This window comes from Toxotes jaculatrix, chromosome 20, assembly GCF_017976425.1.
Source record: "Toxotes jaculatrix isolate fToxJac2 chromosome 20, fToxJac2.pri, whole genome shotgun sequence".
In the NCBI taxonomy this organism is placed as follows: Eukaryota; Metazoa; Chordata; class Actinopteri; family Toxotidae; genus Toxotes; species Toxotes jaculatrix.
Window position 1 is genome coordinate 13,676,111 of NC_054413.1, and position 144,179 is coordinate 13,820,289.

The following is a 144,179-nucleotide window of genomic DNA, read 5'->3' on the forward strand; positions in this document are numbered from 1 at the left end:
CAGAGTTTTCCAGTGTGTTTCTGTCATCTGCAGTCTGTGGCATTTTCAGGGCAGGTTTTGTGAAACAGGTATGGGCTGAAAAGGCTAAAAGTGTAATGCGCAGTCAGAGCTGAAATGAAAGGTGAGTGTCAAACTTGCTGCTGGCGTCAAAATAAGACTTTTTTCAGCATGGAAACACTATTTTCAATTAGAAGAAGCATTTTCCAGAGTTTTCCAGTGTGTTTCTGTCATCTGCAGTCTGTGGCATTTTCAGGGCAGGCTTTGTGAAAAAGACATTCATTTGGGCTGAAAAGGCTAAAAGTGTAATGCGCAGTCACTTAGAGCTGAAATGAAAGGTGAGTGTCAAACTTGCTGCTGGCGTCAAAATAAGACTTTTTTCAGCATGGAAACACTATTTTCAATTAGAAGAAGCATTTTCCAGAGTTTTCCAGTGTGTTTCTGTCATCTGCAGTCTGTGGCATTTTCAGGGCAGGCTTTGTGAAAAAGACATTCATTTGGGCTGAAAAGGCTAAAAGTGTAATGCGCAGTCACTTAGAGCTGAAATGAAAGGTGAGTGTCAAACTTGCTGCTGGCGTCAAAATAAGACTTTTTTCAGCATGGAAACACTATTTTCAATTAGAAGAAGCATTTTCCAGAGTTTTCCAGTGTGTTTCTGTCATCTGCAGTCTGTGGCATTTTCAGGGCAGGCTTTGTGAAAAAGACATTCATTTGGGCTGAAAAGGCTAAAAGTGTAATGCGCAGTCACTTAGAGCTGAAATGAAAGGTGAGTGTCAAACTTGCTGCTGGCGTCAAAATAAGACTTTTTTCAGCATGGAAACACTATTTTCAATTAGAAGAAGCATTTTCCAGAGTTTTCCAGTGTGTTTCTGTCATCTGCAGTCTGTGGCATTTTCAGGGCAGGCTTTGTGAAACAGGTATGGGCTGAAAAGGCTAAAAGTGTAATGCGCAGTCACTTAGAGCTGAAATGAAAGGTGAGTGTCAAACTTGCTGCTGGCGTCAAAATAAGACTTTTTTCAGCATGGAAACACTATTTTCAATTAGAAGAAGCATTTTCCAGAGTTTTCCAGTGTGTTTCTGTCATCTGCAGTCTGTGGCATTTTCAGGGCAGGCTTTGTGAAAAAGACATTCATTTGGGCTGAAAAGGCTAAAAGTGTAATGCGCAGTCAGAGCTGAAATGAAAGGTGAGTGTCAAACTTGCTGCTGGCGTCAAAATAAGACTTTTTTCAGCATGGAAACACTATTTTCAATTAGAAGAAGCATTTTCCAGAGTTTTCCAGTGTGTTTCTGTCATCTGCAGTCTGTGGCATTTTCAGGGCAGGCTTTGTGAAACAGGTATGGGCTGAAAAGGCTAAAAGTGTAATGCGCAGTCACTTAGAGCTGAAATGAAAGGTGAGTGTCAAACTTGCTGCTGGCGTCAAAATAAGACTTTTTTCAGCATGGAAACACTATTTTCAATTAGAAGACGCATTTTCCAGAGTTTTCCAGTGTGTTTCTGTCATCTGCAGTCTGTGGCATTTTCAGGGCAGGCTTTGTGAAAAAGACATTCATTTGGGCTGAAAAGGCTAAAAGTGTAATGCGCAGTCACTTAGAGCTGAAATGAAAGGTGTGCGTGAAAAGTGCTGCTGGCGTCAAAATAAGACTTTTTTCAGCATGGAAACACTATTTTCAATTAGAAGAAGCATTTTCCAGAGTTTTCCAGTGTGTTTCTGTCATCTGCAGTCTGTGGCATTTTCAGGGCAGGCTTTGTGAAACAGGTATGGGCTGAAAAGGCTAAAAGTGTAATGCGCAGTCACTTAGAGCTGAAATGAAAGGTGAGTGTCAAACTTGCTGCTGGCGTCAAAATAAGACTTTTTTCAGCATGGAAACACTATTTTCAATTAGAAGAAGCATTTTCCAGAGTTTTCCAGTGTGTTTCTGTCATCTGCAGTCTGTGGCATTTTCAGGGCAGGCTTTGTGAAAAAGACATTCATTTGGGCTGAAAAGGCTAAAAGTGTAATGCGCAGTCAGAGCTGAAATGAAAGGTGAGTGTCAAACTTGCTGCTGGCGTCAAAATAAGACTTTTTTCAGCATGGAAACACTATTTTCAATTAGAAGAAGCATTTTCCAGAGTTTTCCAGTGTGTTTCTGTCATCTGCAGTCTGTGGCATTTTCAGGGCAGGTTTTGTGAAACAGGTATGGGCTGAAAAGGCTAAAAGTGTAATGCGCAGTCAGAGCTGAAATGAAAGGTGAGTGTCAAACTTGCTGCTGGCGTCAAAATAAGACTTTTTTCAGCATGGAAACACTATTTTCAATTAGAAGAAGCATTTTCCAGAGTTTTCCAGTGTGTTTCTGTCATCTGCAGTCTGTGGCATTTTCAGGGCAGGCTTTGTGAAAAAGACATTCATTTGGGCTGAAAAGGCTAAAAGTGTAATGCGCAGTCACTTAGAGCTGAAATGAAAGGTGAGTGTCAAACTTGCTGCTGGCGTCAAAATAAGACTTTTTTCAGCATGGAAACACTATTTTCAATTAGAAGAAGCATTTTCCAGAGTTTTCCAGTGTGTTTCTGTCATCTGCAGTCTGTGGCATTTTCAGGGCAGGTTTTGTGAAACAGGTATGGGCTGAAAAGGCTAAAAGTGTAATGCGCAGTCAGAGCTGAAATGAAAGGTGAGTGTCAAACTTGCTGCTGGCGTCAAAATAAGACTTTTTTCAGCATGGAAACACTATTTTCAATTAGAAGAAGCATTTTCCAGAGTTTTCCAGTGTGTTTCTGTCATCTGCAGTCTGTGGCATTTTCAGGGCAGGCTTTGTGAAAAAGACATTCATTTGGGCTGAAAAGGCTAAAAGTGTAATGCGCAGTCACTTAGAGCTGAAATGAAAGGTGAGTGTCAAACTTGCTGCTGGCGTCAAAATAAGACTTTTTTCAGCATGGAAACACTATTTTCAATTAGAAGAAGCATTTTCCAGAGTTTTCCAGTGTGTTTCTGTCATCTGCAGTCTGTGGCATTTTCAGGGCAGGCTTTGTGAAAAAGACATTCATTTGGGCTGAAAAGGCTAAAAGTGTAATGCGCAGTCACTTAGAGCTGAAATGAAAGGTGAGTGTCAAACTTGCTGCTGGCGTCAAAATAAGACTTTTTTCAGCATGGAAACACTATTTTCAATTAGAAGAAGCATTTTCCAGAGTTTTCCAGTGTGTTTCTGTCATCTGCAGTCTGTGGCATTTTCAGGGCAGGCTTTGTGAAAAAGACATTCATTTGGGCTGAAAAGGCTAAAAGTGTAATGCGCAGTCACTTAGAGCTGAAATGAAAGGTGAGTGTCAAACTTGCTGCTGGCGTCAAAATAAGACTTTTTTCAGCATGGAAACACTATTTTCAATTAGAAGAAGCATTTTCCAGAGTTTTCCAGTGTGTTTCTGTCATCTGCAGTCTGTGGCATTTTCAGGGCAGGCTTTGTGAAACAGGTATGGGCTGAAAAGGCTAAAAGTGTAATGCGCAGTCACTTAGAGCTGAAATGAAAGGTGAGTGTCAAACTTGCTGCTGGCGTCAAAATAAGACTTTTTTCAGCATGGAAACACTATTTTCAATTAGAAGACGCATTTTCCAGAGTTTTCCAGTGTGTTTCTGTCATCTGCAGTCTGTGGCATTTTCAGGGCAGGCTTTGTGAAAAAGACATTCATTTGGGCTGAAAAGGCTAAAAGTGTAATGCGCAGTCACTTAGAGCTGAAATGAAAGGTGTGCGTGAAAAGTGCTGCTGGCGTCAAAATAAGACTTTTTTCAGCATGGAAACACTATTTTCAATTAGAAGAAGCATTTTCCAGAGTTTTCCAGTGTGTTTCTGTCATCTGCAGTCTGTGGCATTTTCAGGGCAGGTTTTGTGAAACAGGTATGGGCTGAAAAGGCTAAAAGTGTAATGCGCAGTCACTTAGAGCTGAAATGAAAGGTGAGTGTCAAACTTGCTGCTGGCGTCAAAATAAGACTTTTTTCAGCATGGAAACACTATTTTCAATTAGAAGAAGCATTTTCCAGAGTTTTCCAGTGTGTTTCTGTCATCTGCAGTCTGTGGCATTTTCAGGGCAGGCTTTGTGAAAAAGACATTCATTTGGGCTGAAAAGGCTAAAAGTGTAATGCGCAGTCAGAGCTGAAATGAAAGGTGAGTGTCAAACTTGCTGCTGGCGTCAAAATAAGACTTTTTTCAGCATGGAAACACTATTTTCAATTAGAAGAAGCATTTTCCAGAGTTTTCCAGTGTGTTTCTGTCATCTGCAGTCTGTGGCATTTTCAGGGCAGGTTTTGTGAAACAGGTATGGGCTGAAAAGGCTAAAAGTGTAATGCGCAGTCAGAGCTGAAATGAAAGGTGAGTGTCAAACTTGCTGCTGGCGTCAAAATAAGACTTTTTTCAGCATGGAAACACTATTTTCAATTAGAAGAAGCATTTTCCAGAGTTTTCCAGTGTGTTTCTGTCATCTGCAGTCTGTGGCATTTTCAGGGCAGGTTTTGTGAAACAGGTATGGGCTGAAAAGGCTAAAAGTGTAATGCGCAGTCACTTAGAGCTGAAATGAAAGGTGAGTGTCAAACTTGCTGCTGGCGTCAAAATAAGACTTTTTTCAGCATGGAAACACTATTTTCAATTAGAAGAAGCATTTTCCAGAGTTTTCCAGTGTGTTTCTGTCATCTGCAGTCTGTGGCATTTTCAGGGCAGGCTTTGTGAAAAAGACATTCATTTGGGCTGAAAAGGCTAAAAGTGTAATGCGCAGTCACTTAGAGCTGAAATGAAAGGTGAGTGTCAAACTTGCTGCTGGCGTCAAAATAAGACTTTTTTCAGCATGGAAACACTATTTTCAATTAGAAGAAGCATTTTCCAGAGTTTTCCAGTGTGTTTCTGTCATCTGCAGTCTGTGGCATTTTCAGGGCAGGCTTTGTGAAACAGGTATGGGCTGAAAAGGCTAAAAGTGTAATGCGCAGTCACTTAGAGCTGAAATGAAAGGTGAGTGTCAAACTTGCTGCTGGCGTCAAAATAAGACTTTTTTCAGCATGGAAACACTATTTTCAATTAGAAGACGCATTTTCCAGAGTTTTCCAGTGTGTTTCTGTCATCTGCAGTCTGTGGCATTTTCAGGGCAGGCTTTGTGAAAAAGACATTCATTTGGGCTGAAAAGGCTAAAAGTGTAATGCGCAGTCACTTAGAGCTGAAATGAAAGGTGTGCGTGAAAAGTGCTGCTGGCGTCAAAATAAGACTTTTTTCAGCATGGAAACACTATTTTCAATTAGAAGAAGCATTTTCCAGAGTTTTCCAGTGTGTTTCTGTCATCTGCAGTCTGTGGCATTTTCAGGGCAGGCTTTGTGAAACAGGTATGGGCTGAAAAGGCTAAAAGTGTAATGCGCAGTCACTTAGAGCTGAAATGAAAGGTGAGTGTCAAACTTGCTGCTGGCGTCAAAATAAGACTTTTTTCAGCATGGAAACACTATTTTCAATTAGAAGAAGCATTTTCCAGAGTTTTCCAGTGTGTTTCTGTCATCTGCAGTCTGTGGCATTTTCAGGGCAGGTTTTGTGAAACAGGTATGGGCTGAAAAGGCTAAAAGTGTAATGCGCAGTCAGAGCTGAAATGAAAGGTGTGCGTGAAAAGTGCTGCTGGCGTCAAAATAAGACTTTTTTCAGCATGGAAACACTATTTTCAATTAGAAGAAGCATTTTCCAGAGTTTTCCAGTGTGTTTCTGTCATCTGCAGTCTGTGGCATTTTCAGGGCAGGCTTTGTGAAAAAGACATTCATTTGGGCTGAAAAGGCTAAAAGTGTAATGCGCAGTCACTTAGAGCTGAAATGAAAGGTGAGTGTCAAACTTGCTGCTGGCGTCAAAATAAGACTTTTTTCAGCATGGAAACACTATTTTCAATTAGAAGAAGCATTTTCCAGAGTTTTCCAGTGTGTTTCTGTCATCTGCAGTCTGTGGCATTTTCAGGGCAGGCTTTGTGAAACAGGTATGGGCTGAAAAGGCTAAAAGTGTAATGCGCAGTCACTTAGAGCTGAAATGAAAGGTGAGTGTCAAACTTGCTGCTGGCGTCAAAATAAGACTTTTTTCAGCATGGAAACACTATTTTCAATTAGAAGAAGCATTTTCCAGAGTTTTCCAGTGTGTTTCTGTCATCTGCAGTCTGTGGCATTTTCAGGGCAGGCTTTGTGAAAAAGACATTCATTTGGGCTGAAAAGGCTAAAAGTGTAATGCGCAGTCACTTAGAGCTGAAATGAAAGGTGAGTGTCAAACTTGCTGCTGGCGTCAAAATAAGACTTTTTTCAGCATGGAAACACTATTTTCAATTAGAAGAAGCATTTTCCAGAGTTTTCCAGTGTGTTTCTGTCATCTGCAGTCTGTGGCATTTTCAGGGCAGGCTTTGTGAAAAAGACATTCATTTGGGGTGAAAAGGCTAAAAGTGTAATGCGCAGTCACTTAGAGCTGAAATGAAAGGTGAGTGTCAAACTTGCTGCTGGCGTCAAAATAAGACTTTTTTCAGCATGGAAACACTATTTTCAATTAGAAGAAGCATTTTCCAGAGTTTTCCAGTGTGTTTCTGTCATCTGCAGTCTGTGGCATTTTCAGGGCAGGCTTTGTGAAACAGGTATGGGCTGAAAAGGCTAAAAGTGTAATGCGCAGTCAGAGCTGAAATGAAAGGTGTGCGTGAAAAGTGCTGCTGGCGTCAAAATAAGACTTTTTTCAGCATGGAAACACTATTTTCAATTAGAAGAAGCATTTTCCAGAGTTTTCCAGTGTGTTTCTGTCATCTGCAGTCTGTGGCATTTTCAGGGCAGGCTTTGTGAAAAAGACATTCATTTGGGCTGAAAAGGCTAAAAGTGTAATGCGCAGTCACTTAGAGCTGAAATGAAAGGTGAGTGTCAAACTTGCTGCTGGCGTCAAAATAAGACTTTTTTCAGCATGGAAACACTATTTTCAATTAGAAGAAGCATTTTCCAGAGTTTTCCAGTGTGTTTCTGTCATCTGCAGTCTGTGGCATTTTCAGGGCAGGCTTTGTGAAACAGGTATGGGCTGAAAAGGCTAAAAGTGTAATGCGCAGTCACTTAGAGCTGAAATGAAAGGTGTGCGTGAAAAGTGCTGCTGGCGTCAAAATAAGACTTTTTTCAGCATGGAAACACTATTTTCAATTAGAAGAAGCATTTTCCAGAGTTTTCCAGTGTGTTTCTGTCATCTGCAGTCTGTGGCATTTTCAGGGAAGGCTTGGTGAAAAAGACATTCATTTGGGCTGAAAAGGCTAAAAGTGTAATGCGCAGTCAGAGCTGAAATGAAAGGTGAGTGTCAAACTTGCTGCTGGCGTCAAAATAAGACTTTTTTCAGCATGGAAACACTATTTTCAATTAGAAGAAGCATTTTCCAGAGTTTTCCAGTGTGTTTCTGTCATCTGCAGTCTGTGGCATTTTCAGGGCAGGCTTTGTGAAAAAGACATTCATTTGGGCTGAAAAGGCTAAAAGTGTAATGCGCAGTCACTTAGAGCTGAAATGAAAGGTGAGTGTCAAACTTGCTGCTGGCGTCAAAATAAGACTTTTTTCAGCATGGAAACACTATTTTCAATTAGAAGAAGCATTTTCCAGAGTTTTCCAGTGTGTTTCTGTCATCTGCAGTCTGTGGCATTTTCAGGGCAGGCTTTGTGAAACAGGTATGGGCTGAAAAGGCTAAAAGTGTAATGCGCAGTCACTTAGAGCTGAAATGAAAGGTGTGCGTGAAAAGTGCTGCTGGCGTCAAAATAAGACTTTTTTCAGCATGGAAACACTATTTTCAATTAGAAGAAGCATTTTCCAGAGTTTTCCAGTGTGTTTCTGTCATCTGCAGTCTGTGGCATTTTCAGGGCAGGCTTTGTGAAACAGGTATGGGCTGAAAAGGCTAAAAGTGTAATGTGCAGTCAGAGCTGAAATGAAAGGTGAGTGTCAAACTTGCTGCTGGCGTCAAAATAAGACTTTTTTCAGCATGGAAACACTATTTTCAATTAGAAGAAGCATTTTCCAGAGTTTTCCAGTGTGTTTCTGTCATCTGCAGTCTGTGGCATTTTCAGGGCAGGCTTTGTGAAAAAGACATTCATTTGGGCTGAAAAGGCTAAAAGTGTAATGCGCAGTCAGAGCTGAAATGAAAGGTGAGTGTCAAACTTGCTGCTGGCGTCAAAATAAGACTTTTTTCAGCATGGAAACACTATTTTCAATTAGAAGAAGCATTTTCCAGAGTTTTCCAGTGTGTTTCTGTCATCTGCAGTCTGTGGCATTTTCAGGGCAGGCTTTGTGAAACAGGTATGGGCTGAAAAGGCTAAAAGTGTAATGCGCAGTCACTTAGAGCTGAAATGAAAGGTGAGTGTCAAACTTGCTGCTGGCGTCAAAATAAGACTTTTTTCAGCATGGAAACACTATTTTCAATTAGAAGAAGCATTTTCCAGAGTTTTCCAGTGTGTTTCTGTCATCTGCAGTCTGTGGCATTTTCAGGGCAGGCTTTGTGAAAAAGACATTCATTTGGGCTGAAAAGGCTAAAAGTGTAATGCGCAGTCAGAGCTGAAATGAAAGGTGAGTGTCAAACTTGCTGCTGGCGTCAAAATAAGACTTTTTTCAGCATGGAAACACCATTTTCAATTAGAAGAAGCATTTTCCAGAGTTTTCCAGTGTGTTTCTGTCATCTGCAGTCTGTGGCATTTTCAGGGCAGGCTTTGTGAAACAGGTATGGGCTGAAAAGGCTAAAAGTGTAATGCGCAGTCACTTAGAGCTGAAATGAAAGGTGTGCGTGAAAAGTGCTGCTGGCGTCAAAATAAGACTTTTTTCAGCATGGAAACACTATTTTCAATTAGAAGAAGCATTTTCCAGAGTTTTCCAGTGTGTTTCTGTCATCTGCAGTCTGTGGCATTTTCAGGGCAGGCTTTGTGAAAAAGACATTCATTTGGGCTGAAAAGGCTAAAAGTGTAATGCGCAGTCACTTAGAGCTGAAATGAAAGGTGTGCGTGAAAAGTGCTGCTGGCGTCAAAATAAGACTTTTTTCAGCATGGAAACACTATTTTCAATTAGAAGAAGCATTTTCCAGAGTTTTCCAGTGTGTTTCTGTCATCTGCAGTCTGTGGCATTTTCAGGGAAGGCTTGGTGAAAAAGACATTCATTTGGGCTGAAAAGGCTAAAAGTGTAATGCGCAGTCAGAGCTGAAATGAAAGGTGAGTGTCAAACTTGCTGCTGGCGTCAAAATAAGACTTTTTTCAGCATGGAAACACTATTTTCAATTAGAAGAAGCATTTTCCAGAGTTTTCCAGTGTGTTTCTGTCATCTGCAGTCTGTGGCATTTTCAGGGCAGGCTTTGTGAAACAGGTATGGGCTGAAAAGGCTAAAAGTGTAATGCGCAGTCACTTAGAGCTGAAATGAAAGGTGTGCGTGAAAAGTGCTGCTGGCGTCAAAATAAGACTTTTTTCAGCATGGAAACACTATTTTCAATTCGAATAAGCATTTTCCAGAGTTTTCCAGTGTGTTTCTGTCATCTGCAGTCTGTGGCATTTTCAGGGCAGGCTTTGTGAAACAGGTATGGGCTGAAAAGGCTAAAAGTGTAATGCGCAGTCACTTAGAGCTGAAATGAAAGGTGTGCGTGAAAAGTGCTGCTGGCGTCAAAATAAGACTTTTTTCAGCATGGAAACACTATTTTCAATTAGAAGAAGCATTTTCCAGAGTTTTCCAGTGTGTTTCTGTCATCTGCAGTCTGTGGCATTTTCAGGGCAGGCTTTGTGAAACAGGTATGGGCTGAAAAGGCTAAAAGTGTAATGCGCAGTCAGAGCTGAAATGAAAGGTGAGTGTCAAACTTGCTGCTGGCGTCAAAATAAGACTTTTTTCAGCATGGAAACACTATTTTCAATTAGAAGAAGCATTTTCCAGAGTTTTCCAGTGTGTTTCTGTCATCTGCAGTCTGTGGCATTTTCAGGGCAGGTTTTGTGAAACAGGTATGGGCTGAAAAGGCTAAAAGTGTAATGCGCAGTCAGAGCTGAAATGAAAGGTGTGCGTGAAAAGTGCTGCTGGCGTCAAAATAAGACTTTTTTCAGCATGGAAACACTATTTTCAATTAGAAGAAGCATTTTCCAGAGTTTTCCAGTGTGTTTCTGTCATCTGCAGTCTGTGGCATTTTCAGGGCAGGCTTTGTGAAAAAGACATTCATTTGGGCTGAAAAGGCTAAAAGTGTAATGCGCAGTCACTTAGAGCTGAAATGAAAGGTGAGTGTCAAACTTGCTGCTGGCGTCAAAATAAGACTTTTTTCAGCATGGAAACACTATTTTCAATTAGAAGAAGCATTTTCCAGAGTTTTCCAGTGTGTTTCTGTCATCTGCAGTCTGTGGCATTTTCAGGGCAGGCTTTGTGAAACAGGTATGGGCTGAAAAGGCTAAAAGTGTAATGCGCAGTCACTTAGAGCTGAAATGAAAGGTGAGTGTCAAACTTGCTGCTGGCGTCAAAATAAGACTTTTTTCAGCATGGAAACACTATTTTCAATTAGAAGAAGCATTTTCCAGAGTTTTCCAGTGTGTTTCTGTCATCTGCAGTCTGTGGCATTTTCAGGGCAGGCTTTGTGAAAAAGACATTCATTTGGGCTGAAAAGGCTAAAAGTGTAATGCGCAGTCAGAGCTGAAATGAAAGGTGAGTGTCAAACTTGCTGCTGGCGTCAAAATAAGACTTTTTTCAGCATGGAAACACCATTTTCAATTAGAAGAAGCATTTTCCAGAGTTTTCCAGTGTGTTTCTGTCATCTGCAGTCTGTGGCATTTTCAGGGCAGGCTTTGTGAAACAGGTATGGGCTGAAAAGGCTAAAAGTGTAATGCGCAGTCAGAGCTGAAATGAAAGGTGTGCGTGAAAAGTGCTGCTGGCGTCAAAATAAGACTTTTTTCAGCATGGAAACACTATTTTCAATTAGAAGAAGCATTTTCCAGAGTTTTCCAGTGTGTTTCTGTCATCTGCAGTCTGTGGCATTTTCAGGGCAGGCTTTGTGAAAAAGACATTCATTTGGGCTGAAAAGGCTAAAAGTGTAATGCGCAGTCAGAGCTGAAATGAAAGGTGAGTGTCAAACTTGCTGCTGGCGTCAAAATAAGACTTTTTTCAGCATGGAAACACCATTTTCAATTAGAAGAAGCATTTTCCAGAGTTTTCCAGTGTGTTTCTGTCATCTGCAGTCTGTGGCATTTTCAGGGCAGGCTTTGTGAAACAGGTATGGGCTGAAAAGGCTAAAAGTGTAATGCGCAGTCACTTAGAGCTGAAATGAAAGGTGAGTGTCAAACTTGCTGCTGGCGTCAAAATAAGACTTTTTTCAGCATGGAAACACTATTTTCAATTAGAAGAAGCATTTTCCAGAGTTTTCCAGTGTGTTTCTGTCATCTGCAGTCTGTGGCATTTTCAGGGCAGGCTTTGTGAAACAGGTATGGGCTGAAAAGGCTAAAAGTGTAATGCGCAGTCACTTAGAGCTGAAATGAAAGGTGAGTGTCAAACTTGCTGCTGGCGTCAAAATAAGACTTTTTTCAGCATGGAAACACTATTTTCAATTAGAAGAAGCATTTTCCAGAGTTTTCCAGTGTGTTTCTGTCATCTGCAGTCTGTGGCATTTTCAGGGCAGGCTTTGTGAAAAAGACATTCATTTGGGCTGAAAAGGCTAAAAGTGTAATGCGCAGTCAGAGCTGAAATGAAAGGTGAGTGTCAAACTTGCTGCTGGCGTCAAAATAAGACTTTTTTCAGCATGGAAACACCATTTTCAATTAGAAGAAGCATTTTCCAGAGTTTTCCAGTGTGTTTCTGTCATCTGCAGTCTGTGGCATTTTCAGGGCAGGCTTTGTGAAACAGGTATGGGCTGAAAAGGCTAAAAGTGTAATGCGCAGTCAGAGCTGAAATGAAAGGTGTGCGTGAAAAGTGCTGCTGGCGTCAAAATAAGACTTTTTTCAGCATGGAAACACTATTTTCAATTAGAAGAAGCATTTTCCAGAGTTTTCCAGTGTGTTTCTGTCATCTGCAGTCTGTGGCATTTTCAGGGCAGGCTTTGTGAAAAAGACATTCATTTGGGCTGAAAAGGCTAAAAGTGTAATGCGCAGTCACTTAGAGCTGAAATGAAAGGTGTGCGTGAAAAGTGCTGCTGGCGTCAAAATAAGACTTTTTTCAGCATGGAAACACTATTTTCAATTAGAAGAAGCATTTTCCAGAGTTTTCCAGTGTGTTTCTGTCATCTGCAGTCTGTGGCATTTTCAGGGCAGGCTTTGTGAAAAAGACATTCATTTGGGCTGAAAAGGCTAAAAGTGTAATGCGCAGTCAGAGCTGAAATGAAAGGTGAGTGTCAAACTTGCTGCTGGCGTCAAAATAAGACTTTTTTCAGCATGGAAACACTGTTTTCAATTAGAAGAAGCATTTTCCAGAGTTTTCCAGTGTGTTTCTGTCATCTGCAGTCTGTGGCATTTTCAGGGCAGGCTTTGTGAAACAGGTATGGGCTGAAAAGGCTAAAAGTGTAATGCGCAGTCACTTAGAGCTGAAATGAAAGGTGAGTGTCAAACTTGCTGCTGGCGTCAAAATAAGACTTTTTTCAGCATGGAAACACTATTTTCAATTAGAAGAAGCATTTTCCAGAGTTTTCCAGTGTGTTTCTGTCATCTGCAGTCTGTGGCATTTTCAGGGCAGGTTTTGTGAAACAGGTATGGGCTGAAAAGGCTAAAAGTGTAATGCGCAGTCAGAGCTGAAATGAAAGGTGTGCGTGAAAAGTGCTGCTGGCGTCAAAATAAGACTTTTTTCAGCATGGAAACACTATTTTCAATTAGAAGAAGCATTTTCCAGAGTTTTCCAGTGTGTTTCTGTCATCTGCAGTCTGTGGCATTTTCAGGGCAGGCTTTGTGAAAAAGACATTCATTTGGGCTGAAAAGGCTAAAAGTGTAATGCGCAGTCACTTAGAGCTGAAATGAAAGGTGAGTGTCAAACTTGCTGCTGGCGTCAAAATAAGACTTTTTTCAGCATGGAAACACTATTTTCAATTAGAAGAAGCATTTTCCAGAGTTTTCCAGTGTGTTTCTGTCATCTGCAGTCTGTGGCATTTTCAGGGCAGGCTTTGTGAAACAGGTATGGGCTGAAAAGGCTAAAAGTGTAATGCGCAGTCACTTAGAGCTGAAATGAAAGGTGAGTGTCAAACTTGCTGCTGGCGTCAAAATAAGACTTTTTTCAGCATGGAAACACTATTTTCAATTAGAAGAAGCATTTTCCAGAGTTTTCCAGTGTGTTTCTGTCATCTGCAGTCTGTGGCATTTTCAGGGCAGGCTTTGTGAAAAAGACATTCATTTGGGCTGAAAAGGCTAAAAGTGTAATGCGCAGTCAGAGCTGAAATGAAAGGTGAGTGTCAAACTTGCTGCTGGCGTCAAAATAAGACTTTTTTCAGCATGGAAACACCATTTTCAATTAGAAGAAGCATTTTCCAGAGTTTTCCAGTGTGTTTCTGTCATCTGCAGTCTGTGGCATTTTCAGGGCAGGCTTTGTGAAACAGGTATGGGCTGAAAAGGCTAAAAGTGTAATGCGCAGTCACTTAGAGCTGAAATGAAAGGTGAGTGTCAAACTTGCTGCTGGCGTCAAAATAAGACTTTTTTCAGCATGGAAACACTATTTTCAATTAGAAGAAGCATTTTCCAGAGTTTTCCAGTGTGTTTCTGTCATCTGCAGTCTGTGGCATTTTCAGGGCAGGCTTTGTGAAACAGGTATGGGCTGAAAAGGCTAAAAGTGTAATGCGCAGTCACTTAGAGCTGAAATGAAAGGTGAGTGTCAAACTTGCTGCTGGCGTCAAAATAAGACTTTTTTCAGCATGGAAACACTATTTTCAATTAGAAGAAGCATTTTCCAGAGTTTTCCAGTGTGTTTCTGTCATCTGCAGTCTGTGGCATTTTCAGGGCAGGCTTTGTGAAAAAGACATTCATTTGGGCTGAAAAGGCTAAAAGTGTAATGCGCAGTCACTTAGAGCTGAAATGAAAGGTGAGTGTCAAACTTGCTGCTGGCGTCAAAATAAGACTTTTTTCAGCATGGAAACACTATTTTCAATTAGAAGAAGCATTTTCCAGAGTTTTCCAGTGTGTTTCTGTCATCTGCAGTCTGTGGCATTTTCAGGGCAGGCTTTGTGAAAAAGACATTCATTTGGGGTGAAAAGGCTAAAAGTGTAATGCGCAGTCACTTAGAGCTGAAATGAAAGGTGAGTGTCAAACTTGCTGCTGGCGTCAAAATAAGACTTTTTTCAGCATGGAAACACTATTTTCAATTAGAAGAAGCATTTTCCAGAGTTTTCCAGTGTGTTTCTGTCATCTGCAGTCTGTGGCATTTTCAGGGCAGGCTTTGTGAAACAGGTATGGGCTGAAAAGGCTAAAAGTGTAATGCGCAGTCAGAGCTGAAATGAAAGGTGTGCGTGAAAAGTGCTGCTGGCGTCAAAATAAGACTTTTTTCAGCATGGAAACACTATTTTCAATTAGAAGAAGCATTTTCCAGAGTTTTCCAGTGTGTTTCTGTCATCTGCAGTCTGTGGCATTTTCAGGGCAGGCTTTGTGAAAAAGACATTCATTTGGGCTGAAAAGGCTAAAAGTGTAATGCGCAGTCACTTAGAGCTGAAATGAAAGGTGAGTGTCAAACTTGCTGCTGGCGTCAAAATAAGACTTTTTTCAGCATGGAAACACTATTTTCAATTAGAAGAAGCATTTTCCAGAGTTTTCCAGTGTGTTTCTGTCATCTGCAGTCTGTGGCATTTTCAGGGCAGGCTTTGTGAAACAGGTATGGGCTGAAAAGGCTAAAAGTGTAATGCGCAGTCACTTAGAGCTGAAATGAAAGGTGTGCGTGAAAAGTGCTGCTGGCGTCAAAATAAGACTTTTTTCAGCATGGAAACACTATTTTCAATTAGAAGAAGCATTTTCCAGAGTTTTCCAGTGTGTTTCTGTCATCTGCAGTCTGTGGCATTTTCAGGGCAGGCTTTGTGAAACAGGTATGGGCTGAAAAGGCTAAAAGTGTAATGTGCAGTCAGAGCTGAAATGAAAGGTGAGTGTCAAACTTGCTGCTGGCGTCAAAATAAGACTTTTTTCAGCATGGAAACACTATTTTCAATTAGAAGAAGCATTTTCCAGAGTTTTCCAGTGTGTTTCTGTCATCTGCAGTCTGTGGCATTTTCAGGGCAGGCTTTGTGAAAAAGACATTCATTTGGGCTGAAAAGGCTAAAAGTGTAATGCGCAGTCAGAGCTGAAATGAAAGGTGAGTGTCAAACTTGCTGCTGGCGTCAAAATAAGACTTTTTTCAGCATGGAAACACTATTTTCAATTAGAAGAAGCATTTTCCAGAGTTTTCCAGTGTGTTTCTGTCATCTGCAGTCTGTGGCATTTTCAGGGCAGGCTTTGTGAAACAGGTATGGGCTGAAAAGGCTAAAAGTGTAATGCGCAGTCACTTAGAGCTGAAATGAAAGGTGAGTGTCAAACTTGCTGCTGGCGTCAAAATAAGACTTTTTTCAGCATGGAAACACTATTTTCAATTAGAAGAAGCATTTTCCAGAGTTTTCCAGTGTGTTTCTGTCATCTGCAGTCTGTGGCATTTTCAGGGCAGGCTTTGTGAAAAAGACATTCATTTGGGCTGAAAAGGCTAAAAGTGTAATGCGCAGTCACTTAGAGCTGAAATGAAAGGTGTGCGTGAAAAGTGCTGCTGGCGTCAAAATAAGACTTTTTTCAGCATGGAAACACTATTTTCAATTAGAAGAAGCATTTTCCAGAGTTTTCCAGTGTGTTTCTGTCATCTGCAGTCTGTGGCATTTTCAGGGCAGGCTTTGTGAAACAGGTATGGGCTGAAAAGGCTAAAAGTGTAATGCGCAGTCACTTAGAGCTGAAATGAAAGGTGTGCGTGAAAAGTGCTGCTGGCGTCAAAATAAGACTTTTTTCAGCATGGAAACACTATTTTCAATTAGAAGAAGCATTTTCCAGAGTTTTCCAGTGTGTTTCTGTCATCTGCAGTCTGTGGCATTTTCAGGGCAGGCTTTGTGAAACAGGTATGGGCTGAAAAGGCTAAAAGTGTAATGTGCAGTCAGAGCTGAAATGAAAGGTGAGTGTCAAACTTGCTGCTGGCGTCAAAATAAGACTTTTTTCAGCATGGAAACACTATTTTCAATTAGAAGAAGCATTTTCCAGAGTTTTCCAGTGTGTTTCTGTCATCTGCAGTCTGTGGCATTTTCAGGGCAGGCTTTGTGAAAAAGACATTCATTTGGGCTGAAAAGGCTAAAAGTGTAATGCGCAGTCAGAGCTGAAATGAAAGGTGAGTGTCAAACTTGCTGCTGGCGTCAAAATAAGACTTTTTTCAGCATGGAAACACTATTTTCAATTAGAAGAAGCATTTTCCAGAGTTTTCCAGTGTGTTTCTGTCATCTGCAGTCTGTGGCATTTTCAGGGCAGGCTTTGTGAAACAGGTATGGGCTGAAAAGGCTAAAAGTGTAATGCGCAGTCACTTAGAGCTGAAATGAAAGGTGAGTGTCAAACTTGCTGCTGGCGTCAAAATAAGACTTTTTTCAGCATGGAAACACTATTTTCAATTAGAAGAAGCATTTTCCAGAGTTTTCCAGTGTGTTTCTGTCATCTGCAGTCTGTGGCATTTTCAGGGCAGGCTTTGTGAAAAAGACATTCATTTGGGCTGAAAAGGCTAAAAGTGTAATGCGCAGTCAGAGCTGAAATGAAAGGTGAGTGTCAAACTTGCTGCTGGCGTCAAAATAAGACTTTTTTCAGCATGGAAACACTATTTTCAATTAGAAGAAGCATTTTCCAGAGTTTTCCAGTGTGTTTCTGTCATCTGCAGTCTGTGGCATTTTCAGGGCAGGCTTTGTGAAACAGGTATGGGCTGAAAAGGCTAAAAGTGTAATGCGCAGTCAGAGCTGAAATGAAAGGTGAGTGTCAAACTTGCTGCTGGCGTCAAAATAAGACTTTTTTCAGCATGGAAACACCATTTTCAATTAGAAGAAGCATTTTCCAGAGTTTTCCAGTGTGTTTCTGTCATCTGCAGTCTGTGGCATTTTCAGGGCAGGTTTTGTGAAACAGGTATGGGCTGAAAAGGCTAAAAGTGTAATGCGCAGTCAGAGCTGAAATGAAAGGTGTGCGTGAAAAGTGCTGCTGGCGTCAAAATAAGACTTTTTTCAGCATGGAAACACTATTTTCAATTAGAAGAAGCATTTTCCAGAGTTTTCCAGTGTGTTTCTGTCATCTGCAGTCTGTGGCATTTTCAGGGCAGGCTTTGTGAAAAAGACATTCATTTGGGCTGAAAAGGCTAAAAGTGTAATGCGCAGTCACTTAGAGCTGAAATGAAAGGTGAGTGTCAAACTTGCTGCTGGCGTCAAAATAAGACTTTTTTCAGCATGGAAACACTATTTTCAATTAGAAGAAGCATTTTCCAGAGTTTTCCAGTGTGTTTCTGTCATCTGCAGTCTGTGGCATTTTCAGGGCAGGCTTTGTGAAAAAGACATTCATTTGGGCTGAAAAGGCTAAAAGTGTAATGCGCAGTCAGAGCTGAAATGAAAGGTGAGTGTCAAACTTGCTGCTGGCGTCAAAATAAGACTTTTTTCAGCATGGAAACACCATTTTCAATTAGAAGAAGCATTTTCCAGAGTTTTCCAGTGTGTTTCTGTCATCTGCAGTCTGTGGCATTTTCAGGGCAGGCTTTGTGAAACAGGTATGGGCTGAAAAGGCTAAAAGTGTAATGCGCAGTCAGAGCTGAAATGAAAGGTGTGCGTGAAAAGTGCTGCTGGCGTCAAAATAAGACTTTTTTCAGCATGGAAACACTATTTTCAATTAGAAGAAGCATTTTCCAGAGTTTTCCAGTGTGTTTCTGTCATCTGCAGTCTGTGGCATTTTCAGGGCAGGCTTTGTGAAAAAGACATTCATTTGGGCTGAAAAGGCTAAAAGTGTAATGCGCAGTCACTTAGAGCTGAAATGAAAGGTGTGCGTGAAAAGTGCTGCTGGCGTCAAAATAAGACTTTTTTCAGCATGGAAACACTATTTTCAATTAGAAGAAGCATTTTCCAGAGTTTTCCAGTGTGTTTCTGTCATCTGCAGTCTGTGGCATTTTCAGGGCAGGCTTTGTGAAAAAGACATTCATTTGGGCTGAAAAGGCTAAAAGTGTAATGCGCAGTCAGAGCTGAAATGAAAGGTGAGTGTCAAACTTGCTGCTGGCGTCAAAATAAGACTTTTTTCAGCATGGAAACACTGTTTTCAATTAGAAGAAGCATTTTCCAGAGTTTTCCAGTGTGTTTCTGTCATCTGCAGTCTGTGGCATTTTCAGGGCAGGCTTTGTGAAACAGGTATGGGCTGAAAAGGCTAAAAGTGTAATGCGCAGTCACTTAGAGCTGAAATGAAAGGTGAGTGTCAAACTTGCTGCTGGCGTCAAAATAAGACTTTTTTCAGCATGGAAACACTATTTTCAATTAGAAGAAGCATTTTCCAGAGTTTTCCAGTGTGTTTCTGTCATCTGCAGTCTGTGGCATTTTCAGGGCAGGTTTTGTGAAACAGGTATGGGCTGAAAAGGCTAAAAGTGTAATGCGCAGTCAGAGCTGAAATGAAAGGTGTGCGTGAAAAGTGCTGCTGGCGTCAAAATAAGACTTTTTTCAGCATGGAAACACTATTTTCAATTAGAAGAAGCATTTTCCAGAGTTTTCCAGTGTGTTTCTGTCATCTGCAGTCTGTGGCATTTTCAGGGCAGGCTTTGTGAAAAAGACATTCATTTGGGCTGAAAAGGCTAAAAGTGTAATGCGCAGTCACTTAGAGCTGAAATGAAAGGTGAGTGTCAAACTTGCTGCTGGCGTCAAAATAAGACTTTTTTCAGCATGGAAACACTATTTTCAATTAGAAGAAGCATTTTCCAGAGTTTTCCAGTGTGTTTCTGTCATCTGCAGTCTGTGGCATTTTCAGGGCAGGCTTTGTGAAACAGGTATGGGCTGAAAAGGCTAAAAGTGTAATGCGCAGTCACTTAGAGCTGAAATGAAAGGTGAGTGTCAAACTTGCTGCTGGCGTCAAAATAAGACTTTTTTCAGCATGGAAACACTATTTTCAATTAGAAGAAGCATTTTCCAGAGTTTTCCAGTGTGTTTCTGTCATCTGCAGTCTGTGGCATTTTCAGGGCAGGCTTTGTGAAAAAGACATTCATTTGGGCTGAAAAGGCTAAAAGTGTAATGCGCAGTCAGAGCTGAAATGAAAGGTGAGTGTCAAACTTGCTGCTGGCGTCAAAATAAGACTTTTTTCAGCATGGAAACACCATTTTCAATTAGAAGAAGCATTTTCCAGAGTTTTCCAGTGTGTTTCTGTCATCTGCAGTCTGTGGCATTTTCAGGGCAGGCTTTGTGAAACAGGTATGGGCTGAAAAGGCTAAAAGTGTAATGCGCAGTCAGAGCTGAAATGAAAGGTGTGCGTGAAAAGTGCTGCTGGCGTCAAAATAAGACTTTTTTCAGCATGGAAACACTATTTTCAATTAGAAGAAGCATTTTCCAGAGTTTTCCAGTGTGTTTCTGTCATCTGCAGTCTGTGGCATTTTCAGGGCAGGCTTTGTGAAAAAGACATTCATTTGGGCTGAAAAGGCTAAAAGTGTAATGCGCAGTCACTTAGAGCTGAAATGAAAGGTGAGTGTCAAACTTGCTGCTGGCGTCAAAATAAGACTTTTTTCAGCATGGAAACACTATTTTCAATTAGAAGAAGCATTTTCCAGAGTTTTCCAGTGTGTTTCTGTCATCTGCAGTCTGTGGCATTTTCAGGGCAGGCTTTGTGAAAAAGACATTCATTTGGGCTGAAAAGGCTAAAAGTGTAATGCGCAGTCACTTAGAGCTGAAATGAAAGGTGTGCGTGAAAAGTGCTGCTGGCGTCAAAATAAGACTTTTTTCAGCATGGAAACACTATTTTCAATTAGAAGAAGCATTTTCCAGAGTTTTCCAGTGTGTTTCTGTCATCTGCAGTCTGTGGCATTTTCAGGGCAGGCTTTGTGAAAAAGACATTCATTTGGGCTGAAAAGGCTAAAAGTGTAATGCGCAGTCACTTAGAGCTGAAATGAAAGGTGAGTGTCAAACTTGCTGCTGGCGTCAAAATAAGACTTTTTTCAGCATGGAAACACTATTTTCAATTAGAAGAAGCATTTTCCAGAGTTTTCCAGTGTGTTTCTGTCATCTGCAGTCTGTGGCATTTTCAGGGCAGGCTTTGTGAAAAAGACATTCATTTGGGCTGAAAAGGCTAAAAGTGTAATGCGCAGTCAGAGCTGAAATGAAAGGTGAGTGTCAAACTTGCTGCTGGCGTCAAAATAAGACTTTTTTCAGCATGGAAACACTATTTTCAATTAGAAGAAGCATTTTCCAGAGTTTTCCAGTGTGTTTCTGTCATCTGCAGTCTGTGGCATTTTCAGGGCAGGCTTTGTGAAAAAGACATTCATTTGGGCTGAAAAGGCTAAAAGTGTAATGCGCAGTCACTTAGAGCTGAAATGAAAGGTGAGTGTCAAACTTGCTGCTGGCGTCAAAATAAGACTTTTTTCAGCATGGAAACACTATTTTCAATTAGAAGAAGCATTTTCCAGAGTTTTCCAGTGTGTTTCTGTCATCTGCAGTCTGTGGCATTTTCAGGGCAGGCTTTGTGAAAAAGACATTCATTTGGGCTGAAAAGGCTAAAAGTGTAATGCGCAGTCAGAGCTGAAATGAAAGGTGAGTGTCAAACTTGCTGCTGGCGTCAAAATAAGACTTTTTTCAGCATGGAAACACCATTTTCAATTAGAAGAAGCATTTTCCAGAGTTTTCCAGTGTGTTTCTGTCATCTGCAGTCTGTGGCATTTTCAGGGCAGGCTTTGTGAAACAGGTATGGGCTGAAAAGGCTAAAAGTGTAATGCGCAGTCAGAGCTGAAATGAAAGGTGTGCGTGAAAAGTGCTGCTGGCGTCAAAATAAGACTTTTTTCAGCATGGAAACACTATTTTCAATTAGAAGAAGCATTTTCCAGAGTTTTCCAGTGTGTTTCTGTCATCTGCAGTCTGTGGCATTTTCAGGGCAGGCTTTGTGAAAAAGACATTCATTTGGGCTGAAAAGGCTAAAAGTGTAATGCGCAGTCACTTAGAGCTGAAATGAAAGGTGTGCGTGAAAAGTGCTGCTGGCGTCAAAATAAGACTTTTTTCAGCATGGAAACACTATTTTCAATTAGAAGAAGCATTTTCCAGAGTTTTCCAGTGTGTTTCTGTCATCTGCAGTCTGTGGCATTTTCAGGGCAGGCTTTGTGAAAAAGACATTCATTTGGGCTGAAAAGGCTAAAAGTGTAATGCGCAGTCAGAGCTGAAATGAAAGGTGAGTGTCAAACTTGCTGCTGGCGTCAAAATAAGACTTTTTTCAGCATGGAAACACTGTTTTCAATTAGAAGAAGCATTTTCCAGAGTTTTCCAGTGTGTTTCTGTCATCTGCAGTCTGTGGCATTTTCAGGGCAGGCTTTGTGAAACAGGTATGGGCTGAAAAGGCTAAAAGTGTAATGCGCAGTCACTTAGAGCTGAAATGAAAGGTGAGTGTCAAACTTGCTGCTGGCGTCAAAATAAGACTTTTTTCAGCATGGAAACACTATTTTCAATTAGAAGAAGCATTTTCCAGAGTTTTCCAGTGTGTTTCTGTCATCTGCAGTCTGTGGCATTTTCAGGGCAGGTTTTGTGAAACAGGTATGGGCTGAAAAGGCTAAAAGTGTAATGCGCAGTCAGAGCTGAAATGAAAGGTGTGCGTGAAAAGTGCTGCTGGCGTCAAAATAAGACTTTTTTCAGCATGGAAACACTATTTTCAATTAGAAGAAGCATTTTCCAGAGTTTTCCAGTGTGTTTCTGTCATCTGCAGTCTGTGGCATTTTCAGGGCAGGCTTTGTGAAAAAGACATTCATTTGGGCTGAAAAGGCTAAAAGTGTAATGCGCAGTCACTTAGAGCTGAAATGAAAGGTGAGTGTCAAACTTGCTGCTGGCGTCAAAATAAGACTTTTTTCAGCATGGAAACACTATTTTCAATTAGAAGAAGCATTTTCCAGAGTTTTCCAGTGTGTTTCTGTCATCTGCAGTCTGTGGCATTTTCAGGGCAGGCTTTGTGAAACAGGTATGGGCTGAAAAGGCTAAAAGTGTAATGCGCAGTCACTTAGAGCTGAAATGAAAGGTGAGTGTCAAACTTGCTGCTGGCGTCAAAATAAGACTTTTTTCAGCATGGAAACACTATTTTCAATTAGAAGAAGCATTTTCCAGAGTTTTCCAGTGTGTTTCTGTCATCTGCAGTCTGTGGCATTTTCAGGGCAGGCTTTGTGAAAAAGACATTCATTTGGGCTGAAAAGGCTAAAAGTGTAATGCGCAGTCAGAGCTGAAATGAAAGGTGAGTGTCAAACTTGCTGCTGGCGTCAAAATAAGACTTTTTTCAGCATGGAAACACCATTTTCAATTAGAAGAAGCATTTTCCAGAGTTTTCCAGTGTGTTTCTGTCATCTGCAGTCTGTGGCATTTTCAGGGCAGGCTTTGTGAAACAGGTATGGGCTGAAAAGGCTAAAAGTGTAATGCGCAGTCAGAGCTGAAATGAAAGGTGTGCGTGAAAAGTGCTGCTGGCGTCAAAATAAGACTTTTTTCAGCATGGAAACACTATTTTCAATTAGAAGAAGCATTTTCCAGAGTTTTCCAGTGTGTTTCTGTCATCTGCAGTCTGTGGCATTTTCAGGGCAGGCTTTGTGAAAAAGACATTCATTTGGGCTGAAAAGGCTAAAAGTGTAATGCGCAGTCAGAGCTGAAATGAAAGGTGAGTGTCAAACTTGCTGCTGGCGTCAAAATAAGACTTTTTTCAGCATGGAAACACCATTTTCAATTAGAAGAAGCATTTTCCAGAGTTTTCCAGTGTGTTTCTGTCATCTGCAGTCTGTGGCATTTTCAGGGCAGGCTTTGTGAAACAGGTATGGGCTGAAAAGGCTAAAAGTGTAATGCGCAGTCACTTAGAGCTGAAATGAAAGGTGAGTGTCAAACTTGCTGCTGGCGTCAAAATAAGACTTTTTTCAGCATGGAAACACTATTTTCAATTAGAAGAAGCATTTTCCAGAGTTTTCCAGTGTGTTTCTGTCATCTGCAGTCTGTGGCATTTTCAGGGCAGGCTTTGTGAAAAAGACATTCATTTGGGCTGAAAAGGCTAAAAGTGTAATGCGCAGTCACTTAGAGCTGAAATGAAAGGTGAGTGTCAAACTTGCTGCTGGCGTCAAAATAAGACTTTTTTCAGCATGGAAACACTATTTTCAATTAGAAGAAGCATTTTCCAGAGTTTTCCAGTGTGTTTCTGTCATCTGCAGTCTGTGGCATTTTCAGGGCAGGCTTTGTGAAAAAGACATTCATTTGGGCTGAAAAGGCTAAAAGTGTAATGCGCAGTCACTTAGAGCTGAAATGAAAGGTGAGTGTCAAACTTGCTGCTGGCGTCAAAATAAGACTTTTTTCAGCATGGAAACACTATTTTCAATTAGAAGAAGCATTTTCCAGAGTTTTCCAGTGTGTTTCTGTCATCTGCAGTCTGTGGCATTTTCAGGGCAGGCTTTGTGAAAAAGACATTCATTTGGGCTGAAAAGGCTAAAAGTGTAATGCGCAGTCACTTAGAGCTGAAATGAAAGGTGTGCGTGAAAAGTGCTGCTGGCGTCAAAATAAGACTTTTTTCAGCATGGAAACACTATTTTCAATTAGAAGAAGCATTTTCCAGAGTTTTCCAGTGTGTTTCTGTCATCTGCAGTCTGTGGCATTTTCAGGGCAGGCTTTGTGAAAAAGACATTCATTTGGGCTGAAAAGGCTAAAAGTGTAATGCGCAGTCACTTAGAGCTGAAATGAAAGGTGAGTGTCAAACTTGCTGCTGGCGTCAAAATAAGACTTTTTTCAGCATGGAAACACTATTTTCAATTAGAAGAAGCATTTTCCAGAGTTTTCCAGTGTGTTTCTGTCATCTGCAGTCTGTGGCATTTTCAGGGCAGGCTTTGTGAAAAAGACATTCATTTGGGCTGAAAAGGCTAAAAGTGTAATGCGCAGTCAGAGCTGAAATGAAAGGTGAGTGTCAAACTTGCTGCTGGCGTCAAAATAAGACTTTTTTCAGCATGGAAACACCATTTTCAATTAGAAGAAGCATTTTCCAGAGTTTTCCAGTGTGTTTCTGTCATCTGCAGTCTGTGGCATTTTCAGGGCAGGCTTTGTGAAACAGGTATGGGCTGAAAAGGCTAAAAGTGTAATGCGCAGTCAGAGCTGAAATGAAAGGTGTGCGTGAAAAGTGCTGCTGGCGTCAAAATAAGACTTTTTTCAGCATGGAAACACTATTTTCAATTAGAAGAAGCATTTTCCAGAGTTTTCCAGTGTGTTTCTGTCATCTGCAGTCTGTGGCATTTTCAGGGCAGGCTTTGTGAAAAAGACATTCATTTGGGCTGAAAAGGCTAAAAGTGTAATGCGCAGTCACTTAGAGCTGAAATGAAAGGTGTGCGTGAAAAGTGCTGCTGGCGTCAAAATAAGACTTTTTTCAGCATGGAAACACTATTTTCAATTAGAAGAAGCATTTTCCAGAGTTTTCCAGTGTGTTTCTGTCATCTGCAGTCTGTGGCATTTTCAGGGCAGGCTTTGTGAAAAAGACATTCATTTGGGCTGAAAAGGCTAAAAGTGTAATGCGCAGTCAGAGCTGAAATGAAAGGTGAGTGTCAAACTTGCTGCTGGCGTCAAAATAAGACTTTTTTCAGCATGGAAACACTGTTTTCAATTAGAAGAAGCATTTTCCAGAGTTTTCCAGTGTGTTTCTGTCATCTGCAGTCTGTGGCATTTTCAGGGCAGGCTTTGTGAAACAGGTATGGGCTGAAAAGGCTAAAAGTGTAATGCGCAGTCACTTAGAGCTGAAATGAAAGGTGAGTGTCAAACTTGCTGCTGGCGTCAAAATAAGACTTTTTTCAGCATGGAAACACTATTTTCAATTAGAAGAAGCATTTTCCAGAGTTTTCCAGTGTGTTTCTGTCATCTGCAGTCTGTGGCATTTTCAGGGCAGGTTTTGTGAAACAGGTATGGGCTGAAAAGGCTAAAAGTGTAATGCGCAGTCAGAGCTGAAATGAAAGGTGTGCGTGAAAAGTGCTGCTGGCGTCAAAATAAGACTTTTTTCAGCATGGAAACACTATTTTCAATTAGAAGAAGCATTTTCCAGAGTTTTCCAGTGTGTTTCTGTCATCTGCAGTCTGTGGCATTTTCAGGGCAGGCTTTGTGAAAAAGACATTCATTTGGGCTGAAAAGGCTAAAAGTGTAATGCGCAGTCACTTAGAGCTGAAATGAAAGGTGAGTGTCAAACTTGCTGCTGGCGTCAAAATAAGACTTTTTTCAGCATGGAAACACTATTTTCAATTAGAAGAAGCATTTTCCAGAGTTTTCCAGTGTGTTTCTGTCATCTGCAGTCTGTGGCATTTTCAGGGCAGGCTTTGTGAAACAGGTATGGGCTGAAAAGGCTAAAAGTGTAATGCGCAGTCACTTAGAGCTGAAATGAAAGGTGAGTGTCAAACTTGCTGCTGGCGTCAAAATAAGACTTTTTTCAGCATGGAAACACTATTTTCAATTAGAAGAAGCATTTTCCAGAGTTTTCCAGTGTGTTTCTGTCATCTGCAGTCTGTGGCATTTTCAGGGCAGGCTTTGTGAAAAAGACATTCATTTGGGCTGAAAAGGCTAAAAGTGTAATGCGCAGTCAGAGCTGAAATGAAAGGTGAGTGTCAAACTTGCTGCTGGCGTCAAAATAAGACTTTTTTCAGCATGGAAACACCATTTTCAATTAGAAGAAGCATTTTCCAGAGTTTTCCAGTGTGTTTCTGTCATCTGCAGTCTGTGGCATTTTCAGGGCAGGCTTTGTGAAACAGGTATGGGCTGAAAAGGCTAAAAGTGTAATGCGCAGTCAGAGCTGAAATGAAAGGTGTGCGTGAAAAGTGCTGCTGGCGTCAAAATAAGACTTTTTTCAGCATGGAAACACTATTTTCAATTAGAAGAAGCATTTTCCAGAGTTTTCCAGTGTGTTTCTGTCATCTGCAGTCTGTGGCATTTTCAGGGCAGGCTTTGTGAAAAAGACATTCATTTGGGCTGAAAAGGCTAAAAGTGTAATGCGCAGTCAGAGCTGAAATGAAAGGTGAGTGTCAAACTTGCTGCTGGCGTCAAAATAAGACTTTTTTCAGCATGGAAACACCATTTTCAATTAGAAGAAGCATTTTCCAGAGTTTTCCAGTGTGTTTCTGTCATCTGCAGTCTGTGGCATTTTCAGGGCAGGCTTTGTGAAACAGGTATGGGCTGAAAAGGCTAAAAGTGTAATGCGCAGTCACTTAGAGCTGAAATGAAAGGTGAGTGTCAAACTTGCTGCTGGCGTCAAAATAAGACTTTTTTCAGCATGGAAACACTATTTTCAATTAGAAGAAGCATTTTCCAGAGTTTTCCAGTGTGTTTCTGTCATCTGCAGTCTGTGGCATTTTCAGGGCAGGCTTTGTGAAACAGGTATGGGCTGAAAAGGCTAAAAGTGTAATGCGCAGTCACTTAGAGCTGAAATGAAAGGTGTGCGTGAAAAGTGCTGCTGGCGTCAAAATAAGACTTTTTTCAGCATGGAAACACTATTTTCAATTAGAAGAAGCATTTTCCAGAGTTTTCCAGTGTGTTTCTGTCATCTGCAGTCTGTGGCATTTTCAGGGCAGGCTTTGTGAAAAAGACATTCATTTGGGCTGAAAAGGCTAAAAGTGTAATGCGCAGTCACTTAGAGCTGAAATGAAAGGTGAGTGTCAAACTTGCTGCTGGCGTCAAAATAAGACTTTTTTCAGCATGGAAACACTATTTTCAATTAGAAGAAGCATTTTCCAGAGTTTTCCAGTGTGTTTCTGTCATCTGCAGTCTGTGGCATTTTCAGGGCAGGCTTTGTGAAAAAGACATTCATTTGGGCTGAAAAGGCTAAAAGTGTAATGCGCAGTCACTTAGAGCTGAAATGAAAGGTGTGCGTGAAAAGTGCTGCTGGCGTCAAAATAAGACTTTTTTCAGCATGGAAACACTATTTTCAATTAGAAGAAGCATTTTCCAGAGTTTTCCAGTGTGTTTCTGTCATCTGCAGTCTGTGGCATTTTCAGGGCAGGCTTTGTGAAACAGGTATGGGCTGAAAAGGCTAAAAGTGTAATGCGCAGTCACTTAGAGCTGAAATGAAAGGTGTGCGTGAAAAGTGCTGCTGGCGTCAAAATAAGACTTTTTTCAGCATGGAAACACTATTTTCAATTAGAAGAAGCATTTTCCAGAGTTTTCCAGTGTGTTTCTGTCATCTGCAGTCTGTGGCATTTTCAGGGCAGGCTTTGTGAAACAGGTATGGGCTGAAAAGGCTAAAAGTGTAATGTGCAGTCAGAGCTGAAATGAAAGGTGAGTGTCAAACTTGCTGCTGGCGTCAAAATAAGACTTTTTTCAGCATGGAAACACTATTTTCAATTAGAAGAAGCATTTTCCAGAGTTTTCCAGTGTGTTTCTGTCATCTGCAGTCTGTGGCATTTTCAGGGCAGGTTTTGTGAAACAGGTATGGGCTGAAAAGGCTAAAAGTGTAATGCGCAGTCACTTAGAGCTGAAATGAAAGGTGTGCGTGAAAAGTGCTGCTGGCGTCAAAATAAGACTTTTTTCAGCATGGAAACACTATTTTCAATTAGAAGAAGCATTTTCCAGAGTTTTCCAGTGTGTTTCTGTCATCTGCAGTCTGTGGCATTTTCAGGGCAGGCTTTGTGAAAAAGACATTCATTTGGGCTGAAAAGGCTAAAAGTGTAATGCGCAGTCACTTAGAGCTGAAATGAAAGGTGTGCGTGAAAAGTGCTGCTGGCGTCAAAATAAGACTTTTTTCAGCATGGAAACACTATTTTCAATTAGAAGAAGCATTTTCCAGAGTTTTCCAGTGTGTTTCTATCATCTGCAGTCTGTGGCATTTTCAGGGCAGGCTTTGTGAAAAAGACATTCATTTGGGCTGAAAAGGCTAAAAGTGTAATGCGCAGTCACTTAGAGCTGAAATGAAAGGTGAGTGTCACACTTGCTGCTGGCGTCAAAATAAGACTTTTTTCAGCATGGAATGGCTATTTTCAACAAGACGCATTTTCCAGTTTTCCAGTATGTTTTCGTCATCTGCAGTATGTGGCATTTTCAGGGCAGGCTTATTGAAAAAGACATTTATATTTGCTGAGAACTTTATAACTGCAATGTCTAATCAGTTAGATCTGAAATAAAAGGTGTTGGTGAAATGTGCTGCTGCTGTCAAACTAAGACTTATTTTCAGCATGGAAAGGCTATTTTCAATAAGAAGCGTTTTCCAGCCCATACAAGTGTGTATGCCTCATATGCAGGATTTGGCACTCCTAGGACAGCTTTTGCAAAAAAACGTTTATTTGGCCTCTTTGCCAGTTTTCTAAACAGGTGAGGTACTTAGAGCTGAAATGAAAGCTGGTGATGAAATGTGCTGCTGGTGTCAAAATAAGGCTTTTATTTTTTTAGCAAGGAAAAGCTATTCTCGACAAGAAGAATTTTCCAGCCCATTGGACGTTTCAAATCATCTTCAATGTCATTGCTATATTAAGTTCTTTTAAAACACAACAGCTTTTCAACACTGCATATTATAATGAAGAAGTTGCAATGGAGTCTTAATCTAAATTTGTGTGTAAATTTGTCTAAAATATGATTTAAATGGATTTTGAGTGCATTCAGAAGCTCCCTGCATTCAGAAGAGACAACTGAGACACTCTCTCCAAGCACTAATAAACCTCGGATTTTGATATATGAATAGACCAGATCTCTGTTTGTCCATTTTGATCTCACGTTATTAATAATTTTATCAACATCTATGGTAACAATGGTGCATGTTTGATGAATTAACAGACTCTTTTTTCCCTTTTTTTCATCATTATTTACCATTGTCATGCCTATGCCTGCCCAAAGCTACCAGCACCACCAACATTGCTTGCAGGATGTCTTACTTGAGTAAGAGAAAATAAGAGATCAGCATTCACCTTTGGCTGCCTGGGCCTTCCATAACTCCCTGTTGTGATGAATCTCTTGGTTCCATGTGGCCTTGAAACTCTTGAAGTCCAATGTAGTCAGCAAGCAGCTGCCCTCTGAGCCTGTACTCTTCACACTGGAATGCTTTCCATCGCTGCCACTAACACTGTGGACACTGTGGACATTCACATGCATGGGCACAACACATACACACACAAACATTAAGTCATAAACATGCACATGTACACCAGCTATTAAAAGGACCTGTCTTGCGACAGTGTCTGTCTCTATTGTCACTAAAAGAGACACCTTTTAGGTTACACTTGATAATTTAATTGAGCATTATTCTAATAGAAAAGGACATTTTGGAAAGAGTGCACCATCTTGCATTTGCTCAGAAGGCATTAGGGACAACTGTTTTGATGTGGGTTACACAGTCTGCCCGTGGTGCCGCCACCAAAATGACCCTTCGCCAACACACAGGAAATGGATGTATTTGTGCCTGTCTCTCCCACATACTTCATCCAATGTGGATGAAAAAAATCAGGCATGACGAGCATGTGATTCTGAATAGATTGATATGCTAATATGATGATATCATCACAGCGCCACCTAATGGCAGTCTTTAATTTTTTTCTTCAATTAACTCCCTCTAGGGAAATCATCCAATGGAGCTGAAATTTTCTCATGTTGCTCTTAAGACACTATTGTCCAAAATGTGAAAAGCTTTTCTCTACGTTATACAATGTGGGCAGAGCACCGCCGCAAACTAACCCTGCGATTTGTGAAAATGAGGATTTGGGGTTTTTCCCACTTATCATCCATTCTGGCTAATATTCCGCCTTGAAACCTATAATCCCCTACAAGTCTTGCCACAGGGCACCGTTTTAGCACAATTGGGCATGGTCAACTCAGCTCTGCAGCGCGCCCTAGAGTGTGAAAATATTCCAAGACCCACAGACTTGAAATTCGGTACACAGGTGCAACACGTCCATACAAGAATAAAAGTTTCTTGGAGGAAAGTTATATCTACAGGAAGTCCACCATTTTGGAAAAATGCCACCATTCTGCGTTTTGCACAGTTTGTACTTTAACAAACTTGTCCTAGGAGAATCATCTGATCACGTTGAAAATTGCTCTAGTTGCTCTTAAGGCCTTAATGACTAAACGTTGTGAAAATCTTTGGTCTGGCTCACACGGTCTGGCCATGGCGCCACCATGAAATTGACCCCTTGCCAACACAGGAAATGGATGTAAGAGAATAAGTGTACACCCTTATGCCAAAAAGGCGATTTATGACCCCCACCACGTGGCGTAAATCCCGCCCCTTGATGACGTCACTCCCCAACCCCGCCTCTATGACATCACTTCCTAGACCCTCCCACTGTATCCCCCGCCCCCCCAAATGACATCACTTCTTAGGCCCTCCCACTGTATCCCCCCACCCCCTTTTCTGACATCACTTCATTCATCCTACCCCCTTGATTGTTTTTTCATTCCCTTCAAGACAACATGAAACATATATAAACAAATATAAATAAATTAGGGGCGTTTGATGTGAACATTTGTGTGTGCTTGATGTGAACATTTGTGTGTGCTTGATGTGAACATTTAGATGTACTTGATGTAAACATTGGCTGTAGCTCCTTTCTCCTTGTGCTGTGGTCACATGGAAAAGAGTGCAAAGTGACAGAGTTTCAGATCAAAGGGTCAATATGCAATGTTGTAGACTCTAAGGCGTCTCGTGACGAGGCATTTGTTGATTCGAGCGTGTCACAAAGGTGAGAAATAATGTCTCCTTCCTCCATTTGCTTCCGTCGCTCCTATCCCTGGGAAAACCCCTCCCCACATCATCACACCTCTCCAGCAATTTTCTGCAGAGCGCTTATATAGGTTCTGACAGACTTTCAAAGTTGCATACGAGGCAGTATAGCAGTCATCATGTCGGGAAAAATGAGGTGTGACAACGATCGCAGAGCGGTTTTCTCGGTGCCAGAGGGAAATCAATATGGCGAGGGTCTGCGACGAAAGACCAGACAGGCAACCCGCAAGACAAACGACGTGATCCGTGAAGAAACGGTGATAGAAGACGTCGTAAGGCAGTCTCAGCAAAAGACGCCCGATGTATCTGGTTCGATGATTAGTGAGACACCTGTAAACGTCTATGAAGACATGCCTTCAACACCAAATGCTCCAAAGAAAACGACGATGTATCTGTGACGACTGCAGATGCCAGCCGCTGCTTCTCTGAAAAAAGAATGGTCTTTAGAGCCCTATGGACTGTGTGGATGGTGGGGTTATGTGTTTAAGTACGAAACAGGGGAGCTGTGGATGTATCAGCGGGATCAGGATGAAGCTTTGGGTGCTCTGTCCAACATAGCTACACTGACTTCAGTCGATTGAGGTATGATGAAACTCTTGCTAGCCCGTTGACGCATCGAGAAGGCTGCCGTCCGTGATTCCCCAGCATCGGCTAGCTTGCAGCTTCTCCCCACTGATGCGGAGCTTGCACAGAAAAAGATCATTTTCGGCGCCTTTGGCTGTCCAAAACTACACCCTGTGGCCGATGATTCCTACGGGTCAGCCTGCGACGTCTGAGGATTCGGCTAGTGAGGAGCTCCTTGTCTTGGAGTATTTCAATTCAGACTGCGGTGTATTCCGCACATTATTAGCCCTGCCATTTCATGTCTGGCATGAAATGATGAATCAAGCAGAAGGAAATATCGCTAGTCTTTTCTGTAGCTGTCGCAACTGGAGGGATGCTTTAGTGGTGAAAAAAACCTTGTCCTTCTAGACTTTGCCAAGCCCCACCTCTCTGCAACATCCTCCTAGACCACACCTCAAAATCACACCTATAAAAGAGACTTGGAAAAGACAAAAGATACATTTGCTGACAAGATGGAACACGATGAGGCCTGCTGTTTAAAAGGGGGATTCATGCGCTCAACCAATCATGACCTATCCCAGAGGGATCTGCTTCAATTCCGACGGGTCGGCAGAATCGAGGTCGCCAAGCTTCGTACTGTACTACAGTCCTCACCGCCTCCATCCCCTGCCTCAGACACGGAGGAGGCCCCGGTTCCGGCTTCACAGTCGTCCTCACCACAACCGCCTCCACCACCACCCTCATCCCCCGCCTCAGACACCGAGGACACCGAGGACTCCCTGACCCCTGCTTCCCACCCTCCCTCACCACCTTCTTCAATTGACCAAGTTGATGGTTGGGTCTCATCAACGTTAATCGAGACTGTAAAATCCGGCTTGTACCATCTGCTCAACCTGATTCTTCACAAGTTCCTCCGTGACAACTGCTACGGGTGTCTGGTCAACCATCCTAGCCAGACCCAGCACCTGTGTCTAGAAGTACTCGAAGAAGGTTTTTACCAGACCAACTACTGATGAAGAAGCACAGCATAGTACATTTTGCTACAGCCAGCGAACTGAAGGCCTCTGTGATTGAAAGATTTAACCGTACGCTAGAATGTGGAGATATTTTACAGCCAACAACACCCGTCGATACCTCGATGTCTTACAACATCTGGTACACAGCTACAACAACAGCTACCATAGCAGTATTAAAATGAGTCCTATGCAGGTGACCTCTGAGAACGTCTCCCAAGTGTTTCAAAATCTGTACGGCACATTTCCCTCTCGACACCGAGAGGCGCCAAAGATGAAGTTTAAGAAAGGGGAACTGGTCAGAATATCCAAACTACGAGGGAGGTTTGATAAAAAATATGAACAAAGTTTCACAGATGAAGTATTTACGGTGTCAGACTGTCTACCTCGCGCTCCTCCCGTATACAAACTCAAAGATTACGACGGGGAACCTATCCAGGGATCGTTTTATGAAGCCGAGTTGCAGAAAGTAAAAATGACTAAAGACAGAACGTACCAAATGGAAGAAATTTTGAAACAGCGTACCGTCAGGGGTGTAAAACAGGTTTTAGTACGTTGGAAAAATTGGCCTGAGAAATTCAACAGCTGGGTTAAAGCCTCAGATCTGAAAGACATTTAAATCTGCCTGTATCACATGCTTTCATTATTCATTCCCTAGTCTCTGGTTCTGTATGGACCCTTCAAACCAAGATGGGTTTTACGTTACCCTGCCTTCCAATGCCAGCATGGAAATGTTTAGAAATAACACCAGTTCCAGTTACACGACGGATCTGGCTAAACCCATCGAATTGAGCGGAGACTGGGTAGTAGGTCTCTGTGAAATTGTTTACCCCCACACCTGGTATAACTTATCTCCGAACGGGGCTTATTTTTTATTGTCAAAAATAAAAGAAGGTCAACCGCCTGACAGAGTAGAGTCGGGGACGAACGTGATATTTGGTAAGGGAGGATATTATGACAATCCAAAAGAACTCCTGGATCATATACTCCCGGCATTAAAAAAGCGCATCCCCGGCGCCAGCATTTCTTTCAACAACGTGACCAAGCACTTTGAATTCAAAGGAGATGGTCATCACAAAATCCTCGTCCGCGGACGCTTGGCTTACATGCTAGGCCTAAAACCGGATGAGTGGTGGACTCTTGGAATTGACCGTCTCGCCACCTACCCTGCCGATGTTGACGCAGGACTCAATAACTTGTACGTTTACACGGACCTCATTCAGTATCTGTCATGACTAGCCCCTAAGGGGGCTGATTTTGGATCTATCTGGGACTCTAGTTTAAGTTTTGGTTATAGTTCCTGTTTTATTTTGAAATTTCTGCCCTTGTGTATCTGGCCTTGTTGTACTTCCTGTCTTTGTCTTGTTTCCCGCTTTTGTCATTGTTTTCCCCGCCCTAATTGGTTCCACCTGTCCCCCTTACCTGTGTGTGTATATATAGTCTGCGTTTCCCTTTGTCCAGTGTCAGTTCGTTTTTTGTCTCATGTTTTGTCCCAAGCCGTCGTCATGTTCTTGTCTCACGTTTTGTCTCAAGTCATGTTTGGTCTCTTGCCCTTGGCTCATGTATTTTGCTTCTTTTTGGATCTCTCGTCTTCATAATACCCCAGGTCAGGTTTTGTATTGTTTTGTTACTTTGTTTCTTGTTTTACCTTTTTCCTCGTAAGAGAGATTTTGTGTTCTAGTTTGGTATCTTTTTAGTGCCTTTTTCCCCTTAATGGGTGATCTTTTGTTTGTCACTTTGTTTGAATAAAATATCATTAGTTTGAACTACGTCTGAGGGGTTCTTGCATTTGGGTCCAAGTCCTTGCCTCCTTCATTAGACGTGACAGTATCAGCCCGTGGGGGATAGTTACTTGCCGCTTTTGGGAGTGGTCAACATCAAAGGGGTTTTTGGAGACACGGTGAGCATCAGGTATCATACAGTACATTACGTACCGGTGTCAAAAAAGTACATTAAAAATATCCACATTGAGATCAAAACGGATCGCAACAAGCACATAAACTTTGTTTACGGCAAGACAATCGTCAAGCTACACTTTAAACCAGCTACCTTTCGACGTTGAATACCTTCTGTATATAAATAAATAAATAAAGTGTCCCAAATGAGGGAGTCTATGCAACAGCCCCAGCATGCACACAGACAGCTGCCGCCAGTAGGGGAGCTAATGGCGCATCAGGTGTGCATTTCTCAGTTCAGCAGATGCAGAACCCACCACAGGGATATTGGTTCCATCCAGGCCCCAGACACCTGCTTTTCACAAAAAGTGAAAAGCAGGCTAAAAGAGCTACATTGATAGGGGAAAAGCATATTGTTGCACTGCAGCCGATTGTTGTGCATTCAAGGTCCAAGGTTTCAGGCTTTGTGGCTTTTTGGGATTCAGGTGACAGTAATTGATTAGCTATGGAAAGAAACAAACCTACCTGATGTGAGATTAAGAGGCATTTCAGAAATTTTAGACATAACACAAGGTCTAGACATTCAGGCAGCAAATGGGGAGAGCATGCCATATTCAGGTTGGGTTGATGTAACTTTCAGGTTAGCTTCAGGGGCTGCATCTAACATAGAAGTTATTGTCCCCATACTTGTAATGAAGGGTGGTAAGCTTGCTCAACCTATCATTGGTTCCAATGTAATTGAGGTAATTATAGAGAGTGAATTGAAACAATCCTCCACTATTGACAGGGAGCAGCTAAGTAAAACAGTAAGGGCAGCATTGCCAGTTGTGTGTGTTACAAAAAAGATGGGAGTCTACGACTGTGTATTGATTTCCGAGAAGTGAACAGAAAGTCTCTCCCTGCCACCCTGATCCCCAGGGTGCAAGACATAATGGATGGCCAAGGAGGAAACTTATGGTTCTCCCTCTTGGATCAAGGGAAAGCATACCACCAAGGGAAAGCTTCATGGCAAAGGAGAGCAGACCCATGACTTTTGTGACACCATGGGGTCTCTATGAATGGATCAGAATCCCCTTCAGCCTGATGAATTCAAAGGATTCAATTCAAAGGATTCAAAGGCTTTTATTGTCAATTCACCATATGTCAGACATACAGGGGAATCGAAATGTTGTTTCTTCTCTCAACAATGTGTGTTTTACAATATAAATAAACAATTTAAATAAAACCAGCTAAATAAACAAACTTTCACTACAATATAAATATATAGTAAAGAAATATATGGAAAACAAATATATGGAAAACAAATATATGGAAAACAATATATATATATATATATATATATATATATATATGTATACATATAAATATGAATATGAAAATTGCAGATTGCTGAATAGTGCAAATGGTTATGTGCAAGTTGGCCAAAAGATTGTCTTAGTTACAGAGTCCAGGTGGCAGTGGGGGTGGGGGGTGGGGGTCAGCAGAGTTGGAGTCCAGGGGCGGGGGGCAGGGGGGGGAGGTAGTGTACAGAGTTCAGTGTCCTGACAGCCTGGTGGATGAAGCTGTTGGACAGTCTTGTGGAGCGGGCCCGGAGGCATGGGAACCGTCTCCCTGAAGGCAGGAGGCTGAAGTGGGGGTGTGAGGGGTGTGAGTTGTCTTCCACAATGTTGATGGCTCTGCGGGTGATGCGTGTGTTATAAATGTCTGTGAGCGGCAACAGAGGGACACCGATGATCTTGCTGGCTGCATTCACTATGCGTTGCAGTGTCTTTCGGCAGGAGGCAGTGCAGCCTCTGTACCACACAGTGATGCAGCCAGTGATGATGCTCTCAATGGTGCCCCGGTAGAAAGAGCACATGATGGGAGGTGGGACATGGGCTCTTCTCAGTTTGCGGAGGAAGTAGAGGCGTTTTTGAGCTTTCTTGGCCAGCTGTGTTGTGTTTATTGTCCAGGAGAAGTCCTCAGAAATGTGCACCCCCAGGAACTTGGTGCTGTTCACCCTCTCCACTGCAGCGCCGTCGATGGTCAGTGGGAGATGCTGTGAAGGCCTTCTCCTGAAGTCGATAACCATCTCTTTGGTCTTTCCCACGTTGAGGAAGAGATTGTTATCCTTGCACCACTGGACCAGTTGGCTCACCTCAGTCCTGTAGTTTGCCTCATCCTGGTTGGTGATGAGGCCCACCACGGTCGTGTCATCCGCAAACTTGATGATGTGGTTGGTGTTGTGGCTGGGTACGCAGTCGTGAGTCAGCAGGGTGAAGAGTAGCGGGCTGAGTACACAACCTTGTGGAGCCCCTGTGCTCAGCATGATGGTCCTGGAGGTTTTGCTGCCAGCCCTTACCTTTTGTGGTCTCTCTGATAAAAAGTCCAGCACCCAGTTACACAGAGAGGTCTTGACTCCCAGGCATCCCAATTTGTGTGTTAGCTGCTGGGGGATGATTGTATTAAATGCTGAGCTAAAATCTAGAAACAGCATTCGCACATAAGAGTCTTTGGAGTCAAGGTGGGTGAGGGCTGGGTGGAGTGCGGCTACGATGGTATCCTCAGTAGACCTGTTGGTCCTGTATGCAAACTGAAACGGGTCATGGGTTGGGGGGAGGACGGATTTGATGGTCTGCATAACCAGCCGCTCGAAGCACTTCATTATGATGGGTGTCAGTGCTACGGGCCGGTAGTCATTGTGGCTGGACGGGTGTGGTTTCTTTGGTACCGGTATTATTGTGGTGGCCTTGAAACACTTGGGGACGACCGCTTGGCTCAGGGAGATGTTGAAAATGTCAGTTAAGACATCCTTGAGCTCCTCAGCACAGTCCTTTAGGACCCGACCAGGTATGTTGTCCGGTCCAGCTGCCTTGCGTGGGTTGATCCTAGAAAGGACCTTCCTCACACTGGCTGAAGATAAGGACACAGCCTGCTCGTCCGGAGGAGGTGATGATTTCTGTGCTGGTGTGGTGTTCTGTGTCTCAAAGCGCCCAAAGAAGTCGTTGAGGCTGTTCAGCAGTGAGATGTCACTGTCACAGGTTTGTGGGGGGGGGGGGGGTTGTAGTCAGTGAGGGTTCGAATGCCTCTCCACAGGCTTTGTGTGTCCCTGGTGTTACTGAAGTGGCTGGTTATTTTCTTGCTGTATTGTTGTTTTGCTACTTTGATTCCACGGGACAGGTTGGCTCTGGCTGTTGCTAGCCCTGCAGCGTCCCCAGCCCTGAAGGCTGAGTCCCGAGCCCTCAGGAGCCTGTGGACCTCGCCTGTCAACCATGGTTTCTGGTTAGCTCGGATGGTAATGGTTTTTCTGTGGGTGACATCGTCAATGCACTTTGTGATGTATGCAGTGACAGCATCGGTGTATTCTTCAATGTCTGTGTGGTTATTGTTTGTAGCAGCCTGTTTGAAAATATCCCAGTCCGTTGTGTGGAAACAGTCTTTCAGTGCTGAGCAGGCCTCCTCTGGCCACACACGTACCTCTCTTTGGGTTGGTCTGATGACTCTCACCTTTGGTCTGTACGCAGGTCTCAGCAGGATGGTGATGTGGTCTGAGAGACCCAGGTGGGGGAGGGGGGAGGCCTTGTATGCTCCTTTGTGGTTTGTGTAGACAAAGTCCAGTGTGTTGTTTTCCCTGGTAGGGAAGTCAACATGCTGATGTAACTGAGGCAGAAAAACCTTTAAGTCTGCGTGGTTGAAGTCCCCAGCTGTTATGATAAACCCGTCTGGGTGTGCAGTCTGTTGTTCGTTGATGGCCTGGTAGAGTGGGCCGAGTGCTTCGCTCTTCTCTCTGGTGTTAGCGGTGGGGGGAATGTAAACAGCGACCAGCAGAACCGCTGTAAATTCCCTCGGTAGATATAAGGGCCTGCACTTCAAGATGACGAACTCCACCCGTGGCGAACAATGTTTATGCACAACAACAACATTCCGACACCATGCGTCGCTGATGTAAACACAGACTCCCCCGCCGCGAGTCTTACCTCCCTCCACAGGGACACGGTCGGCGCGGTAGCATGTTAGTCCAGCTAGCTTGATAGCAGAGTCCGGGATGTTGTCATTCAGCCATGTTTCCATAAAAATGGAAACACAGCAGTCCCTCACATCACGCTGTGCAGATCTAAGGAGTTTTATGTGGTCCATCTTATTATCCAGTGATCTTACATTGGCTAGGATCAGTGATGGTATCGCTGGTCTGTGTGGGCTAGCTGCTAGCCTAGCCTGGATGCCTCCTCGCTTGCCCCGCTTCTGCTTTCTTTCACACCGCTTCCGACGTCTCCTCTCACGGTGGGAAGCAGCAGGCGAGGCCGTTGATCGATCGGGCCGGCGGAGTAATCCGAGGCTCTTGAGTTCCTCAGACAGTGCTTGATCGAGACAGTAGTTTGTTGCTCCAGCTGCCTTTCAGCGCTGTATGGAAGAATGTCTGGAAGGGTTGAGGGATGACATCTGTATTCCATATTTAGATGACACCCTAGTTTTCAGTATAACTTTCGAGGATCATGTTGAGCATGTGCGAATAGTGCTGCAGTGGCTACAGCAGCATGGAATAAAGCTGAAACCCAGTAAGTGTGAAGTGTTCAAATGTGAAGCTACTTGGGATGTATCGTGTCAGCTCAGGCTCAGAAAGGAAAGTACAAAGGGGCACCTTCAAGAATGTCCTGTGACATAGAGACGATGATGGAAGATTGCACAGAGGAAAAGTCTTCTCCTTCTGTACAGGCAACAGTACAGGCTGCTGAAATTAATGTGTTACACACAACATAGTCTGTGATGGCTGTTGAATATGCAGAAACAAATGAGGACATGCCTGTGCCCTTTACAGCAGCAGCTATCTGTCAAGCTCAGAGAGATGATCAAAATATTGGCCCAGTCATCGCCTGCGAGCAGTCAAATGAAAGGCCTGTGGGACAATGGTTAAAATCATTCAGTGCAAAAAGCAAGTGTCTTCTCCGTGACTGGGATAAACTCAGCTTTGATGAAAATGGGATACTTTGCTGAAAGACTGTAACTAGATCACAACTTGTTCTGCCTGAAACCTGTAAGCTAACAGTTTTAAAACATCTCCACAATGAAATGGGACACCAAGGTGGTTCCACATCTTGGTGTCCCATCATTTGCACAACATCACTTGTTCGAGATCATTTCTTGGCCACACATGCAGCAAAAGATAGAGCACTATGTCACTCAAAGCTGTAACTGCCTGAAACAGAAAAGACCCAATAAAGAAACAAGAGCCCCACTCACCCCAATTGTCACTACTCCACCATTCGAACTTGTGTGCATTGACTTTCTACAGCTAGACAAGTGTAAAGGTGGATATGAATACATACTGGTAATAGTAGATCATTATACAGGCTTTGCACAAGCCTATGCCGCAACATCAAAATCTGCCAAAACTGTTGCTGATAAGATAACACTACCGGGGTGAATATTTTTGCAAGGCACTAAAGTTTTATGTGTCATATGCTATATATACAACATATATATATAGATGTCTGTCCTATACAAATATATTCCTGGAATTACTACTTCTGTGAACTGTTAAAGGAATATTAAGGTCATCTTAAAATCAAAAACTGTTAAATGTGAAAAAAGTTGGAAATGGCCATATAATCATTAAGTACTGAGATTACTATATAAGTTTCATGTGTCACTTTATTTGAGGGGACATCAATAGGGTAGGTAATGACACAGGCCTTGACATTTGGGGCTGTGGCCCCAAAAATTGTAAACCTTAGCCCCAAATAATTCTCCATTTTAAGAGGTCTCTCAGTACATAACTGAATGTCAGTAAAAAAAAAAGATGTCAGTGTTGTGAGTTTGTATCTTTAGTGAACAGTGTTGTTTTTTATTTTATCTTCAGTGAACAGAGACAAGACTAGTCAGGGGTTTATAGGAAAATACATGGAAATACTTGTGTCTTATTGGGTGACCGGTCTCTGTCAGTTCATCAGTTTATGGGGTTACTATGGCATATGTTAGCTCACATGGTCAGTCAGTGTGAGAAAAAATGGACAAGCAGATTTTTTTTGCTGTGCTGAAGTGGGATAAATTTAACTAGATAATATAATTTCAAAAAGACAGAATTCAGTCATTGTCTTCATTTTTCCACAGGTAAGAATATTTTTTCATGTTTGACTCCATCTATTGAGGTGGGAATTGTTCATAACAAGGTTAAGTCACTTTGAGTAGTTAGCCTTTTCAGCTCTTGTTTGTGAAATTGCCAGTGCATTGTATTGATTTTCACTCAAGGAGGCCTAGTAATAATAGTTGTAGGTATCTGATATGCTCATTTTGGTTTGGAATATTCATGTGCAAATTATATAGTGAATCAAATCTAAACTCTTCCACCCTTCTCCATTTTTCACACTTTCAAGCAATGATACAGTCTATTTAGAAGTACTTTTTTAAAAGTTTTTTGATGGAGGGTTAACAGTCCAGCTAGCTCCCATCAGTAATGATCAGATCATGAATCATGAATTACTGAGGAACTACTCTGTACCTACTCAATTTTATGTGTCACTTTGGGGTGCACAAAAAGTAACTAATGATTAAGTGGCTGATTCAGCCAATCGGGAAAAGCTTATGAAAAAAAACTAGCCATTATTACTTTTGACAGATACGCATAAAATAATAATTACCTAATGATTCATTGATACAATATCTCCTAGTCTGTTCTCTAATAACTCATCACTATCTGCTATATAGCTCTCAATTCAGTTAGGAACTGCTCATTAACGATTCATTATATTATGCACCTGATTCATTCCTTACTAATTCCTCAGTACTAACGTTTTTGTGTACTGTACTGTGAAGTATTACCCATTGTTTTCATTTCATCATAAAGACTAATTAACTGCAATCATCTACAAGTCACACAGTTTATCAGATTAATGACAAGCTGATTCCTTGTAAAGAGCTAGTCATAGCCTCTCATCTCATGGCACTACACTGACATCTAGTGTCAAAATTATGGTTTTTTTTTTTTTTTTTTTTTTTTTGAGTCACGTGGGACCGCTGACCAAGATGGCAGCTTAAGCAGAGCCTCCTGTCAAACCCCTCGATCTCCCCTGAATTTCTTATGAATGCTGTTTGACTTTCTCTACCATAACAGTCTTATCATAGTGCCCTTATTTCCCTGACACGGGGTCCGTTAACGAGGCTGGAATATGTCAAGTCTAAATCCTAAAACAAGGTTGGCGAAACAGGCAGCTAGCGCTGCTAACGCGGCTAACGCGGCTAGCACTCACAGGTCAGCTAACACCGTTACGGATGAAGCACAGAGCCGAGAAGAGGGTCCGCCGAGTCCGGTGGCATTGAACGTCTTGACGGAGTTACAGTCTACTTTGGAGAAGGCCATGCGGGAAATGGCTCAGGTGAGCAGCATTCTGCAGGACTTGCAAGCAGACGTTTCAATGGTGAAAACATCGCAAGCCAAAATGGTAACGGATGTTGCTGATCTTTATGATAAATTTGAGCAAGCGGAGGCGCGTATCATGGATTTGGAAGTGGAAAATGGACGGCTGGATAAAGAAGTGAATGAGAGAGCGCGACAGTATGAAGAGTTGCAGAGGGCAGTGCAGGACTTGGAGAACAGAGACAGACGCGTAAACCTTCGACTGGTGGGAGTGAAAGAGCGATCTGAAAACGGCAAACCGAGGGAGCTGGTAAGAGCCATCATATCAGATGCATTGGGCATTGACTTGTCTGAGACTGAGTTGCAGCGGGCACACCGCTCCCCGGGGCCGTTACCGGATGAGGGGCGACCACCGAGGCCGATTATCATACGCTTTCTTAACTATCTGGAGAGGGAGAGAGTCCTCGCAGCTGCAAGACAACGATTTCGGGACAAGGGTGGAATTATCTGGAACGACTGTAAGATCTCCTTCTTTCCTGACATGACAAAGGCAGTGGTGGAGAAGCGAAGGAAGTTTACTGAGGTCAGAAGGAAACTTCATGACCTTGATGTTAGATTTACATTGGCGTATCCTGCTACTCTCCGCTTTACGTGGAAAGGAGAGAAGAAAAGTTTTGAGGACCCCCGCAAGGCGATGGAGCTTATTACACAAAAGCCGCAAGAGTAAGAAGACACTGTTGCATTATATGGACATGTGACAGCTTTAGTTTTTACTTTACTGGGACAGTAAAGCTCCGATCACCAGGATTCACAGCCATTGGAACAGAGACAGTCTCGGCAATGGACTACAGTGGAAAACAGGTTTTATTTGTATGGACAGTGAGTGAGGGTTTTTTTTTTTTTTTTTTTTTTTTTTTTTTTTTCTTTCCCATATTCCTCACTCTTCTGCCCAGGGCTTGAGGCTAATTTCGGTTAAATGTTACAGCTAAGAATGGGAAGAGATTGTCGGAAGATATTTTGCAATGTGGAGATTTTGAGGGGATTGGGGGGAATGACCATTGGCAGTGCCCCACGGACCATTAGAGATAGAGAGGGGTTGGGGATAGTTGCTTCCTGGTATATGATTGGAAGTGGGGAGGGGTTGTTCATGTTGTTCTTTTTTATTTATTTATTTATTTATTTTGTTCATTTGTTTTGCAGAGTTTGGTTTTGTTTCTTTTTCGGGTTCAGCACAGACAAGAGTTCTCTAACAGTACACAATTACCTTTTACAGCAAGCGAGGTAATGATTCCTCATATACAAGGCCCACATGTGGGGTTCACATTTCTTTTAATGGACAGTTGAGGAGATAAGTATGGCAAAGAGTATGAAAATTGTCACCTGGAATGTTAATGGCCTATCTAATCCTGTCAAGAGGAAAAAATGTCTTGGCTATCTTAAATCTCAGAATGCAGACGTAGTATTCCTACAGGAGGTACATCTTATTGATAAAGAAGCTGTTAAACTTAAAAGTATGTGGGTAGGTCAAGTATTCTACAGCTGTTTTAATAGTCAGAAACGGGGAGTGGTGATCTTGGTCCACAAGAGGTTGAATTTTGTATGTTTGAATCAACATAAGGATGAGGAGGGGAGGTTCATTTGTGTAGAAGCTAAAATAAATGGGAGTAAAGTAAATTTATGTAATATTTATGCTCCGAATATAGAGGATCCAAATTTCTTTTACAAGATCAATAAACTTTTGGGTGGTCTTGGTGATGGGCAAACAGTGCTAGGAGGGGACTTTAATCAGGTGCAAGATGGTATACTGGATAAAACAAATTATGGCAATCGGATTCCAAGGGATCGGCAGGCAATTCACCAGCTAATAGATGATCTTGGCCTTGCAGATATTTGGAGGCTGATCAATCCCAGAGAAAAAGAGTTTACCTTTTTCTCTCATAAACATAAATCTGCATCAAGAATTGATTACTTCCTAATCTCTAAAACTATGATTAACTCTTGTATTGATTGTAAAATTGGGGTAATCGCACTTACAGACCATGCTACTGTAACGTTAGATGTAATTATTGGAGAGGAGGCTGTTAAGAGTAGCAGATGGAGATGTAATGTGTCTTTATTTCAGGATTCAGCGTTCAAGGATATGTTAGATGAGAAGATTAAATTTTTCTTTCAGATAAACACAGGGTCCACAGATAAATTTAGTACAGTCTGGGATGCGTCTAAAGCTTATATTAGAGGTCAAATTATAGCATATTCGAGTAAAAAGAAAAGAGATAATACTGCAAAAATAATGAAGCTGGAGTCCCAACTAAAAGAAAAAGAAAGAGAGCTATCACTTAATTATAGGGAATCATTATTAAGGGAAGTTTGTAAATTAAAGTTGGACTTGAATGAAATTTATAATAAAAGGGCAGAGTATGCACTCTTCAGAATGAAGGCAAATTTTTTTGAGAATGGGGACAAAGCTAGTAAATTATTGGCAAGGCAGTTAAAACAGCAGGAGGCTAGCTATGTAATCCCAGGGATAAGAAATGAACAGGGGGAAGTGGTCACCAAAATACAGGATATTAATCATACTTTCAAAAACTTTTACTCAAGTCTGTATTCTTCAGATATGCAGATTGATGTAGAAAAAATGCAGACGTTTCTCTCTGGGATTGATCTTCCTCAGCTTCCCTCACATCAGGCAGAGGTCATAGATGCACCGATCACTGAAGCGGAAGTTAGGGCTGCAATTCAGTCCATGAAAACAGGGAAATCGCCGGGAGGGGATGGCTTCCCTATAGAATATTATAAACATAATTTAGATGTATTGGTACCTATTTTGACAGAGCTTTACCGTGAAGCAAATTCTTCGGGATGCCTCCCTGAAACTTTTCATGAAGCGCTTATTTCATTGCTTCTTAAAAAAGACAAAGACCCATTGGACCCTGGTAGCTTCAGGCCAGTTAGTTTAGTGAATGTGGATTGCAAGGTGCTTACAAAGATCTTGGCTATGAGGTTGGAGAAAGTCCTGGCATTGCTTGTGCATCCAGATCAGGTAGGCTTTGTTAAAGGGAGATCATCCTCTGATAATATGAGAAGACTACTCCACTTGATGTGGCTGAGCGACAATAATGATGTACCAGTAGCTGCCTTCTCACTCGACGCTGAGAAGGCATTTGACAGGGTGGAGTGGGGTTTTTTATGGTGTGTATTAGAAAAATTTGGATTTGGGAGGGGGTTTATAAATTGGATTAAGACAATATATGAGAAACCTAGCGCAGCTGTTGTTACAAATGGTCTGATCTCCCCATCTTTCAGGCTGTTTAGGGGTACAAAACAGGGGGACCCCCTGTCCCCACTTCTGTTCACGTTGTTTATTGAGCCATTAGCAGTGGCTATAAGGAAAGAGACAAGAATTAAGGGGGTAGAGGCAGGAGGAAGGGATCATAAACTTTTTTTATACGCGGACGATATTCTTTGTCTGGTCTCTGATCCAGAGTCCTCTACCCAAGTTCTTTTGGATACAATTGAATCATTTTCTCTAATATCTGGTTATAGAATTAACTGGCATAAATCAGAGGCCATGGCTATTTCTAGGACATGTCATTCAGCTATGGTTAGCACTGGTCATTTTAAGTGGCTCACATCTGGTCTGAAATATTTAGGGGTCAAACTGTGTCGTAATATTGCAGATATAATTCATATTAATATGACTCCCCTTCTTACAAAGTTAAAGCATAGTCTTGAGAAGTGGAAAGCGCTTGATTTGACCCTGTGGGGAAAGGTCAACACTATTAAAATGGTGATAGCACCACAATTTAATTATTTGTCAATGATGCTCCCAATATCGATATCTGGGGATATCTTTACACAATACAACCAAATGATAAAAGATTTTTTATGGAATGGAAAGAAGCCGAGGATTAACTTGGAGAAGCTTTATACAACAAGAAGTGATGGTGGACTTTCACTGCCCAATGTAGAGTTGTATAATATTGCTTTTGAAATGGCCAAATTAGCGAAGCATTGGATTTCAGGGAATAATTCTTCAGGATGGGTAAATATAGAGAAAGAAATTACTGCCCCTTTTGGACCTCTCGAAGTTCTTTCACACAAAATTCCATCTTTGAAGGAGCCTGGGGGAAAGGGGATTAACCCAATTCTCCTACACTCTAAGAATGTTTGGACTAAACTTCACAAATTGTTTAAGATTTCACAGTACAAGCAGGTATATTCATCACCCTGGAATAATCCTGCAATAAGGGTGGGTAAAAAGGCGTTCTTTTGGAACACTTGGTTGTCCTGTGGGATAAAACATATAGCTGATCTGGTTAATGACAGAACACCCAAATCCTATCAAGATCTGTGTGATCAGTTCAACTTAAGAAATAAATGTGATCATTGGAAATACTTGCAAATGAAAAGTTGCATGGGTGCGGTAATTAAGCAGCTTCCTAGCGAGGACAATGTGGTGCAACTCTATTTTAAATTACCTCAAAATTGTCAATCAGCTTCCATGTTTTATAAGTTAACTGCAAGAGCATTATATGGTAATGATGAAGGCCATAGGCTTATTTGGCAGAGGGATTTGAATATAGACATTAGTAGGGATTCTTGGCTTAAAATAACTTCCAGGGTGGGTTGGTTTACAAGAGAAGCACGAGGGAAACTTACGCATTATAAGATTCTTCACCGTTACTATTTTACACCAGTTCGTCTTCATAAAATGGGTCTATTGGAGAATAATCTTTGTTGGAAATGCAGAAGGTATGAAGGAACTTTTATACATGCAATATGGGACTGCCCCCACGTTTTCCCTTTTTGGCAGGAAGTAATCAAAACCATTCAAGGCTGGCTTGGGGTACCTTTGCCTAACTCTGCTCAATTTTGTCTCTTGGGGGATAGGTCATGCCTGCCTAATGTTTCTAAACCAGCACATGCTCTGGCCCTTATGGGCTGTATTTCAGCTGCGAGGGTTATCCTTCGTAAATGGAAAAGCCAGGATAGACCTGAATATAGGGATTGGGTTAAGGTAATGACAGACAATGCATCTTTCGAGTTACTGATAGCCAAATTGCATAACTGCAAAGAATCATACTTACTTATCTGGGATCGATTTCTGTCTTACATGAAAGTAGAGGGCGTCTTGTAGGGGTGTATGAACTTGTTATGAGGAAATGATTTGATGCTTTGTGTCCTTGCGAGGGCCATAATTGCTGTCAGGCTGTAATTCTGTTTGATCTGTGCCTTTTTTTTTTTTTTTTGTTTGTTTTTTTTGTTTTTTTTTTGTTTTGATTTGTGTTTGCTTGTGTTTATGTCTATTGTAATAATGTTTTACAAAATTTTGAATAAAAACTTAAATAATAAAAAAAAAAATTATGGTTTTTTTAATTTGTCATAGAAATCACACAGACCCCTTTATGAATTTTAACTATAATAAATGTAAGCATTACAAAAGTTATTCATTAAAAAAAACTGTGTCTGTATAAGCAATCTACATCTATTTTCCATATCTTGCAGATTCATGCTACATATTATAAAGAAATACTACAGTATTCAGTATTTACTAATCGTCATTGTGTACAAACTGAGTGTACTATGATGTAATTTGAAGTAATTAGTGCCATTAGTAACATGCAACAAATTTAACAGTAGTGTGAGGGAAATGTCAGTTCAAAACTATAGACTGTATAAAACACGGACGTAGCACCCGTGACGTCACCCATTGGTTTCGGGGAGTCGGTTTTGTGACCAAACCGTGGGCTTTTGAGCTGCGCCATCTTGGATTTTAGTGAGAGTGTACTTTCCATATTTGGCAAAGAGGCGGTTACTTTACGGGTCAGCCAGGGTCAGATGGCCGAGAACCCGGCCACTTAGCTTGGAGCAACCGAGCTAGCCTAAGGCTAATCAGCTAGGCTAACAAGCTAAGCGGCAGCTATAACCAGCTACATCTACCACACGACAGTCCCCAAGTCCGACCTGACTAGCTAATGTCCAGGTAAAATAATGAGAAATTTACTTATCGAAAAACTGCAACACAGACTCCTTCGATGGTCGGTTATTACAGTCTACACTACAACAAGCCATATTGTCACAAAAACCTATCCGAACATTGGCAAACAAACACTGCAGCCCCTGTCAACCGCTGAAGGTAGCCGCCTAGCCCAGCCAATGCTTTAGCAAAGAGCTAACTGCCAGTGCCTGTCTATGGAGCTGTCACTCAACATAACCATGCCCTAATTTAAGTCTAAATAACACTAAAACAGTTGTGGTACACAACACAGTGTTCCCAGAGGTGTCAACTATCAATAGAGTCCAAAAACAAAAAATGTACCAGGCTGTAAATATGTTTTTTAGTCTGTAAAGTTGGCTATTTTAACATGGGGGTCAATGGAGAATTGCTCACTTCTGGAGCCAGCCCCCAGCGGCAGCCGAGGAACTGCAGCTTTTTGAACGCGGAAGTGATTCTCACTGCTGAAACCTACAACTCCCCCCTGGTTCAAAACGTTCTCAGAAAAGCCGATTTAAGTTAAATTGCCTGTGCCTCTTTGGGCATGCAGGGCTTTTAATAATGGCTCACAATATATCACCAACTTCCCCACACAGAACAGTAACATTATTGCTAAGATTTAGAGTGGCAGAGCATGATAATATTAGCACAACAGAACTTCCTGGTATGTCACTGTGTTTTCACCAATAATAAAGTCCATAGCAAAATGACACAATGACTTTGTGATTAAATCATGGGAATCATCATGACAGAAACATCGAAACTATCAGTCTGATGGGATTTGTGTCTGTTTTAAGGAAAACATCTGTACTGTCTGTAAGAGCATGTTCAATTGTTAACAGAAAAAATCTTACAATGCCCCTTTTTTGGTTGATCGTTTGTGAGGTCACAGCCACTTAGGCGTCAGTTACGATTAAGCAGCCTAAGGAGCAAGATAGTTTTTTGACGGTACGTTTACGATTGAATCTTGTAACTTTGTTTTTTTTTTTTGCTTTTTTAAGTAAAGTTTTTTGGAACAGAGTTACCTGGTCGGAAGATTCATTACCAGTCATACTTATTGCTGAAGGTTTGCTTAATAGTAGCGGTAAAGAAGATTAGTGGACAGATTGCCACTACACTGTCTATCAGCATGAGTGTCAAGAGCAGCACACAGGACATAAGGATCTTGTGTGTTGTCACCTGGAGCGCCTGAAGCTGGCCAATCCAGAGTGAGATGCTTCCTCAATAAGCGGTGTCACAATCTTCTCAATCATTTCCGTCAACACGGTAAAGGTTGGCTCCACAATGAAGTCAATGAATCCTGCAGGAAACAGTAACCATGCCAGACTAATATTAATTTTTGTACTCTCTGCTTGTTCTTCTTAATAACAGGAAATCTTTAGGTGTTTTCAAGCTATCGGTTAATTTTTCCAATGACACTCTGTTCTGTCATTGGGATCACCACAGGCAGCTAAGACTAGAGTGAAGACTTCAGAAGTTTGTTTTTTTACTCAGGTTCACTCAGATGCTTCTCTCTAACACATTGCTTTCAAATCTTAAATAAAAAGTGCAGATCAAGTCATTAAAAGTGATCAGTTTTCATTGCTGCATTGATGTTGAAGTCCTGAGCTGGTTTTACTACTCTACTGCACCTTAGGCAACAGACTTTAGAAAAGCCCTCAGTTTGTCCAAACCATAAACTATTACTTCATCAGCGCATGAAAAAGTGAATATATGCCACATTTAAATTTGTTAGCAAAAGATTGAAAGTAACTACTACCTCACTAAATCCACAAACAGAAACACAAGGCTAGATAAATTCCCAACAGACACAATAAAACAATGGATTCCCATTCCACACAGAGCTGTGATCTGTGCTGGAAACCTGAACTGTGCAATGGCTTAAACATTACCATGAGGATCTGCTGGACTTAAACTTGTAATACTGCTTTCACAAATTTATTAGAAAAACAAACACTATGACACCTGAGATCACAGTGTAAATGAAGTGGATTCATGGTGTTGAATATACTTAGTTATCAGTGTACCTTACCGATTTGGGACTGGGCCACCATGGTGGATTTACGGTCACAGAGAGGGGAGAAAGGAAGACCCAGCTCTGCTTCTTTATCGCCCTGAAAAAAAATTTAGCATTATAAGGCACGGGTTACACAATTTCACTATGTACTTTATATACTTATTTATTTATGTATTCATTTTTAATCAGAATGTCAGTAAGTAATAGCTTATTGACCTGTGCTTTCTGGATACCCTAAACCTAAGGCCAAAAGAATGGAATGCTCGGTTGCCTTTGAACAACAGACCATAACATAGGTCTTTAAAGAGCTGATCTAAATAACAACCAGCAGAGACTGCAAATCAAGCTTGTATTTCTAGAAAGTACAGTACATAGTTCATAAAGATATCAAGAACCATTACCTAAGCATTCTGTGAATGTTGTTATATGTACAGTGACTTGAGTTTGGTGACTACCTGTCTGAAGAACTCCTCCAGCAGGGATGTGGTCCAGTGGTGATGAAGTTCCCAGTGTTTGGCAGGGTGGCTGATGTCAGCAGTATGCAGCAACAGGGACAAGGCCTTTGGTTTGTCAATTCTACAAAATACAGTTATATCAGCCACTGCCGGGCTGCTGTCAATGATACAACGTGCTGCCAACCACTAAAAAAATACATCAAATAATACTTGCTTGCGCCTAACTTTGGATGCTCATGTGATATTCTGCTGCCTGTAATGCAATTAAGGCTTGCAAAAAGTATCCTTTTAATCTCTGAAGAGAAATGCAAAATCATTTTGCAGGAAAAAGTGTTAAGGTTTTCAAGGAGAAACAGTAAGACTGGAGTGGAGTGGTAGTAGTACAGAGTTTGGCTGCCTTTTTGGACTGCGGTGACCCTACTGTTGAGATCACAGCACTGCCTTTTCCTTTGCCTGTTTTCATTACACTGTTTTTCATATATTACATTTCATATGTCTAAGTAAAAAACAGCCCAGCATTGACTGATTGGACTGTATAGCAACTTAAACCAGCAGTGTTGAGTTCAAAAGTTGTTTCTGCCACCCCAAACAAAATACAACATTGCAGGTGTTAAAAAAAATGAATATTTTTGTGTCTCACTCGCACAACAGGACATTAAAATTTAATAGTACCCAGTACATCTTCTGTAGGTAGCAGAAAAAAGCAGACAGCCATGCCGTCCCCACGATTTGACAGTGTCAGCATCCCCCTGAAGTTTTGAGATTTGTAAAGGACCTGAGAGGCCTGTTTACAACTTGGGTGAACATCAACAAAACTGACTCTGCCTCAGAAGTGAAATTCACTACTCACGCCTCAGGCTGCTGTAAAAGGCTTTTCATGGCTTTGATCTGCTGGAAATGGCAAGACATGTCAGTGGCCAGCACCACCTCCACTACCAGAGTCCGCAGTTCTCTGAAAAAGTGAATTAGAATGAGATATCTGGAAAAACTAATAGGTGGACTGACATAACCATTCATGCTCTCTTCAGAATGAATTGGAATAACTGTGGTCTTTGGTGATTTATTGACTTTTCAGCTACTACAATCATCAGGTCAAAATTTCAAGTTGTCCAATTCTTTGGTTTATGACCAAATAGCTGTGAAAATAACACATTCACCTCAGCTGTACTTTGTTGAGTGCTATTTGGCATGTGAAGAAATGTAAGCTTTCTAACACACTGAATTAAGACAGTGAACAAAACATTACATGTATAACATCTGCATATTAGCATTGTCACTATGGGAATATTATGTGCTAATGTCAGCAATTACCTGAAGGAAAATGTCTAATTAATATTATTAGTATTATCACCTCCAGTCATCTTTGGAAAGATTAGAGAGGATGTTCATTTCATTGTCATCCTGTAGAAGACGATAGGCAGCGCTGACATGGTGGTTTTCCAGGACAGCTCGGTCATTGTACAACATGGCTGTGTCTGACCTGTAAATTCCACACAGCTACATTCATCACATCTTTTAAAAACATAACGCTAACCCTAAATCACAACAATAATTATAAAAGTAATAGTGTATAGAAATGATCAATGATGCAAAAACACTCCAGTTTCAGCAAATTGATGGGTATGCAAAATAATTTACAGCTTTTAAATCTTAAATCTTAAATCATTTCACTTTCTAATTATGGAGGCTTAATCTATGGTGTCCTTAATGTCCCCCTGCAATGTTACAAATTATGCTGAGTGGAAATTACCTGGTTTGAATATGGAAGTTATTGGTAGTCCCTGTGTGTTCATAGTCATGGATGGCAGCTGCAAAGATTATGGCAAAGATCTCTAACTCAGTTAGCCAGTGCTGTGAGAGAGACGGACAGACAAGGAGAGGGAGAGAGAGAAATGGGAAAAACACAAGACAAATGAAAATGGTTAGCAAGCTATTCATTATTATAAACTTTGGCAAACAAAAGCCTAATTCTAAAATTGGAGAGGGTGTCTGCTTCCTGAATCCAAACTGGCAGCTGGTTCCACAGGAGAGGTGCCTGGTAGCTAAAGGCTCAGCCTCCTATCCTACTTTTAGAGAGTCTGGGAACCACAAGCAAACCTGCATTCTGGGAATGAAGCAATCTGTTGGGATAATATGGTATTATCAGCTGTTTGAGATACGAGGAAGCCTGGTCATTGAGAGCCTTATATGTAAGGTTTCATTGCTTTTTGAGTTATGAAAAGCTCTATGTGCTGAATGATTGTAGGTACTGTTGAACAATAGTAAGAAGAAAGTTGGTGGTTCGATCCCCAGCTCCTCCAGTCTGAGGCAAGATACTGAACCTCAAATTGCTCACAATGTACCCATGGCCCATGTGCCCATGTGTCCTGTGTGTTTTCATAAAAAGTGTTATATGCCCAGGGAAAGTGCCGTAGGAAATGAGTGTGAATGGGTGAAGGTGACTTGTAGTGTAAAAGCACATATATGCAGTCCATTTAATTCAATTCAATTCAATTCAATTTTATTTATATAGCGCCTTCCACAATCAAAATTGTCTCAAAGCGCTTTACAGAGACCCAGAGCCTGACCCCAGAGCAAGCACTTAAGGCGACAGTGGCAAGGAAAACTCCCTTTTAACAGGAAGAAACCTTGAGCAGAACCTGGCTCAGATGGGGGACCCTCCTGCCGATGGCCGGGCTGGGTGAAAGGGGGAAAAGGAGGAAGATAGGACAGCTAGGAATGGAGGAGAGGGGGAGAAGGACATGCAGCATAATACAGACAATGTGGGTCAGCATTTACATTACAGTTAGTGAACAGTTATTGGATAATGTGTGCTCAGCAGATTAGAATTATGAAACAGAGCACAGAGGCAAAAAGCTGTCATGACTGGTAATTATTTACATTACAGTTTGCAAAGAATATTAATCAAATATTTATCTGTAGCAGAATGGAACATTAAACATGTTAGAGATAGATCATTGTAAACAATAAACAGCAGCAGGTGGGTGGAGCCAGGACCATAGGACATGCAGCTCCGGAGCCAGAGGTACCTGCAGGAAGGTACAGAGAAAGAGAGACCAGAGAGAAACAAACACAGGACTACGGGACAGAGAGGACACAGAGTTAATGACATGTAATAAAGGCTAATAAATTTGAGAGTGGGTCTGAGGAGAGAAAGAGAAAGAAGAAGTGCGCAGTAAATCATGGGATGTCCCCCAGCAGCCTAGGCCTATAGCAGCATAACTAGGGGATGATTCAGTTGCCTGAGCCAGCCCTACTAAGGGCTATATCCTTAACTGTAACAGTGTCTATAGAGATAATTGTGACTAACTATAAGTTTAATAAATAACTAGGACTGTAACTACAACTAATTATAAGCTTTATCAAACAAGAAGGTTTTAAGCTTCGTTTTAAAATTAGAGAGGGTGTCTGCTTCCCGAACCCAAACTGGCAGTTGGTTCCATAGGAGAGGGGCCTGATAGCTAAAGGCTCGGCCTCCCATTCTACTTTTAGAGATTTTGGGAACCATAAGCAAACCTGCATTCTGGGAACGAAGCAATCTGTTAGGATGATATGGTACTATCAGCTCTTTGAGATATGAAGGAGCCTGGCCATTGAGGGCCTTATATGTAAGGAGAAGGATTTTAAAATCAATTCTGGATTTTACAGGAAGCCAATGAAGAGAAGTTAGTACAGGAGTAATATGATCTCTCTTGCTAATTCCAGTCAGTACTCTCGCTGCAGCATTTTGGATCAGCTGGATGCTTTTTAGAGAGTTAACTGGACATCCTGATAATAGGGAATTACAGAAGTCCAGCCTAGAAGTAACAAAAGCATGGACTAATTTTTCAGCATCACTCTGCGACAGAATGTTCCTAATCTTACTGATATTGCGCAGGTGAAAGAAGGCGGTCCTAGAGACTTGTTTTATATGTGAGTTAAAGGACAGATCCTGATCAAAAATAACTCCAAGGTTCCTCACAGTTGTACTGGAGGCTAAATTAATGCCATCCAGAGTAACTATATGATTAGATAAACTGTTTCTGAGGTGTTTGGGACCAAACAAAATAACCTCAGTTTTGTCTGAATTCAGAAGAAGAAAGTTACAGGTCATCCAGGCCTTTATGTCTTTAAGACATGCCTGAAGTATGGCTAACTGATCTGTTTCGTCTGGCTTCATAGATAAATATAGCTGGGTATCATCTGCATAGCAATGGAAATTTATTCCATGCTTCCTGATAATATTGCCTAGGGGAAGCATGTATAAGGTGAACAGTATCGGTCCAAGCACAGAACCCTGTGGAACTCCATGACTTACTCTGGTATATATGGAGGGATCATCATTAACATGAACAAACTGGTATCTATCTGATAGATATTATTTAAACCAGCCTAGTGCTGTTCCTTTAATCCCAATAACATGTTCCAATCTTTCCTATAGGATATTATGATCAATGGTGTCAAATGCAGCACTAAGATCTAGCAGGACAAGTATAGAGACGAGTCCATTATCTGATGCTATAAGAAGGTCGTTGGTAACTTTCACCAGTGCTGTCTCTGTGCTATGATGAACTCTAAATCCTGACTGAAAAACTTCAAACAAACCGTTCCTATGTAGATGATCACACAACTGAGTTGCAACAGCCTTTTCAAGAATTTTAGAATTAAAGGGGAGATTGGATATAGGTCTATAGTTTGCCAAAATGTCAGAGTCCAGAGAAGGCTTTTTAAGTAAAGGTTTGATAACTGCAACCTTAAAAGCCTGTGGAACATATCCTGTAACCAACGAGAGATTTATCTGATCTAATATGTGAGTGCCAATCAAAGGCAACACATCTTTAAGAAGTCTGGTCGGGATAGGATCCAAAAGACATGATGATTTAGATTTAGAAACTATTGAAGTCAATTCAGCTAGATCTATGGGAGAGAGACAGTCTAACGACAAATCAGGACTGGCAGACATTTCTAAAGATGCTGTTCTAGACATACTGTACCTACATCATTAACAGTTGTAGGCAAGATAAATTTACCATTTTGGACATTAAGGCCCAATAAAACTCTTAAATTATTAGAAAAATTACAATATAGTACAGTAGAAAATTTGCATTTTTTCACTTCTAAAAAGTGATTTCACATTGACATTAACCCAACACCAGACTTACCACCATGCCAGTCTTGAGGAGCAGGTAATGGACAGTCTGTGTGACATCAGCAGCATGCATCAGGTTGTGATAGGGGTTCTTGTATTTGCTGTAGCCCACCTCCAGCGAGTCCAAAAATGATATGAGAGCAGAAATAGGGACCTGACAAAAAACACAACAAACAATCATGCTGACATACAGTATATGACCTTTTCTGAGCCTGGAAAGTGAGACCTATAAAAGAGTACCTCACCAAGTTAGTATTGCACTTATATAACACTGTCAAAGTCATAATAGCTTAAAAAATGATCAATGCAGCAGGACCAGACATACCTATTTTATTCCATGCATTTTTCTGGGTCAAAATCTTGCACCTACATTAACCAAAGTGCAACTCAGCGACTAACATTTGGTTGGTGTTATGCTCATGTGTTATGCTAATAATAGCCAATAAGGCCTTGAGCCACTAGCTAAGAAGTGACATCTCACTGAGGATATCTATCAAACTTCATGCAGCCCTTTCTAGAGACATAAAATGCTTTATAGAATTTTTTTTCACACATACAGTAGTGTGCCCCAACACCTGGAAGAGTTCCCCCTTTATACACTGTTGCCCATAAAATTGGAATAATTTTGTTTTCAGACACATTCCTCTTTTTATTCCTATTTACACACATCAGTAATCACATTGGAAGCGACTGATCAAAAAAGTTTTGAGAAGATATACACTTTATCTATCAAGAATAAATCACATTGTCACAATCATTTAATGAGAAGATGAAAATTTGAAAATAGACGATTTGTAAGCTCTGAACACTCCAAAGACTGTAAGCGACCTCCAAAGATCTTCATGTTTTGTACATACATGGTGTAAGACTAAACCATTCCTCTGTGACCTCTTCAGTCTGTTTTCTTCTTAGACTCAACAGAGGTGGAGTTTTGTTACCATTTATCAATAAATATTTTTCGAAAATATCTTTGAAAATGAAAAGATCCACGCAATCACATCTGAAGTGACTGATGAGTGGCAGTGGAAGTGGTCTGCTGGCATACCTTGAATCGATTGATCAAGTCGTATCTGGTTAGTAGTTCATAGAAGACAAACTTCAGAGCATGATCCCCACTCGCATCATTCAGCACAAACACATCAAAGGACCACATGTCTACATTCTAGAACAGAAAAGAATACATAAAAATAACTTTCATTAGCAAATGAATATCAACACACCCATTCACCTGTTCATTACTATGGTAGAACTGGGAACAAAAAAGCAGTGTGTGGGTATTTTTTCGTTTTACCACTGTAACCCTGCACCTGCATATAATTTGTGAAATTAAAACAAATGTATGTCAGTGATTTACATACTGTGGAAGAATGAAAGAGATCTGAAATGTTGTCTCATTCCATTTGCATATGAGTCTCTTCGAAACTTTCCACCATACAGAGACAAACAGAGACACACATTAATACCTTGAGCACAGTGATAACATCTGGGGGATAACTCAAGCCGGCCATGTTGGAGGTTCGTCTGTACATCCTGTCACAGACATATAACACACACACACACACACACACAGTGAGAAAGAGAGAGAGAGAGAGAGACAGAGAGAGAGAATAAGGACTTCTTTTCTATTTTCTTTAAAAAAAATATTTCCTGTCTATTTCTTAAATTTGGGACATTTAATATTTATAAAATATTTATAAAATTTATAAACTAAGGCAAAACAATTGAACATAATTCCTAGTTCTTAGTATCTTAGAAGTCATTCAGTGGCATTTCTCAATAGTGACTGTAGAGGGCAGAACACACCAGGGTTTGACTAGAAGATTACTGTCTCAGTTCTGAGAGGCAAGTTAAAGAACACAATCTCTTCTTTCTTGTTCCTACTTTAACAATGTACAAATTTTACATTTGGCAGTGAGTCTTGATATTGCTGTCAAAAAATTAGGGAAAAATCCTAACACCATTCCCCACATGCCATAGGTTTCTCCCAAACTGCAACCAGAGAAGAAAATATTTCTAAATAATCTCAATAAGTAAAAATATAGTATTCTACAACTAAAGATGCTCTAGGACTCTCATGACAACCTACAGTATGTCACAAGGCAAGTTTGTTCTCCCACGAAAACTAACAGCATCAGCCATATGAACAGACTAATATTATCAATGCTTATATTTAACTGACAAATGACCTCTCACCAATGTGAGTCTTGACTCATGTATGTCAAAACTTTGTAGGGTGAAAAATTATTGTTGCAACTTGCAAGATACTTATTGCAGATCATCATTCAGCCAAATCTACATTCAGTCATGTTTTCATTGCCCTGCTGTTGTTGATGATGCTACCAACTGCATTCCACTTGGAGCCCTCCAAAAGGTTGTCAAGCGGGCAGCCTCCTTCCCTGCTGTTTCATCTACACTGTTGCCCATAAAGCTGAAATACAATATATATTTTACCTCTTCTTATGACAAAGATTGTGACAATGTGATTTATTCTTAGATAAAGTGTATATCTTCTCAAAACTTTATTGATCAATCTCTTCCAATGTGATTATTGATGTGTATAAATAGGAATAAAAAAGAGGAATAAAAATTATATTTATGGGTAACAGTGTAATTAGGCCCATAACACCTCCAGATGGCACAATAGCAAAGCTTGCTGCCCCACTACCACCTCAGGTCCCACAATCTCTCAGCTTTGCTGCACATCCACTACAGTGAGTGATTACTACTGCTCATTCCTTTTCAGCCACGGCCATGTTGAAGCTGAATTGGCTTACTTGGGGAGAAACGCCACAAGTTTCTTTCATGCTGGACTTAATGTAATCCCAAGGATGTCAAGGGCTCTCCAGAGGGAATGACCTAGAATCCCCTACACCCAGGGAGATTCCAGGCTTGCCAGCACCACTGCTGGCATTTGAGGATGTGTGCACGGTCTTTGACTCTAGTTTTACTACTTGCTTCCTCTCTTCCTTCAGTGCCACTGCCAGTTGGAGCCAGGAGATGCTTGTTTGTCCACTTGAACTTGCTGGTCTTCTGCAAAATGTACAACCTGAATTCTCACAAAGACAGAAAGGTTTATTGGTGTCTGAATGACACTGCTAGTGGAGCACCGGAGGAAATACATCTGCCACTACTGTATATTCCACATGCCCTGCCAGCCTCTAGATCTTCCTCATCATGTCCAGCTGCCCTGCTACTTCACTGAAACCGCCCTGGTTTGTCTGCCCTCTTCCTCCACCACTCAGGCTCTCTCTGGATTAGGCTGTGTCTTGTGACTTACGTTATTGGCAGCTGGAGTTTGCTAGCAACTATACAAGCAGGTGGCTGATTCTTCTTCAAAGTCCCTACTGATTCTTGTTTCTTGCTGATGTTAGGCATGGAATCTTCACCAGTTGTGAACCTGAAGTGGCCCTTGATATGCAGTCTCTTCAGAACTGTACTCCTGGACTCAGAGAGCTTCCCTGATGGTCTTGGTAATGTCTTCAAGGATTCATCTGTCCTCTGTGACTGTTCTTGCAGTTATTGGCAGGTCATCCATGAATTCCCTAACAGGGACCTGTCGGTGTACCATGCAGTGCCTAACCTTGACTTCACCACAGACTTAATCAGGAGATTCACTGCAACTGAGAATAATATCACAGAGACTGTGTACCCAGTGATGATTCCATTCCCCATTCTTTGGCAGTTAGTGGTCAAGTCTCTACAGAAAACTGCTACTTAAGCAACTGAAGTACTACTGCAGAAGAATGCAAAGAGGAAGAAGGGACATTTAGCTGTTCTGTAGTTTGAATTTACCAGTGCTTATAGCACTGCGTCGCATAAGTTAGTGCTATAAGTAAATTCAAACTACAGAACAGCTAAATCTCCCTTATTCCTCTTTGCATTCTCAGTGATTTTTTTTAGATAACTCTCATGCTCATAGCAGCCTGGAATTCCCAGAACTCCACTAGTCTACACAGAGGCATCAATGTACGTGTTGCTCAGAAACAGTATTATCATGCTATCGTGGTGCTGTTTGTGTTTATATTAGCAATCTACACTCACCAAGCACTTGATTAGAATCAGAATCAGAATCAGAAAACTTTATTGCCAGGTATGTTACACATACAAGGAATTTGACGTGGTGTTGTTGGTGCAAGTTTGAACAAGAAAAGAAAGTTTTTAATACTAAAATAACAGAAAGAGGAAGTACTAAGTGGAAGTCTGTACAAATAATAACAATATAATGTGCAATGTTGCAAAGTGGATGTAGTGCAGAGGTAATAATGCCTTATAGGAGCGTTAATATAACACATACAGTACAGAGCTGAATTATGTTAATGTAACATAGTCTGTATTGGGGAAATGGGGGTCTGTGCTGTTTGGGGGGGAAGGGGGTGGGGAGCTGTGTTGATGAGGGTGGCGGCAGAGGGAAAGAAACTGTTCCTGTGACGTGAGGTTTTGGTCTTGATGGACCGCAGCCTCCTGCCGGAGGGAAGTGTCTCAAAGAGTTTGTGACCAGGGTGGGAGGGATCAGCTGCAATCTTACCTGCACGCCTCAGGGTCCTGGAGGCGTACAGGTCCTGGAGAGATGGCAGATTGCAGCCAATCACCTTCTCAGCAGAGTGGATGATACGCTGCAGCCTTCCTTTGTCCTTGGCAGTGGCAGCAGCGTACCAGATGGTGATGGAGGAGGTGAGGATGGACTCGATGATGGAGGTGTAGAAGTGCACCATCATTGACCTCGGCAGGTTGAACTTCTTCAGCTGCTGGAGGAAGTACATCCTCTGGTGGGCTTTTTTGGTGAGGGAGCTGATGTTCAGCTCCCATTTGAGGTCCTGGGTGATGAGGGTTCCCAGGAAGGTGAAGGACTCCACCCTGTTGACTGAGGAGTCACTCAGGAGGATGGGGGCAGGAGGGACTGGGTTCTTCCTAAAATCTACCACCATCTCCACTGTCTTCGCTGTGTTCAGCTCCAGGTTGTTTTTGGAGCACCAGGACACCAGTTGGTCAATCTCCCACCTGTATGCAGACTCATCCCCGTCAGAGATGAGACCACGAGGGTGGTGTCGTCTGCAAACTTCAGCAGTTTGACAGACTGGTGACTGGAGGTACAGCTGTTGGTGTACAGGGAGAAGAGTAAAGGAGAAAGAACGCAGCCTTGATCAGAAATGTGCTTTCCCAGCTTCACATGCTGCCTCCTGTCTGACAAGAAGTCTGTGATCCACCTGCAGGTGGAGTCAGGCATGTTCAGCTGGGAGAGCTTGTCCTGCAGCAGAGCCGGAATGATGGTGTTGAAAGCGGAACTGAAGTCCACAAACAGGATCCTGGCGTAGGTTCCTGCAGAGTCCAGGTGCTGGAGGACGAAATGGAGGGCCAGGTTTACTGCATCGTCCACAGACCTGTTGGCTCTGTAGGCGAACTGCAGGGGATCCAGGAGTGGGTCAGTGATGGCCTTGAGGTGGGTCAGGACGAGGCGCTCAAAAGTCTTCATGACTACAGAGGTCAGGGCAACTGGTCTGTAGTCATTAAGTCCTGTGATCCTTGCTTTCTTGGGGATGGGGATGATGGTGGAGGTCTTGAAGCAGACTGGCACGTGACATGTCTCCAGTGAGGAGTTGAAGATGTTAGTGAACACCGGAGACAGTTGATCGGCGCAGTGCTTCAGGGTGGATGGAGAGATGGAGTCAGGACCGGCTGCCTTGCGGGGGTTCTGCCTCCTAAAGAGTCTGTTTACATCTCTCTCCAGGATGGAGAGGGATGCAGTTGTGGTGGGGGAGGAGGGGCTGTTGGGTTGGAGCTGGTAGGAGGTGACATGGGGGATGGTGTCAGGACTGTCCCATTGTCTTTCAAAGCGGCAGTAAAACTCATTCAGTCTGTTGGTGAGGTGTGAGTCGTTGGCAGAGTGGGGGGCTTTAGGCTTGAAGTTGGTGATCTGCCTGAGCCCTTTCCAGACAGAGGCAGAGTCGTTGGCTGAGAGCTGGCGTTGAAGCTTCTCAGAGTACAGTCGTTTAGCTTCTCTCACCTCCTTGCTAAACCTGTACTTCGCCTCTTTAAACATGTCTCTGTCCCCACTCCTGAACGCCCTTTCCTTCTCCAACCTCAGCTGTCTGAGTTTGGCTGTGAACCAGGGTTTGTCATTGTTATAACTCACCCTGGTGCGTGTTGGAATACAGCAGTCCTCACAAAAGCTGATGTATGATGTCACAGCCTCTGTGTACTCATCCAGACTGGTGGTAGCAGTCCTGAAAACATCCCAATCAGTACAGTCTAAGCATGCCTGAAGATCCTCCACAGCTTCACTGCTCCACTGCTTTGACGTCCTCACAACAGGTTTACAGAGCTTTAATTTCTGCCTGTATGCAGGAATCAGGTGGACCATGGCATGGTCAGAGTGACCCAGTGCAGCGCGAGGGACAGCATGATAAGCGTTACTGACAGTGGTGTAACAGTGATCCAGTGTTTTCTCCTCTCTGGTGGGACATTTGATAAACTGTATTTGGGGAGTTCGTGGCTGAGGTTACCTTTGTTAAAGTCACCGAGGACAATAACTAAGGAGTCCGTGTTAGTCCGCTCCACGCACAGAATCTGGTCGGCGAGCGTGCGCTGGGCCTCCTGCACGTCGGCCTGCGGTGGAATGTAAACACCTACCAGAATGAATGAAGCAAACTCACGGGGCGAGTAGAACGGTCTGCAGTTGATGAAAAAAGTTTCCAGGTCAGGAGAACAGTACCGTTTGATCACTGTCACATCGTTGCACCAGCCGCTGTTGATATAAAAACAGATTCCACCACCTTTAGTTTTGCCGGATAGTCCTGTGTCGCGATCCGCTCTGAAGAGTTGGAAGCCTGCCAACTGCAGCGCAGAGTCCGGTATCAGTCCACACAACCATGTCTCCGTGAGGCACAAAACCGAAGATGCTGAAAAGTCTCTGTTTTTACTCACTAGCAGCTGAAGTTCTTCCATTTTATTGCACAGTGAGCGCACGTTTGAGAGAAATATTCCCGGGAGCGCAGTGCGGGACCCGCGTCTGCGGAGGTGCACGAGCGCACCGGCGCGTTTACCTCTCCTCCGGCGCTTCACTACCTGAGCAAAGGTGAGGGCACCTTTGACCAGAATGTCCAATATTCCTGCCGATTGCACCAGAAAAGTGGGAAATAAATCCACTGGAGTTGTTTCTCTTATGTTTAAGAGCTCTTCTCTGGTAAAAGTGAGTCGGGTGTTAAAGCAAACCACAGGGTAAACAAACAAAACAATCCAAAACAATGCGCACCGAAACACCGCAGCAGCCATCCGCGGCGCCATCTTGGAATGATAAGGATTAAGGATGCCTGTATACCTGTTTTAGTCATGCAATTATCTAATCAGCCTATCATGTGGCAGAAGTGTAATGTGTAAAAACATGGACATACAGGTCAGGAGGCTTCAACTAAGATATACACCAAACATCAGAATGGGGAAAAAATTTGGCAAAAGTGGCTTTGACCATGGCATGATTGTTGGTGTCAGAGGGTGCTGGTTGAATATCTTTGAAAGTGCTGATCCACTGGCATTTTCAGCGCAGCTCTAAAGTTTACTCTGAATAGTGTGAAAAACAAAAAAACATCAAGTAAGTGGCAGTTCTGCAGATGGAAACACATTGTTGATGAGGGAGATCACATGAGAATGGCCAGACTGATATTAATAATTCATGATTAAATAAGAAGGGCTTATAAACATCCATTATTACCAAACCATGGCTTCCAGACATCAAGAAAAGTGTCACATCAAGAACATACTACGCAACACCCAACAAAACCAAACTTAAGTGAACCAAACAACCAAACCTTTCCACAAAGATGCCAGCCTGCACTGCATGGACGATGCTGCGGAAGCGTGGCTTGTCTTCGTTGTGGTGCAGCATCAGGCCTTTCTGCTGGGTAAAAGTGGAAGCCAGCCAGTCACGAACCTCTGATGGCACAGAGTCTGACTGGATGTCCCTCAGCTCATCCTCTGGATCCCCCAGTCGCCTGTTGGAGAGGCAAATTCACAGAAACTCATACACTGCACAGTTTCTGCTGGTTACTTTGCATTTGGACATGAAAATGATCATCATTTAATTTACTTGCAGTGTTTATTCTCTCACACTGTCTCTCCACAGCTGTTGATTGATGATTTCACAGTATCAGAAAAGTCTCTGTCTAAATCTGTGAAATCTTTATGAAGCAATAAAAACAGAATGCCTAACTGTATTAAACACTTAAGAGGACTAACAAAAAAATGTTTTTTTTTTACAACAGATCTAAAGATTTATTACCTTTATAATCAAACATTATCATGTTTGAAAGCATTTTTTGATTTTCTCCTTCAAAAACAAACACTTCAAAAATTAAAAATAATTCCAAGTAGATACAATTTATGAGATTGAACAACATATGTTTGGTTTGTTACAGCCTCTCACTGAAGGAGCTGCTCAGTGCTGTCAGTGTGTCCTGCATGAGGTGGGACTCATTCAGCATCATTGATGATAGCTTCTCTCCCACCATCTGCACTGGGTCAAGGGGGCAGCCCAGGACTGAGTTGGCCTTCCTGATCAGTTTGTCAAGTCTCTTCCTGTCTGCCGCAGAGATGCTTCTGTTCCAGGAGACCACACAATAAAAAACGGCTGATGCCACAACATAGTCAAAGAAGTACCTGAGGAGTGCCCCCTGCACTCCAAAGGACCTGGGTCTCCTGAGAAGGTAGAGCCTGCTCTGAACCTTCCTGTATAGGGCGTTTGTATTATCAGTCCAGTCCAGTTTTTTGTTCAGGTAAACACCCAGGTACCTGTAAGAGTCCACTCTCTCAGTGTCCACTCCCTGGATGTTCACTGGTGTTGGGGAGGAGTGGCTGCGTCTGCGCAAGTCCACCACCAGCTTTTTGGTTTTAGCATTCACTCACTGCAATGTTGCACTTTCTGGAAGGGAAGGTGTACTTCACAGGTTTTTAGGGCTACTGGCAACAAAGACAGTGAGGTAGGTTAATGAAGGGAGAAGGGAGGTCGGCTGCCTCCTGCAGACAGTCAGTGTTGGGGCTTTAGACGAGTGCAGCCATTGTTACCATTCTCCTGGCACAAGGCAGCAACCGTCAGATTGGGCTGAGCAATTTGAAATGGTAGCTGATGTCAATAATTGGGAAGAACCACTGAAGTTAAAATTCATGAGCCTTCTTTTGTCAGGAAGAGCTCCTAAGATATACTCAGGGTTATCAGCAACAGCCAAAGCCAACTGCACATTGTTAAAAGCAGCAATGGACAGATGTTCAGACCCGTTTGATAGTGATGATTGGAACAGTACATTAGCTGGCAAAACAAAGACAGCATTTCCAGTGGAGTGAGAACCGTGGAGATTACCAGCTTTCTTGGAGAAGAAAAGGCAGTAAGGAAAGAATCCTCCTCAGGAAGTGTCAAGCAGGCTTAGGGCGTTAGAGATGGATGAATTATCCCAAGTGCAGATGGATGACCCATAGCTACGATGAATAATTGGCTGTAATAAGGAGGCAGATGGTAGTCTGATGCCAGAAATCCCTGAACTACAAGGTGGGATCAGCTTCAGGTAAATAAGTCTAGACTTGTGAGAATCTCTCCTGCTCACTCCAATTTGCATCTCAGGTGAAAGTTGTCTCAGGGCCCATAGTTTAAGAACAGCTGCACACACTGGGGGTCATTTGGGTTTCCAAAAGTTGCAAAGAAAGGTTAAGGACCAAGGAATGTGTAAATAGTGCATCATCTGCCATCTGTTATATCTAAGCCAACTTGTGAGTGGATAGCTCGGTTTCTGTAAGATGAGAATCTTGGGCGTCAGCATGGAGGCCAAGCAGACAGAGCTAGCATGGGAGGATTCAGCTGCAGGTTGGAGATGAGACCAGAAGTACATGTTACACCACTCAGCCCACAACAGTATGGTGTAGGAAAAAACGTTGCTTTTTATTACCCACCTGTCACGGCTTTGGGAGGCAAGGACTAGGACCCAAATGCACGACCCCACAGACGTGGAACATGGCATGAGACGAAACATGAGCCAAAAAACGAACTGACAACAGACAAGGGGAAACGCAGACTATATATACACACGACAGGGAAGGAGAAACAGGTGAAACCAATTAGGGCGGGGCAGACAATCACAAAAGGAGGGAAACAAGACAAAGACAGGAAGTAAAACAAGACCAGATACACAAGGGCAGTGAATTCAAAATAAAACAGGAACCCACAATACAATATAGACGCCAGACAAAAACATAACATAAATTACAGACTATGACAGTAAGTAAAACGAGACATGATACACAAGAAATATACTTTCCAAAATAAAACTAAACTGAAAATGTCCAAAAGTCCACAAAAGAGTTCCAAAAAACAGCCCCCTTAGGGGCTAGACATGACACCCACCGGCAGAACCAGAATCACACATATATACGCACGAGATGTCGGTACCGCACCAGGCGCACTCGCCTTCTTTCCTCATGCCACTTTAATACCACCCAAAAGCCCCTTGCACTTTCCTGGCAGAAATTTTCTGCCCATGTTACCCTGACCCCTACAGGTGAAAATTATTACACATACTCAAACAATGGAACCGACTGAAATGCTGAGTTGAATACACTCAAATAATAATAAGGCATGTGTTAGATAAAAGAAACATAATATCCTTTTCAGATGCAACATGCACCACTGGACATGGAGCAGGGCTGAAGTGGTATTTCCAAAAAAAACAGCCAACAATTTATCAAGGCAGGTTTGACACCAAGAAACATATCCTGTGGCTGATCTCCCCTTGTTGGGTCCCTCCCTTTTTATGAATCTATTGTGTTTGATTACTACTTTTTATTTTCTAGTCTCTGGTTGTTGTATAAAGGTTCTGACTCTTAAGACAAATAAATATATAATAAATTCACATTTTTTATGGTATTACCATATTATTGATCTTTGTAATACTACTCTACTACAAAGAAAATAATTTATTCTTTCTTCTACTACATCCGCTTGATAGCTATATGTAATAGTTGGAAGATTAAGATTTTACATAAAATACATATAATTAGCATTTGAATGTTATGAAAGGGGCCATCCTACATGAAGAGTATTTGCACTTACATTTACTTAAAGCTACAGTGATGTTCTGTACTTAAAGCTACTGTAAAATTCTGCAATTTTTTTTTTTTTTTAAATATGCTCCAAAACATATCTTAAAGTTGAGAGGCACTGTCCAATGGCAAACCAGTGAGTGGCTAAAATCCGGACACCTCACTTGCAACCCCACACAGCAATATATTTTGGAGTACTCTTTTTTTTCTTGTGCATAGCTATTTCTCCACTGCTGCAGGTCCACCGGGGATGCTTTTTAATAGTGCACTCAACTCATTGTACTGCCCCTCCCTCACCTACTGTGTGCCCACTCCCTGCTATAGTCTCCACTTGAACACTGAACATTATGACCCTGAGTTAAATGAAAGTGACAGGATTTTTATTACAAGTTAGAAGCTTTTCAGTGTGTCTATACTGACAAGTCTCAGAAACCTATTGTAACTGGAAGAACAGTGTGTTTGTGCCCTCTAGTAACTTGTCATTGTCAGCAGCTGGACTGGGTCTCTGTGCTTTGACTTGTGTCAGCTTTTCATTGTGACCAGCAGAATGTTGATGTGGACCAAATCACCAGTCAATGGCATTTCAGGTATTTTGGCAAAAAACATTATCAGTTGGCAGCATGGAGGAAAAAATGAATCAGCTAACTTGTAATCTGGTTTTAGCTCAGAGAACAACAACTTATTTTTCTAATCCAGAGTTTTAAAATGCTGGGAAATCAAACTGTGAAGCAGAGTGCTAGATGGGACAAGATGGGAAATGTGAAGAATAAACCAGCTCTGGGAGGCAAGACAGTCAAGGGAGCATCCAGGGCTGTCCTGTGGAAAATTATCAAACTGGGATTTTGTAAAACAAAACAAGAACAAGCTTCTGGTCAACTAATGCTCTCACACTGAGGCTATGCTTCACTCACAGGCTAGGAAACTCCAGATTCTTGTATTGGCTGAGATAATGTACACAACAAACTGGTAAGGTTTAGGGCTGGGCAGTGCATAACAGAGTAATGAGAGGGAAGGGTGGGAGATGCAGAGTGGTTTGTTTTGAGCCTTATGCATTTCCAGAACTTGCATAATGGAAAATTAATTGAAAATTTGGGATGCAGGACTTTAATTCTAATGAAGAATTTTTGCATCATGGTATTACTAATTACTAAAGAATATGAATATTCCTTCCACCACTGCTCAAGTCTATACCAACTGCAACAGGACCAAGCAGCAATCAAAAGCAATGATTTAAAAATTCTCAATTTTAAATTTTTTGTAAAACAAAAGCAAATTTTTAATGTTACACATACATGTTTACCTATGGTTTGATAAAAACAGAACTCAGCTGAAAGCTCCTTGCCTGGTTTCCTCAGCGTATAGATATTCAAGGACTGAGGCGGCATACTCCAGGTTTTTCTTCAGGTCCACAACAGATGCCTCCCCCCTCTCTAGTTGCTTTACAAGACATCGCAACCTGCAACACATAGCCACCACACCAACATCAGCATCACCCTTTCGTTTAAACAATGCCACATGCTTGAGTGAACACTCATACAATGCCCTTCATTATCATTACAGATATTGTTAAATACATCTTATGTATTATTAACATATTACAGAATATGGTTTCATATCACCAGCATAACATTTAAAATGAATTCTTAAATTCATGTTTTTGGTGACCTCCTGACTTCCCTATAGTATCACTATCAGTTTAATGGTGAGTTCATTTATTCACTGAGTACATCCTTGCTGTCCATCTTGGGCACTCTCTGAAATCTCTATCACCACCACAAGACAAAATGTCAGCTTTGTACATAAGAAAGTCGATATGAATCAACGTTGTAGGTAAACTATAGCTATGATGGAATTTCCTTTGACCCTTTGTATCAAATATATGCTTATAGAATTCATGTTTTTGTCAGCAAAGGCTTATGTGATATTAGACTTTGTGTAACATTTCAAGTTCATGAGGGGAAATTACAGTGGTGGAAAAAGTTTTCGGACACCCTGAGAATTTTACACAGTCTCAAATATTATCATGAAATATTTCATGAAATATTTCCAGAAAAATCAAGGTGTGGCTGCATCAGACAGACACAAACAAAACAAATGATTTCTTTTGTTTATTGTTATCAAGAAAAAAAATAGCAAAACTAAATTCTTGATGGTGTCAACATGTCAGTTCTCAACATTGTTGGTATCAAAGTTAACAAACAGCAAAGAATGTGTTCAAAACTGAACAAAAAATAAATAAACCATCACAAAACAAAATTAATATTTAGTACTGCCATTAGCACGCAATAGCGCTTTTATCCTGGCTGGCATGTTCTCCACCAGCCTTTTACACTATTGAGGGGTAATCTTCTCCCATTCTTCTTGAATTACTGTTTTTAATTCTTCCAAATTCTTTGGCTTCCGCATTGAAACAGACCATTTGATAATCCACCAAAGATTGTCAATCATCAGCCAAGATGGCGCCGCGGATGGCTGCCGCGGTGTGTCGGTGCACATTGTTTTGTCTTGTTTTGTTTGTTTACCCTGTGTTTTGCTTTAACACCCGGCTCACTTTTACCAGAGAAGAGCTCTTAAACATAAGAGAAACAACTCCAGTGGATTTATTTCCCACTTTTCTAGTGCAATCGGCAGGAATATTGGACATTCTGGTCAAAGGTGCCCTCACCTTTGCTCAGGTAGTGAAGCGCCGGAGGAGAGGTAAACGCGCCGGTGCACTCGTGCGCCTCCGCAGACGCGGGTCCCGCACTGCGCTCCCGGGAATATTTCTCTCCAACGTGCGCTCACTGTGCAATAAAATGGAAGAACTTCAGCTGCTAGTGAGTAAAAACAGAGACTTTTCAGCATCTTCGGTTTTGTGCTTCACGGAGACATGGTTGTGTGGACTGATACCGGACTCTGCGCTGCAGCTGGCAGGCTTCCAACTCTTCAGAGCGGATCGCGACACAGGACTATCCGGCAAAACTAAAGGTGGTGGAATCTGTTTTTATATAAACAGCGGCTGGTGCAACGATGTGACAGTGATCAAACGGTACTGTTCTCCTGACCTGGAAACTTTTTTCATCAACTGCAGACCGTTCTACTCGCCCCGTGAGTTCGCTTCATTCATCCTGGTCGGTGTTTACATTCCACCGCAGGCTGACGTGCAGGAGGCCCAGCGCACGCTCGCCGACCAGATTCTGTGCGTGGAGCGGACTAACACGGACTCCTTAGTTATTGTCCTCTGTGATTTTAACAAAGGTAACCTCAGCCACGAACTCCCCAAATACAGACAGTTTATTAAATGTCCCACCAGAGAGGAGAACACTCTGGATCACTGTTACACCACTGTCAGTAATGCCTATCATGCTGTCCCTCGCGCTGCACTGGGTCACTCTGACCACGCCATGGTCCATCTGATTCCTGCATACAGGCAGAAATTAAAGCTCTGTAAACCTGTTGTGAGGACGTCAAAGCAGTGGAGCAGTGAAGCTGTGGAGGATCTTCAGGCATGCTTGGACTGTACTGATTGGGATGTTTTCAGGACTGCTACCACCAGTCTGGATGAGTACACAGAGGCTGTGACATCATACATCAGTTTTTGTGAGGACTGCTGTATTCCAACACGCACCAGGGTGAGTTTTAACAATGACAAACCCTGGTTCACAGCCAAACTCAGACAGCTGAGGTTGGAGAAGGAAAGGGCGTTCAGGAGTGGGGACAGAGACATGTTTAAAGAGGCGAAGTACAGGTTTAGCAAGGAGGTGAGAGAAGCTAAACGACTGTACTCTGAGAAGCTTCAACACCAGCTCTCAGCCAACGACTCTGCCTCTGTCTGGAAAGGGCTCAGGCAGATCACCAACTTCAAGCCTAAAGCCCCCAACTCTGCCAACGACTCACACCTCACCAACAGTCTGAATGAGTTTTACTGCCGCTTTGAAAGACAATGGGACAGTCCTGACACCATCCCCCATGTCACCACCTACCAGCTCCAACCCAACAGCCCCTCCTCCCTCTCCACAACTGCATCCCTCTCCATCCTGGAGAGAGATGTAAACAGACTCTTTAGGAGGCAGAACCCCCGCAAGGCAGCCAGTCCTGACTCCATCTCTCCATCCACCGCAGTTCGCCTGCGCCGATCAACTGTTTCCGGTGTTCACTAACATCTTCAACTCCTCACTGGAGACATGTCACGTGCCAGTCTGCTTCAAGACCTCCACCATCATCCCCATCCCCAAGAAAGCAAGGATCACAGGACTTAATGACTACAGACCCGTCGCCCTGACCTCTGTAGTCATGAAGACTTTTGAGCGCCTCGTCCTGACTCACCTCAAGGCCATCACTGACCCACTCCTGGATCCCCTGCAGTTCGCCTACAGAGCCAACAGGTCTGTGGACGATGCAGTAAACCTGGCCCTCCACTTCATCCTCCAGCACCTGGACTCTGCAGGAACCTACGCCAGGATCCTGTTTGTGGACTTCAGTTCCGCTTTCAACACCATCATTCCAGCTCTGCTGCAGGACAAGCTCTCCCAGCTGAACGTGCCTGACTCCACCTGCAGGTGGATCACAGACTTCTTGTCAGACAGGAGGCAGCATGTGAAGCTGGGAAAGCACATTTCTGATTCCCGGACCATCAACACCGGTTCCCCTCAAGGCTGCGTTCTTTCTCCTTTACTCTTCTCCCTGTACACCAACAGCTGTACCTCCAGCCACCAGTCTGTCAAACTGCTGAAGTTTGCAGACGACACCACCCTCATTGGTCTCATCTCTGACGGGGATGAGTCTGCATACAGGTGGGAGATTGACCAACTGGTGTCCTGGTGCTCCAAAAACAACCTGGAGCTGAACACAGCGAAGACAGTGGAGATGGTGGTAGATTTTAGGAAGAACCCAGCCCCTCCTGCCCCCATCCTCCTGAGTGACTTCTCAGTCAACAGGGTGGAGTCCTTCACCTTCCTGGGAACTCTCATCACCCAGGACCTCAAATGGGAGCTGAACATCAGCTCCCTCACCAAAAAAGCCCACCAGAAGATGTACTTCCTCCAGCAGCTGAAGAAGTTCAACCTGCCAAGGTCAATGATGGTGCACTTCTACACCTCCATCATCGAGTCCATCCTCACCTCCTCCATCACCATCTGGTACGCTGCTGCCACTGCCAAGGACAAAGGAAGGCTGCAGCGTATCATCCACTCTGCTGAGAAGGTGATTGGCTGCAATCTGCCATCTCTCCAGGACCTGTACGCCTCCAGGACCCTGAGGCGTGCAGGTAAGATTGCAGCTGATCCCTCCCACCCTGGTCACAAACTCTTTGAGACACTTCCCTCCGGCAGGAGGCTGCGGTCCATCAAGACCAAAACCTCACGTCACAGGAACAGTTTCTTTCCCTCTGCCGCCACCCTCATCAACACAGCTCCCCACCCCCTTCCCCCCCAAACAGCACAGACCCTCATTTCCCCAATACAGACTATGTTACATTAACATAATTCAGCTCTGTACTGTATGCGTTATATTAATGCTCCTATAAGGCATTATTACCTCTGCACTACATCCACTTTGCAACATTGCACATTATATTATTATTATTTGTACAGACTTTCTTCCACTTAGTACTTTCCTCTTTCTCTTATTTTAGTATTAAAACTTTCTTTTCTTGTTCAAACTTGCACCAACAACACCACGTCAAATTCCTTGTATGTGTAACATACCTGGCAATAAAGTTTTCTGATTCTGATTCTGATTCTGACAATGGGGCTCATGTCTGGGGATTGAGCTGGCTGCTTTAAGACCTGGAAATTGTGCTGCTGCAGCCAAGTTCTACTTGACCTAGATGCATGACAAGGGGCAGTATCTTGCTGAAACATCCAGTTTCGACCTTGTCGGAACACTGCATGTACAGAAGGGAGCATGTGGGTTTCGAGAATGGCACAATACTTAGCAGAGTTCAATGTGCCATCACAGACAGTGAGGTGACCAACGCCAGCAGCACTCATACATTCCCAAACCATGATACTGCCTCCACCATGCTTGACAGTAGGTACTGTACATGCTGGCGATAATGCCTCACCTGGCCTTCTGCGTACCCTCACATTAGCACATATAGCATTAAGCTGGAAACTGGACTCATCCGACCACAGAATCTTCTTCCAGTTCCTGGCTGTCCAGTCCTTGTGTGCTTGGACCCAGCAGCGCCAAGCTAACCTCTGCCTCTCGTTGATCAGGGGCTTCTTAACAGCCTTGCAGGACCTTAAGCCATGATGTAGGAGTCGGCCATGCACAGTGTAGGTGGAACACTGGACACCAGTTTGGTGTGGCCACTGTTGCTGAAGCTCACGTGATGTCATTCGGCGGTTTTCCCTGCACATGCAGATCAGGATGCGGTCATTTCTCGCTGAAGACACACTTGGACACCCAGATCTTGGTTTGTCTTCCAAGCTGTTGGTTTGTTTATATATCTGCAGTGTGTATCCAGCTGCTGAAGGACTGCATCTGCACTTTCTGTCTATCTGGCGGCAGCCGTACCCTTCCTGGCTGATAATCTTTATCTTTAGGCGCTTTCTTGTGTTAAGTTCCTTGTTTTAGCCATTTTTGAACTGAAGAGCTTTCAAATGTGCTGGCTTTATATAGACACAAAGCACCCTAACAAAAATTGTCTTCAATAAAAAGGATGATCTTCATTAGTGGGTCAGTGGTACCACAATACTCAAAATTTCTTAAGTATTTTTATGGAGCTAATCAATTTTAAGTTTTTAATGGCTGATTTTAAGATTGGTTTAGCATTGTGGCTGTGACTGTACAAAAACAAATTGCACTTGGAAACTTAAGAGTGATTGTTAATGCAATATATCACAAATGCATGTGTCCGAAAACTTTTTTCCATCACTGTATGTGTAAGTGAACTTGCACAGAGTCAGGAGACAGTATTTATTTCCTTTTCTGTACTCTCCCTTCATGCAAATAAAAACTTTGAACGTAATTTTACAGAAAACTTCAAAAATGACAGTATTGTATTGACTGTATAACAACAGTGTCACATTGGACTGCTGACAGCTGCTGTGTTTTCTTTTTTTCTATGCTCCCATACGACCACTTGTATTAAGAACAGTACAGTTTCTCTTCTGCAATAGTAACAGCTTTTCTTGTGTGCGAAATACTGTGCCTTGTAGAAACAGTATTTTGTGCAATAATAACAACGGTATTCTTAACAGTACAGTTTTTTTTCCTGTGCAATAATAGCAACAGTGTAATACTCCTATTGGAGTTGTTTTTCTCTTTCATGCTATTCATGATGTAGGACATAATTACACTGCTGTGCATTTCTCATCTGTACATTTTATGGTTATTTTGTAAATTCTATATTTACTTTTTAGCTTGTTACTTTATATTTTTCTAGTTTCTTGTGCTACTATAGTAGTACTTTGTGCAATGTTGTGTTTTTTTGTTATGCTGCTGTAACAACTCAATTTCCCTCCGGGGATCAATAAAGTCTTATCTTATAAATGAGACACTATTGACCCTAACATTTATATATATGCTCTGGAGATCATTGGTTGGTCCACCACCTTGGTCCAGACTGAAATTGCTCAACATGTCTTGGATGAATTGCCATCAAGTTTCGTTCATTCATGGACTGCAAAGGGATAATTCAGATTATTTCAGTGATACGCAGACTTCTGATCTAGAGCCATCATCAGATCAAAATTTTCATTTGACAAATAAATACTCGCAAAACAAATGGCAGTCCTTCGCCTTAGCTACTTTCTGTTTTCTGCAATTGTTAATATTGTTATAGTCGTTAGTTAATGTTGGCCTAACCCTACATTTACAGTGTATAGCAGATAATAAGATTTATGTTTGTAACTTTGTGTGTTTTTTTTTTAGAAGTTTATGTATTTGTGTTGTTTCTGTATATATGTATATGTGAGACCTGATAGCAGTTTTCTCCATGGCATCAGGTGCATCTAGGATTGGCAGCTCATCAGCCAGGATCTCCTCATCGCTGCGTTGGCCAATCAGAATTCCTTCCTGGACAGCGATGCCAACTCTGGCTGGGACAGTGGTGCATAGTGCATTCTGGGACCATGAGCCTAAGCAAATTCCATGCAAACAAATTGCATTTACTGACTGACACACCACCACATCATATCTACCTCTATTCCATACCTGACAATAACGCTTGAATTTCCAGAGAGGAAATTGAAAACTTTTAACTCTGGTGAACTCACGTGCTAAGCGGGCCAGTGGACAGCGGTTGCTTTCTCCTGTCTCATTGGCAACTGTAAAGAGAAGAATTTATTTATTTTTTTCATTTTATAATCTCAGCGGTAATATCAAAGGTCCGATGTTTAAAGCCTTATGTATGTAAAATGCAAAACAGCCATGATTAAGCCCTAGTTTCACCTTTGGATTGTGTTGGAGTGTACACACTGTGCTTGACTGACATCTTCCACACTCTCCCATTGCATCCGGTTAAGTGGGACAACCTGGACAATTATTATTCTTATTCTTATTGGTGCATTCAGTTTGGCGATTTCATGTGATTCCCAGGATACCTCTGCCCGACTTCAATCTGTACATATCAGACCGGGCTCAGACCAAGGACTCAACAGCACAACACGATGCAGACTCAGAGGATGATGAGTTAAGGCAGGTTTATTAACAAGCAGGGATCGGTACCCGATAAGTCAGTAGAATTGGGCAAAGGTATCCAACTCAACAGGCAAACTCGAGAAAACACAAGGGAAAAGCAAGGTCTTTGTAACACTGGAAAACACATGAGGAAAACAGGCTGGAACGCTTGACTCAAAGGACAAAAAGACGAACTGGCACAGGACAAAGAGGAAGACGCAACTAAAATACATGAGGGGGTGGGGAGACAATGGGAAACAGGTGCAACACATTAGGGCGGGGCCAGGTAATCAAACAATCGGGAAACACAGGAGGGCAGGAAGTAAATCTGAAAAGAGACAGAGGTTAGGGCTACAAAGTAAAACAGGAACACACAAATAGGATGACAACAAAAAGGAACAAAAAGACAACCAGATTCAGGGGCTAAACGTGACAGTACAGAGGAGCCAGTGTACCTGAAAACACCGATGAGGGTGAGCAGGGCCGTGTATGACTGAATTCACAAATTGAAACTGCACTCTTTCACTTGCTGGCAATTCCAAACAATAACAACAAATGCTATAACATTTCATCTAGTTTATTGAGGAGCTTTTCTTGGTGGTGATACTTTACATAAAGGATATCATAGCTCAAAATCACCAGTGAACCAGGGACTACTAGGGAACTAAAATCATGTAACATATGCATACAAAAGAATAAGTAAATTACATCATCATCATCATCCGCTTATTCGGGGCCGGGTCGCAGGGGCAGCAGTCTGAGCAGGGATGCCCAGGCTTCCCTCTCCCTGGACACTTCTTCCAGCTCTTCCGGGGGAACCCCGAGGCGTTCCCAGGCCAGCCGAGAGACATAGTCCCTCCAGCATGTCCTAGGTCTTCCCCTGGGCCTCCTTCCGGTGAGATATGCCCAGAACACCTCCCTAGGGAAGCGTCCAGGGGGCATCTTAAATAGATGCCCGAGCCACCTCAACTGGCTCCTCTCGATGTGGAGGAGCAGTGGCTTTACTCCAAGCTCCTCCCGGATGACCGAGCTCCTCACTCTATCTCTAAGGGAGCGCCCAACCACCCTGCGGAGGAAACTCATTTCGGCCGCTTGTATCCAAGATCTTGTCCTTTCGGTCATGACCCAAAGCTCATGTCCATTAATAAATTACTACCTTCTTTAACAGGATAAATATAGATGAATCTCTGGCCCAGGAGTTCACTTGACCTTAATGAAAGGGCACCCAGAAAGAGCAAGGGGACCGATAATTGTGTGTGTGTTTTTGTGTGATTGGTGGCTGGAAGGTACATCTGGAATAAGGAGGGGGAGGAGATAAAGAACAGCCAGATTACGGTCTGTGACAGAGGCCACTTCATTAGTGATATAATGACTCCCTTAGCTCAGCTCCCTAACAACTGACAACACAAGCATACACATTTATTCGCACCAGTCAAAATGAAGTCACAGTCATTTCCTGTCTCTCCTGGTTCCCATAGAGACAGCAATCTGTAAACACAGACACACTTACACACACATTTACACACACTGTGAAATTACCTGTTGTACTAATGTCAACACAGATAAATACCTGATTCACAATTACATTTTCTGTAAAGGTTTTTTTTGTGTTTTTATCATCCTCTCTGCTGTTATACATTGTATTTATATTGTGTCACAGTAAACAATAGAGGAGCTGTGGTTTCAATGACTTCTGTATGAAGCAAGCCAGGATGGCATCATTGGTTGTATACATGCACCTTTTGAACAGTAGATGATCAGTTATTTAGCAGTAGTCACATCTCAGTACTAACATTGCAGGGGCATTAGATCAAAGAATATTATATTACTTGTAGGAAGGTACAGCCTTGTGGCACTTATGTCAGGTGGAAAGCAGTATTGAGGCACTTCTTCTCAAAGATTTCTGATCTACTGTGGCTTGAATTTTCCCTTGTTTGTCGCTTTGAACAAAAGCATCGGCCAGATTTAATAAATGTAATTATTAAATGTAAATGCAAACTCTGAGCAGCCATTTGCTGGTTAGGAAGTGTGACAGGAAGAATGGCATTTGTAGAGCCAGCCAACTGCTGCTGGTTATGCATATACTGAGTCTAGCTTTTGGTTTTTGGTTTCACTGTCTCTGATTTTGCAATCAAAGATAGTATAATAAACTCACTGAGAGAGAATTTCATGCATTTATGTGTTGTCTCTGTTCCACCAAATGGGAATGCTGCCAGAGCAGAGAGTCAAATCACTCATTTGTTTTCCAACATCATGATCAACATGATTACTTACTATTGGGCAGTCTCATTTTCAGCAACATATAAGATGGTAGAAGGAATTACAGTATTCCTGACTACAGTCAAGTGTTGATATCAAGGGTGTCTACACGGGTACAGCAAGGTTCCTTTTTGGCAGTGTTGATCATAATGTTATTCAGCTGATCATAACACTTTCTTCATAACACTGTGATCAGTATTATGAAGAAATACATGGTCTGGACATGGATGGGCCCTCTACGCCACAGCTATGCCATTATCATTATTCCCTGAAGACTTCCACGGTGAAATAAAGATGCTCAACTAGTGCTCAAAGTAGGGCCTGTGTTTAATCTAGTCATACTCCACTAACAAACTAGGAGTAAATATCCTTGACCCATAACCACAATAATTAAATATTCTGGATAAACCAACACAAACTTAAGCATGTTTAAGAACACTGTACCCTCTTCAAGATTCTGCCAATGGCAAGAAGCAAACTCTGACAAGGATTTCCTCCTGGTCAGTTTTACTGCCTCCAAACTGACTGCAGCAAGTCTGTCTGGACAACACTTCCACTCTTTTTGACCAAAGCCACTTCTTTATAGAGCTGGCTTTGGGAATGGGGATCTTGTCATATTGAAACAGGAAAGTGACAAACCATTGACACAACATTGGAACCATTAACACAACACTGAAAGAATACATACTTCACTGTAAAATCACTGTATTTAAACATGCAGTGGCCAGTTCTGCATTAAAGTATGTGAACAGGGGTGTCCACTTTTGCCATAGACATTTAAGGATTTTAAGGATGAGTCCCAGTTTATAGACTTATTCACATTCAACTAGATCTCATATTCATAACACATCATGTTATAGGTTTGGATAAAGACGCCAGACTGAATGTAACAGAAATAATAGTTACTGATATGTTAAAGATGCCAGTACGGAACACAGCAAATTTGAAACGTTTTCAATCAGGTTTTTTTTTCTTTTTTAGCAAAGAACAAATATCCTACAGATGGAGGAAAATTCACCAGGAGTGAGCATCTACAATTCAAATATAATAAACCTTAAGTAAAGAACACTATCTGATCAGCAACATAGTAGCACTGAGTAAAACCGCCCTTTTTATCTCACACACAGATACATACACTTACAAACAGCATGCTATGTTGTAACAAAGTGTCTCTTACCGATAGTGAAGCTGAAGCCATCAATACTGAAAGTGGCACTCCGACACTTCTTAAAACCATGTTTCTTAGACATTGGTTCTGTCATTGTGGCTCTTGATGTGCAGTCTTCTGTCAGTGGATGGGTGTGGAGAAAGCAGTGCACTCTTTCCCAGGAGAGGAGTGAACTCAGAGGCTGTTCCCCCTGAGAGCCTGTAACCCTGGCAGTGCTTGTAGCCCTTCAGGAGACTGGAGGTGCTGCAGAGCTGTCAGCAGTCATGTTCAGGAAGAATGCTGGCCTCCACCCCCTCCACAACAAGGCCCTGTACTCCCCTCTGCTCTTGATCCTGCAGGAGCACTCATAGTAGCAGCAAGCAACTTGTCTCTTATCTCTCTTTCACCCATCATTCAGACCAGACTCAGCAGCAGATATGTGTCTCTTTCCCACTTGTGGCCTGCTTTATGGCCATCTTCAAACAGACACAAACACATGCACTCCACATCTTGGGTTTTGGTGGCTACCTTTTTTACTCTATATGTTTTTATATTTGCACCTTACAACACCCCCACCTAAAACCTTCACTCATGCACATTGCACACCACTGACATCAATGTTCCATTATGAAAACAGAGCAGGACTGGGAGAAGGGTCTGCTGTCGCTCATGTTGGTGGCCTTTTAGCTGTTTTGCAGGATGGTGTGGTTGAGAGTGAGCTAAGAGCATGGTGGACTATGCCAGTGGGTTTCGGAATCATTTGTATGTGGCTGCGGAAGTGGCATGAAAAAAATCTGGAGAGTTCAAAAAAATGTATGACATAGCACCAGCAATTTTGCCCAGGTGATCAGGTGCTAGCTCTCTTGCCGCTTGGTATTTTGCCATTCCAAGCCAAGTATGTAGGTCCATACGCTGTGGAATAGCAGGTTTCAGATCATAAATACCTGATTGCTACCCCAAATCAGATCATAAATACCTGACTGCTAGACCAAATCAAAGAAAATCAACTGTGCCATGTTAGCATGCTCAATCTATACTATAATGGCAGCACTGTAAAATTTTTTGTCATGAATTTACAATAAATAATTGGATAAGTTTTGCATGACTTTCACAGTAAGGATTACAGCAATATACCGTGAAATATACTCTAAATTTACAATTAAAATGAAATTAAATTATTAAAAGTAAATTTACAATGTATACTGTGGAAGTCATGCTAAAATTGTTCAGTAATTTACTGTAAAAGTAATGCAGATGAAGCTTCCATTTACTGTGAATTTACAATCATTGTACAATTAAACAACAAACAACTCTGAGGTAAAGTCAATGTTAGCCCAATGGCACATTTAATAACAAATAAAGATTGTACAGCAGTACAGTACAATATGTACAGCAGATGCCAAGAACTTCAAGAATTCAAGAAATTCAGCTTTCTAATCATAAAACCCATCTTAAAATGCAGAAAATGCTGAGAAATTGTGCAAACTTGCAATTCAACTACCGAGCTAAGAACTAGGCTACTCAAAACTGAGCCTGACAACTACTGCTGCAAAAAAACTATGATGCCCACTCAAAGTCAATAAGTTTCCTCAAAAGGGTGCTCACATGAGGGTTCATTGTTGTCCGCTTCTTGGTCTTTGAGCCTCTTTCAGGATTGATGCCCAGGAAGCACCTGTTAATAAGCAAAGATAGTTTCAGTTTTAAATAGACTTACAGTATGTATTGCATGCAGCATTTATCAAGGTGTTCACCTGTGCTTTTTCCCCACATCAAACCCTGATAGATTTATAATTCAAACTTGTTAGATCTTCCTGTCACCATAATTTTTTTAGCCATTTTTAGCCAAGGTGCCTCAGGTTAGGTTTGCCTGAGGCAAAGTGGTTGATGAGAGGCCATATCAACGTGCGCCCCCACTGAAATGCATCTTCATGCAATTGGCCAGTTGGTAAATTAAACCAAACCCTGTTGAAAGTATGACAAACACATCCTTTTCAATTAAGGGTCTGAGAGCATTTTGTTCTGCTTTTAAAGAAAATTTCCTCTAATTCATTCAATACATTTGCATTTTGCAATAGACGTTTCGAAATCACATAGCCTGCCCCAAAACAGAATAAACAGCTATGATTGGACCAGCAGGTATTTGTCAGCATAACGTGTAGATACCCAGACTGATCTGCAGAGTGAAATTGAATATGAGTTCGCGAGATCAGGATAGTCTCACCAGGCTAGCCTCAGGTACCTCGTTTGTCAGCATTTTAGACCTCAAGACAATCATTGAGTTGGAAGCCTGTACTATAATGTGAATTACAAGATTAAATGTGATCTTTATAAAATACCTTTGAATGAACTCCAGCGTCGACGATCCAGCGGCAGGATACTCAAGGTTGAATACGTAATAGCTGCTGAAGAAAGCAGCTACTCTGTGTAAAAAGAAAGGGTGTGGGCCCATCACGACAAGTCCCTCAATGGATATAAGCCATCCAGAGGGCTTCATCATGTCACCTGAAATGAACAGATACAACATTGTGTTATGAGCACTTTGTGATCTGCTTCACATACAAAGGGCTATACAAATGTAATTCTTATTATAATTATAATTATTATTTATTGTGGTCATGTAGATTTCTAGAATGAAAACAAAATAATGAGTTAGAAATGTCGATACTAGATCAAAGTAACATTACCAATGATCAAGCAGGGGGTGCTGGGGAGTTCTGCAGTATTGACGTCCACAGCAGTTGCACATGGCTGTAACATAGTAACACACAATAGCGTGGATTTAGGATAAAGGAGAAATATCGTTCATTGGTCAGAGGTAGTAAATCATACAAGGTAAATGTTGGTAATGTAATCACTCATTTTGTATTTTAAATATTTGAATAAAAAATCTTACATCAACTTCAAGCATCAAACTCTCTTTCGGTTCTTTGAAGTACAACATTAGGAGCAGCAGGATGCAGGCAGCCCTGTCAGAGTCTGGATCATAGCAGGCCAGAACATCACGAATCTTGGGGTTGTCCAGTGTTGCACAGTAATCCAGGATGGTCTGTCCTCGTCGACTAATTGCCTCCTCTAGCTTGTGAAGGACATCGACGTCCGTCAGGAGGCCAAAGTGTGAGAAATGGAAGAAGAAGAAGAGAAATGGCCACTCCTGTTTGATCTCAGACATCGCTGGAGCAGGCACTTTGTTAAGGTATTTCCGCTGGATGATGATGTGGCTCGTTCAGGCTGGATGTATGAACCTCGTCAAGGGCCAGTTGAAGCTGGGTTCAGGTCCGGCTGAGTCCCCACACCTTAATCTTATCTCTCTTAGGTTTTCGTCTTCTCGAAAATTCTAAGTGTTCAAATCTTCTTCAGAGATAAATGCACAGAGTCAATCAGGTGCCGGATATCAGAGAGGTTGAGTCTAGAAAAGCTTTATTCTACAAACACATAGACTACAAGCATGAGGAGTCCTGCAGGAGCTTCTGAATTTCCCCAAGTGTACATCAGCTTTTATACGGCAGGCTGCACCTGTTTTGAAGGGCATGGCTGAGCGTATTTTGACGTTTGGGCATGTCCAATTCCATTTTCATTGATCATGGTCAGCCAGTTTTTATTGGAGTCAGGAGTTACCACATCTACTTTTGCCTCTTCAAATATACTCCAGGGCGGATTTTAACAGGTGTCCTCTCCACTCCACACTGAAGCCACCTGCTAACCCGGCCCTGACCCTGAGTCGTTATCTAATGGTGTCAGGGAGTTTCCTTGTTCATTTTTTAAAAATTGTCTCATCTCAGTTTTACTCCTGCAACTTTTAATAATAGTCCCTTCAAGGTTCAGTAGTGCTCGACAAAGAGTGATACACAAAACAGCAGGTGTCGGACCTGGCAGGGAGAGATACACAGACAGCTGGTGTCTGACCTGGTAAACATCCTGCAGAAATCCCCGTATATCCCCATATTGCAGTGCACACACAGTGAAACAATGTATAGATAGGTAAAACATAGACAAGTTTGCAACAAACAACTTAAGACCCTGTCACCACAATGACGTATGTCTTTTCCATCATTGGTTCTGCTCTCTCTGCCCCATTCATTCCTTCCTCTGTGTATACAGACATACAAATGTATTGTTAGTACCCAAGTAACAATTTGGTCTTGTAGCCGCCCAACACACACAGTGTTCAGATCTTGACCAATTACTAAAGTCTAAACAAAATGACCCAAAAAGACAGTAGATGGCATGCCTGAGTAGATGTTCAGCAGATCCCTCTTCATATTCTCCAACGTTGCCTCGGTCTCTCCCTTTGGCAAATCTGCTGGGCCCCACCTGACACACCTAGGAGTGGGCATCACAGGATAACAATACTATTGGGGACAGTTATAGCTCAGAAGTTGGGGGTTATTCATGGTCATATACAATGCTTTCGATCAAATGTTGACAGACTTTACATGTATACTGCCACATACCCGCATTGGTCAACAGGCCCTCTTGCCAGTCTGGCCTCTCCTGCCATTCCTGTGCGCGGTCTTCTTTCTCTGCGGCGTTGGGCAACAGTATTATTCCTATTTTTGTACTCCACTCTCGTTTTTACTTGTTGCAAAAGAGAGTGACATCCATCTCCAGCAATATCACCATGCTTGCCAATGTCGCCAAATGATTTTGGATGGCTCCTGAAAATGTGGGTGGGATAATTAAAAAATATGTCACCATTGTGGCACTTACCACATAAGCGTACAGCTAATGTAAGGATTACTTAAAGGAAAGAACCACGCTTAAAAAAAACATCAGGCTGAACAAGACCTTCATACAAAACATGTCAATTAGTCTGGTTTTCTTATATATATATATATATACTAGCTCTGTTTAAACAAACCATGTTTACAAAGTCTTCACTTCTGCACCCTTGTGACATCATAGGTGCAGGGAATGAATCAGTGAACGCTACAAACAATTGAAGGGGGTGGGGCTGGGGATTAACTGACAGCTAATATTGATAATAGTCCCATCCCTACCTGACAATGTTTCTCACAACGCTGTGGCACATGGCTCTGGATGGGTTGCGGTCGTGCTGCATAATTTGGTCCACGAGCACGACCACGAAGGCCTTTCTCTCGTCTGGCAATGGTCTTCTTTTTCCACTCTATGTCGAATGGCTGATGACACCTGGTCCCAGTTGAGACAAAAGTCAACATACCATGGTACGCCAGGCTGTGAAGCACTTGACGTGCTTGGGGCAGCGCTTGGAGGGCTGGGCAACAGCTGATTTGGAGGCTGGAATGTTGTGTTTGGAGAACTTGGAGTTGGGGAACTTGGAGCACTTGGATCAGGAGCAGAGACTGACTCCATATTAAGAGTAACAAGTCCTAGAAGGCACAAAAACAATTTATTAATTAAGATAGGGCAAGATGTAGGGCTATGGATCAATAGACTGCGTGCTTAACTGTAGTCCTGCTCCAGTACCTCCTGGAGGAAGCTCACACATTGGTTCCCTGTTAGCACTATTGGATGAAGTAATTAGAATTTATTCATGCGAGTGCCATTTGTTCAAATGTGACATAATGGGTTGGGAGAACGCAGAAGTGTCCATTGACTCATGTTAAAAGATTGCTCTGATAATGCCACTTAAAAAACAATAGTTAAAATAACAGGCCTGTTAGAAAGCCCATTTACAAATAGTTGTATTCGTACTGTTAGTGGTTGTACGTGAATGTGATTTCCTAGCTGTCCGTGAACGCACCTCGAATGCGGCTGTACGGCGAACTTACAGACTCTAGTATTTTCTTCCTTTGCCTGAGCGACCGTAATAGCGGTGTCGCCTGTTAACGTTAAATGTGTAACCTTAAGTGTTAGTGCGTACATGCCTAAAAGGTGAGTGTAATGTTCATTTGGAAATTACTCCCTTGTTTAGTAGCCGGTTGATAAAGTTAGCCTATGAGCCGTACGAGGCTATATGTTAGCTTGTTGTAATGCTAATACATTCCGTTTGTGTTTACAGTCCGTTCGTATGCTTTTGTTTACATCAGTTAGAAATATTGAACTTCACTGCATAGTATACTTATCATTTATTATGTATTGTCATTCCAGACCACACACTCAACAATGACACACTGAACACACACACTCACTCGCTCCCTCCCTCACTTACTCGCTCTCTCGCTCTTAGACTCATTCATTCACACGTGCATTAAGAAGTACAGAATAAATCAGTCAACTCAACTGGACGTCTGGCGTGTTCTTTAATCGGACACCTCTGTACTTTGACCACTCTAAGAAAAGAACTTTCCTGGAGCCTATCTCCACTTCAAGGCCAATACACTATTGGAATTACAAACTCATCATAACAGGGTCTGATTGTTTTTCACTGCTGTTGTTATTAAGTTTGGAAATGCATGTAAGTAATAAGCATCAGCTGCATTCACTTCCATGTATTTCCAGATGTGAAAACAACAGTTATGATGAGTTTGTAATTTCAATTATTATTTTTTTATGCCTATTATACATTTCCCCAACCCATTACGTCACACTGAACAAATGCTGCACACATGAATAAGGTCTATAAGCTGTGCTGCACACCTGAGATTAATCCCTTCATTTGACAGGTAACCAATGTGTGAGCTTGGGATTACAGTTATACAAAGTCTATTGTCTACCAGTTGTGCCAATGTTCTAAGGCCCTAGTTCAGTGACATGAAAGAGTGAAAAGTGTAATGGGTGAAAAGATGAATTTACCGTCCTTGATGCCCTTCATTAACTTCCGACTTTGGATAGGTTTGAGGTATTTCACCAGATCCCTCTCCTCCACCAAGGTCAGATCTTCAATAGACTCGACCCCAAGCTTATCCAGGTGGTGGTAAGAAGGTCATCAGGGAGACCAGGCAAGTATGACCACACTGCTTCCTTGACCTAGTCTCATTAAGTAGTGAATCGTGAAACACTGTAATTTCTCATTTTTGCCATCCCTACACTGTATGCATATTTCCTACTATAGTCTGTTCAATCAACAAAGCAAATTAAAGACAAAATCAACTTTATTCAAGGCTACCAAAAAAAACAAAAACTTGATAGACACCATCAGTAGATGGCTGCAAACGTGTCATGGTATACTGTTCGCGTAGAGACTCATTTTTGAAAAGTGTCACCAATGTCTCATATATAGGAACATACTGAGCGAAACATTCTTTGTCATTTTCATCACTGCCCAAGAGCAAAGGCACGGGATGAACATAGTTAAAACACTCTTTAAAAGCAGCCTTCTTCTTTGTATCTGTATTGAGCCTTCCCCTGTTATAGAGTGAGAGTAGATCATCTCTGTTCATTTCCTCAATGATGCTGCTTATAGTGGCCTGAGGGATTCCGAGTTCTTTTAGTTTCTCACTCAGAATATTTAGGGAATTGGACAGGCCAAGTTCATGAGCACTTTGAAAGCCATCAATAATGGTTTGAATGGTGCATGCTGGTAAGAGTAGTTTAGATTGCAATTTCAGGTAGAAAAGTGTAAGATTCTGTAAAAATAGGTTTTCATCGACAACTAATGGCATTTGTGGTTCATTATGTTCCTCGGCAGCTTCTGAATATGACTGACTGGGTCCTGGCAATGGCTCTGTAGCAATAGACCTGTCTAAAACAAGGTCATCTAAAACTGAATCCTCTGCACACCTATGTTTTCTGGAAATATGTGAAGCAAAACTCATCACGTGTGTGAACGTGCAATCACAACCTCTAAATGGACATCTAGTTTCCATTCCTCCCCTTATGTGCGTCTTCAAATGCTTAATAAGAGAGGCCAAAGTGTCACACTTAAATGCACAAGCCTCAAGCAGACATTTCAAGGGTGTGTCAGGTGGTAGAGCTGATGTGTCAGGCAGTATAGGCCCAGCAGCCTGCAGGTAGGACCTATGCTGCCTATACATATGAATTTGCAGTCCCATGTGTTTTCTGTACCTCCGTGAGCAGTCAGGCACCCCACACCGGTAGTGATAATTGGGGGCATTGCTATGCAGTTTTGTGTGCTGAATATAGTTATACACATTCTCAGACACATGCTCACAGCCAACCAATTTACAGTTGAACATTGTGGTGCATGTTAACTAGTCACCTACCTAGTCTACTTCTCCTCACTCTTAGCCTGACACTGAACAGGATGGTTAGCCTCACCCTCTGATGACCTAGAAAGAAAAGAAAAGAAAAAGGAGAAATTACACAAAGGCAACTAACAATACGAATTTCAGTCTGAATGCAGATTATGATTGTTGATCATTGTAATTTAGCCCTATATCAAAAATGATAGTGGTATATATATATATAGTGTTTTTTTTCTGTAGCACTTTGAGATTGCTCACTCAATGTAAAGTGCATTTACAATTTTTACAATTATTATTCATTATAAATATCATTATAATGAAATAAAACACCCCACACACACAGAGGAATGTTTGTGATTGAAACATTAACTACTTTAGTTGCACCAGCACTCAAACAAGAACTACCTATTTCTTGAGGGTGACACAGGCACATCTGGAACAGATTGGACATCCGTCGCAACACAAATTTCATGTCAAACGGTAGTAGATAACGTGATTGCTGGTAATCTCAATAAAAGAAACACTGCTAATAAAAAGAAACCCTGCTGCAAATAAAAGAAACGCTGCAAATAAAAAAAGCAACGAACGATGCAAATAAAAAAGCCACGGAAGTGAATTACCGGGTTTTCTTCGTCTTTTCTTCTCTCACATAGCCGGAATCGGCTTGTTGTTTACAACTACTTCCGGGTAAAAAACCAGCACGTAGTAACCAACGAGAGTTTAGCTATATATATCATGTTTTTCATGCCCTATCAACGTTTAGACAAATCTGAAATGATTGAGGAAACATTACTATTTCTGTGTGTGTGTGTGTGTGTGTGTTTTGTGTCACTATCTGTGGTATTTATTCAGTTTGGGGGAATCGCTGTGTCTAGAAAGCATCAGTGGCTGCAGCTAACAGACAGCTAATGGCAGTAGCAAAGCTAACGCGGGAGCAAAGCTAACGGCGGGAGCTAAGCTAACGGCAGTAGCAAAGGACGTCAGCTGTTAAAACTCTCCCATTGTCGAACACGACATGAGACTAACTTACTCCAGTTAGCTCAATCATGTTGCAACTAAGATATCCGCTGGAAAAATATTTTTTCATGGACCGTTTGAATCACTAAGTTATTAGTGATTCAAAGAAAGTTAAACAGCTAATGGTTAGCCCGGCTAATCTATGATAACCTTGACTAATTACAAAAATGTGCACACATAACTAGTAATGTTTGTCCCATCATTGGTTTTATAAACTTTACAAACACTAGATTTGTCTAAACGGTGATAGTGACATGAAAAATTATAGCGAAACTCTCGTCATTACTAACATTACTACTGTTAGCAAATGCTGTAAGAGAACTTTCAACAATTTCGGGCACTTGCTAACAAATATGAACTGTGTCATGCGATAAACGTTCATTTGAAAGTAAATATTATTATCATATTAAAATAACATGGGTGTAAGTGCTGCAAACATGCATGCTGCTCACCTTCTCCATTCAGCCCGGAAGAGAAGAGGGACACGGCGCCTTCAGTTCAAAACAGTAGTTCGTTTATGTCATGTGACTTCCCAGGGCATATTTCAATACAATATTTCACTGTAATAATACTGTTTAATGCTGTGAAATCCTTGCATTTTTTTTACTGTGTTGCTGTGATATTACAGACCTTGTTGTGATATAACAGCAGGTTTTAGATTGCAGGATTTTACTGTAAAATAAGAGTTAAATGCTGTAAAATCCAAGGATACTGTAGTTTTTACAGGTATTCATTGGGATATTACAGGGAAATTTAATTACAAGAAGTTACTGTAAAATAATACTGTTAATTATTGTGAAATGCTGGTAATTTCTAACAGTGAGTGACTCTGAGACTCAAAAAATGAAGCTTAGCAAAAATTCAGTCAGGAAGAGTACGTCCTTGCGCGTGCCCTCTAGTCAAGCTCAGTTTCCCGCTAATTCCAAGCTCCACCACCTCTGCTTTCATCCAACCACAAATCGGCACACTCACCTTTAGCCAATCACCTGTCTCCTGTCAAACGTCTCCTTTAAATGTGCTCCCCAGATAGCAAAAGATGTTAATTCAACGTTGGGTTATGGTCAGATTGGTTATTTTTGGTTGAGGTTGAAAAGTCTATGTTGATTCAACGTTTAATTACAGTTACCAATTCAATGGCTGAAAAAATGTTATTGAATCAACGTTGTATAAATGTTGTTTTTTCAAGGTTGAAATACCAACTGTGAATCAATATTGTTTCAATGTGCATGGTGCTGATATTGCACTAGGCACCACCATCTCGCGAGATCATGAGGTCTCACGGGACTTCGATTTAACGGCTTTTGGTGAATTGGCGAGCATTTCTTAATCTTTTCACTCAGTCCCGCTGACAAGAGAGAAAGACGAGAGAAGACAAACTGGTAAGACTATAATTTGTTGATCATCTTGAGATACCGTTGTCTGGCTGTCACACTTTAACTAAATTAATTATTATTATTAGTTAACTTTAGGAATTATTGGCCTGGCAAGTTAGTCAGTAGGTTGTGCCTTGCTAATACCTAGCATGCTAGCTAACATTAGTCGTCAATACACTTTCCAAACAAATAATTAGCCGTTTTTCGAATCCGCGATAACGCGCTAATTTTGATAGCCCTACTCATCAGTATAATTATAAATGATCGCCTCATGGAGCGATCAGGATCTAGTTTGACAAATCTTCACCTCAGACAGCTAAGCTGTCACCCAGATCAGCTGCTGCTAGATCATGTGTTACACAGCGGTTCTCATACATCGTGAGTTTTCAGCGTCAGTGGGTTTTCTATTTACTGTGAATAAACATCAGATCTGTTTATCATAAATGTAAAATATTCAATTGCGTTGTGGCATTTATTCCATTTTCCCGTTATTTGCAGGATATTTGGAATGGATTAATAACAAAGTCTGTATAGATGCGTCTTCAGAGGTGTATGTATCAGTAAAGACACATTGTTAACGGGCCGGGTGTAAATGCACGCACTTATATCTGTAACAGTCACATGTTAATACCAGGTCTTAACACGGCCAGAGAAAGAGAGAGACAGAAAGACGTTTATAATAAGTTGAGTAGAAATTAATGTGGATAAATGTTTGTTTAGGAAAAGAGACAAGTATTTTGTTAACATAAACTGTTAAAGGTATTTAATAAACACGTTAAGTGCGTATATATTCCCTTCTGTCTTGAGTTTGCGTGCAGTGCCACAGCCACACCACTAGGTGGAGTTTTGAGTTTAAGTTCCTAATATGCAGTCAGTCAGTTCAGACTTAGAGCAGTGCACAGCACGGCACACATTTTTCAGAGCAAGAGACTCATATGCTTGTGAGTATTTACACATTAAGAGTTATGTTTCAGCATGAGAAGCGAAGTGGGTAGCGTTTAACCTATTTATTTCTTGTTATAATGTGGTCGCGGCATATACGCTAATTCCGTTAGCGTGTCTATGGCGTTTCCCATTATATGTTAGCATAAAGCTAAAGTCCGTTCAGTAATGTTCTGTATCCTGAAAGTCACTGTCTTGTTTGTACAGTTAGAAATATTTCTCTGTTGGTAAATGTCTTGGAAGTGTGAATATATAGTTTATTGTATTTTCTGTGTTTTTCTTTTAGTTTTACAGTGCCTTTTTTAGGATTAAATTTTGGCAATAAACAGTGAGACTTCATCTGGCAATCTGGCTCATTAAAGAACTGTTAGAACCTGCTAAACTGAACACACCTACATTCAGGGAGGGCAGAATAGTTGGCTTATTTAAATGAAATGAAAATGTATAGATAATATTAGTGTCATGACTTAAGCCCTGGGAAATGGAGTTGAAATGTCATATTATTGACCATTTGTGTTGTCATTTAAAGGTGAACATGTTTTAGAGACAGTATAATATTTTACAGGCAAGATTGGGCACTTTCATCAGTGCAGTCATATTTGCATTTTCTTTTTTCTTTTTCCCACTAATAGTTTCTGCATTTTTATTTTGCTTTCTCTTCCTCTATTTTACAGTTTTTTCCTACAACAGGAGTCAAGAGGATACACTGCTAAGTAATACTGAAATTATAACGGCACCACCTCACTCACTTAAGATGTCGCTGAGTGTTTCCACGGAGATGAGGAACTGTGCTGTTTTCTGCCTCACGGAAACCTGGCTAAACCACAACATGCCGGACTCAGCCTTCCAGATCGACGGACTACAGCTTTTCCGGGCGGACCGTGACCACCGGTCAGGGAAAACACGGGGAGGAGGACTCTGTGTGTACGTGAATGAAGGTTGGTGTACAAACTGTGGACTGGTAAAAAGTTACTGCTCTGAGGCGATAGAACTTATGACAGTGAAATGTCGGCCGCACTATCTGCCACGGGAGTTCACCGCGGTGTTCGTCACCATTGTTTACATCCCGCCGGGTGCTAATGCTAACGCTAATGCTAACGAAGCATTACAGGAGCTACAAGACACCATTAGCTCGTTGCAGAGCAGGCACCCGGAGGCGTTTTATGTGGTTGCGGGAGACTTTAACCACGTGAAACTGACGGACACATTGCCCAGTTTTTACCAGCATGTCACCATCCCCACACGCGGAGCTAACATTCTGGACTGTGTGTACACTAACATTCAGGATGCATACAGAGCTCTCCCCCGCCCCCCTCTTGGCCTCTCCGACCACATCTCCATCCTGCTTGCGCCAGCTTACCGCCCCCTGCTGAGACGGATCAGGCCAACAAAGAAGACTGTCACTGTGTGGCCCAGCGATGCAGCCTCTGTGCTACAGGACTGCTTTCAATGCACAGACTGGCAGGTCTTCAGGGAGGCAGCCACATATGAGGGAGAGGTGGACCTAGAGGAATACACCTCCTCCGTCCTCAGCTTCATCTCTAAGTGTGCTGATGATGTCGTCACCACCAGGACAGTAACCTGCTTCCCAAACCAGAAACCCTGGCTGAATGCTGAGGTCAGAGCTCTGCTAAAAGCTAGGGATGCTGCGTTTAGGGCAGGTGAGGCATCAGCACTGAGAGTGGTGAGGAAAGAACTGACAGCGGGCATCTCGAGGGCCAAAGCCACATATGCTCAGAAAATTCAGGGTCACTTCACCTCCAACGACCCCCGGAGCATGTGGAAGGGTATCAAGTGCATCACAAACTACAACACCAGGGATGCACAATGCCCACTGGACCCCTCCCTGCCAGAGGCACTTAATAGGTTCTATGCCCGCTTCAAGGATCCTGACTCCCCCCCCTCCTGCACCAGACTCACACCACCCCCCGGTGACACACCCCTCAGTGTGACCACAGCTGACGTGAGGAGAACCCTCATAGGAATTAACCCCCGCAAAGCTGCAGGCCCTGACAACATCCCAGGGCGGGTTCTGAGGGACTGTGCTCACCAGCTGTCTGAGGTGCTGACGGACATCTTCAACACCTCACTGTCACTGGCATCTGTCCCCACCTGCTTAAAGACTGCCACAATTGTCCCCGTCCCCAAGTGCTCCACAGTGACAGGCCCCAATGACTACCGACCCATAGCTCTGACCCCGGTAGTCATGAAGTGCTTTGAGAGGCTGGTCATGGGCCACATCAAAAACTCCATCGATGTCACTGTGGACCCCCACCAGTACGCCTACAGGAAGAACCGCTCCACTGATGACGCCATCTCATCAGTGGTCCACACAACCCTCACCCACCTGGAGAGCAGGAACTCATATGTCCGTCTGCTCTTCCTGGACTTCTCATCTGCCTTCAATACCATCATCCCACAGACCTTGGTACAGAAGCTCTCCCTCCTCGGTCTGAGTCCCACACTGGGGAACTGGGTCCTGGACTTCCTGACCAACAGAACACAGACTGTCAGAATCCACAACACCATCTCCTCCTCCATCACCCTTAGCACTGGCTCGCCGCAGGGCTGTGTGCTGAGCCCCCTCCTGTTCACCCTGCTGACATATGACTGCTCGGCGAGACACCCCAGCTGTCATATAGTGAAGTTCGCGGACGACACAGCAGTAGTGGGACGCATCACCGACAACGATGAGTCAGAGTACAGAGAGGTGGTGGAACATCTGGAGCAGTGGTGCAGAAACAACAACCTCTGCATCAATGTGAAAAAGACCAAGGAGATGGTGGTGGATTTCAGAAGAGACAGGCGCCCTCTCCCCCCCTTGCACATCGGAGGAGCAGCTATGGAGGTGGTCTCCAGCTTCAGGTACCTGGGTGCGCACATCACCGAGGACCTTACCTGGAACACCAACACATCCTATCTGGTCAAGAAGGCCCACCAGCGCCTCTACTTCCTCAGGAAGCTGCGGCGAGCTGGACTTGGAAGCTCAGTCCTGAGGAGCTTCTACCACTGTGCGGTGGAGAGCGTCCTCTGCACCTGCATCACTGTGTGGCATGGCAGCTGCACTGCTGCTGAGAGGAAGGCTCTGCAGAGGGTGGTAAAGGCTGCACAGAGGACTGTGGGAAACAGCCTGCCCACCACCTCAGACCTCTACAAAGCACGATGCAGAGGGAGGGCCCTCCGCATCATGAAGGACTCCACCCATCCCGCACACAATCTTTTCCAACCCCTCCCCTCAGGCAGGCGGCTGAGGAGCATCCGGAGCAGGACCACCAGGCTCAGGAACAGCTTCTTCCCTGAAGCTGTAAGACTGCTCAACTCTAGCCCTGCCCTGTAGACCGACCTCCCCCCACCACCACACACTGACAGTCCTGCACTACAACACTTTATCTATCTGCACTACCACTACCTCCTACTTGCACATGAGTATTTATGCACGTGCTAACTTCGGCTTCCTTATCTTATCTTATTTTCACTTTACTTAATTGTTTAAATTTCACAGTGTTTATATATTTCTGCTCTAATGTTATATTTATTTCTCTACTCTAATGTTTATATTTTATTGCCCTTATGTTTAGATTTCATTGCCCTTATGTTTAGATTTCATTCTTGTTCACGTCTTGCTCTTGATGGCTTAAACTGGGACCTGAGTACTAATTTCGTACCATAACATGTAAATGTCCTGGTATGACAATAAAGTTCCTTGATCCTTATTGGGCTAAAACATGTAGAGTCAGCAGATATGTAAGGGACACAGAGAAAGATATCCTTAATGAATATGAGGAAACCCTTCATAATCAAAGGGGAAATTTACACACTTGTGTCAGTAGGGAACCACTCGTCAGAACCTCTCCTGTGTGCCAACTAGATACACCATCTTCCCATGTACAAACAGAAAGTGATCATATGGATTGTAGTGTAGGTAGGAAAGATGAAGTTGAATCAGATCACATACAAATGGAAAATGATTATGTGGATAGAAGTGTAGCTGGGAATGATGAAGTTGGATTAGATTCCTCCTCTGACTCTGACATTGATGATGACCATGGGCCTAATCTGGATTTGCTAGTAAGGAGCCTAAGATATTGGGCAACATCCTACTCAGTCAGTGTGGTTGCTTTATCTGCTCTGCTGTCCATCTTGAGGCTGTTTCACCCTAGGCTGCCGAAAGATGGAAGAACTCTGCTTAGAACACAATCTCATGTTGCAACCAATAAAATGCAAGGTGGCCAGTACTATCATTTTGGGTTGATGCAAAGAATACTTTCAAGATTGAAATGTTTGAGTTTACCAGTGAACCTTAGGACTCTAACTTTACAATTCAACACTGATGGTCTCCCCCTTTTTAAAAGTTCAAAACTTCAGTTCTGGCCTATACTTGCAATTCTGAAATGTGATTACACTAAGTCACCATTTATTGTTGGTATCTTTTGTGGTTTAAGCAAGCCAAAGTGTGTTTTTGAGTATCTGCAGCAATTTGTTAGTGACCTTAAAAATGTACTGGCTAATGGCATTGTTCATAATGGTAAGCATTTGGATGTAGGCATTTCCTCATTTGTGTGTGATGCTCCAGCTAGAGCCTTCGTTAAGAATATAAAGTCACATAATGGGTATTCAGGATGTGACAAGTGTGATCAAGAGGGGGTGTGGAGGAACAAAATGACATATCCTGAAACAAATGTCAGGCTCAGGACAGACTCGAGTTATTGTGATATGATTGATGAGGAGCATCACTTGAGACAGAAACTCAGTCCTCTAACAGGAATAGTAAAGATGGTTTCTATGTTCCCGATCGATTACATGCACCTCTGTTGTCTTGGGGTGACAAGAAGACTATTGAATGTGTGGTTAAAGGGCAATCTAGCGACTAGGCTTTCTTCACAAAGTGTTAACTGTATATCAAGAAAACTACTGGAGTTACGTTCCCATACCCCATGTGAATTTAATCGCAAACCAAGGGGTTTGAAGGAGCTGGATCGTTGGAAAGCTACTGAGCTCCGATCCTTCATGTTGTACTGGGGTCCTGTAGTTCTGAAGGACTGCCTTCCAAGTGAGTTGTATGACAACTTTATGTTGTTTTCAGTGGCCATGTATTTGTTTTTGTCTCCTGGAATTTCTGGGAAAATGGTTAAATTTGCACATAAGTTGATGATATCCTTTGCGGAGCACTATGGACAACTGTACGGCAGGGATGAGATTGTGTTCAGCGTACACCAGCTTATTCATTTGTCTGATGAATACAAACAGTTCGGATCTTTAGACAATATTTCAGGATTCCCTTTTGAGAATTATCTTGGCCAAATTAAACATGTTTTACGCAAGCCACACCAACCTCTCCAGCAGTTAGTTAAAAGGTTGTCAGAAATGCCACATGTGGAGGTTCCATTACCAACAGATAAACCAGTGTTACAGAAAATCCATACCGATGGTCCTCTTCCACAGCATTTCAGTGTTGCCTTACAGTACACAAAGGTGTCCAGTAGGCGTTTTACCTTGTCTACAAAGCAGGGGGATAATTGTATTGAGGTGGGAAATAGAATTGCATTAGTGCAGAATATAGTCCAGGAAGATGATGAGGTCTATGTGATATACAAAAGGTTCAGAAACATAGAATCATATTACACATATCCCTGTGAGTCCTCATACATAGGTATATACAAGGTTAGTGAGTTGTGCGACGATATTGGGGTTGGTAGACTTGGATGTATCAAACGTAAATGTGTTCTATATCCAGAGTCAGATGGAGACAGCCTCATAGCTATTCCAATAGCTCATACGCAGTAGCGTGCCGTTCATATTGCTGGGCGAGTTAGTAGTATTTTTTTTTTTAATCTTTTAAATTCAGAAGTAGGGTTTTTTATTATGTTTATTTTATTGTATTTTATTTATTGTATACAGGATGGAAAGTGAGGTGGTGCTGTGGGCCGTTATACAATTTCCAAATGGTGGAACTGCAACAGTTCTGGCCAGCTGGTTTAATCCAAAAGAGTGTACATTGTTATGGCCGCCAAAACATATAAATTATTCAAAGGCCCTTAGAGAAAACATGCAACCTTACAAAGGATGGACTTCATATGAGAATGTTTGGCTCTTAATTACTTGTGGTGAGTAATTATTACATACATTACTCTGATGTGAATTGATCTATATCCCATTTGTGTTTAAATACATTTTAATAATCATTCATTGTGTATTTTCTGCTTGTCCTATTGCAGACTCATTCGATAAGGCCAAACATTTTGAAGGCAAATATATCAAAACTGGATGTGCAACCACTGACTTGGAATCGGAGGACGAAGCAGTTGAACGTCGGAAAAGAAGAACTAGGTGCACTTGAATTTCTCAACCGAATGTGTTTAGTGTATTATTTCATTAAATAGACTGGGTAGCCACCCTAAGAGGAGGTTTGGAGGTTCTCTCTCTCTCTCTCTCTCTCTCTACCCCTCCCTCCCTCCCTGTCTCTCTGTTTTTCAGGTTTTGCTCACTTAATTTTAAACCTTAAAATTATTTTAATTGCAGCAAATGTTAATTGTTAATTCTGTATTTTTAAGGCCAAATCCCCTGTACATGGAATCGGAGGAGGAGCCAGAGACCAGCGGCGTTAAGAGAAGATTTGCCAAACCACCTGATGTTCATTTACCAGGTACAGAGGTGACACTGGCATGTTATTGTACATGTATTACAACTGCTACACCTACATGTTACCTTGTGTAATTCCACTTATTTGCTAATATAGGGATGCCAGGATCCAGCCAGTGCCACAGAACCCCCAATGCAAGCAGTGCTATGTCATTACTGAAAATGGCCAATTATATTTAATAGCTGGAGGCTTTAATTTAAAAGCATTTAATTACTCATGTCAATACTTACAAGCACATCAGTCATGTAAATTTTTTTCAAAAGTTAAAACATCCCCCACTGATTTTATTGTTCCCTTTTTTCAAACTCTGGAGGCCTCTACCTGGAGGATGTTCAATTACATGACCAAGCTAATACTGGTAGGGTGTACCACTTCACTGTGGTACTTTGGGGGTGGATGGTTAAGCTTGCTTCCTATGTAAATATGCTTTGTCCAAGTAACAGCATTCATAGATCATTGTTTGTTTTCCATCATTGTAGGGTTTTGTGGCAGCTACCTTGCAGAGTTGCAGGCATCTGACCTATGTAATGATGGTAAGCAGTCTAATTGGCCACATTCATGTGATGCTCTCTCAAGTCTGTGTTACTGTGAGGCAGTGTGTCTATGGGAGACTATTGGTCCTGCCTTACAATAACACTGACTGGAGACTGTAATTAAATGGGTGCAAGTGTCAAGTTGAGCGCATATAGCTTATTCATTGTGTCACTGTTTTGTATGGAGCTGTTTACAATGGCATGATATAAAATTAACTACATATTTTACCTTGAATAATTAGGGTTGTCAGGATAAATTTTGGGCCAGCACCACACTATACAACAAGCAGAGATTTTATGTCTGTTAGGCCAGTTTTAACAAGTGCCTTTTTAAACATTTGTTTAAACATGTTTATATTACCGATCACTCAACAGTTGCTTATACCATTTTGGCCATTGCCCCATGATGTTCTGTAACTTAAACTGCCACTTTAAACACTAAAACATATGAGTTGTCCTAGGTGGACGTGCAGTCATGATGCTGTAGCATACATTGCATGCAAACTTTTTATCCAAGTTTCATTATCATAATTTTCATATATTTGTCCTCTTTTTAGACTTCACTGGCAACCACCATCACAACCCTCAAGGCGATAATGGTGAGTTAACTAACACTAAATTCTTTGGTTTCTGGTATGAGGTAGAAATACTCTAATCTGTTCTTTTTTTTAACCACAAGACATGTTCATTAACCTAAGAGACTGCAATGAAATCCCATTCATAAGATGCAAAATGACTGGATGTGTAATACCTACATTGTTGTTGGTATTTTAAAGGGTCAGTTCCAGAGAGGTTCTGCAGAGTGGAATCCAGTCAAGTGTTAAAAGGCAAGTGTAATTTTCTGATAAACTTCTTAGCCTCACTTTAGAAAGATCTAAAGCACTTAATGGTTACTTTAAATGAGGGGTACATTTGTCAACACTGAAGCTATCAGTATGAAGTGTCATTCTACAATGATTAAAATGGTGAATATATCCTTGAAATTTAATTTTATAACCAATTGTTTTTCTTAAAGACATTGCTGTCAACAAAATGACCACGATGCTTGCTGAGCTACTTGTGGAGGTGAAGCAAATGTCACGTGAGATGCAGTTTTTAAAAACTGAAATCACTGACATTAAAGCCAGCTTGAACATTCATGGAGCTGGGCCTGACGCACAGAGAAACTTCCCTGTTGTGTTGCCACTCACCAATGAGGAGCAGTTTGATGAGGTTGAAGCTGCACTGAAGGAAGAATCAGTCCGTCGAAAGATGGTGAACAATTTTTACACTAACCAGTTTTTCTCTAATCTGTTTAGGTTTTTAAACTTTTCTGTATGCATATCCATTTGCAGGGCTTGGGTTTTAGGTTTTAAATTTAGTTTTTGAAATATTGTGAAAATAACTGAACTACGAGCCTAGAACGACAGGTGACATAGCAGATTGTACTCTTTTTTATCACGCTAACAATTTTCTTTCTAATCTATTAAGGTTTCCCGTTTGTCATTAGTTGGAGGGACCAACTCAGACAACATGATCCGGAGAATGCTGTCGGCTACACTGACCAACAATGTAGCCTGCCTTTTCAACTGGAAGGGAAAGGGACAGAAGAGGCCCTTCAAGGACACCCTGTTGCAGGACTGCATGTTTGGTGAGCCTGCATCTCAAGATACTACTTTATAATGTAATACCTAGTAATGAAAGTATAATTTGGTGAAAATAAAACAATTTTTTTTTTCAGTGGCTGCTCGTCAATATGACCGCAAGTTGTCAGAGCTCACCTACAGCGACGTAGTGAAGAGGTGGCTACGTTACGCACCAGACAGGAAGGATGGGATAAAAAGGAAGGAAACATCAAAGAGTTAAAAGGATGAATGACTGTTTTTTCCAAGAATGTTCAGATCTTGCTTCAATTTAATAAATGAACTAAACAAATTAAACAAAGTCTGTTTTTGTTCATAGAGCATGCAGTTAAGAATACTTAATACATGTTATTATTAAAGGACCATTTCAGCTCTTTTCAACCTTTTTAGTATGCACTATTCAAGCCAAAAGTAATCACATTAAGTGATTATTTTTGGCTTGAATGATGCATATTAAAAACAAAGGTTGAAAAGTGCTGAAATGGTCCTTTAATAATAACATTGTTTCAATGTAAAATAAATGAAATTTCAAAGTAATATATAGGTGAATCAATATTGATTCAATGTCGGGATTGATGGAGATTCAACGTTGTTTCAACGTTGATCATATAGCTGTAGCATCAACGTTGATTCAATGTCAGAATGACTGAAAAATAGACGTTTCTTTCAATGTTGATCATAACGAGCGCTTTCAATGTTAATTCAACGTCTGATATCAATGTTGATTCAACGAAAAAGCCTGACAACATATCAACGTTGATTCAATGACCTTTTGCTTTCTGGGTCTCCTTCTCTGCTGTCATTCAGCTGTTTGCTATAGCAGTACTAAAGGTCCATGTAGTTTCCCCATCGCTCGTATTTAGATTTTGTTCTTTATGGCTACATCCTCTTGGCGTTAAATATCATGTTGGATTGTAACTCGGACGCGGTGCCAGAGGATTTCAATTCCAGCGGGGATCTCCTTTTTGGATCTGAACAGCCTTCAACTGTCTACCACAAAAGCGCATGCATTGTTTCTACCAAGCAGCGCTAGCCCATTGAGAACACGAGATATTAACATCTCAGTTAAGAGCCCGAGGCATCTCCCCTGCCCCCAGGCTCCATCTGCCCCAGCTTCACGAGCTAGCAGCCATGATGGCTGTCAGCGTTTCCCCCAATGCTTCGCCACCGGCCGCTGTTGGCACTCCAACTTCCGCTGAGGTCCAGCCCAACCGTTTGTGACAACCCAACAACCTAGCTGCTCCACAACCAAAAAACGGTGGCCAGTTTCATCCTGGACATGGAAAGCTGCTGAATGTCCAGAATATGTCATATGAATGAACTCAGCTGAAATTATATTTAATACAATACATACATTCTTCATCACTGCTGTCCCGGTTCTGCACTGGGGTGCTAGTGCTAGGTGACAGATCTACTGGGATGCCCATGGAACTAACAGGTGAACGTTCCAGAATAATGGTGGATGCACTGGAGTCTCCATCATAGTCATTAGTTGAAACGTCAGAACTGACTTCTTGTTGTGGTTTCTTGGAAGGAGGAACTTTGGCCTTCCTTGGATTTTTGACATTTGAGAGTCTCTTCATGAGCTTTTTGGCAACATGCTCCTGCGAGGCATACATAGTAAACGTTAAAAAAAATCTTATAGTGTAATTATAACTTTCAGAAATGTCTAGCTGTCTAGATATAATACTTCTGGGAGATTTTAACATTCACATGGACAATGCCAATAATACTCTCACCAAGGACCTCACATCCTGTTTGGACAGTTTTGGAATACAGCAATATACTAACCTTCCCACGCATATTAAAGGACACATCCTGGATTTAATCTGCTGCTCAGGTGCTACACCTGCTGACTTCAAAGCAGACTCCCTTCCCTTCTCTGACCATATGCTGTTGTCTTTCAATGTCAGTCTCTCGCTCTCCAAATCCAACCCTCCACGCATCATAACCTTCCGTAAAATTAAGGACATCAACCTGGACAATTTATCCTCTTGTATCAATAGCCTCCCCAGTGCTGACAGTTTTTCTACCCCTGATGAACTACTCTCACATTATAACAACAACCTCCATAACCTTCTGAATAGTCTTGCTCCACTCAAAACCAGATCTGTTTCCTTTACCCTTACTGCACCTTGGTTCACTCCCACCCTTAGACAGTTAAAAGCAAAAGGACGTCAACTTGAAAGACTCTATAGGAAAACTGGTCTCACTGTTCACAAAGATATGTATTCCAACCATCTTCTCCACTACAAACACTGTATCTCGGAGGCCAAATCCATACAGTACTCCCGATTAATCAGTTCCAGTGAAGGTAACTCTAAGGCCCTCTTCTCTCTCCTCACAAGCATTACAAAACCCCCGGACTCACTTCCTTCTCACCTGTATTCCTCGGATTTCTGTAATACTATGGTGTCATTTTTCTCTTCTAAAATTGAACATATTCATCAGCAACTCATACCCGCCCCTGCTCCAAATGCACCTGTCACAGTCTCATTTGCCCCCACCCATCCACTCTCAGCATTCATCCTACCCTCAGTTAATGAAATCTCTGAACTCATCCGAAAATCCAAATCTTCAACCTGTCAGTTAGACCCTATTCCTACTGTCCTTGTAAAGGCCTCTCTCCCTTCTCTGTCCCCCCTCATTACGGACATTGTTCACTCTTCACTTACCACTGGAATTGTTCCCTCTTCCCTTAAAACAGCTGCTATAACTCCAATACTCAAGAAACCTGGTTCAGATCCCAACAATTTCAATAACTTTCGTCCCATTTCAAATCTTCCCTTCATCTCGAAAATTCTTGAAAAAACAGTTGCTACTCAACTCCATACACATTTATCCTGCAATAATTTATATGAACAATTCCAGTCTGGTTTCCGCCCCCTCCATAGTACTGAAACTACACTTCTCAAAATCACCAATGACCTCCTCCTGGCTGCCGACTCTGGTTCACTATCCATTCTCCTCCTTCTTGATCTGAGTGCGGCCTTCGACACAATCTCACACAGCATCCTTCTGGACAGACTCTCCTCCATTGGCATCACAAACACACCCCTCAACTGGTTCCATTCATACCTCTCAGGCCGCACTCAGTTCATTCAGCTAAAATCATTCACCTCTCACTCAGTCCCAGTCACTACAGGCGTGCCCCAGGGCTCTGTCCTGGGGCCCCTGCTGTTCATCATCTACCTTCTCCCTCTTGGTCACATCTTCCGTAAACATTGCATTCATTTTCATTGCTACGCGGATGACACCCAGCTCTACCTTTCAACTAAACCCAACATTACACTTCCTCCCTCCTCCCTTACCAATTGCCTCCTTGAAATAAAATCCTGGTTCACCTCAAACTTCCTCAAATTAAACAGTAACAAAACAGAACTTCTAATAGGCACAAAACACACCCTAAGCAAACTCCATAACTTCTCCATTCCCATTGATAACTCCTTCGTCTCCCCCTCTCCTCAGGTAAAAAGTCTGGGTGTCATCCTCGACAGCACCCTCTCATTCACCTCCCACATCAATAATGTCACCCGGTCTGCCTACTTCCACCTTCGTAATATCAATCGTCTCCGTCCTTCTCTGACTCCTCATTCCACTGCCATTCTGGTTCACAGCCTAGTTACCTCCCGTCTAGATTACTGTAACAGTCTTCTATTTGGCCTCCCTCATAAAACCCTCCATAAACTGCAACTGGTTCAAAACTGCTGCCCGTATCATCACACGCACCCCCTCCATCCAACACATTACACCCATTTTGCAACAACTCCACTGGCTCCCCATCACATACCGCATTAACTACAAAATACTTCTCCTCACTTTTAAAGCCATCCACAACCTCGCCCCTCCATATCTCTCCGATCTCTTCCATGCTGCCACACCTGTCCGCACCCTCAGATCCTCTTCCTCTATCCATCTCACTGTCCCCTCTGCCCGCCTTGTTACCATGGGGAGCAGAGCATTCAGTCGCTCTGCCCCCCAGCTCTGGAACTCTCTCCCACCTGACCTCCGTAATACTGACTCACTTCCACATTTCAAATCTAAACTCAAAACTCATCTGTTCAGATTAGCTAACTCACCCTGACCACAACTGCATTGTCTATTGTCTATCTTAAACTGTACTGTCTCTTTGTTTTTTACTGTTTTTTATTGTGTATGTTTTTATAATGTAAGGTGACCTTGAGTGTCAAGAAAGGCCTATAAATAAAATGTATTATTATTATTATTATTATTATTATTAGCTCCATTTTAACTTTCTGTCATGATTTAGTACTGTATGAATAGAAATAAGAAGATAAGATAGGAAGATAAGATAAGAAATCCTTTATTAGTCCCTCAGTGGGGAAATTGCATTTAGCAACAGCAAGGCTACAGTACAATAAGTGAAAGTAAAATGCAAGTAAGACCAATATGGCCTGAACAAGATTAAATAAACACTATTCCAACAGTAGAATAACTAATAAAGATACTAAACTAAGAAAAATAGCTGCTGTAAAAAATAAAATATATGTACAGGATGGCTGAAGCCACCACAGAGTCATAGAAGGTCTTTAGGAGTGTCCCCTGCCCACCAAAAGACTGCAGTCTCCTCAGGAGGTAGAGCCTGCTCTGCCCCTTCCTGTACAGTGTGTCTGTGTTGTTAGTCCAGTCCAGTTTGTAGTTTAGGTGAACACCCAGGTACTTGTAAGAGTCCACTCTCTCAATGTCCATTCCCTGGATATTCACCGGTGAGGGGGCAAATTGCTGTCTGCGGAAATCCACCACCATAACCTTGGTCTTCCCTGCGTTGATGAGCAGGTGGTTTGGCCAACACTAGTCCACAAAGTCCTGTGAAGGGCGCAAGCACCGTGCCCTGAGGAACACCCACACTGCAGGTCAGGGGGTCAGACACACAGTCCCGAGCTCTCACAAACTGGGGCCTGTTTGTGAGGTAGTCCAGGACCCACTCTGCCAGCTGTGAGTCCACTCCAGACTGCACCAGCTTGTCCCTCAGAAGCACTGGCTGAATGGTGTTGAATGCGCTGGAGAAATCAAAGAATAGAATCCTCACAGCGCTGCCAGGCTTCTCCAGATGAGTCAGAGCACGGTGCAGCAGGAAGATCACAGCATCCTCCGCTCCGATCCCGGGTCGGTAGGCGAACTGTATTGGATCCATCACTGAGCTCATCTCAGCTCGGAGGTGGCCCAGGACCAGTCTCTCCAGTGTCTTCATCAGATGTGATGTGAGAGCCACCGGCCTGAAGTTGGTACCACATGCTAGGATCCCTAGCATGTGGTGTTTTGGGCACTGGTACCACACAGGAGGTCTTCCATAGCTGTGGTACCATCCTCAGCTTTAGGCTCAGGTTGAAGACTTGCGCCATAATCCCACACAGTTCCTCTGCACAGGATTTCAGGGGCCTGGAGCTGATGCCGTCTGGTCCAGCTGCCTTTTGTGCTTTGATCCTCCTCAGCTCTCTCCTCACCTGGGCAGGTGTGAAGGACAGGGGTGGGCTGGGGGGGGTTACTGAGTCCATGGGGCGGTGGGGAAATAGTGAGGTGTGAGCAAGAGGTGTGAAGGGCTGTAGGAGTGGGGCATTGTCCAGTTGAGCTGGAGGTGTGAAGGGCTGCAGGTGTGGGGCATTGTCCAGTTGACAAGGTGTGGGGCAGCTGCGTGGGGGGAGTAGTAGGTGGCTGGTCAAACCGGTTGAAGTGCTGGTTCAAGTCGTTCACCCACTGCAGGCCCCCCTCAGCCTGGGAGTGGGGTGTTTTGAAGCCTGAGATGGTCTTTAGGCTCCTCCACACCCCACTGATGTTTTGCTGCTTCAGCTGCTAGTCCATCTTCCTCTTGTACCTGGCCTTGCCCTCCCTGATCTTCCTTCTCAGCTCTTTCTGTGTCGCCTTGAGTTCCTCTTTGTCCCCTGACCTAAAAGCTCTCTTCTTCTCCTTCAGGAGAGCTTTAATGTCAGGGGTAATCCATGGCTTTTTGTTTGTAAAACATCATACCCTTTTGGAGAGCACGTTTTCACAGCAAAATTTTATATAGTCCGTTATGGTGTCTGTAATGGCGTTGAGGTCCTCCCTGTGGGGGTCAACGAGCTCAGCCCACACAGTGGTGTTGAAGCAGTCCCTCAGAGCCTCCTTGCTCTCAGTGGTCCACCTCTTCACCACACGGGGCTCCACAGGCAGCCTGTGTAGTATAGGTTTGTACACAGGCTGTAGATGAACAATGTTGTGGTCAGCCCTGCCAAGGGGGGGGGAGGGGGGTTGCAGAATATGCCTCTTTGGTGTTGGCATAAAATAAGTCAAGAGTTTTATTGTCTCTGGTGGGACAGTTGACATACTGTGTAAATGTTGGTAACACAGAGGAGGGTGGTGCGTGATTAAAGTCACCTGAGATGAGGAAGAGGGCCTGTGGATACTGTGTCTGCAGTTTGCTGGTAACTGAGAGGAGTGTGTCACAGGCGATGTCAGAGTTAGCAGAGGGGGGCACGTAAGCAGCTATCACGATAGCATGCGTGAACTCCCATGGCAGGTAGAATGGCCTCATGATTTTTAGCAAGGGGGTGAGTAGAAGATGACTAAATTTTCATTTTTGGTGAACTATTCTAAGTAAAACAGAAATACATTTACAAAATTGGAATTTTACGGTCAAGGACCCGCTTTCGTTCCTTTCCTGAGAGGTTATTGCCAGGGCGACCAAAGGGGACTGCATTTTGGCACTTCTCAACAGTGAAGAAATTATCAAAAAGTGCATGAAACAGACGCATGCAATGTGGTTCTGATGCGTGATTCATGGGAGTAAGGCGGAACGATGAGATGAACACGCCGCTCCCAGGAAAGAGCTCCTGCTGGCCCAATGGTGAAGATGGGCTGCCACAATGTCTCTCTCCAATGCGGTCGCAAAGTCTGAGAGTCTGAAAGCTCTCTGACCTGGCTTGGATCTGAAAAGGAGAAATAGTACAAACAATACAAGAGTGAGAAAATACCAAGTTACTCTTTAAAAAGGTTACACAGCTTTAATGGCAGGCAAGTTAATTTTTGAACATATTAAAAACATGCCTACACGACCTCGCATAGGCCTTATTCAGGGCAAATAGAAAGAGATGCACCACAAGAAAAAACAATATAGATGTGTGTGTGTGTGTGTGTAACACTAATATGAACATTAGCAGCTAACCCATCTTGGTAATAGTAATTTAGATAACAATTAAATGGCACAATACCGCTACAGCTAAAAAAACTGCAGTGAGTAGAAGTTGCTAAAAGATGGAGAGAGCTATGAGTGCTTGAGTAGAATTAGTGTAAGTTTAAATTAGGGAACATCTGCAATTTGCAGCTACACAAATAATCATTGTTGCACTTCTGTTAAATGTATAACTGGACATGTAACTAAGTTTAGAGTCTGAGCCATTGTGTATAGGCCTCTCTCTGCTGCACTTATTTTTTTTATTAAAATATTTAAAGTTGAGGAAAAAGGAGTGAAAATGAATTTTACTTAATTGTGCTAGCTCAGTTTAATTTGATCACCTTTAGCCCATTTATATACCTTATACTTTATCATTACCTTATCACAATAATAATTATTATAATGAATTGTTGTGCTGTTAAATTATGTTCATACTATAATTTAATAACATGTTAAGTGTTATTTCTAATTTGCTAACGATACCAAGGATTACGTGCAATAAATAAGCTTAGTTCATAAACCTCCCCATACCGTTATCTTATACCATCTGTGTAATATGCCACGGCCATCTTTTCCGCCTTTTTTCAAGAATAATTCAAACAGTATATTTATGTGTTCAAGGTCCAATCACTAATATAGGTAAACAATTATGTCATGAATGAATTAGCAGAAATTACTTGCCTATTCTCAAGATGACTTCACTGATCCTTCTCTTTTCGCGTAGGATTCTTTCGACCTCCCCCTTACATCCATCACATGGTGTCCATACATTTTCTGCCTCCTGTCCATATGGGATGTTGCCCTCGTCAGATGAGCTGCCTGCATCTCTCCTGTCCGGTGGCAGGCGAGCTGCTTTTCCACTGTCAGGTGGATTGACCCCACTAGCTGGCGAGCCAGCTGCATGACCTCAGCCAGGTGGCTGGGTGTATGGCCTCCGTAGGGAGATGAATCAGAGGTGCTGAGGCCATACGGTGATGGGCTTGCTGTATTGCCCCTGTAGGGTGATGGACCAATGGTGCCCCTTTGGTAGAAATAGCATAAAATTACATTGAACCATAAACAACATTTCTGTAAACATAAATTGCCCAGAATATATATGACAAATAACTACAAAGAACTGACTGAAATGACTGGCATATTAACCTCCAATAAACTACAGCAGCCAAAGCGATGTCTACTCTGTATGGCTGGTGTCACAGGGGGAGGCAAGGACTTGGACCCAAAAAGGTAGGTAACCAAAAAGGTTCAGAGAACAGCCCCTTTAGGGGCTAGTCATGACAGCCGGTACCAATAATGAAAATAATTGTACTATGACCAAAATCTGCCATATTTATAATCATTTTGTACTTTAAAACATAGAACATTTGAAAATCTATAAACATTTTTCAACAGATTAATTTAAACAGATTAATGTAAATGATTTTCACCATTATGCAAAAATAATTACAAAATAATGGCAAATAATTTTCATCAGGGCCCACCAGTTCAAAACTTTTAATCCCTAAATCCAAGTGGATACAGATGTTGGATTTTGGGTCATAAAAACAGGTTGGTAAATACAATTAAAACTTGTATTTGTCATTCACATACTATTTACTGATCACAGATCATAGAATTATGATCAGATAATGATTAAAAGTTTTGAACTTGTGGGCCCCAGCAATTATGTAATAATTATGACAAGCTTACCGATAGGGTGGTGGGCCAGCGGTGCTGTGGCCTGTTGCATGTCCCCTGTCAGGTGATGGATTCAGCGCTGGGATTTTCTCACCATGTTCAGACAGTGGGCTCCTATCTATTATATTGGTGTCAGACCCTGACGTTGAGTCTGATGACTCATTGCCGTTTAACATATTTAAAGAGGACTCCTGTTTGATGGCCTTTTGGTGGCTTAGCCTGATCTTCCCCTGAAGTATATTCAACAGTGGCCCTATAAACTTTACCATCTGACCACTTTGCTAAAACAGGATCTCCTGATCTAAGATCTTGCAGCTGCACAGGAGCCTCATCTCTTGCCAAAATGTCAGATCCTGTAAAGATTTTGCCGGTATAACCATCCTCCCATCTGACCAGTGCAAAACACCCTGAGGGAGAGAGAAAGCTAGAGAAATGTTTAACAATTTCTATTTGGGCACAACAATTTGGACTGATATTTTTTGACCCCATTTGGACCATAATGGTATGAGTATTACTAATTACTAAGCCACACATGAAGTTAGTTAACGTTAGCATAAGACACTCTCCATTAAGCTAGCAAACATTACGTTACGTTAACTCATGATGGTGTAATATCAGCGTTAATCATATGGCTTCTGAAGTTAATCATATTTCTGTGTATCGTGTGTTTTGTAAGCATTTTCCTGGCAAAGACTAAAATAAAAATTAGACAAAGTGTTGACTGCACAGCTTGGAGTTAGCCGTTATCTGCCACTTTTTCTTATTACAGCTAGCCAACCATACCATCTCCACCTGTCTGAATAAAAATGCAGTTAATGTGTCGCCATTAAATCGGTCCACACAATCATTGGACCATTTAACCGGTTTGTGGTGTTTTTGGTAGTTTTTTCCCTTCTGTCAGCTCTCTCAATATACTGGCCAAACCAGGCATTTTAACAGCTCACAAAAAAGTTCACCGCCTACATTTGAATGCATATCAATGAATGAATGGATGGGCCAGCCAGAAAACTTCATTCTCCCACAAGGCAGTTCGGCATGTTTATATGTCTGTGTGTTAAGAGAGCTGTTAGCAGCGTTGCCAGGTGTATGACAATTACCATATTTTGTACTATATACGATCAGTGATGTCAAAAGTCCCATAATGTACGTTAATTTGATCATTGTGTGACACTTTGTATTAGTAGCTACAGCTTGTATGTGCGTCAATTGATGCCTTCCCATGTTGTGGGAAATTTAAAAGGTCACATCTACAGCGCAGAGGAAAGATGCAACAAATCTACAACATCTAAACATCACACTGTCACAAAATAGTTTCTAACATGCATATTTTCTTTCTTTGATAGTATTACATTAGTGCTTTAGAAATGTTCATTGTGTCCCTGAACGCAGCACCCCTTTCAACTAGCACAGGCAGCGACAGCAGAGACTACACATTTCTGCTGTTGGTTATGACTCATGTACACTTTCCCTCAATGTTTTAACATTTCCCATCTGGCGACGCTGTCCCTTAGACATTCTGAAGCTGGAACATGCACATCACAACAAGAGCTAAGCGTTCCAAGCGACCTTCGACTATTGAAGATGGGGAAGGAGCTAGCAGCAGCAGCGCAGGTAACGTTAAAATAACGGTTACAGTAACGTTACAAGTCTGCAGTTCTAAATTCACGTTTGCTGGCTAACTTATTTGATGACTTATTTTGTCTGGCTGAATCTGCTAAACTATCAAGCAAGCACAAACACTAGCTTTTAGCTAGTTAGCTCTGTTAGCTATAACTAGCTTCCACTGGTCCTTTCTGTGTGGTTTCAGGTAACCTAACGCCATTGTCCCCCACAGCTGTGCTGTCGGCCAAGAAATTGCGCAAACAGGCCAAGGAAAAAGATGATGCACAATCCAAAAAAATAGAGGAGTTGACCAAAGCGACGGAGGCCCTGTTGGCAGAACAAACAATTTTTAATCTGTATTAACAGTGTTTTGAATGTGAGGGCTGGTGAAAAGCACTTTATTGTTGTTGCTATATGTTGTTTCGTAGCACATTGGTTGCTGTGCTTGTTTTAATAAAATGTTTTATACTCTTACACTCTGTACTCCTAACTCACTGTCACTGTTTGATGTCACAAAGAAGGATGGATCCCAAAGTTGTCTACAACATTTATTACATGTGTTGAAAAAGTCTGCAAACCTTTAGCAAGCATTATTAGATATTTGTTAATGATGAATATGGTTCACTTTAGATTAAGGGACATAAGAACATCTGCAACTGATTTATAGATGTTTTATGAATGTCTAACAAATCATTTGTTTCAACATGAAAGTTAGTAATTGAATGAATGAATAAACAAATGGTGGTACAGTGGGTTTTTTAACACATCTACACTATTTCACCAATAATTTACTAATAAGGTTGATCATATTGAAAATTAGTTGATGATGAATTAATAATGTTCAAACAATGTTGACACAGCATTATTAATAATGTCAAAATCATATATAAATGTTATACAACTTTAGTTATAAATGGTTTTATAATCATTTTCAAATGCATATAAATGGTTTATTCATGATTAGTTAAATATCTAATAATAGCATATAAATGTCTTGTAACTTAAGTAATAAGTGTTTTAATAATCATTTACGAATGTATATAGGTATTTAGTTCATGATTAGTTAAATATCTAATAATAGCATATAAATGTCTTGTAACTTAAGTAATAAGTGTTTTAATAATCATTTACGAATGTATATAGGTATTTAGTTCATGATTAGTTAACTATCTACTAATATCTATATAAATGTCTTATAAAGGTTCGTTATTCTAAAGTGTTACCCATCATGATATAGAGTTTTACTTTTACAAAAAGTTCCACTATATATTCCAACAACTTGTTTCTGTATTTGTATAGTATTGGAGTGTCAAAATGACCAGACGAAAACCTGGAAAATGATGGAGAAGGACTGGTAATGAAGAAGACCCAAATAAACGACCAAGAAGGACTGCATAATTGGTTAGTAGCCTGGCATAGCCGTGTTGCAGCAAACTTGCAGCAGATATAATATTTAATACCTTATTTTCCTCCTTGCAGTCATCCCTCCCTGCAGCCACCAATGTTCATGTGGAGACCGATCAGCAATATTTAGGTAAGTTATGAAGTGTGTGTGTTTGTGTGTGTTTTATGTTTAAAAACCATCTTCTCTGCTGTCTGACCTGTTTTAGCTACACCCAGTCCCAAGTGCAGAAAAGAGAGATATCCTGAACACAGTTCTGATTGAGAATCACATCATGTCAAACCAAGCATGGCAATATTTAATGCCTTTACTGTGTACATGTCATTCTGGTCATTTTTTAAATAGTACTATAGTATAGTTTTTTGCAAGAAAGTTTCTTACAAGAAATCTGTTCTTTGGTAATTGATGAAAAATGTAATTTAAGCAAAATGCGACTCATTCATTATTTTCAAGAGGGTCCTGATCCACAAAAAGGTGTGAACCATTGATGTGTGTCCAGCCCAAAACGCTGCACTTCAAGGGGAACACGTCCTACCTCCGGGTGTCCATGCAGGATGTACCACACTCACTCTGAACCATCTTCCACATCAGCCTTCAGAGATCCTTCTGATGGCCTAACAACTGAACTACATGGTAATGCTGATTATGATCCATCTCAATCATTTGAGGAAGCTCTCCCTGATGTGGGGGACGTATGATGATGGACATATGTTCAGTGAGGGATTTGAAGAGGGTTTGAGTGGGGAGTGTGCAGAAGAGTCAAATTTCAAGGACACAACAGACAAACTATTATATAATATCTGTGGCAGAGTGCCTTTTGATCATCATGGCTTACGTAAACTGTCAAAGTAACTGCTAAGGCCCTTAGTGATTTGCTTAAAATGTTCAAGTTGCTTTGTCCTGATAGTCTGAATACAGACTGCTTAAACAGTGTACAGAAGTTCAAAGACTTTCTTTTCTTCCACTCTGCATCATCCCCTCTTGTATTGCATAAATGTTGCAGTAATTATTTTGGGTCATTAGAAGGTGAACAATTAGAATGTCTGTCTTGTGGGACCAGTGTGTCAGAAGAAAGATACTCATCCTTCATAGAGGTTCGAATTCAGGCTCAAATAAGGTCATTGTTTCTTAAGCCAGGTTTTCAGGAGAAGCTTAATTTTAGATTAAGCAGGAAGAAGACATATCATGTAAATAAACCATATATCTCATTAATTATTTGCCTGAATTGATTACTTATTTTCTCAAGAGATAAACTGAGATATGATTGAGGTATAATCATGTGTCACATTGAGACTCTTTGAGAGCTTGCACTACTCTCATTTTTCTTTTTGCTGAGATGCTAGAAAAGAGACTAATCTGAGAACTCAAATAGTGAGCAGTGAGAAACAAAACCATGCATATTTCTCACCAAGACATAACTGAGATAGGGGTTCCAAGTGAGGATATCAAATTGAGATGTACTTGAGAACGGCACAATATGTCTCATTTTTCTCTTAGCTGAGATCAGAAAAAGAGACAGCTGGGAGAGAATTTAGAGAACTCGCATAGTGCTCACTGTGAGACTTATTTCTCAGGAGAGACATTTGAGAAGAATGAGAAAACCACTTTAGTCTCGATTAGTGCTCATTTATGTCTAGGAGATAGTGACATAAAGAATCAGAATCAGAATCAGAAAACTTTATTGCCAGGTATGTTACACATACAAGGAATTTGATGTGGTGTTGTTGGTGCAAGTTTGAACAAGAAAAGAAAGTTTTAATACTAAAATAAGAGAAAGAGGAAAGTACTAAGTGGAAGAAAGTCTGTACAAATAATAACAATATAATGTGCAATGTTGCAAAGTGGATGTAGTGCAGAGGTAATAATGCCTTATAGGAGCGTTAATATAACGCATACAGTACAGAGCTGAATTATGTTAATGTAACAGTCTGTATTGGGGAAATGAGGGTCTGTGCTGTTTGGTGGGGAAGGGGGTGGGGAGCTGTGTTGATGAGGGTGGCGGCAGAGGGAAAGAAACTGTTCCTGTGACGTGAGGTTTTGGTCTTGATGGACCGCAGCCTCCTGCCGGAGGGAAGTGTCTCAAAGAGTTTGTGACCAGGGTGGGAGGGATCAACTGCAATCTTACCTGCACGCCTCAGGGTCCTGGAGGCGTACAGGTCCTGGAGAGATGGCAGATTGCAGCCAATCACCTTCTCAGCAGAGTGGATGATACGCTGCAGCCTTCCTTTGTCCTTGGCAGTGGCAGCAGCGTACCAGATGGTGATGGAGGAGGTGAGGATGGACTCGATGATGGAGGTGTAGAAGTGCACCATCATTGACCTCGGCAGGTTGAACTTCTTCAGCTGCCGGAGGAAGTACATCCTCTGGTGGGCTTTTTTGGTGAGGGAGCTGATGTTCAGCTCCCATTTGAGGTCCTGGGTGATGAGGGTTCCCAGGAAGGTGAAGGACTCCACCCTGTTGACTGAGGAGTCACTCAGGAGGATGGGGGCAGGAGGGGCTGGGTTCTTCCTAAAATCTACCACCATCTCCACTGTCTTCGCTGTGTTCAGCTCCAGGTTGTTTTTGGAGCACCAGGACACCAGTTGGTCAATCTCCCACCTGTATGCAGACTCATCCCCGTCAGAGATGAGACCAATGAGGGTGGTGTCGTCTGCAAACTTCAGCAGTTTGACAGACTGGTGGCTGGAGGTACAGCTGTTGGTGTACAGGGAGAAGAGTAAAGGAGAAAGAACGCAGCCTTGAGGGGAACCGGTGTTGATGGTCCGGGAATCAGAAATGTGCTTTCCCAGCTTCACATGCTGCCTCCTGTCTGACAAGAAGTCTGTGATCCACCTGCAGGTGGAGTCAGGCACGTTCAGCTGGGAGAGCTTGTTCTGCAGCAGAGCTGGAATGATGGTGTTGAAAGCGGAACTGAAGTCCACAAACAGGATCCTGGCGTAGGTTCCTGCAGAGTCCAGGTGCTGGAGGATGAAGTGGAGGGCCAGGTTTACTGTATCGTCCACAGACCTGTTGGCTCTGTAGGCGAACTGCAGGGGATCCAGGAGTGGGTCAGTGATGGCCTTGAGGTGGGTCAGGACGAGGCGCTCAAAAGTCTTCATGACTACAGAGGTCAGGGCGACGGGTCTGTAGTCATTAAGTCCTGTGATCCTTGGTTTCTTGGGGATGGGGATGATGGTGGAGGTCTTGAAGCAGACTGGCACGTGACATGTCTCCAGTGAGGAGTTGAAGATGTCAGTGAACACCGGAGACAGTTGATCGGCGCAGTGCTTCAGGGTGGATGGAGAGATGGAGTCAGGACCAGCTGCCTTGCGGGGGTTCTGCCTCCTAAAGAGTCTGTTTACATCTCTCTCCAGGATGGAGAGGGATGCAGTTGTGGTGGGGGAGGAGGGGCTGTTGGGTTGGAGCTGGTAGGTGGTGACATGGGGGATGGTGTCAGGACTGTCCCATTGTCTTTCAAAGCGGCAGTAAAACTCATTCAGTCTGTTGGTGAGGTGTGAGTCGTTGGCAGAGTGGGGGGCTTTAGGCTTGAAGTTGGTGATCTGCCTGAGCCCTTTCCAGACAGAGGCAGAGTCGTTGGCTGAGAGCTGGTGTTGAAGCTTCTCAGAGTACAGTCGTTTAGCTTCTCTCACCTCCTTGCTAAACCTGTACTTCGCCTCTTTAAACATGTCTCTGTCCCCACTCCTGAACGCCCTTTCCTTCTCCAACCTCAGCTGTCTGAGTTTGGCTGTGAACCAGGGTTTGTCATTGTTATAACTCACCCTGGTGCGTGTTGGAATACAGCAGTCCTCACAAAAGCTGATGTATGATGTCACAGCCTCTGTGTACTCATCCAGACTGGTGGTAGCAGTCCTGAAAACATCCCAATCAGTACAGTCTAAGCATGCCTGAAGATCCTCCACAGCTTCACTGCTCCACTGCTTTGATGTCCTCACAACAGGTTTACAGAGCTTTAATTTCTGCCTGTATGCAGGAATCAGGTGGACCATGGCGTGGTCAGAGTGACCCAGTGCAGCGCGAGGGACAGCATGATAAGCGTTACTGACAGTGGTGTAACAGTGATCCAGTGTTTTCTCCTCTCTGGTGGGACATTTGATAAACTGTCTGTATTTGGGGAGTTCGTGGCTGAGGTTACCTTTGTTAAAGTCACTGAGGACAATAACTAAGGAGTCCGTGTTAGTCCGCTCCACGCACAGAATCTGGTCGGCGAGCGTGCGCTGGGCCTCCTGCACGTGGGCCTGCGGTGGAATGTAAACACCGACCAGAATGAATGAAGCAAACTCACGGGGTGAGTAGAACGGTCTGCAGTTGATGAAAAAAGTTTCCAGGTCAGGAGAACAGTACCGTTTGATCACTGTCACATCGTTGCACCAGCCGCTGTTGATATAAAAACAGCTTCCACCACCTTTAGCTTTGCCGGATAGTCCTGTGTCGCGATCCGCTCTGAAGAGTTGGAAGCCTGCCAGCTGCAGCGCAGAGTCCGGTATCAGTCCACACAACCATGTCTCCGTGAAGCACAAAACCGAAGATGCTGAAAAGTCTCTGTTTTTACTCACTAGCAGCTGAAGTTCATCCATTTTATTGCACAGTGAGCGCACGTTTGAGAGAAATATTCCCGGGAGCGCAGTGCGGGACCCGCGTCTGCGGAGGCGCACGAGCGCACCGGCGCGTTTACCTCTCCTCCGGCGCTTCACTACCTGAGCAAAGGTGAGGGCACCTTTGACCAGAATGTCCAATATTCCTGCCGATTGCACCAGAAAAGTGGGAAATAAATCCACTGGAGTTGTTTCTCTTATGTTTAAGAGCTCTTCTCTGGTAAAAGTGAGTCGGGTGTTAAAGCAAAACACAGGGTAAACAAACAAAACAATCCAAAACAATGTGCACCGAAACACCGCAGCAGCCATCCGCGGCGCCATCTTGGTTAGAGAGCTCATCTTCAATTTTGCTTTGCTATGGGATGCCAGCCCCTGTTCAACACCAATCCCCCTTCTCAGAGAGGTAGCGCTGAATTAGGCAGGGAACCCCTTCAGAGGTATTTAGAGTCAGCAAGATTCTATATGAGGAAAGGTTAGCAGATTCCACTGTAAAAGCTTATGATTTTGCCCGGGGTACTTTTGCCATGTTTTGTGTGTCAATTAATGTTCCCCTTAAACCTGTCTTAAGTGATCTTTGTGTGCCTTCATTTGTTACTGCATAGATGTCCTGTATTCCAAGCCACGGCTTATTGGCCAGGATTCATTTAACCAATTCATTTAAACCCACTTCTTTTTCTAACTCTTGGTAATAACCCCATGTCTGGTTTAGCCTTCATCTTAAAAAGGATCTTTTCAAATGTAACCTATCCCCTCAGCTTTACTCAGGCCACTCTTTTAGAATAGGCGCCGCCTCTTCCATGGCAGCGCAAGGGATTTCATCTATATCACAGTTGCATTTCCCTGTGGGACACCATCAGCACAGGTGACAAAGGACATACACTTATCTCTAATGGTTATGGAAACATTACAAACACTCCATTCACTCCCCCACTTTATTTGGGGACAGTGATCAACCTCTTCAATCATCACTGGCAAACACTGGAGAATACTGCAGAAAAAAAGAGGTATGTTGCACCTTCAGATCTGGAGACAGTTCTTAATTTTCATGTTTTGTAAAGTTCAACATCACTTTCTTTGTCCACTATTTCACTTTTTGTCCACTACATGTGCTTTGTGGACTTGGAGAGGGCCTATGACTGGGTTCCTCCGGGGGTCTTGTGGAGGTTACTGTAGGAATATGGGGCCCCCAGGGTCATTATTATGAGTCATTAGGGCCCTGTATAACTGGAGTGAGAGTTGTCCGCCAGGGTTGCCCCTTGTCACCAGTCCTGTTTGCGGTTTTCATGGACGGGATTTTAAAGCACTACCAGGAGGAGGAGTTGGGAGGAGTTTCCAGTTTGGGTGCCTCAGAATTGTGTCCCTTCTAGTTGCAGATGAAGTGGCTTTGACCATGACCTTCAGCATGCACTTGGGCAATTTGCAGCCAAGCATGAAGTGGCTGAGATTAGAGTCAGGACCTGTCTGTACCAGTACTGTCTGAGGCTGTGGTTCTCTGCCAGAATACGGTGGAGATTCTGCCCACAGTGAGGGAATTTAAGTATTTTATTACTTAAACTCCTCCTCATGAGGCAGGAACTTGAGGCTTGCCCTCTCCAACCATCATAACACAAAGAACATTGCATCCCTAAACTGCATTTAAGAACAAACAAGCAAACAGCCACATAAACAAGCCAAAGAAGTAGCTCACATAACATTACTTTATCCCAAATCATGTCTACTGTCCCATAGCATCACCATAACAATTTGATCAGCCTTAATGAAAACAGAAAATCTCACCAAAAAATTGTCATAATTTTAAATTAAATTTTCTGTTGATACATTTTATGTACAGCAAAAGCCAAAATAATACTGATTTAACCTAAACTTTCTTTAAATAGCTAAAAATATAATCCAAATAACAGTGGATATAACATGTTTTTACATAAAACCTATGTAAATTTTAAATCATAAAATGATATATGAACTTTTTTAAAATCAATATTTTCGTTTTTATGTTTTTTTGCTTTAATAAAGTGCTGAAAAATTATTTGATTTTTTTCTTATGAGGATTTTGTGTTTTTTAATAACATTCTGCAAAACTTTGCTCAACTTACTTTGCACAATTACTGAAACTATCCACACAAACATTGACCAGGGAGGTTGCATATGTATTTCAATCTTGTTGCAGTATTTCAAAGCTCAATATTGTCTTAGTTCATGCAGGCTCTAAGAGATAAAGAAATCTCTGCCATACTGACACAGACAAGCTCATGACAAGTTATTTAACAGATCTATATCTTCTTAGGCCCTGTTCATGCAGGCTCTAGGAGATAAACAAATGGTTTTATACTGACACAGACAGGCCCATGTCAAGTATGACATTAAACAGCAATATCAAAAGTGTATATATCAGGTCAGCTCAATGTCTAAACACTCTTTCTATTTCAGATAATACTTAGGCCCCTTTCATGCAGGCTATAAGTTAATTTTCAACAGTTGTTAAAGCTAACATTACAATTGATTTGAGACAACACATAGTAGAATAGAATAGAATAGAATAGAATGCCATTTATTGTCATTATACATCTTTTTCACATGTACAACAAGATGAAAAGCAACTCCTTCTTCAGTGCAAATGTGTGTAAATATACAACATAGAATAGAATAAAATAAAATAAAATAAGATTAAATAGTTTTAGTGCAAGTTTAAAAAATATATAAAAAGAAAACTATACAAAAATATGAAAAGAGTTATAAAAAAGACATAAAAAATTATAAAAAATACAAGGGGGGTAAGGTGCACAGTTCAAGGAAGTATGGGTTATTGCACATTAATGGATATTGCACAGTATACAGATATTGCACAGTGAGTGGATAGAAGGAAGTCCGGGGGGTCAGGAGGATAGACTGTGGGGTTCAGTGCATGTGAGAGTTCAGTATGGTTATGGCTTTTGGGAAAAAACTGTCTCTGAGTCTGTTAGCCCTTGTTCTGATGTGCCTATAGCGCCTTCCTGAGGGCAACAGGTCAAACAGATCAAAGCCAGGGTGAGAGCTGTCCTTGGTAATGCTCTTTTCTCTGCTGAGGCAGCGGGAGGTGTAAATGCCCATCAGGGAGGGGGCAGTCGATGATCTTCTGTGCCGCCTTTACCACCCTCTGAAGCCTCTCCCTGTCAGCCATGGTGCAGCTGCCGTACCATACTGTACTGCAGTACATCAGCAGGCTCTCAATGGACGAGCGGTAGAAGGTCAGCAGCAGGATGGAGTCCAGGTTGTGCTTCCTGAGGACCCTCAGGAAGTGTAGCCACTGCTGAGCCTTCTTGATGACCGCTGCGATGTTGTCTGTCCAGGAGACGTCAGCGGAGATGAGGATCCCAAGAAACCGGAAAGTATGGACTCTCTCCACACACTCGCCGTGTTCAGAGCCAGGTTGTTCTCTGAATACAAGGATGCCAACTTCAAGACCTCCTCTCTGTAGGCTGTTTCATCTCCCTTTGAGATGAGTCCGACCACTGTAGTCAGGCTCTGGGTCTCTGTAAAGCGCTTTGAGACAATTTTGATTGTGGAAGGCGCTATATAAATAAAATTGAATTGAATTGAATTGAATGTGTCGTCAGCAAACTTGACAATGAGGTTGTTGCTGTGGGCCCGACTGCAGTCGTGGGTGTAGAGGCAGTACAGGAGGGGGCACAGCACACAGCCCTGTGGAGAACCGGTGCTCAGCATGCAAATGGAGGAGAGGTAGGGGCCGAGTCTCACAGTTTGGGGCCAGTTGGTTAGAAAGTCCTTTATCCAGGCACATGTGAGGGGGGAGGTCGAGAGTGTCCAGTTTAGTGATGAGAATGTCGGGAATGATTGTGTTGAAGGCGGAACTGTAATCCACAAAGAGCATCCGAACGTAACTCTGCTGCTTCAGATGGCTCAGCACAAAGTGGAGAGCTACGGTGATAGCGTCCTCTGTTGATCTGTTGCCGCAATATGCAAACTGGTAGGGGTCGAAGTCTGGGGGGAGAAAGTCCTTGATGTGTTGGAGAACCAGTCTCTCGAAGCACTTCATGATTGCCAGAGTGAGGGCCACAGGACGGTAATCATTAAGGCTGGTGATGGGAGACTTTTTTCGGCACTGGTGTGATTGTGGCTGATTTTAGGCAGGGTGGGGTTGAAGAGGTTGAAAATTCTGGTGCAAATGGGGGCAAGCTGGTCGGCACATGCTCTGAGCACCTTACCAGGTACTCCGTCTGGGCCGGCAGCCTTCTTGGGGTTCACTGCCAGGAGCACCCGTCTGACATGAGTGGTGCAGGGTGGGGGTGGGGGCAAGTGAAGCAGATGAGTGCTGCTGTTGTGGTGAATTAAAGCGAGCAAAGAAGCAATTTAGCTCCTCTACCAGCAGTGCACTCAGGTATCCTGTTGACACATGACATCCTTGGTAGTTTGTGATGTCTTGTAATTGTCACCTTCCTGTCAGCTTGAACCAGCCTGGCCACTTTGCCTCTCATGCTCCTCCCTCACCGAACTGCTGCTTATTGGTGTTTTTTTGTTTTTCGCAGTAATTCTCTGTGCTCCCAAGAAACTGTTACATGTGAAAAATGCCAGGAGAGCAGCCATTATTAACAATATTCAAACCATCCCTTATACCAACAACCAGTCCACAGTAGATAATATTTCTTCCCAAATCTGATGTTTGAACTGAAAATTAATTGAGGGATTGGGTGTAATTTAAGTGGACTACACACCACCCTTTGTCTGTACTGTAAAAATTTAATATGAGTTTATCTCAAGATTAGACCCAACAGGCAGTAGAAGATGCAAGGATTTGTGTCGTAGCAGTGGGGTGGCATCTAAGGATTGCCTCTCTCAATAAAGATGAGATAGCATTTGTGGAAAAATTCTCTGTACTGTACTCTTTGGCACTATTTTACTTTCTATTGTTTTATTCTTTCCCATTGTGTGATCTGTTAAAGTGGAGAGCATCAGTTTCACTTCTGATTAATTAAGCACTGTTATATACTTACACACAATACAGCTTCCATTTGTAAGTGCCTAACTTCAGAGTTCATTTTCTTCCATACAGGTGTTCATCACTGCTCTATACACTGTGCTGTGGATAATTGTACTCACCAAAGGTGTGACATGTCTTATGCTCTGGGACACAGCTAGTATCAGTTAATCAGTTCTTACCAATAAATTGGTGGCAGGCAGTTTTTCCACTCTTGTTGGGCAATGTAACTTAAAATTCACAGTTGGAGTGAGGCATCTCACAAACAGGCCTTGCAAACCTTAAAACTAAGTAGAATGAGTATGAGCCAGAAATGTCATGTGTCTTGTTGAAAGATCAACAGAGCTCTCTGTTTGGCATCTTTTCTTTGTACAAGGGAAATTACTTCTTAATGGTTACTGTTTGGTGAAGCAGAATAATTCAAATAAATCTGGCATCAGCTGTTAGTGTCTCTTCACAATATTTTTTACAACATATTGGGGACCCTCTGTGATCGATGATTCTATAAAACACACAATATGCCTGGTTGAGTCACAATGGAGGACTTGAGGACATTGTAGCCTTTCGCAAGGTCAATTTATAGAAGACCAGAGGGTTAAATGAGATGAAGGATATCTGGGAAGAAAAGAATGATGAGATTCTCAAGCAGCCCTAGAAGATGAATATAGGCCTCAAGGGGGTTAATAAGACTATAGATATTTAGAAAATTAAGCGAAGGAAGGGACAGCAATGAGGGCAGAAAACAATTAAAATAAATGAATTGCCTTCTGACAGACTTCTAACGGATAGCTTACAGTATGTGGCTAAGCAGCAATTGTAAGAAGAAATAATGCAACCAAGAGGAAAAAAAAATTAGCTTTGATTTTTGGACTGACGGTTCTTCAAAAAATAATTTGAGCCGAGAAAAATTGGGGCTTAAATTGGAAAGAGTGATAACTTCTACAGCACTTTTACTCCACTTTTCTTTGACTCTGGTAAAAAAGTGACAAGCAAACCACCCTAACATGTGCACCCACTCCTGTCCAATAATGAGCATGGACAGATAAACCCACTATAAGATGCCCTGGACAAGAATGATGCGGTTCTGTTAATACTACACTGGATGTTCAGGTATTCACATGCGTCCATACATACAAACAGTGTGTTCAGTCTGCTCAGTTTGAAATGTTGGTAGGAAGAAGTCAAACAGAGAACAAATATGGCCAAATGACAACTATAATTTGTGTCTAGTTCTGATTGGATAACTGACATAGATTTAGCCATATTGTAGTATCTACATGAGATGCTTTATATACATTCCGTAAAACTCCCTGATGAGAGTCTGATACTAAAAGACACTGATTTGATGAAGTGATGACTCTTCAGTTAGTAGGTCAGTTAATCATCTGGTTATTTTAGATTGTTGTGTTGTGACCTTGATCTTGACCTCAACCTAATCACAGAATTGGAATAACATTGTGACTGGGATGTTTTTGCCATAGTTATACTGGCTTTTAAAAAAGCAGGCTGCAAGAAGACACTGACAGATCTTACATTGTACGTCTGAGCTCACCCATGACTGAAAGACAGTCCAGACACAGGATGGAGGAGGTTAACTGTGTGATCACTTTGCTTCATTATTTCTGTAACTTATTCCAGTTGCCAAGGTAGAAATGTGAGACAAGGTGTGACATGTCAACTTTTGTCAAGACACAATTCTCAAGAGTGTTGTGCAACCAAGCAGAAATAAAGCTGTATTCTCCCTTTGGGAGTGGAGTGGGCGGAAGAGACTAAGTGACTGTTGCAATAAATGTTTCTTTATACTCTTCTTTCTTAATACTTCTTTATACTCAAGTAGATTGTTTTTGTTTTAAAGAAGGTATCACACTGTACAAAAGATTTAGAGTGAAAATCCAAAAAGTTACAAAATTACCAAAAAGTGCCACTAGTGGTCATTATAGCATTAGTTGCAGCAGCAGTAGCAACAGTGGAGGGCCAGATAGGCAGAGTGGTGTCTTTTTTGCTTTGTCACAGACTGCCTCTAGGTGTCTCTGTTTTTCAGATATCTTTGCACAATCTCTTTGTTGTTTCTTCCTAAGAAGTAAATTGAATTTAAGCTGTTTCCGTTTCAGAAAAGCACATGATCATCCTGTGATTTTTTTCCTCTCTTTTTATGTCTCTCAGTCCTTGGCACTGTTATCAGTGTGATTATTAAGTCTAAACTGAACTTTTCTGAGGCAGTTGGAGCAGAATGCATCCAGTCGGCTGGTTCCTTGCAGTTATCCTGGTAGTTAGTGCCTCAGAGATTTGTTGTGCCGGACCACTTCATGCCCAGTGCAAAGTAGAATGGTATGGGGTATTTCTTGTTAACATACATTGTTAGAAGATGTTTGTGATTATTACAAAAACTTAGACAATTAATATTGCATGTGCCTGCACAAAATGAATATTTAGGAAAACCTTGAGGATTACCATAGCCACAAACTAGCTGTGTATATTTCACTGAAGTTCTTTAGTTATTGTTACAGATAACGATTTATTAACTGTACTAAAATATACATGTTGCCCTAGGTCTGCTTTTAGAGAATGAAATTCATTCACTATATTTACAATTACTGTGTGCTCCCCTCTGTATTGGTGAGGTTTGCACTGATACTTTCTCTGCCACACAGAGGTCTTAGTTCAGGTTCTACTGAGTTTTGGCCAGTATTCTGTTATGCATCATTCCATGGCTCCACTTTGCCAATGCAGTTTTACTGTATTTGCACTGTACTAACAGCTGAAGCTATATTTATTATAGTAGACAAAACGGTCTTATTTCTTTTTACTTTCCATATTTTGCTTGATATTGAGAGAATTTACTGAGCTGTCAAATGATTGTCAGACCTCTGTGGCAACTTGACTCTGTCAATTTATATTACATTTAATCTGACTTACTTTCATTGCTGCTTCTGTAATTGTGATTGCAATTGTTATGATGTTGAAGTAAAGAATAAGAGTGAAGCACAACAGCAAGCTGTACAGAGGACATCACACTCCACATTCTAAAGGGATGAACCAATCTAAGCACACCCTGACTATTGCTTCATGCTGCTATTCTTACAGCCAGTCTGTCCAGTGGGTGGCTCTACAGGAAAAGCCAGGGGATAATTTAAAGCAAGAGTGTATGCCAGCAAACTTCATTGCAATCTGACCATTACATTTTAAATTTCCTCTTTCAAATGGAAGCTGTGGCCTGAAAAAAGTACTTGAAGTCATGAATAGACAATGAACAGATAAGCAAAACTACAAACAGATACTACAAACTTTTAAGTTACTGGCTTTAATCAATTACAAAAGCAGTTATACACACAGATCAAAAGGAATTCTCATGTCTACAATTCTTCATAGACACAAGACATTCATTGTTATAATGCATTCCTGGCAAGAAAACAGGCCGACTTCATCACCAACGCTGAGTTTGGAAAAAACAAACTTCATTCTGAAAATTCTAAACATCATTATGGTTGAATTTGCTGTTTTATGAGTTTATAGTTTATAGTTTTGTATTTTACATGTTATTTCATTTTGATATGAACTCTATCTCAAATATTTAGACAGTTCTGACTTTTCTAATCCATATGATCATGTAAACATTTGGGAATATGTTGAGAGAGAACATGTAATCAGTTCAGTTCAATTAAGTCAATTCATCAATTGATTTAACTTAGCCAGTCATATCACAGAACAGGCCACAATGTGAATGGAAAATTCTTTCAGCTGCACTCACAGCCAGTTCTGAAAATGAACTGAGCTGAGACGGTATTCGTCATAACAAAGCGCCTTAGTTTCATTCATCTTGACATGATGTTCTTGGGTTCCCCGCCTTAAGAGGAATTAGAGTCTCTAGCCAAGATCCTCTGTCAGACGAAATTATTTAATTGTGCTTTTCTTGAATTTGAATTGTATTTTTGTTTTATTCTTTTTGGTTCATCCAATCACATACAAAAAAGAAAAAGAAAATTGACAATGGAGATAAAATGTCATGTTGCCACTAAAATACTGCTGCAATATAAACAAAATCAGCCTTTCAAGGGCTTCATTATAAAAGCATCAGAAAATGGTGATCTAGTCAAACACACTCACAACTAATATCCATTATATGGCATCATTCATCATCAGTGCCAGTCTGAGTTGTTTCAAGACAACCAGAGGACTCACATGGGTCTTCACTGAAAGTTCTTGTTTTTCTCATGCAGGTACTTTGGGATACCATGTCAAGTGGTTTATGAATCCCTTGTCTCACAGATTAAGAAGTGGAGATCCATGGCTGGCTGCACCATGGGAGGGCAGAGGTGCCTGTACAAGGTCTGAGTGTGTATGTTTGTGCGTGGATGTGTGTATGGGCATGGCTCTGTTGGTCTGTTCACCACTGTGGTCCAGACTCAAATACCTCAAAAACTATTCAATGAATTTCCATGAAAAATCAGCAGGTCTCAGTCTTGTTGATTTTGGTGATCGTTTGGCTGACCAGTGGGTTGACATTTGTCATTCAGACTTGAAATATCTCCACGACTGTATTGCTCTGGTGGACAATCAACTTTGCCTTCTTAGCTATAGGAACTTAGCTATAGGAACATATAGAGAATGTTACTACATTCTCTAATTTTACAGAGGGCCTTTGAGTAATTTTAAGCAAATATTGTATTGCAGCAACTTATTTTATGGATATTTAAATCTCTGGACATGGTGACAGAATTGGTCAGAATCTAATAGTGCCCGACAATCTGTGCTCTTCCATACGTGATACTTGGACACAGATCCTACTGAGTCTTGGCAGTGGGGTTTTTTGCAAATGTCCTGAATGGAAGACAGTGGGAATCCAATGAAGGAAGCTGTTATATCCAACCACAGCAGAGTCTGCAGAGGTATTGCAGTAGACATATCATGCAACTTGTAAGGATATTTTCTGTAGTGTTTCTGTACAATGTGGTGAGAACTGTGGGAGGTAGCATGGCTGTCTTTCATGCAACTCAGGAAGTGGAGATGCTGTTAGGCTGCCCTGACTATGGAGGTGATTTTGAGTGACCAGCTTAGGTTACTTGTGATTTGAACCCCAAGAACTTTGATGCAATGAACCGTTTCTACTGCAGAGACAATGATGAAAAGTGAGGACTGGGGAATATATAGATTACTGTCCACACACCAAGTTGTCAGTTGCCTCGCCCCATCTATGACTGCAGATTCCTATAACTAAAGAAAACAGCAAAAGATGCAAATCCAAAGAAATGAGGAAACAAACACAGGGGAGCAACCACATGGGCAAAAGCAGAAGCAAACAGACAAACTGACAAGGAGACAGGGGAACACAGAGACTTAAATACACAAGAGTTAATTGGTAACTGGTGACACACATCAGGGCAGGGCAGACGATCACAAAAACAAAGACAGGAAATAACATCACTACAGAGACACAAGGGATGTAACTATAAAATAAAACAGGAAATATCAAACACAAAACAGACACCAAACCAGCATCCACAAACAAGTCACTGAGGGGACTGATCATGACAGTGAATTTCACATCAGTACATCATTCACCAACTTTCCCCATATTCTTTCATAAAAAGAGGAAAATGCTTGTTCCCAGTCAAGACTGGAATGCAGTGTGGAATGAACCAATTGGTTTGTCCATTTGACCCTGGAACTGTTCATAAAGTCCTTTGGAATGTTAAAAGCTGATCAGATTTTTTGGAGAAAGGTCTTTTTGTCTATGTTTCCTGTCCATAAATTAATTTAATGTGGGAAGTCAGGAAGGGCAAGCCCTCTTGTCTCTAAACTTTGAGTATCCTTATTGTGGCTTCCTGGATGGTTATCTCTGGTGCATGCATGTCCGCAATATTTGAAAAAAAAAAAACTACAAGAAAGAAAGAAAAGGTTGTATTTCAGTGGTTTTATGTTACTGGCTTTTAATCAAACGTGGTTTGATCTCTCTACAGCTACAGTCTGCCACTGTCCACTTTATAGCAGCCAAGCACACCACTCCATTTAAGAGGTATGTGGATGACATCAACTTCCGGCTGGTCTCCTATCACTTCTTCACTTGCTGTCATGTTTCGGTAGGTTATCACTCTCCTCTGTCTCATTATCTATCAGTTTCTGGAAAACTAGAAACTACAACACCATGACATTGTATCATGCCATTATAAAATGATGCGGTCAAGCACAACTAGCATTAAATGAACAGTTATCTCATTTGAAAAGAGGAAAAACATATACAGATTTAACTTAAAATGTAAACATGATTTAGTAACAGAAAATTCCAGTCAACATATTAAAGCTTTACTAAGCTTTACAGGAATATCTCAGGGCTTCATGTCAGATTTTGACCACAACTGATTTTTGAGCTTATGTGCCAGTGCCTTCTTCACTTCAGCCTGCCCACAAGCCAGTTTTCGGTTTGCACGGACTGGTAATGAATAAGAGAAAATGAAAATTCTTGTTAGCAATACCGTCCCTAAATGTAGCTGTGACTTACTCTGAGTTTGCACGATTGTCTCATACAGAACTAGTGAATTTAAAATTGCTTACTATGTCTGCCGATTGCTTATTTATATTGGGCATGAAGGCAGACACATGCACAGATAGACCCTAAAAGGGTGTGAAGTTTGGGGCAGATTGGACAATGTATATTTGAGTTGCAACAAATTAAAATTCACCATGCCACCACAGACACACTTCAATGAAACCTAAAAATGTAAATGTAAATATAACAGTCATTATTATGCAAGTATAACAATTATTAGTGTCAGCTGAGGCCTGGGTGTCTCTTATTCTGGTCAAATCTACCATGCAAGGTCCTATCCACTTTTTAAAAGTCTCCCTGTCTCCCCTGATCCTCGACCTGGTAACTGCCACTCTCATAATGTTGCCAAGCACTATGGATCAGTGTATCAGTGTACCCATAGCAGATTTATCCCTTTATCACTTAAACCCAGAACATAGATTTGATCACTGTGGTATAACTATGGCCACTTGAGCTTGTACAGTGGTGGAAAAAAGTTTTCGGACACCCCATGCATTTGTGATATACTGCATTAACAATCACTCCTAAGTTTCCAAGTGCAATTTGTTTTTGTACAGTCACAGCCACAATACTAAACCAATCCTAAAATCAGCCATTAAAAACAGCTGCCGCCAGATAGACAGAAAGTGCAGATGCAGTCCTTTAGCAGTTGGATACACACTGCAGAAATATAGACAAACAAACAGCTTGGAAGACAAACCAAGATCTGCGGGTCCAAGAGTGTCTTCAGCCAGAAATGACCGCATCCTGATCCGCATGTGGTTTATTTATTTTTTGTTCAGTTTTGAACACATTCTTCGCTGTTTGTTAACTTTGATGCCGACAATGTTGAGAACTGACATGTTGACACCATCAAGAATTTAGTTTTGCTATTTTTTTTCTTGATAACAATAAACAAAAGAAATCATTTGTTTTGTTTGTGTCTGTCTGATACAGCCACACCTTGTGAAATACAGAAAAGATTTTTCTGTAAATATTTCATGATAATATTTGAGATTGTGTAAAATTTTAAGGGTGTCAGAAAACTTTTTTCCACCACTGTATATGACTAGTAGAGTGACCCTAATGTAACACATAATAAATACTATAACCCAATATTTATTATGTGTAATTTATTTATTTATTATATTTAATTTTAAAGTTATATTAGCATCCAGCATTTAACCTTAGATATGTTCCTCTCAGTCTGTACCACTTTCTCTATTTCTGTTACCATATGTTCTGTTTCCTCTCTGTTTCACCCTCTTACTGTAAAGTGTTTTTATACCTGTTACTGTATCTCTTTGTCCATATCTGATTCTGCGCAGCCTTGTCATTTCTATGATTTCTATAAAGTTTTAACTGTCTCTAGGCTATGTCCATCTCTGAGAATTGGCATTCTATTAAAGACCACGGCACCAACTACTGCAACCTCTACAACCTCATGGAAGGTAACATAATGGAACATGGAACATAACTGTGACTGTGTTTTACTAACCATTCACAATTTCCACTGATTAGTTTGTCCTTGAGTCTAATGGAATGGACAGGGAAGGTCCTGTCAGTTAGCTGGTTTTCAGGCCAATGTCAGTATATAACAGATCCTGTTATGGGGTCTCTGGTGAGGGGTCTCTTTTGCCTCATGTACCAGTGACGCGGTTAAATTAAATCAGGGAAGGCAGATTTGTGCAATATACCCCAGGCCTCAGATTATGACACCAAAACAGTTTAGTTTCAGTTTACTTTGAGATAAGAATTATAATGTTTACCAATGTCTGTTGGTGGTCACAAGCTGTAGAATTGCACTGTTAAATCACAATCTACCTGAAACATGTAATTGGCAATACTGATGGCAATTTCTCATGTTTGTCTTATGTCTGAATAAGTGCCCCAGTAACAATTAAATAAACATCAACTAACACTGTAACATTTCTGTAACACTTTGAAAAAGTCTGAATTGGATGTCATCAGATTAATATAAAGACTGCAGCTGCAATATTATCTCTTATGCTCAAAGAAAATAAAATCAGATTAATAAACTGTGCATGAGCTGCTTGTGCACTTAGGGAGATTCTCTTCATGTCAGATAAAAACAAACAAACTGGGGCTCTGTATGTAAACCCCAGTCTCGGTTCATCAGTCATGCGCTTTAGATGCCCACCATTGACTCCAACCACCTCCTCATGGTTGGCACATTCTTCAGTTTTATCAGTCTATTTCTTCATCTGTGCACAGATGTTTATCATACCTGTTGTTTTGTCATTTGTTGTACAGGAAGTGGTCTAACTGAAGCCAGAGGTTATAAAGAGGTTACCAGTGACTTCCAGTGTACCCAACGCTCCTCTGCTAACTGCACTGTCTACTGACTGAATATTTTGGATAAGCAGAGATCATTACAGCATATCAAGAGAATTCACTAGACAATTTTGAAGTTTTGATTTTTTCTTTGAATGGCTAGAAAAAAAACATTCACTTGCAGGCTGTGTTAAATTTTAACAGAATGATATTACCTGCTAGCTGCTGTTGTATTTTGGGGTTCATTTTCTATTTTCCTTGACAGCCTATCTATGACAAAAAACCCAAATAGCTCACAATGATGATTTAAGGCACTCAGTCTTACAATGGGCCCTTAGAATATCCTATGATTTGTGAAATGCACTCATATATGAAGCTTTCCAAAAGTTCAGTCAGGAAGACTATCGCCTCTCGCATGCCTTCTTGGTCACAAGAGCAGTTCCCAGTAATTGTACACTCCACCAGTTCATGTCTTCATCCAACCACAACCTAACACGCCCACCTTTAGGTAATCACTTGTAAAGCTGTCAAACTCTAAAAGCATTCTCAGCGTGTCAGATGGAGTTAGCAATTGTTTAATTACCAAGTGCATATTGTTTATTCTTATGATACAGGTACATTTCTTGCGAATCTGTGTTTAAAATTAAAAGTTAAGCGCCATTTTTTTTGGTTTCATGAATTATCTCTTTTATGGGGTTCAATTTAAAAATCTTCATAATGATCCAGCAAAGTGTGAACATTGTAACCAACAGCATAGATCAGAATCTGAATCAGTTTTATTGGCCAAGTTTGTGCACACAAACTAGGAATTTGAAAAATTCAAACTTCTCCCTAGGAAACACAACTGGGGTCGAGAAAAGCTGAAATAGTGGTTCAATCATAAACCAGCACAAAAAAGGCTACTGTCAGCTCCAACTACAGAGTAAATTAGACAGAAGCACAACATTCACATTAGAACATTTATGAACAGAAAACCTATTCAGGGCTGAGTCACCCATCTACCACATAGTTCACTTTATTTACTGTCATTTTATTTGGATGTATGGACCCTGTGTGTGTTCAGACTTTGTTGCTGACTACAGCTACAGATTCGAAGAAGTGAAAGAAGTTATTTCATCTATCTACAAATAGCATAATAAAAACTGTCTTTTGACTGTCTCTAATTTTTATGTCTTTTACCTTTCTTGTTTGTTCTGGGTCCTTGGTAAAAACAAGAGCAAAAAAGAAAACAGCACACACCAATAGAGAGCCACTTGGTGTGAATATTGCTTTGGATACCGCTCAGAGGTGACTCACAGTCTGACGAGGGGTATCATTCTTAGTGACACCTAAACCAGTTTTCGCTCTTAAAAATGATGGTGGAGTGAGGAGGGCGGAGGGAGCCACACAGAAAAAATACACCGTTAGCTGCCTGTAGATTGCAGGGCAGCTTTTATTAAGGGAGTAATATGCTCAGCTGGGCTTTGCCATCCATCACTAAGACCTAACCCCCCCCCCCCATTGTGTCTCTTTTCTCAAGGCCAAGCAACTGACTGGGAGGAACCTGTAACATTCTAGACAAAGCGCACTGTATCATAACAGAATAAATCACTGTATATCAATGCACAATGATATAATTTATGTATGGTATCCTGCAACTATGTACATTTGAGTCAATCTAACACATAACAAGTTATGATAAATTTGATTATCATTCTTTCCATAATAATGGCAGTATAACAATATAAAAATGACAATAATAATTTGTAATCCACTGTATTGTTAATGCACTAATCCCATTGCACTTTAGTAAGTGTATGATAATGTAAATATGGAAAACTCCTTGAGCAGCTACTTGTCAGAAACGCAACAGAAGAGCAGCTAGTGAAACAGTTTGGAGTACAGTTTCATCAAGTAATGAGCAGCCACTGATTTCACCCTTTGCACTGTGTGAGTAGTTGTTGTGCAGCCTGTTGCCTCCTCACTGTTCCTCACTGTTGTTGTACTCCCTGTCATATTTCAAACCAATTCACTGACAGAAATTGACCAAAATGACTGAGGTTTTGTAGACACATTTTTAGGACAGTGCTAACCTGAAAAATACACTGCATGACACCTGATAAAATAAATCACAGTTTGCTGTAGGTATAATTTGGAATGGCGAGCTGGGATAACTCTAGTTGCATCTCAAACACTATGTTCATAAATTATTTAAAACTATAGTTACACTATACTTATATACTAAATATACTTATATACTCTAAATTTCTATGCTACACTTAAAAAGGTCCACATGCAGACACTCGTTCTCACTGTGGTGTTGATGTGCCTTTTTAGAATGTAAGCCCACACAGAAATGGAAATTTGAATTTGAATTGAAAAAACAAAACAAAACATTTGCTTACATCTTTAGAAATTGGTAGTGCTGTTAGTTGACCTCCAATTGCCTTGTGATTTGCTCAGTAAAAAAACAATCCAGAGTACAATAATTTCACTTACACTAACTGAAAGTAATGTTAACTTTAGTACATAGTGTAGCCTATACTTAGACTGTGACAGGTTCTATTCGAAGTGAAGTGAAGCAAAAATTGTTTCTGTGTTCATTGACTTCCAAAAGGTTCTCCTCCAAAGACTCATACTGCATTGTGCAAATTCTCGTGGAAGCTGAACATCTAGTATAATTTTGGCACTGGATCAATCAGAAAATGTTCAATTCACTGCTAAATGAAGCTTGGAGCTGTCTGAGACACACACAGAGAAAGGATATGACTGTGTGGCTTTTCACAAGCCTTGTCCTTCAAAATGTCTGGTGGTACCTGTGTCTATAAAATCACAATCACATTTAGGGATCACATTCACTTTCAGAAATCCTCTGTATACTTCTAAAGACAGTATCCTCTAGCTGAGTTTGACTAGACTAGATTTTGTATAATGTTACTCCATATAACTTTCAAAGGTTCCAATGATAAAACAGAGATTTGTGTCTCATAACTAACTCTCCTCATCAGACTTACATTGACAGAGGGCAGTAGTAAGTCTGACTTCAAAATAGCCTTGGCTTTCAGAGATCATTTTTAATTGACAGTTTTCTGTCTGGCTGACATGTTTTATCTGCTCCTTCTGTGTCTGCATGTGAATGCATTTCACTCCACCCTGATCTGTCCAATTTGAGAGTTACTTTGCATGCAACATGTATTACTGCGCATGTCAATATTGTTTATTCAAGAGTAAAACACTTTCTGTTTTAATATGTCACTTTTGTTGCTCAGTTTTTTTTTCACAACAGGAATGAGGACAAAGAACTGCCAAGAAAATACACATCCAACCACACAAACACTGTCTCCACCTCTCCCCTTTTTTCTCTTTCTATTTCTTTCCATCTCTCTGCCTCACTCTTCACTTTCCTCTCTGTCTCTCTTTAGTTCAAAGGCTGCCAAATCCTTCCCAAACCAATTAGAGTGTATGTAAGGTCCTCAGGGGGGCCCTCCGGTGACAGTACAGGGTATGGAGTGGTAAGGGGTCTGAAGAGGCAATCACAGTCTGCAGTATTCAACAATATCAGAGAGCAACAACAATAGCAGGCCATAAATCAGCCCTGGAACAGTGAATAGACATTGACTTGTTGGATATGGAGAGTCAAGAATATTGGCTCGTTGGAGGAGCAGGAAACACACACGCAAAAACAGAGGAGGCCAAAACAAATGTACATAAGCATGCATGTTCACAAAAATCACTGTGATAAGATGGCTGTCATGTTTTCACATCATCTTTAAGCTTTAATGTTTTGTAGACATAACAAGCACAGGAATGTGCTGGAATTTAAAAAAAAGGTTTAAGGAAGCTATTTTGCAGGCATGATATTTTAAGGGTACTGGTTAAAGCTTGGAGGTGCTGAGCTTTCTAAAGCTTTGTAAACTGGCTGGTTAGGTATAGTAGTTTCAAAATGGGGTAGGCCACTGGTTCCATGAATAGTTTTTCTGGCTATGGTTTACTATTAATGAAGTGTTCATCACTATGTTCCTCAACATTTCAACAAAGATGTCTCCTGGATGATACTATAGTTTTACATATTAGCCGCCACCAAATCATCTTTCTGGCCTGTTTAAATTAGTGGATGGCTCTGAATACTGCAATAGTGGTCCCTTGTAGTCCTCTGCCTCTGGAAATTTAGCAGTCCAATGAGTCAGAGAAATCTATGGTCACTCATCTTGGTCAGACTCTTCTCTGTTCTAGCTCCACAGTGGTAGAATTAACTCCCCACTTAAGTCAAGACAGCAGTGTCACTGCATGTCTTCGCCGCAGGTTAAAACCCCATCTTTTCAAATTACACCTCAACAAGCCTTGGTAAAGTCTTTCTTATGTCTCATTTGTTTGTGAGAAAAAAACATCTCTGTACGCTTATCCTGTAGCACTGAACATGCTTGCATGTTTATTTATTTAAGGGGGAATCCCGGGTTTGGACATCTTGCTCATGGTTCTTTGTGGTTTGAACTCACTTTGGACAAAAAAAAAAAAAAATGATATCCATGAGCCACATCTTTTATGTTGTTGTTATGTATTCTATCATGTCATGTCATTCTATCATGTTTTTCCTTCACAAATTAAAAACAAACTAAGAAGCAAACAAATAAAGGTTCTTTAGCCTCAACTCTTCAGCTTCAGCTCAGTGAAGCTAAAATTAGATTGGATTATATTTGTTTATTTTAGATATTTCTTCCCAACATTACAGAGTTCCATTGTAATCCTTTAGTTTTTATGTACATCAGCTTGCACCTTTGACTTTGAACCAGACTTCCACTTCTTTTTATACAGTTCAACAAGAAGAGACTTCTCACAAATGTGAGGTGAATTGATTAATTAGATTTGGCAAAGACTCAGACTCCATGGACATGGAATGAAGCTGGAGCAGCTCCTGGCAGAGCATTGCAGGTGGGTATCTGAGCCTGCTCGAGCCAGGAGTCCTGAGCCCTCTGGTGGTAGCTGGAGTTTGGGTAGCAGTAGGCACCTGATTCAGTGTCACCTTTGAACTACAGTAAACCTCCTATTCAACTAGAAAGGAGAAGTCTAAGCATGCTGGTGTGAGGACAGAACTCAGTCATTGCGTGTGAGGGAAAGCGTCCTGGATGTTTTAGGGTATTTGAATACAATGGTGAACATGAAAGCAGAAGATTCAAGAGTCTTTATTGTCTTTATTGTCATTATGCGAGCATAATTCAATTCAATTCAATTCAATTCAATTCAATTCAATTCAATTCAATTCAATTCAATTTTAGACCCAGAGCCTGAGACCCAGAGCCTGACCCCAGAGCAAGCACTTAAGGCGACAGTGGCAAGGAAAACTCCCTTTTAACAGGAAGAAACCTTGAGCAGAACCTGGCTCAGATGGGGGACCCTCCTGCCGATGGCCGGGCTGGGTGAAAGGAGGAAAAGGAGGAAGATAGGACAGCTAGGAATGGAGGAGAGGGGGAGAAAGACATGCAGCATAATACAGACAATGTGGGTCAGTATTTACATTACAGTTAGTGAACAGTTATTGGATAATGTGTGCTCAGCAGATTAGAATTATGAAACAGAGCACGGAGGCAAAAAGCTGTCATGACTGGTAATTATTTACATTACAGTTTGCAAAGAATATTAATCAAATATTTATCTGTAGCAGAACGGAACATTAAACATGTTAGAAATAGATCATTGTAAACAATAAACAGCAGCAGGTGGGTGGAGCCAGGACCATAGGACATGCAGCTCCGGAGCCAGAGGTACCTGCAGTAAGGTACAGAGAAAGAGAGACCAGAGAGAAACAAACACAGGACTACGGGACAGAGAGGACACAGAGTTAATGACATGTAATAAAGGCTAATAAATTTGAGAGTGGGTCTGAGGAGAGAAAGAGAAAGAAGAAGAAGTGCGCAGTAAATCATGGGATGTCCCCCAGCAGCCTAGGCCTATAGCAGCATAACTAGGGGATGATTCAGTTGCCTGAGCCAGCCCTACTAAGGGCTATATCCTTAACTGTAACAGTGTCTATAGAGATAATTGTGACTAACTATAAGTTTAATAAATAACTAGGACTGTAACTACAACTAATTATAAGCTTTATCAAACAAGAAGGTTTTAAGCTTCGTTTTAAAATTAGAGAGGGTGTCTGCTTCCCGAACCCAAACTGGCAGTTGGTTCCATAGGAGAGGGGCCTGATAGCTAAAGGCTCGGCCTCCCATTCTACTTTTAGAGATTTTGGGAACCATAAGCAAACCTGCATTCTGGGAACGAAGCAATCTGTTAGGATGATATGGTACTATCAGCTCTTTGAGATATGAAGGAGCCTGGCCATTGAGGGCCTTATATGTAAGGAGAAGGATTTTAAAATCAATTCTGGATTTTACAGGAAGCCAATGAAGAGAAGTTAGTACAGGAGTAATGTGATCTCTCTTGCTAATTCCAGTCAGTACTCTCGCTGCAGCATTTTGGATCAGCTGGATGCTTTTTAGAGAGTTAACTGGACATCCTGATAATAGGGAATTACAGTAGTCCAGCCTAGAAGTAACAAAAGCATGGACTAATTTTTCAGCATCACTCTGCGACAGAATGTTCCTAATCTTACTGATATTGCGCAGGTGAAAGAAGGCGGTCCTAGAGACTTGTTTTATATGTGAGTTAAAGGACAGATCCTGATCAAAAATAACTCCAAGGTTCCTCACAGTCGTACTGGAGGCTAAATTAATGCCATCCAGAGTAACTATATGATTAGATAAACTGTTTCTGAGGTGTTTGGGACCAAACAAAATAACCTCTGTTTTGTCTGAATTCAGAAGAAGAAAGTTACAGGTCATCCAGGCCTTTATGTCTTTAAGACATGCCTGAAGTATGGTTAACTGATCTGTTTCGTCTGGTTTCATAGATAAATATAGCTGGGTATCATCCGCATAGCAATGGAAATTTATTCCATGCTTCCTGATAATATTGCCTAGGGGAAGCATGTATAAGGTGAACAGTATCGGTCCAAGCACAGAACCCTGTGGAACTCCATGACTTACTCTGGTATATATGGAGGGATCATCATTAACATGAACAAACTGGTATCTATCTGATAGATATGATTTAAACCAGCCTAGTGCTGTTCCTTTAATCCCAATAACATGTTCCAATCTATCCAATAGGATATTATGATCAATGGTGTCAAATGCAGCACTAAGATCTAGCAGGACAAGTATAGAGACGAGTCCATTATCTGATGCTATAAGAAGGTCGTTGGTAACTTTCACCAGTGCTGTCTCTGTGCTATGATGAACTCTAAATCCTGACTGAAAAACTTCAAACAAACCGTTCCTATGTAGATGGTCGCACAACTGAGTTGCAACAGCCTTTTCAAGAATTTTAGAATTAAAGGGGAGATTGGATATAGGTCTATAGTTTGCCAAAATGTCAGAGTCCAGAGAAGGCTTTTTAAGTAAAGGTTTGATAACTGCAACCTTAAAAGCCTGTGGGACATATCCTGTAACCAACGAGAGATTTATCTGATCTAATATGTGATTTTAATGAAATTTTGCAGAGAATCCTGGCTTAAAGGCACACATATAAATAACACAAATACTTAAAAAAGAACACTTATGAAAATATAAACACATGAAGACAAAAAGATGGGGAGGTGATATAAAATAGAAATACGTATTTAATTTTTTTTTTTTTTTTTATTTTGTTTATTATTCATTTAGTTTAAATACAGTGCCAGTCAAAAGTTTGGACACACTTTCTTATTCAGTGGTTTTTCTTTATTTTCATTACTTTCTACATTGTAGATTCATGCTGAAGACATTAAAACTATGAAGGAACACATGGAATTATGCAGTTAACAAAAAAAGTGTTAAACAAACCAGAATATGTTTTATATTTAAGATTCTTCGAAGTAGCCACCTTTTGCTTTGATGACAACTTTGCACACTCTTGGCATTCTCTCAGTCAGTTTCATGAGGTACCATTGAAAAACCATTGAATGAGAAGGTGTGTCCAAACCTTTAACTGGTACTGTACATTAATTGTATTATTTTGTTATTTATTTAGTTATTCTTTATTCTTGTAAATTTTATTATTTGATAGACCTACAGCATAGCTAACTAATAATTAATCATAAGTTTAATAATCAGTATATACTAGACTGTGTCTGCCTGTGAGACAAGCAAGATAGACAATGAGAAAAAGAATTGTTATGAATGAGAAGAATACATGCAGTGATTGGATGAATGTAGTGGGATTGTAGTAGGAGGTAGGAAGATGGAAGAAAGGGTGGACCAGAGAAAGTAGTGCGAATGAACCCAGCTCAGTTTCACCAGTGAGCTATGCCAAAGTTCCAGTTGGTTTAGTAACTACCAAATTTTTGTGTTAATACAGTCTTCCAAATGACAATTGGTTGTAGCAATACATTTTCCAACACCCAACAATACTGACTGTAAGGTTGTCACATTAAACCGGCAGTTTTTTTTTTCAAGGTGTGGCTTTAAAATGTGTTTGCCAACATAAATACAACAAAATTGTGAAACTGACTTTGTATCCATTACACAGAAGTACTTTAGTGGTTGTTAAGCAGTGGAACGCAATCCAGCAGGGTTCCAGCTCTGCTCTGATCCATCACTCAACCCTCAACAAGCTCATTAATCCTGACAGAACATGAGCTCAGCTAAGGAGAGCAGGAAGAGAGGGACTGGATCATCAGATGGATGAAGTTCTGCTATGACCCAGTGACTGCCTCTGTGTTCATAGCAGTATGGTGGATGCAGTGTGTTTGTGTGTATTCGTGAATGACAATAGTGCTGTAAGGGCCACTGAGGTGCCTGAATATTCTTAAATTAGTTTGTTCTGTTTAGGAAGATCTGATTTTGCTTGCATGCATACATATTTCCGGTGGTGCACGCATGCTGTGACAATTTGATGAAGGTCTGTCTCCTATGAATTAGATTCATATGTAGGTTTTCTGCACCAATGATTTATGTTCAGTGACAGCCTTTAGCGCCAGTGGAGGATTGGTGTGATTGCTGTGACATTCATAAGGAGCAGTGAAATGTGACTGGAATGTGAATGATCATATAAAATGTTTGCCTTTAGGAGTGCTGTACAGGGTTTATGTCCTGTTTTATACTGTATGTCATCATTTTTTGAATAAGCCTTGACCATGGTCTTTTTTCTTTTAGGCTGTTTGAACTATATTAAGTCTAGGGACTTGTCTTCACAGGCTTGTTCTCGACCTATGTCTTGACAGAACATGATCAGGGGATGAGAGTTGATCTCAGGTCTTCCACATTTACTGCAATGTGTCACTGCAATCTGATCCGACTAATTATAGTTGCTAGCTCAGTCCTCCCTTCACCTGAGTGTCCCAAACATAGAGATTCAGGTGTGATGAAACAACTATAAGTATAAACATTGACATTTGGCTTTACAATATTGTGCACAAAAATGCAAGTAGCTACTGAGAAACAAGAGAGGAGAAAATCAGGAATGACCTCATATTTACTGAATCATTAATGAGTAGTTCCTGAATAACTCCAAACTGAGGACCACATTGTAGCCAATGATACTCAACTAGATACGAAATTAATAAATTAATTAATATTTCATAATTATCTGTGAAATGGAGTAAAGACCACTTTCTTCATACTGACTCTAGTGTAAACCTGCAGCAATGGGTGCTTTGAGCTTAGACGTTCCCACTGGTGAGCCAAGGCATGACACAGATTCTCTGCACAAATAAGATATTCAGTAGGATAATCCTCCATCTAGAAATATATTTTAATTTTACCCTAAAACATATAAATTGCATGTGCAAGGTTTTCTTATAATGACATCCCCAATATTCTTTAATAGGAAAACACTGGAGTCTCTTTGATAATTAAACTATACACCAGGTTTATGTGATAGCCATCAGTTTCAAACACTTCAACTTCATTTCTGAGAAATTGTTTCTGTTGTTTTCTTTAAATTTTGGACTGTGGCTACTACAATCACCTTTCTTTTGTTGTATAGCTAAATTCTGAAAATTGTATGTCTGTTAAACTCATGTATTAATATTTCTACAACCATTAGAGATCAACATATGATCATTTTAATCACCTGGGTGCTGGATTTTCATTCAGTTATTGTAATTATTTAATAACAAAATAGTGTTGTTTAGGAGTTGTCTTAAAGTAAGAAAATTATACATTTGGCATCTGGTCTTTACCGGACAGCATGAATCCAGAAACTGGATTCAACTGGCTTCAACTGGCTTCTCTATCCAAATGTGATTCTAAATTTATCAGTGTTTTAACAGCTGCTTCCAATGATGGTCAGATTTTAGTCTGCTCACTTGTTGCATAATTTCCTTGCTAAAATCCTGTGCCATATCCATATATTCATCATGTGGATTCACTGTATGTGTAGTTAGCATTATGTTGTTGCATCATTCTCTGTTGGTAGTGTGTAGTAATAAATGTTTTAGATGTTAAGACATTATTTTTTGTTTTCTGCCACTTATTTTCAGTCACTTACACATATCCGATTCCTTTGCTGAAGAAAGTACCACCAATAGTTAGTTTTTGAGTAAGTTAAACTTGTGTTTGTTTACTGTAGCATTAACATGACAAATTCTGTTTTCTTGTTGATTGCTTCATTTTCCCAGGTTCCTTGGCAAACGGTCGAAGTTAGCCTGTTAAAGTGCACAGTACAGTATGGAGACAAGAAGTTATGGAACAAGCACTAAAGTATGAACAAAGGTGTTGACATGTAATTATCATCGTTCTGGTATTGCTGCTACCAGATGTCTATAATTACATCAGAGTATATACACTGTATGAATATGGAGGACAGCCTAACTAAATAATCTAATGGTAATAATAATCTAAAAACATAATAAATGAGCTGGGATAGACTCCAGCCTGCTAGTGCTGTAAGAGTCATTTACAATATAGTCCATACATATGGACAGTCACATTTTGAGTCATTTTTGTCTACTTTTGGTCCCATGAATTTACTGACAGAAGTACTGTGTATGCTATCATGGGCACATAGATATTCTACCATAAATGATAACCATGTTGCATTTTTCATATGGCCAGTGAGGTCAGCCCAGGTTTCAGTCCTCACTGATAGCAAACTATGGGCATACTGTGTCTTAGTAGGTAGAGATGGAAACGCAGAAAGCAGCTGTGTGTTTATCCCTGATACAAGGCAGCAGAGCTGCGACAGTTCTCTTCCTTGGTGTCTCTCTCCTCTAGTGCTCTGAAAATTGCAGGAGAACAGAATGTTTTGTATGAAACAGCTGTCTTAGTGAGATGATAACCCTATTAATCTTGGGTGACGGACCCTGTAACTCACATGTGTACTAAGGCCTGTAAGTCCTGAGTGCTGGTATACATCACCAGTGACACAGGTATCTCTACATATCAGAGGTTAAGGGTCCTGTTAAAATTGCTTTGGAAGAAAAAATATCATCAAGAAAGGTCTTTACTCCAATGGTTTTAAATTGTGACATTTTATTTCTTGCATTGGCGCTATAATTTATTTGTTTACTATCTTTGAAATGAACTGATAACTATAGTGTTTAAGTACTGCCTTTTTTATTTGAGTATTTCCTTCTGAGCACTACTAACTGTAGGACTATTTAGATATAGTCCTGTAATTTTTGGGGACCAAAGGTAATTTGACTAATTAAGATTAGCTTTAATGCAGTTGTGGAGTTTAATTTTTAGAGTAAAATCCTTGACTGGATGACCTTGACTATTAATAGAACTGTTATTTTTTTCAGATAAGCAGTAACCCTGTGCCTGGTAGCAAAGTTGAATTGTCGAAGAAGTGACAAAAGAACATGCATGGTAAAAGAAGAGAACATTTTAGAAACTAATAAAATGATCTTAATATAAATCTGTCCTGAACTACTGAACTTTATAACATTAAACCTCAGTTAAACCAGGTTAAATTAAACCTCAGATAGAGTACAGTTACAGGAGATTAGGGGATTTGGTTGGTTCAGACTGAAGTTGGTTCAGACTAAAGTGCAGGTGCAGTATAAACCACAGCTTCTGAGGACTCAACAATGAGTTTTAAGTGATCATGTGACGTTGAATCAGACACAAGTTTAAGCTCATCTAATACCATGAGTGACACAGGCCCTTTCTGTTCACAGTTGTGTTTATGTAAATCCATAACTAGCACAGAAGCCCAATACCATCCTTTGATCAATATCTTGTTGTAGAAGAGAGGAATGTGCACTTCACTGACTGTGACAGCAATATTCAGTGTTCAAGGCAAGTGGTAATTTAGGAAGGCTTGGCAAATTGTGAGAGATACTGTGAAGTAATGACCGCAGTCTACTGTAGGCCTCAGCTGACTCACTGCCTAATGTCATTGTGTTGAAATGGTTTTACTAGTCATCTCTGGGCCCACTTTTAAATAAAACTGGGTAGAAATATGCAGATTGTTTTTTGATCTCAGGATCTTGAACTGTGTTTAAATGGTGTGGTGGATTTAGGAGTACAAACTCTAATATTTTATGATCGCAATCCAATTCCACTTCGTCATAGCTCACTTTGCTCCTAAAAAACATTGGGACAGTGGTCTCAGACTTTTGAACCCCACTGTACATTTCACTTAGTTCATACTGATAATAGTCTTCATATTGTATTTTTTTAGTGCATTTATATATACACTACTCACAAAAAGTTAGGGATATTGTGAGAGACTCAGTGGATGTCATACATACGGTGTTTGTCGTTTGCCAAGGTCAACATGGTCCCCAGGGTGCGCTTTGGTGGAGGAGGTGCAACAGTCTGGGCAGGCATCACCAGTCAGCGCGAAACAGATTTGGTTATTGTAGATGGCTCAGTCACTGCATGTTCTTACCTCAGAGACATCATAGAACCCATCATCATCCCCCAATTCCGCTAGCACACCCCCAACTTTCTGTTCATGAATGATAATGCTCCACCACATTGTCACAGCTCGACTTCAGGAAGTCGGAGTGCCTCATATGGTATGGCCAGCAATGTCCCCTGACCTGAACCCCATAGAGCACGTCTGGGACCAGCTGAAGCAGAGACTGGATGAAAGTAGTTATTTTCTGCATTCACACCCACACCAAGTGAATGAAACACACACACAAGCATGGGGAGCTGAGGTGGATCGAAGCGTTGTTCAGGGGCACCACAGCCATGGTTGCAGAGGTATGGGGGCCACATCTCCTTCACCACCTCAGATCTCAGGCCGGTCCAAAGTCCAAAGCCACACTCTTTACTTGCTGCACCACGGCTGCCCCCATCTGCATTTTGTTGTCTCAGAAAGTTGAATCTAATCTAATCCTTTATTGAATTTACTGTTATTGTTTTTATTGTTATGCAATTTGTTATGCAACTTTGCTCTGAACAGTGCTATATATTCGTATTAGTATAGAATATTAGTATTATTAATTATATATTTTTTATTATTATTAGTTCAATGAGTCAAGGAATGATTGAGAACCAGAAATAAGAACACATTATGGTGCTTGCAAAGGTGATGCACTCAAATGTGTGCAATCACATTTGTTATTAAAAGAATAATAATAAGCCAAGCCTTATTATGTTGCCACTTTAATAGTGTAGAAGCACTTTAATAACTAAGGAAATTATTATTTCATATTTAGGATATGAAATATCCTAAATATCCTAAATGTTACGTCGCCTGGTATGGCGCAGCCGGGGCCTCACCCTGGAGCCAGGCCTGGGGTTGAGGCATGCGAGGGCCTGGTGGCCGGACCTCTCCCTACAGGGCCCGGCCGGGCAGAGCCCGAAAGAATGACGTGGGGCCGTCCTCCCGTGGACCCACCACCTGCAGGAGGAATCGTAGGGGACCGGTGCAATGTGAATTGGGCGGTGGTCGAAGGCAGGGGCCTCGGCGACCCGATCTCGGGGCACAGAAACTGGCTCTTGGGACATGGAATGTCACCTCACTGGGTGGGAAGGAGCCTGAGCTTGTACGGGAGGTTGAGAGGTACCGACTAGAAATAGTCGGGCTCATCTCCACGCACGGTCTGGGCTCTGGAACCCAACTCCTTGAGAGAGGCTGGACTCTCTTCTACTCTGGAGTTGCCCGCGGTGAGAGGCGGCGGGCTGGTGTGGGCTTGCTTATAGCTCCCCAGCTCAGCTGCCATGTGTTGGAGTTTTCCACGGTGAATGAGAGGGTCGCTTCCCTGCGCCTTCGGGTCGGGGGGAGGTCTCTCACTTTTGTTTCAGCCTATGGGCCGAACAGCAGTGTAGAGTACCAGACCTTCTTGGAGTCCCTGGGAGGGGTACTGGACGGTACTCCGACCGGGGACTCTGTCACTCTACTGGGGGACTTCAATGCCCATCGGGCATCGACAGTGACACCTGGAGGGGCGTGATTGGGAGGAACGGCCTCCCCGATCAGAACCCGAATGGTGTTCTGTTGTTGGACTTCTGTGCTAGTCGCAGTTTGTCCATAACGAACACCATGATCAGACATAAGGGTGTCCATCAGTGCACATGGCGCCAGGACACCCTAGGCCGAAGGTCAATGTGGTTTTCGTCCTGGTCGTGGAACACTGGACCAGCTCTATACTCTCTATAGGGTGCTCGAGGGTTCATGGGAGTTCGCCCAACCAGTCCACATGTGTTTTGTGGATCTGGAGAAAGCGTTAAACCGTGTCCCCCGTGGCGTCCTGTGGAGGGTGCTCTGGGAGTATGGAGTCCGGGGCCCTCTGCTAAGGGCTGTCAGGTCTCTGTACGACCAGAGCAGGAGCTTGGTTCGCATTGCCGGCAGTAAGTCAGACCATTTTCCAGTGCATGTTGGACTCCGGCAGGGCTGCCCTTTGTCACCGGTTCTGTTCATAATTTTTATGGACAGGATTACTAGGCGCAGCCAGGGACCGGAGGGAGTCCAGTTTGAGGACCACAGAATTTCATCCCTGCTTTTTGCGGATGATGTTGTCCTGTTGGCTAGTTTAAGTTTCTTGGGGTCTTGTTCACAAGTGGGGGAAGGACGGAAAGTGAGATTGACAGGCGGATTGGTGCAGCTTCCGCAGTAATGCGGTCGATGTACCGGTCCATCGTGGTGAAGAAGGAGCTGAGCCAAAAGGCGAAGCTCTTGATCTCCACATCGAGAGGGGCCAGTTGAGGTGGCTTGGGCATCAATTAAGGATGCCCCCTGGACACCTCCCTAGGGAGTTGTCCAGGGGGACACCTCCCTAGGGAGGGCCTTCCTGGGAGGACGCCCTGGGAAAGACCTAGGACACACTGGAGGGACTATATCTCTCGGCTGGCCTGGGAACCTCGGGGTTCCCCCGGAAGAGCTGGAAGAAGTGTCCAGGGAGAGGGACGTCAGGGCATCCCTGCTTAGACTGATGCCCCCGCGACCCGGCCCCGGATAAGTGGACAAAAATGATGATGATGATGATGAATATCCTAAATATGACATTCCCCTCTCATCTGTAGTTACCAACCTTGGTGTAAGTCTGGACCCTCACTTGACATTTAATAATCACATTA

The 144,179-nt window shown here is 41.8% G+C and overlaps 1 protein-coding gene and 1 pseudogene across 1 annotated transcript; both read right to left on the reverse strand.

Moving 5' to 3' along the window:
- Positions 1-28,965: 28,965 nt before the first annotated feature.
- pde1ca (phosphodiesterase 1C, calmodulin-dependent a) lies at positions 28,966-78,385 on the reverse strand. Its single transcript, XM_041066323.1, has 15 exons — positions 78,301-78,385; positions 74,462-74,512; positions 74,164-74,323; positions 67,603-67,716; positions 62,987-63,169; positions 56,648-56,714; positions 56,230-56,346; positions 55,198-55,338; positions 51,807-51,907; positions 51,408-51,536; positions 50,907-51,008; positions 50,057-50,177; positions 49,617-49,698; positions 48,764-48,884; positions 28,966-29,140 (listed from the first exon to the last, which is right to left on the reverse strand). Exons 1-15 carry the CDS (start codon positions 78,383-78,385, stop codon positions 28,966-28,968), a joined length of 1,749 nt encoding a protein of 582 aa, XP_040922257.1.
- A 1,442-nt stretch (positions 78,386-79,827) lies between these two features.
- Positions 79,828-83,737, reverse strand: LOC121200821 (annotated as a pseudogene).
- Between the last annotated feature and the right edge of the window lie 60,442 nt (positions 83,738-144,179).

Excerpts from the sequence above, each read along its gene's own strand:
- pde1ca (XM_041066323.1), bottom strand. The coding sequence starts at position 78,385 with ATGACAGAACCAATGTCTAAGAAACATGGTTTTAAGAAGTGTCGGAGT. Across the intron at positions 55,339-56,229 it reads ACTTGATCAATCGATTCAAG|GTCCCTATTTCTGCTCTCAT; the intron begins GTATGCCAGCAG and ends GTTTTTTGTCAG. Across the intron at positions 50,178-50,906 it reads CTTTTACAGCAGCCTGAGGC|AATTGACAAACCAAAGGCCT; the intron begins GTGAGTAGTGAA and ends TGTATTTTGTAG.